The following is a 144,179-nucleotide window of genomic DNA, read 5'->3' on the forward strand; positions in this document are numbered from 1 at the left end:
CTCTGGAGACACCTTCCTTCTCCAGGGAAGGTTCTGCTGAAATAAGCTCAGAGGAAAAGATCCTAGGGATTCATCAAAGTCAGTCAGTAGGGGGAAAGGGAGTACACCAAGATGGCAGCAGAGTAAGGATCTCCTAGAGTTGGCTCCTGCTACAGGGCAGTTAGCAAACACCCAGAGCTCTCTGAAGCTGGCTGAAGGACCTGTTTGGGGGTCCCAGGAGGCCAGAAGAGGATCCTTCAAGGTCCTTGAAAGAATGGAAGGAAACTGCCCATCTGCAGAGTGGATTCATGAGTAGACTCTCCATGCTCCAGAGGTCGGTGCCTATGGCACAAGCTGGCTTGGGAGTGATTCTGTGGCAGGAGTTGGAAACTCTATTTCCCAGAAACAGGGGAGGAAGGCAGTGTGGCACTGACTTCAGCTACTGATTAGTAACCCCAGCTGGCTAAAGTATAATCCTAGGAACAGCTAAAGTTTGAACCTGTCCAAGTCAGAAAGAGGCCAGTGGCTGCCATTTTGACTTCATCCCTGGCATGAGGGAAGGTGGGGCAGACTGAAAATTCCAGTGATGGTAGAGACCTAGGGACCAACTTCTTTCCATCTGGGTTCGATTGCAGCTATAGCCTAAACCCGAGTCCCACCTCCATCAGGGAGGAAGCTGGGGGGACCTATGCCATCTCTCTGGGAAACTGCAATCCAAGCCACAGATGCCAGTGTCCATCCTACTCTATGGCTGTAAGCCACCTCAGAGCTATTCTATGGTTGGAGTTAAAAGCTTTATTTCCCATAAATGGGGGAGGAAGAGATGATTGTCCACCTACTTCACCTTCTGATTGGTGGTCTTGGCCGGTTAACATATTATCCTAGGAATGGCTAGGGTTTGAGCCTGTCCAAGTTGGAAAGAGGCTAGTGACTGCCATTTTGACTCCACCCCTGGCATGAGGGAAAGTGGGGCTGGCTGAAAAGCCCGGTGCTGGTAAGGACTGGCTTCTTTCCACCAAGATCAGACTATAGCCCTAGCCTAGCTTCAGCCTCACTTCCAGCAGGGAGGAAGCTGTTGGGACCTGCACCAGCCTCTCCAGGCAACTGTTTCAGCTGGAACAGATGGACTAGTCGGACACATGGGGCTGCATCCCTACACCCCAGTAGGATAGGAGGGGGCTGGTGTTCCCTCAGCCTCTCAAGGCAACTGCAGGCAGTTTTGACCTGCACAGACCTGAACTTTGGGCACCTGTTGCTCCATCTCCACCCCCAATAGGACAAGAGAGGGACTGTGTTTGCCCAGCCTTGCTGGGTAAGTGCAGGTGCTTTTGGCCCACACAGCCTGGACTGCTGGGTACTTGTGGATCCACCCCAAACCCCCAAGGGGAAAAGAGGGAACTGGTATTTCCTCAGCCTCTCTGGGCAATAGCAGGTACTTTCAACCTGCACAGACTAGACTGTTGGATGCCTATGGATCCACTATCACCCCCAATAGGATAGGAGAGGGCTGATGTTTCCTCAGCTTCTGCAGGCATGGTGAATGCTTCTGGCCTACATGGACTGAACTGTTGGACATTGGTGGTTCCATTCCTACCCCTTGAAGGACAGAGAGACAGTACTCCTTCAGCCTATCAGGACAACTGCAGGCATATTTACCCAACACAGATTAGATTGTCGGGCACTCCAGAGGGTCCATCGCTACCCCAAAAGGGAGGGGAGCCAGTGCTACCTCAGTTCACCTGGGCAACTGTGATCATTTTGGGCCCACATGACATAAATTTCTGCCCAGGTAAGGGAGGAAGGGGTGTGAAGCTTCATCAGTCTCTCCAGGCAACTAAAGACAGTCTCGTCCTGCCCAACTTGGATTATTATGCACAGCCACAGCTCTGTCCCTACCCCTGAGAGAGGAGAAAGGTGGGAGAAGCCTCATCAGTTCCTGGGGCACCGTGGGCAGCACCAACTACATCCTTGTGTCCTACTACACAACCAGCAAGGGAGAAAAGACAAGAAATCCCTAAACTAAAGGGAGAAACTGCACCCAGAATAAATACATATAGCAAGCCAGGTGCTAAGACACCAACAAAAAATTACAATCCATACCAAGGAACAGGAAGATATGGCCCAGTTAAAGGAACATAATAAGCCTTCAGATGACATAAAGGAGTTGAGATAACTAATCATAGATGTTCAAATAAATCTCCTTAATAAATTCAATGAGATGGCTAAAAAGATTAAGGATATTAAGACAATGGGAGCACAAAGAAGAATTTGAAAGCATACATAGAAAAATAGCAGATCTTATGGGAATGAAAAGTACAATAAATGAAATAAAAAATACACTGGAGGTATGTAATAGCATATTTGAAGAGGCAGAAGAAAGGATTGGTGAGCTTGAAGACATGGCCTCTGAAAGTGAACATACAAAAGAACAGATGAAGAAAAGAAAGGAAAAAAACTGAACAGGGTTTCAGGGAATTAAACAACAGCAAGAGAAGTGCAAGCATACATGTCATGGGTGTCCAGAAGGAGAGGAGAAAGGAAAAGGAGCAGAAGGAACATTTGAAGAAATAATGGTAGAAAATTTCACAACCCTATTGGAGGACATAGGTATCCATGTCCAAGAAGCACATTGTACTCCCATTTGAATAAATCCAAATAGACCAACTGTGAGGAACATACTAATCAGAATGTCAAATGTCAAAGACAAGGAGAGAATTCTGAGAGCTGCAAGAGAAAATCAATGCATTACATATAAGACTAAGTGCTGTTTTCTCACCAGAAATCATGAAGGCAAGAAGGCAGTGGTATGATATATTTAAGACACTGCAAGAGAAAAACTTCCAGCCAAGAATTTTATATCCAGTAAGATTATCTTTCAAAGATGAGGTGAATTTAGAATAGTCATAGATAAACAGAAAGTGAGAGAGTTTATAACAAAAAGATCGGTTTTGCAGGAAATACTAAAGGAAGTGTTATGACCTGAAAAGAAAAGACAAGAGAGAGGGGCATGGGAGAGAATCTAGAAATGATGATTGTATCAGTAACAGTAACTAAAAGTGTCAAAAGAGTGCTGAAAATAAAATGACAGATTAACCCAAAGATCAAAATGGATGAAATAAGAACACCTGTATAGTAATCACATTGAATGTTAATGGATTAAACCCCCAATCAAAAGATACAGACTGGCAGAATGCATAAGAAAATATGAGCCATCTATATGTTGTTTGCAAGGGACTCATCTTAGCCCCAACAATACCATCATATTGAAAGTGAAAGGATGGAAAAAGATACTCCATGCATGTAGTAACAAAAAAAAAAAAAAAAAAAAAACCACCTGGAACAGCTATACTTATATAAAATGAAATTGACTTTAAAAGCAAAACTGTTATTTAGAGACAAGGAAGGACATTACATATCCATAAAAGGGATAATTCACCAGGAAGAAATAATAATCATAAATCTATATACACATAACCAGGATGCCCCAAGATACATGAGGCAAACACTGACAAAACTGAAGGGAGAAATAGACATCTCTACAATAATAGTTGGAAACTTCAATACACCACTCTCAGCATTCGATAGAACATCTGCACAGAGGATCAATAAAGACACACAGAACTTGAATAATATGATAAGTGGGCTAAACCTAATAGACAAATACAGAACATTGTACCCCTAAAGAGCAGGATATACATTCAGGCAAGAAAAAGAAATAAAAGGCATCTAAACGTGAAAGGAAGAAGTAATAGATTCATTATTCATAGATAATATGATCCTATATCTAGAAAGTCCCAAAAAGTCTACAATAGAGCTGCCAGAGCTAATAAAAGATTTAAGAAGAGTGTCAGGATTCAAGATCAATACAAAAAAATCAGTGGTATTTCTATACAATTGTAATGTACAATCTGAGGAGGAAGTCAGAAAAAAAATTCCATTTACAATAGCAACTAAAAGAATCAAATACTTAGGAATAAACTTATCCAAGGATGTAAAGCACTTGTATTCAGAAAACTACAATGCATTGCTAAAAGAAATTTAGAAAGACCTAAATAATTGGAAGAACATTCTGTGCTCATGGATTGGAAGACTAAATATCATTAAGATGTCCCCAGATTGATACACTGTTTCAATGCAATCCCAATAAAAATTCCACTAGCAGTTTTTAAACAAATGGAAAACACAATTATCAAATTTGTTTGGAAGGGCAAGAGGCCCCCAATAACCAGAAACATACTAAAAAGAAAGGTGAAGTTGGAGGACCCTCACTTCCAGACTTTAAATCCTATTACCTAGCTACAGTGGTCAAAACATCATGGCATTGGCATAAAGATAGACATGTAGACCAATGGAACTGAATTGATGATTCAGAAACAGACCCTCACATCTATGGTCAAGTGATTTTTGTGAAGCCTGTAAAACCCACCTAGCTGGGGCAGAACAATTTATTCAACAAATGGTATTGGGAGAACTGGATATTCATATCCAAAAGAAAGAAAGAAGACCTCTATCTTACACCTTATACAAAAATTAACTCAAAATGCATCAAAGACCTAAATATAAAAGGAAGCACAATAAAGCTCCTAGAAGAAAATGTAGGGAAACATCTTTAAGATCTGGTGGTAGGTGGTGGATTCTTAAAACTTATACCAAAAGCATGAGCCACAAAAGAAAACATGAATAAATGGGACCTCCTCAAACTTAAACACTTCTGTGATTCAAAGGACTTCATCATGAAGGTGAAGAGGCAGCCCACTCAATGGGAGAAAATATTTGGAAGCCACATATCTGATAAGGGTTTTATTTCCATTATATATAAAGAGATCATACAACTCAACAATAAAAGAGCAAACAATCCAATTTAAAAATGGACAAAAGATTTATATAGCCCATTTCTTCAAAAAAGAAATCCAAATGGCCAGAAAAGCACATGGCAAAATATTCCATATCACTAGCTATTGGGGAAATGCAAATCAAAAGAACAGTGAGCTATCATCTCACACCACATAGAATGGCCATTATTTTAAAAAAAAGGGCAACAATAAGTGCTGGAGGGAACGTGAAGAAATAGGAACATTCCTTCATTGTTGGTGGGATTGTAAAATGGTGCAGCCTCTGTGGAAGACAGTTTGGTGGTTCCTCAGGAAGCTAAGCATAGAACTGAATTATGATCCAGTAATTCCCCTACTAGGAATATATGCAGAAGAACTAAAAACTATGACATGAACAGACATCTGCACACTGATATTCATAATGGCATTATTCACAATTGCCAAAAGATGGAAACAACCCAAGTGTCCATCAACCAATGAATGGATAAACAAAATTGTGGTATATACATATGATGGAATCCTATGCTGCATTAGAAGAAATTAAAATGGGATACATATGATAACATGGATGAATCTTGAAGACATTATGCTAAGTGTAGTGAACTAGACAGAAAAGGACAAATATTGCATGGTCTCATGAATATGAACTAAATACAAAGAAAAACTGCATGGAGTTAAAACCTAGAGTATAGGTTATTAGGAGATAAAAGCAGGATTGAAAAGAACTACGGATGCTTAATATATGTAGAAGTTTTAATTAACTTGACTGTTAAAGTGTAGAAATGGTTAGAGTTAATGGTAACATATAGTGAGTAACAGCTGGTTTACAAATGGGACTGTGACTGAAAAGTGTAGTCTGGGGAAGTAAATGTCAATAGAAAGAAAGCTAGAGAATAATCTAGAGACTGAATAACCAGTGAACTCAGAGGTGGATGAGAATTGTGGCAAGAGTGTTCTTCTGTGCACTAGAGCAGATGTACATCACTAATGCAGGGTGTTGGAGATGTGGAGAAGCATTGGAAAAATACAACTGATGTGACCTATGGACAGTGGTTAACAGCAATACTGTAATAATCTTACATCAATGCCAAAGATGTACTATGCCTTTATTGAGGGGTATGGAATTATGGACCATGGTTGGCGGTAAGGATCTGATAACATTATCTCATAATCTGTAAAAAATGTTTCACCAAGATGTGATGTGTTCATGAAGGGATATTGTATGGGAATTCTACACATGTGCATGATTGTTTTATAAGGTCACAATCTGTGTAATAAAAATATAATTTAAAAATATAGGGTGGGTTTGGAGAAAAATACACCAAATATTAGATAGGGACTATAGTTACTAGTAATATATATTTTTATGCTTTTTAAAATTAAGGTTAATAGACCACAAAGACTGTTACATTAAAAAAACATAAAAAAACATAAAAATCATAAGAGGTTCCCACACCCCACTCCCCAACCTCCACCCCCTCATGTCTGTAAATTGTATTTTTTGAAGATATATACATCACAAAAAATGTTACATTAAAAAATATGAGGTTCCTGTGTACTTCCCACTCCCCACTCCACTACTCCACACCAACAACCTCCTCCAACACTGTGGCACACTCATCACACTTGGTGAACACCTTTTAGGGCACTGCTGCACCACAGAGATAATAATTTAACATATAGTTCACACTCTCCCCCAGCACATTCAGTAGGTTATGGCAGGATATATAAAGTCCAGCATCTGACCCTGCAATATCATTTAGGAAAACTCAAAGTCCCAAAAATGCCCCCACATCACATCTCTTCTTCCCTCTCCCTGCCCTCAGCAACTACTGTGGCCACTTTCTCCACCTCAGTCCCACAATTTCTTCTATTACCAGTCACAACAGATTTATAGTAGAATATCAGTAAGTCCACTCTAATCCATTTTTATTGCTCCATTCCATGGACCCTGAGATGGTGATGTTCACTCCACCTTAGATCAAAAGGCAACTTAGATTCCACATGGATGATGGATGCAATTCCTCTGCTTGTGTTTGTTGGCACTCTTGATTCCCTGATGTGGTGGTTGACCATCTTCACCTTCCTGTGAGCTGACCTGGGTAAGTCCAATGAACCAGAGAGTAGGAGTTGCAACTGTGCTGAGGCTCAGGGCCCAGCTGGCACATGGGCAGTCCAGAGATTCAAGTCCCCTGAGTATGCACCATCCCTAGCACCAACCACAGGTTCAATAAAAGTGACAGAAGAGATATGTGTAGGAAGGTCACATCTGAGTCCAGCTCCATCATACTCAGGAGCACAAATTCCAACGTAGGACACTCTGACATGGCACAGAACTCCAAAACCATCTTCCATGACCATATACCCTGCAATCTCCATAGCCTTCAGGAGAACCAGCACCTAAGGTTGTATCTACTTTGGCTCTCTCTGGAGTCCTTCTGAGGTGTAAGGGTGACCCCTCTGCTGACCTCCCAACTCTTTTTTGAAGACTCTTAGCCATATAAATTCATTTGCTTTGCTATTTCCCCTTTTGTTCAAGGTCAAAAATCAGTTTTTAACACTTGATCCAACATGTAGGCTGAGATATTTTGCTGGACTGACCTGACCCTTTTATTCAAGGTCTCTTTTTAGTTGCATCACCAGTTAGTGATTGGTAGTAATCCCTTGGTGCCAGGGAAGTTCATCCCCAGGGGTCATGTCCCACACCTGGGGGAAGGTAATGCATTTACATGCTGAGTTTGGATTAGAGAGTGGCCACATTTGAGCAATATGGAGGCACTCTGGAGGTAACTCTTAGGCACCCTGCAGCTCTAGGCCTAGTTCGTATTTCAGGCACACAGGCTCATAAGCATAGTCATCAGTATCAAGGCTCATTATTGGACCAGTCTTCCTTGTTGGTCTTTGCCATTGCACTTGGGGGAGTATTGTTGTTCAATTGGGGAATGTGACAGAGCTCCCCTGGGTAGGAATTCAGCACTCCCTCAGTTGATGTTTGTAACTGTAACTACTATGAAAATACCCAACATATATCAGAACATTTTTAGGTCCCATATATACATGCCCTGGAGAACTCTCCCCCACTCATAAGCACCCCCACCAATAACACCCACACCAGTGTTCCTCCCATGCCATAGCCAAACCTCTCTGTGGTCCAAAACTTCTTCAACAATGAAGCCTAATATATTGCCAAATTCAATTAATAGGAAATTGAAATATAGTGATGGGTTTAAAGTTTAGAAATAGAATACATAATAATTAGAAATACTAAAATAAAATAAAAATGAATTGGTGTATTAATAAAATGAAAAATATTATAAAGCTTAGTTTCAAACATTTTGCCTTTCATCTCTGTAATAGGTGTTGCTCTGTATGTACAGTGGCAAGGCACTTTCTTCATTTCTTCCTCAGCATTTACATCCTTTCTTTTTTTTCCTAATTTTTAATTTTGTCTTCAAAAAAGTTTTAGATCACAGTAATTCACATACACAATATAGGGGACTCCCATATATCCAACATCAAACCCTATTTTCCCTTCTCCAGCAATGATCTTTTTACATGTTTACGTTTTATTTGCTCTAGCTGATGTATAGATTTTGAAACATAGCTATCAAACATGGTTCCATTTTGATTTATATTATGGTTTATATATTAGACTGTACAAATTTCTAAAGTTTTAGCTTCCTTATGTTTTACATTATGGTTTACATTTTAGCTTATAGACTTTTATACACGTATGGTGTAAGTTAACATGTTCTATATCCATCATTGCATGATCTTGTAGAGCACTTCCATTGCCTCCCAGTTGCCCTGCTTCCATCTATTCTATACCTCTCTCCCCCTTCCCTCAGGGCCCACAGTGACAATTAATCTTCACTACTTGAGGGACCAGATTTACAGATACTCTAACAATGTTGTGGGCTAGATGTACTAGACTACCCTAACTAATTGAGAGCCACCAATTCTCTTGAGAGACACAATTCCCTCTATTTGGGAACATTAGGTCTCCCCAGGATGTGGGTACACCTTCACACTTATTGTATGGGTCTCCACCCAATGATATAACACACTATGACAAAATGATTACTCACATGCTCCTTACAAGCTTGCCCCTGAACCAGATGCCCCCCCTATTAAGAACCTTAAACACATAATCCTTCTTATTATATTTTCTAAAGAGTTTATCAACATTGTAGCTTCAAACATATACCTGACATTCTCCCATATTCAACTGTTCCTCCCAACCCTCTCCCCAATTCCTTGGGCCATCTGACCAATCCTCCCAACCCTAGCCCCCCTCATGCCCACAAAGCCCCACCCAAAGGTATCACCATGCCCCCATCTTACCCCTTTACTGGACAAATACTTACCTCCAGCTTATGGACTTCACCCATGTAGGCATCAGCTCACAAACTTCCTCTCTCCCCACCCCACCCAAATACCTTTAAGCCTATCTTCCAGTCCCTAGCTCTCTGAGACAGCTTGGTTTGCTTGTTTCATATCAGAGAGGTCATGTAGTATTTGTCCTTCAGTGCCTGGCTTGCTTCACCCAACATAAGGTCCCCAAGATTCATCCATGTTATCACATGTGCTTGTACTATATTCCTTCTTACAGCTGAGTACTATTCCATTGAATGTATATTCCATATTTTATTTATCCATTCATCTGTTGTTGGGCAATTGGGTTGATTCCAACTTTTGGCAATAGTGAATAATGCTGCTATGAATATTGGTGTGCATATATCCGTTTGTGTCCTTGTTTTCAGTTCTTCTAGGTATATACCCAGCAGTGGAATTACTGGGTCATATGGCAAATCTATAGCTAACTTTTTGAGAAACTGTCAAACTCTCCTCCAGAATAGCTGGATCCTTCTGCATTCTCACCAGCAGTGGACGAGTATTCCCATTCTTACACATCCTCTCCAACACTTGTAGTCTTCTGTTTTTTTGATAGCTGCCAGTCTTATGGGAGTAAGATGGTATCTCATTGTAGTTTCAATTTCCATTTCCCTAATAGCTAGTGATTTTGAGCATTTTTTCATGTGCTTTTTAACCATTTGTATTTCTTCTTTGGAGAAGCATCTGTTCAAATCTTTTTCCCATTTTTAAAATGAGTTGTTTGTTTTTTTATTTTTGAGATATAGGAGTTCTTTATATATGCAGGATATAAGTCTCCTATCAGATATATGTTTACCAAATATTTTCTACCATTATGTAGGCTCTCTTTTCGCTGTCTTGACAAATTTCTTTGAGGTGTAAAAGGCTTTAATTTTGAGGAAGTCCAATTTATCTATTTGTTCTTTTGCTGCCTGTGCTTTGGGTGTAAAGTTTATGAAGCCATTTCCTATTACAAAGTCCTGTAGATGCTTCCCTACATTGTTTTCCAAGGTCTTTTTGGTCTTGGTTCTTATATTTAGGTCTTTCAGCCATCTTGACTTGATTTTTGGATAAGGTGTGAGAGGGTAATCCTCTTTCCTTCTTTTACATATGGATATCCAATTCTCTAGGCATCATTTGTTAAAGAGGCCATTCTCTCCCAGGTGAGTGGGCTTGGTGGCCTTGTTGAATATCAGAGGAATGTATATATGAGGGTCTATATCAGAACTCTCAATTTGGTTCCATTGGTCAGTGTGTCTACCCTTGTGCCAATACCATGCTGTTTTCACTACTGTAGTTTTGTAGTATGTTTTGAAGTCAGGTTGTGTGATTCTTCAAATTTCATTTTTCTTTTTCAATACATCTTTAGCTATTCTGGGCCTCTTTCCTTTCCAAATAAATTTCATAGTTTTTCTAGTTCATTAAAAAAATACTGTGTTGATTTTTATTGGGATTGCATTGACTCTATGGATTGGTTTTGGTAGGATAGACAACTTAATGATATTCATTCTTCCTATTCATGAACAGGGAATATTCTTCTATTTATTTCTTTGATTTCTTTGAACAGTGTTGTGTAGTTTCCTGTGTATAAGTCTTTTACATCTTTAGTTAAATTTGTTCCTAGATATTTGATTTTTTAATTTACTATTGTAAATGATATTTATTTCTTAATTTCCTCCTCAGATTGTTCATCATCATAAATGCTACTGATTTTTGTGCATTGATCTAATACCCTGCATCTGTACTGAAATCATTTTTAAGTTCTAGAAGCTTTGTTGTAGACTTCTTAGGGTTCTCTATGTACAGGATCATGTCATCTGCAAATAGTGACATTTTGACTTCTTCCTTTCCAATTTGGATACCTTTTATGTCTGGTTCTTGCTTCAGTGCTCGAGCAAGGACTTCTAACACAATGTTAAATGGAAAGGGTGATAGTGGGCATCCTTGTCTTGTTCCTGATCTTAGAGGGAAAGATTTTAGGGTTTCACCATTGTAAATAATGTTAGCTATGGGTTTTACATATGTACCTGTTATCATATTCAGAACATTTCCTTCTATTCTTATCTTCTGTAGTGTTTTTGTCAAGAAAGGGTATTGTATTTTGTCAGATGCTTTTTCTACATCTACAGATATGATCATGTGATTTTTTTCCCCTTCAACCTGTTTATGTGGTGTATTACATTAATTCATTTTCTTATGTTGAACCATTCTTGCATACCAGGAATGAAACCCACTTGGTCGTGGTGTATAATTCATTTAATGTGTTGTTGAATACAATTAGCAAGTATTTTGTTGAGGATTTTTGCATCTAGTTTCATTAAAGAGATTGGTCTGTAATTTTCCTTGCTTGTGGAGCCTTTGTTTGGCTTTGGTATTAGGGTAATGTTGATATCATAAAATGAGTCAGGCAGTGTTCCTTCTCTTTTGATTTTTTGGAAGTATTTAAGCAAGTTTGGTGTTAGTTCTTTCTGGAATGTTTGGTAGAATTCACCTGAGAAACCATCTGGCCCAGGGCTCTTCTTAGTTGGGAGGTTTGTAAAGACTGATTCTATCTCTTTACTTATGATTGGTTTGTTGAGATCATTGATTTCTTCTTTTGTCAATGTAGGATGCTTATGTGTTTCTAGGAATTTGTCCATTTCCTCTAAATTGTCCTTTTTTTAAAATTCATGATTATAATTTATTCAATTATTAATTATATACAGATTCAGTTATTGTTATAAGAATTTTTTCCAAATTCTACTCAATTTATTCATTTTTTAAAAAGACATTACATTAAAAAAAATGAGGTCCCCATTCTCCCCCTCTGCCCCCACCCCACCACTCCCCCCACAATAACACTCTCCCCCATCATCATGTCACATCCACTGCATCTGGTGAGTATATCTCTGGGCATCACTGCATCCCATGTCCCGTGTTCCACACCATAGCCCACACTTTCCCATGCTCCATCCAGTGGACCATGGGAGGACTTAATGATAGTCTATTCATGAACTATTGTAGTTAATAATCAAGAAGATGTGGCATTGATGTGGAAAAAGTGGCCATGGTGGCTGCTGGGTGTGGGGAATGGGAGGAAGAGAAGAGATGTGGAGGCATTCTCGGGACTTGGAGTTGTCCTGGGTGGTGCCCCAGGGACAATTGCCGGATGTTGTAAATTGTCCTTCTTGTTGGAATATAGTTTTTTAAAGTATCCTTTTATGATAGTTTTTATTTCAGTGGGGTCAGTGGTGATATCCCCTTTCTCATTTCTTATTTTGTATATTTTCATCTTCTCTCTTTTTTTCTTTGTTAGTCTAGCTAAGGGTTTGTCAATTTTATTGATCTTCTAAAAGAACCAGCTCTCTGTTTTGTTTATTTTTTCTTGTGCTTCCTTATTTTCTATTTCATTTAGTTCTGCTCTGGTCTTTGTTATTTCTTTCTTTCTTCTTTCTTTGGGGTTAGTTTGTTGGCTTTTTACTAATTCCTCCAATTGTGCCGTTATTTCTTCAATTTTAGTTCTTTCTGCTTTTTTGATGTATGAATTTATGGCTATGAATTTCCCTCTCAGTACAGCTTTTGCTGCATCCCATGAGTTTTGATATGTTGTGTTATCATTTTCATTAGTTTCAAGGTAGTTATTGGTTTCTGTTGAGATTTCCTCCTTGACCCACTGTTTTTCTAAGAGTGTGTGGTTTAGCTTCCATATCTTGTTGCCAAATCTGGTCTCTGGCCCTTATGGATTTCCAGCTTCATTCCACTGTGGCCAGAGAAATTATTTCATATGATTTCAATCTTTCTGAATTCATTGAGACTTTCTTTGTGGCCTAGCATGTGGTCTATCTTGGAGAATGATCCATGTGCACTTGAGAAGAATGTATATCCTGCTGTATTTGGGTGTAATGTTCTGTATATGTCTATTAGGTTGAGATCCTCTAATATATGGTTCAAAGTCTTTGTTTCTTTGTTGATTCTCTTTTGAGATGTTCTGTCCAATGGGGATAGTGGTGTGTTACAGTCCCCCACTCTATTTGTATAGGCTTCCATTTCTTCACTTAGTTTCTCCAGTGTTTGCCTCACATATTTGGAGGCACCCTGGTTAGGGGCATAAATGTTTATGATTGTTCTTTCTTCTAGAAAGATTATCCCTTTCACTAATATGTAGTGTCCTTTTTTGTCTCTCACAATAGTTTTGCATTTAAATTCTTTTTTTTTTATATATAAATATAGCTACTCCTGCCCTTTTTTAGTTATTGTTTGCCTGTTAGATTCTTTTCTTACTATTCACTTTCAATCTCCTTGCATCCCTGGATCTAAGATAAGTTTCTTGTAGACAGCATATAGATGGGTCATATTTCCTTATCCAATCTTTTAATTTGTGTCTCTTAACAGATGAGTGTAATCCATTGACATTCAGTGTTATTACTTACAAGGAATTCCTTATATCAGCCATATTTTCTTTGGATTTGTGTTTGTCATATATTGTTTGATTTTTCTATCTCTTTTTGTCATTTTAATTGTTCTTACACTCTTTTCCAACTCTGTCTCTCCTGGTTTTTTTTTTTTTCTTTTCTCCTGCATAACTTCCTTTAGTATTTCTTGAAAGGCAGGATTCTTGTTGACATACTCCCTCAGTTTCTGTTTATCTGTGAATATTTTGAACTCTCCATCACTTTTTTTAAAATATTTATTTATTTCTCTCCCCTCCCCCCCACAGTTCTCTGCTCTCTGTGTCTATTTGCTGAATCTTCTTTTTTGTCAGCTTCTGTTGTTGTCAGTGGCAAAGGAATCTGTGTTTCTTTTTTGTTGGGTCATCTTGTTGTGTCAGCTCTCCTTGTGTGCAGCACCATTCCTGGGCAGGCTGCACTTTCTTTCATGCTGGGTGGCTCTCCTTATAGGGCACACTCCTTGTGCGTGGGGCTCCCCTACATGGGGGACACACCTGCATGGCAGGGCACTCCTTGTGCGCATCAGCACTGAGCATGGGACAGCTCCACGCAGGTCAAGGAGGCCCAGGGTTTGAACCGTGGACCTCCCATGTGGTAGATGGATGCCCTATCCACTGGGCCAAGTCCACTTCCCTCCATCACTTTTGAAATCTAGCTTTGCTCAATACAGTATTCTTGGTTGGAAATTCTTTTCTTTTAGTACCTTTCCTAAGTCATACCACTGCCTTCTTTCCTCCATGGTGTCAGATGAGAAATTAGCACTTAATCTTATGGAGCCTCCTTTGTAAGTGATGGTTCTCTTTTTCTCTTGCTGCTTTAGTATTTTCTCTTTGTCTTAATTGGATAATTTGACAAGTATATGTCTTGGGTAGGCCTGTTGGGATTTATGCTGTTTGGGGTGTGTTGTGCTTCCTGGACATGTACATGCATGTCCCTCAATAGGTTTGGGAAGTTTTCAGCCATTGTTTCCTCCAACACCCCTTCTGTCTCCTTTCCCTTTTCTTCTTCTGGGATACCTATAATGCATATGTTTGTACATTTTGCATTGTCCCTAAGTCCCTGCTGGATTTTTTCTATCTTTTTATTGATCAATTCTAATATCTATTTGATTTCAGATGTATTGTCTTCCAAAGCACTAATTCTTTCCTCTGCCTCTTAAAACTCTGCTGCTTTTTGCTGAGAGTGTATTTTTGATTTCTTGAAATGTATTGTTGATCCCCATTATACCCGTTATTTTTTTTGTGCATGATTACAATTGCTTCTGTATGCTTGCCTACTATTTTCTTAATATGCTTAGTCTCTTTCTTCACTTCATTGAATTGGTCCATGATACATGTTTTGAGAGCTTTAATTATTTGTTCAGTGCTCCCTTCTCTTCCTTGTTTTTAGTTTTTTCATTGGATTGGGCTATGATTTCCTGATTATTGGCATGGTCTGTAACATTTTGTTGCTGTCTGATCATCATTTTATATTGTTGGGTTTATTCAGTCGATTAGCTTCTTTGTCTCAGGGTTTAATTAGTTATTGTTTTTGTGTGCCTGTTAAATCTTCCCTTTGTCACTTTGTTCTTATTCTAGTTCTGTGTTGTTGGCTAAGTTCCCTTGAAGGAAAATATTAGGGTCAGAGAAAGCATAAGGGATAAGAAAAGAAAAAGATCATAGTAGTATTGATAGTGGATGTTAGCAGAAGAGCCATGTGAGATCTAGGAGAATGGATATTGAACTCACATAAGCTGTGTATAGTTATAACTGTAAAAATGTGGAGTACCTATAATGAGATAGTAAACTGAATATAGGGAGGAATATAGTATGAATTAAAAGGCCCGTGTGGTCAGGAGAGAGGGAAAGAGAAAAGAAAGGACAATAAAGAGTGAATAAAAGATAGAAAACAGATTAGAGGTATTAGAGATAAAAAGTCAGAAATATTGGGGGCTGAACAAAGAGAGGTGGAATGTAAGAGAAACAATAAGTGAGGGAGGAGAGAATGGTATAAAGGAAAAGGGATAGAGTTGGTAACCCCAATCAGTACACACAGAAAAGAGGAAATTGAGGACAAGGAGGAACAGCAAATAAAAACTGTTGCCTGCAGTGCCTCAAGGAAGCACTAATTTTGTCACAGTATCTCCCGATCAATGTCCAGACACCTCCTGCTTTGTAGTTTCCTTAAACTGCTCCGGCAGGATCGCGGCACCACTCAGTCAGTCCTGGGGTCCATGTGGGTCTTTCTTGGAGAGCTGTGTGATGCTTTGTAGTCAGCTGGCAGTACCTTGGTGGCCCTGCGCCCAGCTCGCACAGGCTGTCTGGGGACTGCAGGGGGACTGCAGGCTGGGGGCCCTGCTCCTAGCGACCTGGCTCACTGTAAATGGTAAAGTCCCCTTGCTGGCCCTGGGGACAGGCACTAACCGCCTGCCAGTGGCTCCCGCTCTTGCGCTCCCTCCCGTTTCTTTTTCTTTATTATATTTTCTCAGTTACTCTTTCATTCGATGCTAAATGTGCTTTATTCTGTTTTTTTTATAACTTAATTTATATATAATTGATGCTCAATAATCTGCTCATACTTGAAGTATACAATTTTATAAGTTTTGACGTATGTACACACCTGTGAAACTATCCCTACAATCAAGATAATATGTATTTCCATCACCCCCACATTTTCCTCATGCCCCTTTGTTATCCATTTCTCCCCCAACTCCAGGCAAATGCCAGTCTGCTTCCAGTCATCTCCGTAGCTTATTTGCATTTTCTAGAATTTTTTATTAATGGAATAATCATACCATGCATACTGTATTTTTGCCCATCTTCTTTGACTTGGCACAATGAGTTTGGGATTCATCTAGCATATGAGGGTAGCATTAGATCATTTGTGTTATTGGTGAGTAGTAGTCCATCGTACAGATAAACCATACTTCTTCTCCGTGCACCTGTGGATGGATTTTCAGCTTGCTTCTAGTGTATGGCTATTACAAATAAAGCTGCTGGGAATACTTGGCTATAAGACTTTGTGTAGGCATATGTTTTTATTTTTGCTTGAGTAATACCTGGGAGAGAAATGGCTAGGCATGCTTAGCATAATGTGGAGCCATCTGATTTTCACAGGTTATACATTTTAAATTCCCACCAGCAGCTCATAAGAATTCCAGTTTCATCTTTTAGATGCCAACAAATGCTATGACCTGTCTTCTTAAGCACTGATATCTCATGCTTCTAATTTGCATTTCCGTGATGACTAATGGTGTTGGACATCTTTTTATATGTTTATTGGCCATTTGTGTATCTTCTTCAGTGAAAAATTTTTTTCTTCAAATCTTTTGCCCCTTTGTGGGGTCAGGTGTTTGCCTATCATTGAAGTCACAGGAGTTAATTTTATGTTCTGGATAGTTGTTCTTTGTCTGATGTATGTGCTGAGAATATTTTCTTTCAGTCTGTGACTTATCTGTTTGTGCACTTTTAAGTCTCTAAAAAAAAGGAAAGCTTTTAATTTTGATGCATTCCAATTGATCAATTTTTTTCTTCTAAGATTAATGTTTTTGGTGTCATAGCTAAGAAATCTTTGCCTGTCACAAGGCATTTGATGTTTTCTTCTAGAATTTCTACAGTTTTCAGTTGTACAGTTAGGTGTCTGACCCACTTTGAGCTATTTTTATGTATATGGTGTGAGGTATGGTTCAAAACTTATTCTTTTCCATGTTGATATTCAGCTGATCCAGCAGTGGTTGTTGAAAAGTCTTCCCTTGGCATGTTGAGAATTGCCTTGGCCTATTAGTCAAAAACCTATTGAGCAAATATGTGTGGGTCTATTTCTGGAAACTCTGTTCAGCTACGTTGATCTATTTATCTTGCCATCAATATCACACTGTCTTGATTACTATGATTTGGAGTATGTCCAACTTTATTATTTATCAAAATTCTTTTGATGGTCCATATAAATCTTAGAATCAGATAGTTGATTTCTACACACACACACAACTCTTGCTGCCATTTTGATTGGGAATAAGTTGAAGTTGCAGGTCAGTTTTGTGGAAGAACAGATGCTTTAACAATACTGAGTCTTCCAACCCATGACCATGCCATATTTCTCCATTTATTTAAGTCCTCCTTGATTTCTTTTACTGGTATTCAGTGGTTTCAGCACACAGATTGTCGGTCAGAAGGAGAGACTCTAAAGAGATGTCAGCCCACTGCAGTCCAGGTATCAGGGCCACTAGCAAAACCATGGCTTACGCAGTCTCTGATGGAAACACATTTGCTCACCCAGAGAAGGGATGGGCAAGGGGGGCTTCTCTGGTGAGCGGCAGGGAGCTGCTGTATGCACAGCGCCCCTCTTGCCTGTCCCTGTACTGTCACAGCAGAGGGACCCTGCTCACACCCCACCAGACTCCCCACAGGGCTGGGAGCTGGAGGTCATTCACCATGCCACCGAGTCAGGCTGTGCCCATGAACATTTTCATATACTCCGACAATAAGGAAGGAAGGCACCACACTGGCCTCTCCTTATCTACCAGCGGATGTGTTTTATCCAGTCAGGTCAACACACCTGGTCCCAAGCCCAGGATACATTCGTGGGTCAGGGAAAGGCAGCCGCTATGCTAGGACTGCCCCACCTGTGCAGATTATGCCAATATTTTATTAGATTTATACCTAAGAATTTCTTGGGTTTTTTTTTTTTGCCCTTATAGTAAATGCTACATTTTTTCCTTTGTATTTCAATCTTCAGTTATTCATTGTATAGTGATCTTGTATCTTGCAACCTTGCTGAAAACACTTATTTATTCTAGTATGTGTTTTATTGATTCCTTGAGATTTTCTGAGGTGATATTCATGTTGCCTGTTAGTGGAGAGAAGGTAGTTCTTTTCAAACTTTAGATTTAATTTTATGATTTGTTGCACTGGTAAGACCTCTGGTGCTTTGCTCCTGACCTTAAGGGAGAGTACTCAGCCTGCCACCAGGAAGGATGATGCTAGCTGTGGGGTTCTGCAGATATTCTCTTTTGGGTTGAGGCAAGTTTCTTCTTTTTTCTTTTTTTTAAGATTTATTTATTTATTTCTCTCCCCTCCCCCCGCCCCAGTTGTCTGTTCTCTGTGTCTATTTGCTGTGTGTTTTTCTTTGTCTGCTTCTGTTGTTGTCAGTGGCATGGGTATCTGTGTCTCTTCTTGTTGCGTCATCTTCTTGTGTCAGCTCTCCATGTGTGTGGCACATTCCTGGGCAGGCTGCACTTTCTTTTGCGCTGGGCAGCTCTCCTTATGGGGTGCACTCCTTGCACATGGGGCTCCCCTACGCGGGGACACCCCTGCGTGGTACAGCACTCCTTGCGTGCATCAACACTGTGCATGGGCCAGCTCCACACGGGTCAAGGAGGCCCGGGGTTTGAACCACAGACCTCCCATGTGGTAGACGGACGCCCTAACCACTGGGCCAAGTCTGCTTCCCAAGGGAAGTCTCTTCTATTCCCAGTGTTTTGAAAGTTCTTGCCATGAATGGATGGTGCGTATTGCCAAGTGCATCTGTCGAGATGACCTGATGGTTTCTTTGTTAGTTTGTTAATGATGGTGAGTTGCATTGATTTGGTTTTGACTTCTGAACCAGACTTGCATTTGTGGGTGCACGCCACTAGTTCAGGATGTCTGATCCTTTTTGCGTGTTGCTGGACTCAGTTAACTGCTATTTTCCTGAGGGATACTGGTCTGTAGTTTTCTTTTCCGGTGGTGTCTTTGGGTTTGTGTATTTAGGTCGTGCCAGCCTCCATAAAATGAGCTGGAAAGGCTTTTTCCTTTTCCTGTTCCTTCCTCTATTTTCTGAAAGAATTTTCATGGAGTTTCTACTGCTTCAATGACTTCAGAAGCTGAGAAATACGGTTCCAGGCAAGGAAGGTGTGTGATTCTTGGTGCACTCAGGAAGCCCACTTCTCGGCTGCATGTTTCCAGTTTTGCACCATAGGAGGAGAACAACTGAAGCTCCAGAGCCGAGATCATCCCAGCAGCTAGTCGCTCACGTAAGGAGTTGCTCAGAGCCCCCAAGGGGACATTTGCCTGATGTGGGAGTAGAAGGGACTGGCAGTGACAGCGGGTGCAGCACCGGCTGCGGCCTCCAGGGGGTGCTGTGGGCCAGGCAATGAGCCTGGGTTGGCGCTGGGCCTTGGAACGGAATCCCCGTCCTGAGCGGGTCAGAGGTGCGGGGGCCTAGGCCCTCAGAGAGGTGGGCCTGTGGGGGGGCAGTGGGCCCGTGGGGGGGGGGGGCAGTGGGCCCGTGAGGGGGGGGCAGCGGGCCCGTGGGGGGCCTCTCTGAAGCCCTGGCTGTCTCTAGTCAGGGTGAAATTCAGGTTCACAGTGGGGCCCGGCCAGAGCACCCTAGAGATTGTGCACAGGAGTGTGGGCCCTGGAGAAGGTTCTGGAATGCACGATTTCCACAAATAAATGAGAAAGGACATTTGACTCTGGAGAGAAGTCAGGGCCAACTCGGCATGTTCGCTAGGAAGGCGGAGAAGCCGGAGCGCAGGGCCTGAGCTGGGCCTCCGTGAACCCACGGGCCCACCCCCCACGGCAAGCTGATTTTCCTAGACCTGGGAGGAAGGGTTTCCTGCTCTCTGGGTGTGGATCAGGAGGCTGGGGCTCCGAGGGCTTAGGGACTCTCTGGGGCCGCACACCTGCAGGTGCTGTCAGGTGTGGGGCGGGGAAGTCACGCCACGGGTCGCTGCAGGGGCGTTTCGTGTGTCCGGCAGGCTGGGCCTTCCCCTCGGGCCGGGTGGCGCCTTCGGAGGCAGGGCCTGGCCTGCTCCTGCCCCAGAGTCACCTTCCAGCGCCGACTTGCTGGGGCCGCGGTGACTGGGATCGTGGAGGCAGGTGCCTGGAGGGGCGGGGAGCCAGGCCAGCGCCCGCGGACGCTGGAGGAAAGCCTGCCCCTGCAGCAGCACCGCGCCCCCGGAATGCAGGAGTGCTGACAATGGCGGGAGCCAGGGGCCTGGGAGGTTCCCGAGCCTGGTCCTGGGAGTCTGAGGGCAGGGCAAATGGGGCGAGGGGCAGCGGGGGCACCCGGGGCCCTGGGAGGAGGGAAGCGCTCTAGGGTTCCTTTGGGCCCAGGCAGCAGGGCTGCTGTGAGTGCTGGCCCTGGGCCAGGCGGAAGGGCGGGCCAGGGGGCCGCGGTGGGGAGGAGCAGTTCACAGCTGGGAGGAGCAGGGACAGACCAGAGTGCTGGGAGCAGGGGACCCAGGTTCACTCAAGCCAGCCACCGACCAGGGGCAGGGTGGGGCAGCAGCCTGAGCCGGCCCCCCCAGAATTGGATGGAGCATCCCAGCCGCCCTCTGGCCAGCTGCTCTGGGCCCCAGGCATGGCCCCTCTGAAAGCCTCTGGGGCACTCCCCACATTTCCCTTGGGGGGAGCCCCTGTTTCTCCTGGTACCTCGGCCCCGGCTGCACTCCTCCCTGAAGCCATCCGCCTCCTCCTAATCGCCTTTCACTTTTATTTTCAATTTAAGTCTGCAGCAAACAATTATGTTCATTGTAGAGAGAAAGAGAATGGTCAGGAGCAGAAGATGAAAAGTTATGAATTTAAACGTAGCCCACATTCTGCCCCAAATGCCCACCTGGCATCCGCAGCTGCCGACTATTTTATGCAAATCGGATGAGCAGATTTTGTGAACTGTGTCATCCGAAGGCAGCGTGCTTGGTAGGCCTTCCTGGCTGCTTTGAGCTACCATTATCATGGTCAAGCATTTGCTGGGGGGTCTGGCAGGAGGGGGGCACCTAGCCTGGGGGCCCTCTTTCCTGGGGCTGGGGTAGCTTGCTCCATTCCTGGGTTGGTGTGTGGTCCTCCTGGATGCTTGTTTGGGATTGGGCTGAAAAATTGGGCTACACACTTGTTTCAATTTATTCTCGGCCTCTGCCACTTTCAGCTGCTTCCACGGCCCGTTTCCACATGGAACGATCCTCAGCGATGAGAGTCAGTGATTTCCAAGGGAGAAGGTCTGCATTAAAGAAGCCACTGAAGTCCTGCCCTATTTTGCTGACGCCTTGCAAGTGGAAGAGCTGCACAAGCGGATGATTCTGCAGTCACATGTCTGTGCTCCATGGGTTCCCTGCACAGGGTGGGATTGGGGTGGGGAGCAGCCCATGGTCCCGGAGGCCACAGGGTGCTCATGGGTAAATGGCACTGCCTGCACCCCCCAAGCTGCTGCACCCATGGGCTCCAGCAAATGCCCCCACTGGTGGATCTGCCCATCCAGGGCTGGGCTACTTGGGTCCCAAATTTATCCTCCAATTTCGATGGTTGGGTCTCATCTTCTCCTGCTGAGAACGTTGCTGGAACATCTGCAGACACCTACGACCACTCGGCTTTGGCTCCGAGCATGTTCACTGCGGGCTCACGGGCCGCTGTGTAGAAAGATGGTGGCGTGGCCGCTGGCTCTGTCCTCGGGAAGGGCAATGGGGAATGCCCCCGAATTGTGCTGTCCTGACCAAAGGGTTTCTTTCTGGGCTTCCACTGACGTTTTATCAGCCACACTGTTTGGGGTCTTGCTCAGTTTGGAGTGGTCTGGTTGTGTCTAACATGCACTGCTTTGGGGTCCACATTGGTTCTTGTAGACCAGTGAGTTCTTCTGCCTCCTGATTAGCTTGGATAGCCCCAGGGAGTTGGGGCCGGCTCAGCTCTGCCACCCCTCCTCCCCAGGGTTTACAGGCAGCCGCGAGGCTCTGCTCAACCACCTCGGACCCCCTGCCCTTGGGACTCCCTGCTTTCAAGAGGGCTGCCTCCTGTTTCCTCACCCTTGGCTCTCTCTCCAACCATGGAGAAAAGGTCTCCTTTCCAGTGCCAGCGGTTTTCTGCAAGATGGGCTGAACAGTCACTCTCGGCTGTAATTCCCCAGTTCTACCTCTCAGGTGCACCTTTCTGCAGGGTGTACTCCATGGCCCTGTCCTTCCCAGGGGGTCTTGGTTCTGAAATGGCCTTGGACTGTGCGGGATGACTGATGCCTGCAGACCCCATCCTCACCTAGGGTGCCTCCCCCAGGACTTAGCTGTTCTTGTGTTGCTTTCTCCTGATTCTTGCCAGTCTGTCAGTCCTGGCTGTGTCTGTCTGAATCCCAGGAATCACCCAGGGTCAGGATGAGGATCCTGGGCTCCAGGCAAATCAAGAAGTGGCCCGAGTCCCCTTTAAATGTCCCCAAGAGTTTTATAAAATTTCAGGAGGCTTTTCCTTCCTGGTACAGGAGGCACCTGGTGTGTGAGTGGGTGTGAGCATGAGTGTGTGTGCGTGGAAAGGGTGCATGCTGGTGTGCTGGAAGGTGGAAGATACTGGAGGAACACGGCAGGACCCTGGGACCTGAGGGTCAGGACTGGGGAGCCCAGGACGCTACTGTCCCCAGAAGCTGGGAGAGATGAGGGCCGGAGGCACAGGGAGAGCCTAGCCCAGAGCCTGGTCACACACGGCCGCAGCTTGGGAGACACTTCGCGGCCTCAAAACTGTAAGCTTTTAACCTAATACTTTCCCAGTGCAACAGCCAACCCATTTCCGGTACATTGCTCCTGGCTGCTTTCGGCAATCTAGAACACCTTCCTTCCCCACCTTCGTGCAAGAATGGACAGGTGAGAGCTGGCGGGGGGAGATGGCCAGCCCATGTCCGTCATGGGGAATGAGGGGGGCGGGCCTTTATGAGGCCATACTGAGCTCAGGGCTGGGGACCCAGAGACAACTGAGCCCCCGAGAGGAAGGGCGAGCACATCGAGAGAGGCTGGCCTGCAGGATCCCAGAAGCCACAGCCGAGCACTGCAGGCTGGCAGGTGTCTCCTACCATGGAAGAGGACAGCTGGGGATGGTGCCTTCCCGGGAGCCAGGCCTTGGACAAGGCCTGTGTGGCAGCTGCTCCCGCCTGGAGCTCCTGGTGCCCACTCCTGCCCCCTCCCTCCCTGGGTCCCTCTAGCTCAGAGGCTGGGCAAGTGGAAGTCTCCCATTTGTGCTTCTGTTGCAGGGAGGGTTAGCCAGCAGACCCAGGTTTGCTCAATAAGATATAAGCAGAAGACTGCTCAGCATCTCTGGAGGAGCACACACAGTTGGTTCTTAGCCTTTCCCCTTCTGCCTGCTTGGAAGATGGAAGTGAGGCCTGGTGCCAGGGCAGCTGTCTTGTGACCATGAAGACTGAAGCAGGTGGGAAAGACCAGAGACTTGCTAACATGCCGGGCTTCGCACTGTCTGGCTCTAGACTAATGCCAGCAGCTGTCCACCTTCAGGACTAAGCTGTGTGAGAAAAACAAGCTTCCTACTCAGCTAGCAACCAAGTCCCATTTGTTAAAGCTTGCAGCTAAAAGCATTTGTAACTCATGTTTATGATGAAAATGAAGGCCTTTCCAAGACCCAGTCTTTAGAATTTGGGGAAACCCCCCGCTTTCACTGAGAAAGATAGAGGCCCTAGGATTTAGAGACCCTCAAAGAAGGGAAACTGAGTCCCACCCAGACTGGGCCACACCTGAGGACACTAACTTCTTGGTCTATTCAGGGGCCCGTGAGATGAAGTTCCTCCCAAAAAGAGAAGGTGATGGCTGCAGGCACAGTTTTTCTTGTTTTGTTGTGTGGCTTTTCTTTTTTAATTTTAAAAAATAAGAAAAATATAAAAGAATAAAATAGAAAACCCTCAACCTCCCCTCCATTTTAACCTCTCCTAACCAACCACTCTCAACACCAGTTTATTCTCTTCAATTCTTGTTCCTGTACATGTATTTTTCTTTTAATTCACAAAAGTAAGGAAAAAAGACCCTTCTAGATAAAACAAAACACCATTTCAACAGTCTTCTCCATCCACCCTCCAGATGCACCGCCTCCTTCTGGTCCTGGTATAAGTGCACACCAGGAAGACATGCCGATCCTCAGAGGGATTTTGTTTTGTTTTGTTTTGAACCATCAAAATCATGGTATTATACAGTCCATTATTCTCTATCTTCCTTTCAAATGAAGTATTATAACCATAGACAAGCAGTCACAATCACATTTTATCAATGTGATCAGCAGTGTTTATTATACTCACTATAATGCATTACCATCAACTCTATTCATTTCCACACATTTACAATAAATTAAAAACTATACATACACTGAGCAACAGCTACCATGGTGTCACGCTGTAAACTTCGTTCTGTGGCTGTTTGTGTTTTGAAATCAAGCAGTGTGGGTACACATAGGCTCGTGTGCTCTTTCTAATCACACTCCATCATTCTATCTATGCACGCCTCACACCGCAGTTAGTCATTCCCTTTCCAGGTAATTCTTTAGGCCTGTCACAGGCCAGCTTCTCTGGGGGACAGGCAGGGATGGAGAAGAGTGGGCTCCTGGGCTCCCTCCTGTAGGGGAGGAAGGACGTTGGACGAGCAGAGGGAAGAGCTGAATGTGATGCAGCCGCAGTGGGGCCTCAGCCATTTCCAAGGGTAGCTCTGGGCTGGACGTACTTTTGGAGTCGCCCCGCGTTGTGGTGTGGGGCCAGCCTTCAAACCCCAAGTCAGCCAGGGCCTGGATGAGGGCCACTCTGGGGAGGGGCCCGGCCTGGGCCAGCTACTCCACGGGGGCAGCCTTGGCCAACTCCAGAGGTGGCAGACCGTGTGCCCAGCAGCTGGTCGAGTGGGGGTCTGTGCAGCCACCCCGGCAGCCACTCCCAGCACGTGTCCATTTTCTCACCGTGACGCTGCAAATGCTTTGTCTTTGAAGACGCCTCCATCAGCGCATGTGCAAGCCGGTCTCTGGGTGGGGCTTGGGAACTGTTTCTGGGGCTTTCATCTCTAACCAATGCTTCCAGCTTGTCCTCCAGGGTAGTCAAGATCATCTGTGGTCCAACACTCCCCACCCTCACCCATGTTCTACATTGCCTACTTGTTTCATTTTTTTAAAAAGATTTATTTTATTTATTTATCCCCCCCTTTCCCGCTCTCTGTGTCCATTCACTGCACGTTCTTCTGTGTCTGCTTGTCTTCCTTTGTTGTGTCATCTTGCTGCACCAGCTCTCCATGGGCATGGGCCAGCTGCCTTCACAAGGAGGCCCTGGGAAGCGAACCCAGAGTCTTCCTTATGGTAGACAGGAGCCCAGTCGATTGGGCCACAGCCGCTTCCCCGCAGTTTCATTTTTGAAGACCTCATGAGTGGGGAACAGAATCTCATTATCATTTCCCATTTTCACAATGGCCAAAGGGGCTTGCACAGAAAACTTTCTTGGTAGTTACTTATCTCTTCAGTCCTGTTTTGGAAGAAGAGGAGCCAAGCCCTGCCTCACGCCTCTTTTCCTCTTCCTTCCTCTCTCACTCACCTACCAAGGGAGTGTCTCCTTTGAGCTGTTTTGTAGCTTCAGAAGTTCCGATGGCCTACACACAAGCCCAGAGAGCCTCGGTGGTTTTGCTTTCCTTCAGGCCAAAAGTGTGGATATGTGTGCAAGTGTGTGTGTGATTATGTGTGAATGCAGATGTGTGGTATATGCGTGTGGCATGATGTGTGTGTGTGAGTACATGTGCATATGCACGGTATGATGTGGTTTTGTGTGTGCAGACACATGTGCACCTGTGCATGTGTATTTGTGTACGTGTGAAGCATGTACATGTGAGTGGCTGTGTAAAGGGAATGTGTGTGCATGTGTGAGTGCAGATGCAAGTGTGTGTGTGTGGTGCTGGTTTGTAGTTTATGCTGCATGTGCATGGGTGTGTAGGTGTGTTTGAAGGGCACAGATGCGGGCTTCTGTGTGCACATACACAGGAGGGTGTGCATGTGGGTGTTTGCTTGTTGGTGAGTGGATGTGTGTGTACCTGTGAGTGTGTGTGTGTGTAGCCTGTGTGTGCATGTGCATATGTTTATGTGTGAATCTGTGCACATGCTTGTGCGGTGTATGATGAGTATCAATGTGCATGTGTTTGTTCACACATGTGTGTGCACTGCACGGGGTGCTGTGAGGACATGGGTGTGAGGTGTCCAGCCTGGGCTGGCCCTGCTTGATTCAGGCCTGTTTACTTGACTGACAGGCACACAAGGACACGTGACACTCTGGGCCTTTCTGGCCCACTCCGGACAGGCAGCTGTGTCTTGCTGCCTCTCAGTGGGAGCTTGAGGGCCTGCTGGAGAAAAGTCAACCTCTCTCCTCTCCCCAGCAGCCAGACAGGCCAGGCAGAGCCTGGAAAGCGATGCCGGTGCTTCAGAAACTTCCTGGCTTGCTCATTTGAGAGTTTCCAGGTTTTCATTGTGAAAAGCCATGTCCAGTGAACACCAAGACTTCCCACCATTGAATATTTTGAAGCTAGACACTCGGAGTCAGCAGGGGTCTACCAAGACCCCAGCCTTGAGGCACCTGGGGCAGACACTTCCATCTGGCCGCCCACCCCTGAGCCGAAGGGGAAGGCGCAGTGCCTGTGCTTGGCCAGCTTGAGTCTCTGCCCTCTGGGCTCCTGGGCGGGATTTCCGGCTCGCCATGGGAGAAGCCAGGGACCCCAGGAAGCCTGGGGGGCCAGGTCACCTCCTGGTTCCACTGCAGGCTGTGTCTCCGTGGGTGGCCCAGCACCCTTCCTGCTCTGGCCCACACCTCCTTTCCTGCTCTGTTCCCTGGCCTCTTCTCCGTGGCTCCCCCAGGCCATCTCCTCCCCTCCTCGCTTCCGGGGCTCTGCTTTCTTCCGGGCCCAGCTGCATGTCCTTCCGGTGGAGATCAGCCAGCCTTCCTCAGTCCCTTCCAATTTTGTTTTTTCAGCTTTCCTCATTGCCAGACCAGCCCAACAAGGCAGGCAGGCCTCAATGTCTCTTCCTCCCTAAACTATGGGCAAGGGAGGAAGGTGGCAAATCAGTGCATGGTTTTTTTTGGTTCATTTTGACTATAACAGGTCAGAGCCCCGTCCTTGGAGCTCCCAGTTTGGGAACCCCAGGTGGATCCATTTCCCAGCCCCCTTCCAGAGGTCGTGCCTCAGCCCTCCATTGTGGGCCTGTGTTTCTGCCCGAGTGGGCCCATATGCTCATCCTTTCACTGAGATGGTCCTTGTTTTGGCATCTTGGTGGCATGGGGGGCTTGCCCTGGAGCTTCAGGAGGCAGCAGGACCCGTGTTTCCGCAGTGGGGCGGGTCCCATGGGGTGGGCAGATGGCATAGCCATGCGAGGAGACAGGGGATACATCCCAAGTGTACTTGAGAGTGGGCACAAAGGTCAAAGTCAGAGAGGAATGGGAACAGGCAGCGTGGGTGGGCCTGCAGTGGGCAAGTGTGGGGAGCTGCTGTGCAAAGCAGGGAGGAGAGGGGTCAGGGCAGGAAGGCCATGCGGGGCAGGGGTGGTCTGGCCAGACCCTGGAGGCAGGGGCTGCACCAGGACCCAGAGGCTGACCAGGCCAGGTGGGGTGAGGCCTCATGGATCTGGAAGTGACAGATGTGCGGGACCCCGGGCTCCCACCAACAGCTCCCAGAGCAGAGCGGGATGGGGGTGGGGGGGCGGGTCCAGGAGGGGCTGAGCTTGGGATTTCATAAACTCATAAACCCATCAGAGACCCAAAAAGTTCTGAGGGTCAACTCAGAGTTGTCAGCATTTTATTTTGCCAAACATGGCAATTATTCAAAATACCTGTTATCTTTGATCTCCATCCTTAAAAAAAAAAGAAAAGGGTGAGGGAGAGATCTGAAAAAGAGAATTTGGCTTTGATGAACATACTTTCCTGCCCCCCCCTTTCTGAATTTTTAAAATTTAACTGCCTTTTTTAAAAAAGATACACAGATCAGAAAAGAATGTTACATTAAAAAATATAAGAGGTTCCTATATACCCCACCCTCCACCCCAATCCCTCCTCTCACATCAACAACCTCTTTCATCATTGTGGCACATTCATTCCATTTGGTGAGTACATTTTGGAGCACTGCTACACCGTGTGGATTATAGTTTACATTGTAGTTTACACTCTCCCCCAGTATATTCAGTAGGTTATGGTAGGATATATAATGTCCAGCATCTGTCCCTGTAATATCAATTAGGACAGATGGGAGACAGCCCCTGGGAGCCTGAGCTCTCTTGATCTGGCCTCCATGAGGATGTGGGCAGGGCTACCCTGTTCTCTTGAACCTGGGATGAGCTCTCTGCAGCCAGCTCTGACTTCCAGGCTCACCAATCAGTGCTGAGACCAGCTCAGCAATAGGTTTGCATGAAGGGAAGGTGATGCAGAACTGAAGAAATAAAAGGACAGAAAGAAAGACACAAGAGAGGAAATAAAGATGGGACCAGGGGACTCACGGCTTCTGAAACTGAGAGCACCAACCCTAGTTTCCACATTATATTTATTTAGGAGCTAACAAGTAGCTGTTTGTTATTCATTATAAGGGACAGGTGCAACATTTATGATAATAAGGTACAGGTCATACAAAGTTCAAATGCCTCCTCATGCAAACATTTTTTCATGCTGTCCAGATCATGTTCCATCTAATCAAGGCCCAGTGTACCTAAGCCCACAATTTTGTCTGCATTGTGGAAATGTTTCAACTTCACACCATGTTCCTTACTCTTTTCCCACAACAATTCCCCCTTTTTGTTTTTGCAAAGCAGTGATGTCACATTTGGTGATTTCTTGCTGCTTCATACCCTGGAGAGTTTGTTGAGTGCATCTGAGGAGACTGCTGGTACTATGGCGAGCATAGCTACCAGCAAATTAGGAGCAGTAACTGGCAATTTCTCCTTTCCCAACTGTTGTTCAGCTTCTTGACTCAGATGTTTAATTTTCCCCCATGTTGGTGGTGAAGCTGCTCTGGTCTTCGAGTGGGACCCAGCCATATAGTTCTAGCATCAGTATCTCCATCTGCATGACTGGAGGTTCTGGGTTCCACAGGAACTTTTGTTGTCTTTTGGCATTCATGGTTTTATTCAATGAGTGATACCCACACAGGGTGCTCTCCATCTCCTGGGGAAACACAAGCATACCCTCATCCCCAAGTTAACAGCTTCCCTGTTGACCATTCATTAGTCAGTGGATCATTCCACCAAATAAAGGTTTTTTCAAACAGAGTTTGGGTTTGAGCTTTCAAATTATTTTGGAAATGCCTTTCAGCTGCTGTCCCTTCCAGTGTAGTTCCACAGTTAAGAAAATTAAGAGTGAATAGTGCTTTATGTAACTGCACCTGCAGTGTTTCCTTGAGTTTAAGGGTTTGATTTGTTTGCTCCACAATAGCTTGCATTGGGGGTTATATGGAAGTCCTGTAATATGTCAACTACTGCAAGTATCTAGAAATCTTTTAAAGGAAACACTGGTATAAGCAGGAGCATTATCTGTGTTAGAGACTGGGGAAATCCCATTACAGCAAAGTAAGCTAACAAATGCTATCTTACATGTTGAGCAGTTTCTCCCATCTGAGCTGTAGCCCAAATGAATCCTGAACAAGTATCTACAGAGACACGAACATAACATAATTTTCCAAAGGAGGAGATATGAGTTACATCCATTTGCCACAGTGAGTTAGTAGTTGAACCACAGGGATTTACTCCAGGTTCCAGTTGTTTTGGGTTATTAAGAATTTGACAGGATGGACAGTCTGAACAATGTCCCTAGTTGTGTCCATGCTAAAGGAAAATGAGTTTTGAGGCCAGCTGCATTTATATGGGTTAGATTATGAAAATGAATAGCTTCTTGTAAAACAGGAGTGACTAATTTATCAGTGGCATTATTGCCTTGAACTAATGGTCCAGGTAAATTTGAATGAGATTGAATGTGAGTGATAAAAAATGGACTTTTTCTATTTCTAATTATCTGTTGAAGTTTGTGAAAAAGCTTATAAAGAAACTGATTTATGTCAGGTTTGATAAGAATTGTTTCAATCAATTGAGTAACCTGGACAACATATGCTAAGTCTGAAATGATGTTTATGGACTCTAGTATGTCTTTCAAAACAGTAAGTCCTGCTATTAATTCAGCTTTCTGAGCTGAAAATCCAGGAGTAGGAATTTTCATAGTTTTATACCCAGTATACCCAGCCGTGCCATTTCCAGACCCATCAGTAAAGATTGTAGGGGATGTCAAATATTGGTCAAAACTTAGTTATGCTAGGTAAAATCCATTGAGTGCTTTTAATGAATTGTAGTAGATGATTGTTAGGGTAATAATTATCTGTCCAATATAATCAGCAAATACTATTTGCTACTGAAAGTGATTTTGGGGGCAAGCCTCAACTTCCTTGCACAAAAGTGGAAGAATGACATGAGAAGGGTCCTGTCCATGAAGGGCACAAGTGCATTCACAGCCTTTAAGTATAATTTGGGACATAAAATCCACATAAGGAGATAAAGTTTTAACAATACTGTTAGGTAAAAATATTCATTCTACAGTATGATCTTGTTGCATAAGGATTCCCCTAGGGGAGTGTAAGGAAGGCATGACAATCAATTGCAGTTGCTGTTCTGGATTAATGCACTCAACTTGGGCATTTTGAAAATTTTTTTCTATTAGTTTTAGTTTCTGTTCTGCTTCTCTCTTTAGAACCTGGGGGCTGTTTAACTGAGGATCTCCTTGTAATAGGGAAAAAATATTAGACAGTTCATATGTGGAAATGCCCACTTTGTTCCTCAGCCAATTTATATCTCCTAATAATTTATGCAGATTATTCAAAGTTTTAATAGAGTCCCTGTGAATCTGAAGCTTCTGAGGCTTAATTGTAATTTTATCAACAGTAGTCCCAAAATAAGAAACAGGAGTAATCTTTTGAATTTTCCCAGGGGCAAGTTTTAAGCCTGCTGCAGTTAAACTCTTTTCTAAGGCCTGATATGCTACAACTAGAGTCTGGGAAGAGGGGGCAGTACACAATGTATCATCCATATAATGTATAATATATCAAGAAGGAAAAGCCAGTCTGACTGGATTTAAGGCTTTAGCTACAAAATTTTGACATATGATGTGGCTATTAAGCATCCTTGAGGAAGACATTTCCACTGAAACCCTTTCATAGGTTTTTTGTTATTGAAAGAAGGCACTGAGAATGCAAATTTCTCATAGCCTTGGGGACCCAAAGGCATTGTAAAGAAACAATCCTTTAAATCAATAACAACAGTGGCCAGCTACGAGGGATCATAGCTGGTGTGGGCAAACCTGACTGCAGTGCACCCATAGGTTGAATGACTGTGTTAACTGCTCAGAGGTCTTTTAAAAGCCTCCACTTGCCTGCTTTTTCTTAATAGGAAACACCAGAGAGTTCCAAGGACTAAAGATTTTCAATATGCCTCTTATCTAAGTGTTCCTTAACTAATTTTTGGAGCGCCTCCAATTTTTCTTGGGTTAATGGCCACTGTTCAATTCAAACTGGAGAGGTTGTAGTCCATTTAAGAGGAATGGGTTTGGGCAGTTCAAGGAGGTAGACTGAGCAGTGGCCATTATGGAAAAGGTGAATATCCTAATCCTTTATGATTACCATGAGCTGTGGAATCTATTGGTTTAACAATTCCCTGGTGGTGCTTACTTAATCCTACCCCTGGAAAATCCCTTGTTTCCTCATTAATTGTTGACTTTGTTTACTATACTGGCTAACCTGGGGAGTGTAAATTTCAGCTTGCCATCGTTCTAATAGATCATGTCCCCAGAAGTTAATAGGTAAGTCTGCAACATACGGCTGCAGGATGGCATGTTGTCCATCAGGTCCCAGACAATGAAACATTTGCACATTCTGTTTTAAACCTGTGGGAGTGCCAAGTCCCACAATAGAAATAGATACATCTTGTAATGGCCAAGCAGAGGGCCAATGGTTAGAACTAATGATAGAAATGTCAGCTCCAGTATCAATAAGTCCTTTACTTTGGAGTTTGTGTTCCTGAGTGTGATGGAGTTGGACTCAGATATGACCTTTCTACACATGCCTCTTCTGTCACTTTTACTGGACATGTGGTTAGCACTGGGGTTGGTGCATACTCAAAACATCTGAATCTCTGGACTGTCCATGTGACAGCCAGGCCCTGAGCCTCAGCAGACTTGTAACTCTTACCCTCTGGTTTATTGGACTTACCCTGACCAGCTAACAGGGAAGTGAATAAGGTCAACCACCACACCAGGGAGCCAAGAGTGCCTACAACTGCAAGCAGGAGAATTTCACCCACCATTCATGTGGAATCTAAGCGCCCTCTCCATATAGAGGTGGAGTAGACATAACCATCCCAGGGTCCACAGGATGGAGGAATAGAATATGGACTAGAGTGGGCTTACCCATATTGGACTATGGAACTATTGTGATTAGTAATGGAAGAAATTGTAGCACTGATGTGGAGAAAGTGGCCATGGTAGCTGCTGAGAGTAGGGAGAAGAGCTATGATGTGGGGGCATTTTCAGGACTTGGAATTGTCCTGGATGGTACTGCAGGGACAGACAGTGGACCTTGTATGTCCTGCTATGGCTCACTGGGTGGACTGGGGGAGAATCTAAACTACAATGTAAACCATTATTCATGTGGTGCATCTGTGCTCCAAAATGTATTCACCAAATGCAATGAATGTCCCATGATGATGAAAGAGGTTGTTGATGTGGGAGGAGTGGGGTGAGGGGGGTGGGGGGTATATGGGGACCTCTTATATATTTTGAATGTAACATTTTAAAAAAATAGAGAAAAAATAAAAATAAATGTGGGAAAGGTAAAGGAGCCTAAACAGAAAACATAAATAAATAAGTCCTTTAAACCATTTGTGCTGATGGTTACTTCATAAGTGGGATGAGATTCTAAAATTTTTTTTCACTTAAGAATACTCGTTTTATTCCTGTACTTCCAAAATCATTTTTCCCTCGTACTTTCTTACTAGCTCCTACAGGAACATAAGGGAGCAACAACAATTGTGCTATGCGATCTCCAACATCAGCTTTCCAGGGAACTGTGGTGGACATGATAACTTGAATATGTCCTTCATAGTCACAGTCAATTACTTCTGTATTCACTCTAACTCCCTGGGAGGTGTGACTGCCCCTCCCAAGGAGAAGTCTGACCATGCCAATTGGTAAAGGTCCCCTTATTCCCATTTTCACACAGACGAGGGTATCCTCTGGAAGCAACATAACAGGTTCTGCTGCAGGGATATCTGCGCTTCCTGCCATGGTGGGGGATAAGTCAAGTGCACTGAGGAGTATCTGGGAATGCCAGGATTGCACTGCTGAACTGGGAAAGCTCCCTTTCAGAATGGGGCTAGGAGCAGGCCCCACTGGAAGTTTCCTGGAAAGGGAGTACCATTCTTATGGTAATTAGATTGGCATTGGTTAACCCAATGATTTCCTTTACCGCAGTGGGGGCATGGCTCAAATGGTTTCCTAGCAGAAATATTCTGTCTGGGTGACAGCTTTTCCCTCAGACTTTTTCTGACAATCTTTTCTCATGTGACCAATTTTCCCACAACTGAAACATTTTCCAGAGAACTTATTGATTTTTATTCCTGCCATAGCTTGAGCCATCATGGTGGCATGGTGGCCCTCTGTCCCTACATCCTGGCACAATTTAATATATCCAGTCAAATCCACTTTACCTTTCATAATCCCAATAGCTTCCTGACAATCCTGATTAGCATTTTTATAAGCCATTAGCTTCAAAACAGTATCAGTAGCTTCTAAATTATTGACCTGTTCTTTGATAGCCTCTCGAAACCGAGCGATAAAATCAGGGTAAGATTCTTTAGGTCCTTGTAACATTTTTTGAAATGACACCAGAGGCTGGCCTCTAGCCTCAATTTTTTCCCAGGCCCTTAAGCAACAGCAACGGACCTGTGTGATGGCTTGATCATCCATTGTTAATTGCTGATCTATTCTTGCCCCTACTAACTGATCCCCACTAACTGATCCAAGGAAATGGGAATATTATGGACTCTATTATGAGCAGCTTGAATCTCTGCATGATCTGTCCACCAGATTTTGAATTGTAAAATCTCTCCAGACCCTAGGGTGATATGTGCTAATGCAGACCAGTCAGCTGGGATCAGCCTAGCACCTTCAGCAAGCCCCTGCACTGTACCATAGGTAAAAGGAGAATTTGGACCATATTGTTGCACTGCTACTTTTAACTCTTTCAAAATTTTAAATGGGAAGGACTCATGAGTGAACTTGTAAACTCCATACCAATTTTGAGGACCCACTCCAGGAGCTACTCTTTCTTGTATGGTGACCTGAAAGGCCATTTGAAGTGACTCCAAGTCACCCTCCCTCCTAGCCTGTAAAACACTCTCTTGAAAAGCTGACAATTTTGGCTGAGCATCTCCGGGCATAGGAGGGGGAGGAGGTGTCATGGGGGGGGGGATAGGCAGTGACTTTCTAAAGTCAGTTAATGGAGGAGCTGAAGGCAAAATAACTTTAGATTTAGCATCATCAAAAAATTCAGTGGGAGGAACTTCCTCACTTTCTCTATTTTCATTTTTCGCTTCCTCATCTTCTGTTTTCAAGGGTTCCAAAATAGATTTAATAATAGTCCAAGTGGACCAAATAGTAACTGGAAGCAGAACACTTTGTACATGTAATTTTTTTTTAAAACTCTTTTCCTACTCTTTCCCAGTCTTCTCATTCTAAACTTCCTACTGCTGGGAACCATGAGCATTATTTTTCTATAATCTGTAAAAGTTCTAAAATATGAGACCTACTGGCCTCGGCTCCTCCTGCCTTGAGGAGTTGTTTGAGGAGACAGACACACAGGTGAGATTTTGTTGAACTGCTCCATTTCCCAGTGTAACCCTGCTAGAATCCCCGAGAGTGTCCTTACTCACTGAGGACTTGGAAGGCCTGCTAAACCACTCAGGGCTCTGCACCAGGACAACACCTTTAATTTCACTTGAAGTGATTATTTTTCCTTCAAGACCAATGTTGGGCACCACTTGCTGAGACCAGCTCAGCAATAGGTTTGCACGAAGAGAAGGTGATGCAGAACCAAAGAAATAAAAGGACAGAAAGACACAAGAGTGGAAATAAAGATGGGACTGGGAAGTGGATGTGGCTCAACTGACAGAGCACCCATCTACCAGGGCCTCCTGACCCATGTGGTGAGCTGGCCCACACGCAGTGCTGCCACACACAAGGAGTGCTGCACCACACAGTGGCTTCCCACATACAGAAGCCCCATGTGCAATGGGTGTGCCCTGCAAGGAGAGTGCCCTGTGTGAAAAAAGCACAGCCCACCCATGAGTGGTGCCACACACATGGAGAACTGACACAGCAAGATGATGCAACAAAAAAGAGATGCAGTTTCCCAGTGCTGCTGGATAATGCAAGCAGATGCAGAAGAACACACAGTGAATAGACACAGAGAGCAGACAATGGGGGAGGGAAGGGGAGAGAAATACATTAAAAAAATAAATATTTAAAAAAAAAATAGATGGGACCAGCGGACTCACTTGTTAACCCTAGTTTCCAGATTGTATTTATTTAGGAACTAACAGGCAGCTGTTTATTATTTACTATAATAAGGGCAGGTGCAACATTTATGATAATAAGGTACAGGTCATAAAAGTTCAAATGCCTTCTCACACAAACATTTTTTCATGCTGACCAGATGGTGTTTCATCTAGTCAAGGCCCGGTGTTCCTAAGCCTGCACTTTTTGTCTGCATTATGGAAATGTTTCAACTTCAAACCATGTTCCTTGCTGTTTTCCCACAACAAATCAGTCCTGAGGCTTGGGTGCATCCCAAGTGTCTCTGGGGTGTGGGAAGTCAGTGCAAAATGAAAATGCGGGGTCCTTGTGACCAGATGAAGAATTTTCGAGATGGGCAAGGCCAGCGTGGCACTGGGTGGGGTCCCTGTGGGTAAGAGGCCAGCATGGCACTGGGTGGGGTCCCTGTAGGTAAGAGGCCAGCAAGCCTCAGGTGCTTAGGGCCACCAGAGCTGAAGACAGAGGTGGGCATCCTTGGCACTCTGGCTTCAAACTGGACTCTGAGCCTCCTCCCAGTTGAGCCTCTGCTCTTCCTCTGAAGATGGGCACCACCTCTCCCAGGATTCACGAGCCAGGGGGAAGGGAGCATCCCAAGTCTAAGAGGGGCTCCTCTCTGGGTTCCAGGACCAGGGAACCTGGGTGCATGCTGAGCAGAAGGCTGAGGAAGGCAGCAGTGTGCCGGGAGTGGGGCCAGGTTTCATAGGAGCAGGCCTCGGTGTCCTGGAGGAAGGGCGTTTCCAGTGGAGGAAGGCAGCTTGCCTCCCCCACCTGGGCCTGCCAGGCTGCTGCCATGTGCACCCAGAGATCCTTGGCCCAGGCTCCCTGATTCTGAATGAATTCTGGAGGAGAACCCAGCCACAAGGATAGGGAACCCCTTAACAGACCCTATTCCAAAAGGACAAAGGCAAGTAGAGCCCTGCCAGTGCCTGGCTGCAGCAGGGGGAGAAGGAGGGTTGGGGTGTGGGGCCTGGAAAGGGTGCCTGGGGAGAGGGCTCCTGAGATCAGGGCCCATGGGAGCTGGGCCAGGGAGAGGGAGGGCCCAGGGGAAGGTGGGATGCCTGGGGTTAGGGAGCAGGGGAGGAGGGCTTAGGGGAGGGTGGGGCCCAGGATAGAGCAGTGTGGGGGGTCTTGGGGTACCAGGAGCAGGAGGGGGAGCACATGGCAGGTGCATAGGCAGTCCACTGCCTTCTGTGCCTGCAGGGAACACCCATGTATCCCTAGTTGGGGGTGAGGCGCTCTGGGGATCCCTGGCTGTAAGTGTCCAGCCCCTCACCCAGACCTTGGCATGTGAGGGCTGGTGGTCCTGAATCTGGGGCATTGTGTGAAGGGGATAGTGCTGTGTATCTGCTTCTCCAGAGGAAAGGAGAGTGGGGGGCTTATGTGACTACAGCCTGGGTCATTCCTTGGTGGGTGGGGGCACTCTCCTGGGTGCGTGGGGGTAAAGAGGGCATCAAAGGGCAAAAGCGCAGCTCTGGAGCTTCCAAACAGTTTGCCCTGAGAGCAGGAGGGAGAATGCAGGCTTGGGAGCCCCACAGTGGGATGGGGGTGCTGGGCCCCTCAGTCCCCAGCTGGTGATGCTGAGCAAAGTACAAGGCCTCTCAGAGCCTCTGCCTCATCTTTGTAAATGTTGGAATAAAAACGTCTGTGTTCATTCCTCCCTGGCGCCCTCCCTGCTCTGTCTCTCCATCTCCCCACCTCATTGTCTCTCCCTGTGCTCTGTCTCTTTCTGTCTCTGCCTCTGCCTGTCTCTGGGTCTGCATGTCACTCTCTGCTCTGGCTCCAAGTCCCCCTTTGCTCCTGGCACACCCAGCCCTGCTGTCCCCATCCTGTGACTGGAAACAGGTCCTCAGCTTTGCCAGGCTTCAGCTTCTTCCTAAATGGGAGAGCAATAACCTCCCTATCCCATTGTAATTAGGATGAAAATACTTTGAAAAGTCACAAATGCAGCACTGAAAGTGGAGGTCATTGGGCAGGAGGTTAATTGACCACACACGTCAAAGATTCCAGAGCATGACCATGTTGCATTCCTGCTCTCGGGCTGTGGATGAACACGCTTCGGTGAAGCTGACAGACAGAACAACCCAGGGAAACATAAGCCAGATACAGCTGCCCTGGTCTCTCCTTGCATGCCTGTCCCAGCACATGTGTCCAAATCCATTTGTCCTGAGCCACAGGCTATTCTGGCCCTGGGGAGTGACTGGGGCAGCATAAGACAAGGTCCAGCTAGCTCCTAGTGGCAGGCAGACGACTATGCCACAGAAATGCTTCAGAGTACCATGAAGGCAGGGAGATCAAAACCCAGAGAGACCAGGAGGGGGGCCAGAGAGAGGTGGCATTAGGACTGGGCTCTCACAAAAGGTCAGACTGGGATCTTGGAGCTGGGTGGGGATGACCACGGTGGTCACCCCAGGACTGAGAATGGGGTGTGGGCTTGAGAGCCATGTTTTGGGTTGAACTTGACATTGAGCAGAGATGGAGTAGAAGGATATATGGAAACTATGTGCTGGCAGATTGCAGGGAGCCATTTGTGAAGACCCTGGAGACCAAGGAGCAATGACCCAAGGCCAATCTGTGTTTCTTAGAGAGAGCCTGGGCATTGGTATTGGCCTGAGCTGGCTATTAAATGGGGAGAGGAAAATTGCGGCGGCTTGCTCGGTCGGTAGAGGTGGGGTCTGGCTGCGGACGAGGGGTCAGTCCAGCTCTGGACGAGGGGTCGGTCCCGCTTGGGACGAGGGGTCGGTCCCACTTGGGACGAGGGGTCGGTCCGGCAGCAGACGAAGGATCGGTCTCACAAGGGGTTGCGCGGTTTGGCTGACGGGGTCGCCCGGCGAAGCCGGCGACGAAGGGGTCGCCCGGAGAAGCAGGCGACGAAGGGGTCGCCTGGAGAAGCAGGCGACGAAGGGGTCGCCCAGAGAAGCAGGCGACGAACTGGGGACAAGGGAGGCCAGGCCCTTGTCGGGGGCTCTCAGGACTGGAGGGCGCACGGCAGAAGAACTACCGCGGAGACAAGGTAAACACGCAAGTCCACTTTACTGAGGGAGAGGCAACAGTTTTATAGGGGCTGGGGAAGGCTGATTGGTCGAAGCCACGCCCTGTTCTGATTGGTTGCCGGCGAAAGGTCAGTGGGTGGTACTGGACGGGGGAGGGGTGGTGGTTAGGGATTGGCTGTTGCTGTTGCTGGGGGAAGGGGCAGGGTTTAGGGATTGGTGGCTGCTGTTGCTGGGGTGGAGGGCAGACTTGAGTTTCCCGCCCACACCTGGCTGTTGCTGCTGTCGGGGGAAGGGAAAAGGGCGGGCTGGATTTTTCCGCCCTCACCTGGCTGTTGCTGCTGTCGGGGGAGGGGAAAGGGCAGACTGGAATTTTCTGCCCTGCTCCTGCACAGGGAGAAGGAAGAAGAAGGGTGCCGCCCCACAAGGCATCGGGTGGCGCCATCTGGGAGGAGGGGCGGCCGCGGAAGCATGGCTGCCGAGAAGGGGAGACCCGAGGGCACTCTGCGCCCATGCCGAGCTTCCTTCAGGGGTGGCGGTGGGCCCGACCAACCACCCTATTATGGGGGCAGCGGAATTAGGCCTACCGCGGCCGCTCCCCTGCCAGGCCAGCAAACCACGCTTCAGCCCGAGGGGTGACCGCAGAAAATGTCCCCACCTTGACTTGTGGGCTGGTGAAGGAGGGCACGGGCAGCTCACAGGGGCCACCACTTGCCAACGTCTACCCCTGCAGGTGCCCAAGGCCCTGTCCATGCACACTCATGCACACCTGTGTCTCCATATCCCTTCCCTAGGGAAAGGGAGGTCACATCTCCAGGGGCCCTGTGGGGAAGGGTGGACACAGGGGAGAGCCAGAGGGCCATCAGGCCTGGGTCTCACCTTGAGGCAAGGGCCTGATGCTGGTTTTTTACTTTCTTACCAAATCACACCTTCTGTGCAGTCACAGAAATGCCCTGCCAGGGCTGGAGGAAGACGCCTGTCACCCAAGTTCAAGCCTGAACACCATTGTTGTCCCACACTGCCTAGAACACCCCATGAATTAATATTTTCTATGGCCCCAGTAATTCAATCATAACATTTTATTGTATTTTCGTGTTAATGCTGCTCATCAGTTCAGTGTAATCATTGAACACAAACCAATTTTTTTTTTTTTAATATACTTGGGAGTTCACCCAGGGAAGTTTCTCAGCTTTTGTTAAGCCTCCTAGACCTCTGCCCAGACCAGCAGAATCTCCTCCACTTCTAGATCCTTCCTCACCCCACTGTGTTCAATTGGGGTGTTGGGGGCTGAGTCTGGTCCTGTGGTCCAAGCCCAGGACAGGGGCTGAGAAGGACATTTGGCCTGACTTTGTCAAGAAATCCCACAAGTGCAGGAGGTGCTGTGACTGATAAGAATGAGGCCCTCACCCAGGAGGGCTGGGCATCCTACCACTTGAGGACATGCCACCTAGCAGTAAAAATAGGGATGTCCTAGGTGCCAAAGCAAGAGTAGATGCCTTCCAGCAGATTCCAGTCCAGCCGTCTCCCCATGCAATCCTTGCTGTGGTTATGCTAAAAGGAACTGCCCCTTCCATCAGGGTAAGTGGGATAAACCATGCCCTGCCCCTCCCCAGCCACACCCATGCAGGTGGTTGGAGTCTGGGGCAAGTGTCCCCTGGGTCACAGGGCAGCCTGCATGGATGGCTGGCCATAGAAGCTGTGTGCTGGTGGGTCAGACAGTTCAGACCCCAGTGCCTGCTACAGCCTGGGACCTGCTGGCCTGTCCTCTCTCTATGTTGGTTTTGGGGATTGGTTTTCATTGATAGTGAAACAAACAAGCAAGAAACATTCAGCCATTGAATCAGCTCAGCATGAAGCAGTCAGATTATACCCTAGACGTAATGAGCGAACCAGCCAGGGTGGCATGCTCCACCCGGGGGGCAGCTTGCCTTGCCTGGCATGCTCGGCTGGCACGTGTCCCCTCATTCTTTCACTATAGGGTGACTTGCTGGTGACAGCGGTGCCCTGGAGATGGCCTGGGTGGGATTTGTGCCACAGACAGAGGCTTTGTCACCTGTCTTAAGACTCGGTTTCTGCATCTATAGGTTGGTGTTGGTGAGGCCGGGCTCATTGGGCTGTGGAGAATAGGTGAGATTCTGCAGGTGGAGCACATGGCCCCTGCCTCTCTCCTTCATTCCCTGAGGTTATAAGAAGATGCCCCTTCCTCATCAAAGCCTGTAATTTCCACATACATCCCCTCTCATGTTTCACCTCCGCTGGCTCATTGCAGTTCAATTTTCAGCCCACTCGGTATTATTTTTCTCCTGCCCCCTTTCCATCATCCCCCCTTGCACCCCAGAGGCCCTTCCAGGCCTTCCCCTTCTTGCCATGTCCCTCCATGTCCTCTCACCCTCTTCTTCCCCTGTGACTGAACTCGGCAGTGTGTACTTCTGGGCGTGGGGGGTGGGAGGGAGGCCAGGCCTTGGCCTGGAAGATGAGGCGGCCCCTCTCGTTTTCCAGGGAGTCCTTGCCTCTCAGTGCCCAGGCAGCATGGGGGCTCCCCTGCCCATTTCCCTCCCCAGTCTACTGGCAGAAGTTTGGTGGCACAGACGGGTACTACCTGCACCCACACTCGGGCACGCTCATGCCTTCGTAGTGGTACTTCAGGTTAGGGACCCCCACATCATCCTTGTAGAGGACAGAGATGGGGCTGAGCTTGGTGGGCACGCAGCAGGCCTTGCCCACCTTCATGGGGTACTTGAGGTGCGCCAGCGTCTGCACAATGGCGTGCTTGGTCAGGGTAATGTCATCGGCGAGCGGGAAGCAGCAGCCGCCCTTGCACTCGTAGGTGTCGTACTCCTTGGGCGCAATGATCCAGCTGTACCCAGCCGATGTCCTCAAAGTTCATGCACAGCGAGGATCTCTGGCTGTGGCTGCCTGCCCCGGTGCTCCTCTTGTGCCTGGCCGAGGACGACGGTGCGGCCGCATGGCCCCCAGTCTCGCCCTCGCCGCCCGGGCTGCCCTTGGACAAGCGCTTGAGCACGTCCTCCTGCTCATGGCCGATCATCTCCCTGAGCTCCAGCCTGGTCTCCTTGGACCTGTTGCTGCGGTCGTTGGAGAAGATGACAAAGAAGGGCAGGTTTTTAGAGCCCAGGGGCACGGCGATGTCCAGCTGGTCACAGCCCTTCCAGGGGCTCTCCACCCTCACTTCCAGTTTGTTTTTGCTCTTTGAGGTGTCTGCCCTGAGCCACCGCTTCACCACGCTGGAGACCTCGAAGCTCTCCCAGCCCTCACCCCAGATGTCCTGGGACACCAGCAAGGTCTTGGTTTCCGCCGAGCCATCCCTGGAGTCAGCCCCGTCCAGGATGTCATAAATCGCAACGTTTCCTTTCAGCTCACAAGAGGCGTCTGCGGGGCCGTGGCAGGACACGTGGAGCCAGAGCTCGGCCCAGGTGATCTGCTCGTGCCTGGGCATGGAGATGTTGAAGAGCAAGACGTGGTTCTGGAAGGGCTTGTCTTCCCTGGCAGTAGTGGAGATGGCACCTGAAATGCAAATACACTGTGATGGGCCTCCTGCTGGGCCGTGACTCAGAGCGCCAGTGAGTGGGGCTCTTGGTGACATTTTTGTCCCTATTAAATCCTGATTTGGTGTCACGTAAGCCTCTAAGAGTATTTTTTCATTTATTTTAAAGATTTTTTGTTTTATTTCTCCCCTGCCCCCCAGTTGTCTGTTCTCTGTGTCCATTCACTGTGTGTTCTTCTGTGACCGCTTCTATCCTTATCAGCGGCACCGGGGATCTGTGTTTCTTTTTAAAGGAACACACGGGGCCTTCCCAAGAAGGAGGCAGAAGATGCCTCAAATCGGGTGGAGAGTTCCTACTGTTTACGAGCATCCATTAGGCAGCACTGAATGAGGAGTTTTGCCAAATATATGTCTGTTTCATTTTCACTCTGACCCCAAGGGGATCTAATTATTCCAGTTTTACAGATGTGGAAATGCTGGTTCAGAACATTTAACTGCCTAAGTGTGCACATCTCACTTTAAATCACCTTAAAGCCTAGGGATTTAAATGTCCTTACCTGTATCACATAAACTTATGTCCTTATTTTTTTTAAAAATTATAAAATAAGCAAATAAGCAAAAAAAAGAAAACCAAAACAAAACACTGTCAGCTTTAGAGTGAAGACCTGAGTGTGATTTTAAAGCAGGGACTCTGGGATGAGGACGCAGGAATCCCAGCCTTAGGACCTTGGGAATCTGAACACCTAAAATGGTTCTAGAGATCACTTGGAATGCCATCTTCCAAGCCAAGTGAAAGGCATGATTTTCGTAGTGTTTTAAGGGGGCATAAAAACTTGGCTTCAACTCTGTTGCTATTTCAGGCAAAAATGGGGCTTTCCCTTTAGCAGCAAAACTGTCTCAATTTCCCGCATCTCCCGGGGTGACGCGCGGCCACAGGCACATTCTGTTGCACCCTGGCTCGAGCATAAAGAGGGAAGAGCACTTTCATTTTCTGAGCACCAGCTCGGTGACCACAAGTGTGGGGACCCTGCGCTGCTGTGAAAACCTGGGAGGCCTGGCATCTGGCAGACTGAAATCTTGAAACTGTGATTCTGCCCCTTACTGGGCCTATGACCTTGGAGACGTCCTGAATGTTTTTGTGCCTCAGTTTCCTCCTGTGTGGAATGAGGCTCATTTTCCCTCCCTCCCGGATTAGTGAGGGGCCACATGAAGCTTACTCCCACTCCACCTGGCTGCCCCCTCGGTCAGCGTGTCCATCCCTCCCCCTCCCCCCCAGCCTCCTACCCATGCGCTCGGGGTCCTCTCTCCCAGCCAGAAGCCTCACGTGGGCTCCCGTGGGCTGTGCCCGGCAGCTGCCTGTTTGCGTAGTGCGAGCTGAACTGTGCGGGTGCTTCGACAGTCCTCAGAAGCGGCTTTGGGGTGGTGGGTAGACAGGGAAACAGTTCCCCACCCTCCCCAAGCCCTGCACCCACCTGGGGAGAAGCTAAATCCCCACCCACGCTGTGCTGGCCACTTCTGGGCTGGGATCCGGCCACAGGTGACTCAGTGGCTGGTGCTCTGCTCTGGTGGGTCACTCAGGTGGCCCCAGGCTGCCAGATGCAGCTTCAGGGGACTTGGTGGAAGGAAGAGAGAGAAGCCTTGCCTCGCCACAGTGTGGGGCTCACAACTGAGCCCTGGGGTCTGGCGCGATGCTGGCAGCGTCTGGGGGATCTGCTGACCACATTTGTTTAAAACCAGGAGAGTTCACCTAAGTCCAGAGATTTCTTCCTTTGGACAACTGGGCTATCGGGCTCCACTGGGCAGGCGTATAACCACGCTGCCAGATGGGCACAAGTCCGGCAGGCTGAGGCGGATCTTGTCAGCCTGTGGCACCTTGCCAAGCCCTTGCCTGCTTGCAGAACCTTGGCTCAAGCCCAGGGGCAGGGGCGGTCAGTGCCTGGGGGTTCTGGGAGACCATGGCAGTGGAGGGAAAGCTGCCCTGTGTGGACAGTGGGCCTGAGTGGGCATGCAGCCCCTGACCTGACCTCGGGCAAGGCCCCTCAGCACATGCGAGCCTTGGCCCCTCCTCCAGCAAACCATTTCACCCCACTGGGCGGCCAGTGCAGTGAGTTAACTGCATTGACCAGAGGCAAACATCCGCTATCTTCTAGTCTTCCTAGGAACTTATTTTGAACCTACATTAGTTTTTTGCCAAGGTTTCTCATTTAAAGGATTTTACCTAAACTTCAAAAACATTTTCCTGAAGGAGAAATAGACACTTTCAAAGTTTGGAAATAGGCGGGCTAGTTGGGGACTCAATAAGCTGTGTTTCTCCATAGGAATGGTGGGGAAAGAGGAGAGGAGAAGGAGAGGGAGGGAGGAGAAGAGGGGGGAAAGGAGGGGAGGGGAGGGATGAGCAACTGAAATTGGGCCCTAAGAACCTGCACGTCTCTGATCACTAGGGAGGCAGGGCTATATTCTCCCCAAATTTGGCGACTGCACCTCCATCTGGACTTGAGCCTCCGGGGAGCACAGCAGTGGCTGACTCCCCTGCCAATCCAGGGAGTGGCCACCATGCTCAAGCATGGTGTTTGTCCTTGTGGGAGCATCTGGGGAGAGGGCTGAGGGCTCCGCCCGGGCCTGGTACTGCGAGGGTGCTACAGCGACCCCGTGGAGCTCGGCATGCAGCGAGGGCGTGCCAGGCAGTGATTGCTCTCTCCACGACCTGGACAGCCACCAGGCTCTGTCCCACCCCTCCCCTTCTGCGGAGCCTCTGCCATGGCTGTGCTCTCGGTCAGGGAGGCCCTGCCTTCCTGCTTACCTGTCCCCTGCCTGCGTCAGTCCTGACTGCCCATCATGCCCGCTCAGGACATTCTGCCACTGCTGACCTGTGTCCTGAGCCGCAGCACTCGGCTGGCTTCCCTTGACAGCTGCACGGTGACCCGGGCCGCTCACCAGCTGTTGGCTTGAGCTGTTGCATCCTTAGGCTAGTGGAGGTGCTGGGTGAGGCTGCCCTGAAGGCACGGAGGGCTGGGGCCCCTCCAGGGCCAGCTTCCCATGCTCAGCTCTCTGTTTGTCCTTGGACACCTCAGGGTGCTCCCTGCGGGAGGGCCATGCTGGGCATGCCGGGTCCTGCCAGGCAATCACCAAGGCCCCCTGCCTGCTCTTGATGCTCTGGCCTGGGTTTTGGGGTGAATGTTAACAAAGCCTCCATCGCCTCATCCTCCAGGACCCCTGACACAGCAGGCCATGGCCTAGAAGCACCAGGGCAGAAGGACAATTCACTTAACAAGAGGGCCAGCTCTGACTCCCCACATTTGTCAGGGACTGTTGAAGCTTCCTCCCTCCTGAAGCTGTGGCCCTGGCCTCAGCCTTCCATTGTGGAGTGGGGGATGGATGGGCCTAAGTTTCTGTGATACGGCCACCCCAGGGGGTCGGGAACCCCTCTCAGCCCCAGGAGGCATCTCTAGAAGGACACCTGTCCCTGTGTGAGCTTCCGGTGCTCAGTGGAACGGAACCCAGAGGCACCTTGAGGCTGTGTCTAGAGCCTGGGCCAGGCAGAGCTGGGGTGAAGCCCTTTCCAGCTGGCAGCCCATGCTCCGGGGCTCTTGGCTGGTGGTAGAGTAAACCGGGCACCCCAACAAGACATGGTCTTCAACTGAATCCACGTTCCTATGGGTGCAAAGCCATTTATAAATAGGAACCTTCAAAGATGCACTGTCCATGAAGCCAGGACTCATTTGTGAATTTGATCTTCTAAGATGCTATTTCAGTGTGGGCCTCCTGATTGATGGAGCTGTGTCCCTGGAGGCCTTTAGAACCAGAAAAAGTTTTGGCAAGTCAGAGAAAGCCACAGGGGGAGGTCAAAGGTATCAACATGTGACAAGGCAGAGATACAAGTCAGGGAACCCCAAGGCCTGCTGCAAGCCAGCACCAGAACCTATAGACTTTGGGAAGACAGTATGGCCTTGCTGCCACTTGACTTTGGCCTTCTAGCCTCTGAAACCATGAGCCAATAAATGCTTGTGGTTTAAGCCAGCTGTTGTGTGGCATTTGTTGTAGTGGCATGGCAAACTAAGATGGTTCATGTTCACACGTGGTAAGTACTGAGCTCGCTCGCTGTGTCATGGTTGCGCCCAGTGCGTCCCTTAGAGACGTGGCACTCAAAGTGGCCCCTGGACCCAGGGCTGCAGCAGCACCTGGGGACTGGTTAGAAATGCCATCAGATCCTCGATGGCAGGGGCCCAACAATCTGTTTTCACAAGCCCTCCTGGTGATTCCCGATGCACACTCAAATCTGCGCATTGTTTCTGACAAAAGAGGAAACGAGGGTGAGGCTTTCGTGAAATGAAGTGTGTGTGTTAGCCTAGCACGGTTTTTAGTGAGTGCTAAGTAATTGAATGCATAAATATTTCCATTCACCTGCTCCCCCCACCCCTCATAAAAGGAAACTGCTGGGAGGGTTTGGAGGAGGAGGCACGAGTGAGAATGCTGGAGAGAGGCAGGTAGATGGAAGCTTCCTTGAGCATCACAGCCCCAGAGCAGGAAGCGGAAGGCGGTGGGGACCGGTGCATGGTCTACATTCCCCACTTTCGGTGAAAGGAAGTAAATTCTCTAAATTCATGCTGGGTGCATAGCTCAGCCAGAGGCACAAGCTCGTCTTCCCACCAAAACCACTGCTGGAGCTCCTTGGCACCTGATATGTCAGCACCCTTCCCCAGAGAGCCATCGCATGAGTGGGTAGCTGCACTGTCCTTGTGCCACTGGCCAAGCCTGACTCCTCCTTTGGGATGTAGCCCCATCCCATCCCTCTGTGGAGCCATCGAGCTTCTCTTCTCAGCCATCCCCAGCCCTCCGTGGGCTCCTCCACCACGCTTTTCAGCCTGCCCACAGGAACAGCATCGGTCTTAGGACATTTTATGAGTGCCTTAGGCAGGACATCCCAGGCTACCAGGACTCAGTTTCCACCTTCCTGAAGTGCAAGGGTGGCATCAGAAGCTCTTGAAAAGTGTCTCCCATGCCTGAGGCTTTTGGCTCTCCAATTGTAACGTTTCTGTTTAGCACATGGATTCCCCTCTAAGAGGCCTGGCCCTTTAAGGGATGGAGAAACTTAGGAATTGGGGGCAATTGCATGCCCCCACACTGTCCCCTCCAGCTGCCTGATGTACTTGAGTGACCTCAGGAAACTTTTGCTCTCCTGACAAAGGCATGTTGATATTTTGGAATTAAGGAAAAATGATTTCCTACCTTGTCAGTAAACACTTACCTTTCTTTCTGAAGCTTACTTGACTGTGAGCTCCCTCACTGCCACTGGGACAAAATGAATGGGCTGGTGGGGGGGCACCACCCAGGAAGCTGGGGGGTGGGGTGATGGCCACACAGCCACTGAATCAAGCAGCCTTGGACGTGGCCATGGCCTTGGTGAGACAGTGGGCATGTTACTCTGTCCTCCCGAGCCTGTTTATCCATGAGCGAGCCTTAGGAAGCTGTATGATTTGGCTAACACTACCCACGATGCCATGTCTCAATCGGGTGGTGCTTGACAGATGAGACAGATGAGGGCAGCCACCACTGGAGGGGCATGGGTCTCCCACGGGACCCGTCCCGCATCCCTAAGTCTTCAGGACACACCCTGGCAAGGTGGACCCACCGGGCACCTTCCATCTGGCCCCAAGCCTGCCCGTGCTGGGCCTAGCAGAGAGCCCACAGCCTGCTTCCCTGCTACCTGCCATCCAGAAACCAAGGCCTAGAGGAGCTGGGGCATCCGTTTTCTCCCAGAAATGGCAAATGCAGAAAGAATAATGGAGAACGACTTTAGGAGACCCCAGCTTTATTGGGAATGGAGAGGGAGCTGTTTGGTGAGAAAGAAATGGAGGGAGGGGAGGAAAAATGAATTTAATTTGGGGAGGAAAGGGATTGGGAGTCTTTACAAGTTGCAATATTTTCACTTACCTAACTATAACGTGTACCATCAGGTTCCAAAAAGAATTGGCTGTGGCAAACCAGACACCAAGTTGCGGAACAGTTGGAGGCACCTGGCAATCCCCAGCACCCAGAAATGAACCTTCGAGCCCTACAGAAGCCTCCCACGGGGATAAGGCGGTGCATGCGTGTGCTGCGTGTGCATGCATGTGTGTGCATGTTAAAGGCCTCTCCCCTGGCCCCATCCCTCTGTCCTGCTTTCCCTCTTCCCTCCTGTTCCTGCCGAGTGCATTCCCCTTATGTGGGAACCCTGACTTCACAGCCTGAGGCCAGCACCTCCTGCTCCTCTCCCAGCTTCTCTGTCTCCTCCAGGGCTTGAGATCACATGACACCCTCAGGCCCCAGCTGATGGGGCTCTGATCCTGGGTCACTGGTGGGGCAGTGGGTGCTGATGTGGAAGCAGGATGAGCCATCCTGTGAGCAAGGCAGCCGCCGGTGACCGCGGGACCCTCCAGGCCCGCAGGAGCCCTCTCGACCTCAGAAGACAGCCGGCTGCTCAGGTGCAGTCTTCTCCCACTTGAGTGGCCCAGGTGAGACACCTCTGCCTAGGACCCTGTAGGTGCTCTTTTAAATGGCTCAGGCCCTCCCAGCTGATGTCCTCCTGGCTCGTGGTGAGGTAGACCTATCCCTCCCTGGTGCTGCTTCCTCCTTGAGGCCCACCTGGGCTAAGACTGGAGGCGCAGGGGGAGCGGGCAGTGAAGCAGAGGCAGCTGTGTTTCCGGAGCTTGGGGCAGAGACAAGAGAGGGCGCAGGTGGTCCTAAGCCTTGGCAGCCACCCTGGGGTCAGACTATAGAGGAGGCTCCATCCATGTTTGGACTCTTTCAAGATACCGCACCATACCTTTAATTTATTAGCTTTCCATAAAAGTACATAACATACATAATCTACAGTATAGAAAGTATAATTTACAAAAATATAAAATCTGGGTTACTTTTTAGTATTCCCACACATTACTGTCTGTGTTATTTCAACCTGCACGTCTAAGCAACTGCCATTTAGTAACCAGCAGGATTACTTTGGTGGGAAATGGTGTCAATTCCCACCTTTATGTAGTAAAATAAAATATATATTAGGAAAAGGAAACCAACATTGGTAGTATGTGCATACTGTACATATGAAAGCTTACACAGTGGAAGGTGAAACAGAATACAGGTGTAGACCATTATTGAGGCTTGTTTTTCCACATCAGAATCAAGCAGGTGAGCAGAGGCTCTCACTGTGGAAGGGAGTGATGCCCCAGGATTTGCATAGTCATCTTCTCAGGTGAGGAGCTGAGGATCACAAAACCACCCTGTGACAGATCCAGGATTTCTGGCCTTCGGAGCAGTGGGTTCAGGTCAGGGGCCACCTTCAGGCCAAGGGTTAACACCCAGATTCCTTCAGGGGGACTCGGACTGGCGCTTGGGGCCCCGTCACCAGGAATGAAAACACCCCAGAAGGGTTCGCCATAGACAGAACCTTCCAGCGCCCAGCAGGTGGCCTCGAAGTCCCTGTCCTGTGTGTGCAGCCTCGCCCCTCGTCAAGTCCTCTCTGCAGAAGGTACCAAGGAGGGTGGTCCACCAGGCATGGGCTGGCACAAAGGTGTCTGCCCTTCCAGCCTGGAGCAGCTGGTCTTACTGGCAGGCACAGGTCTCCATGGACATGTTGGGGTACACCTTCAGAACCACATTCCAGTTCTCATCCAGGAAAAGGACCCCAAGGGAGTTCATCTTGTTAGGAACACAGCAGGGCTCTGGGATGCCTGGGACGATGCCCATGGCTCTCATGATGCTCTGGATGGTGTCATGGTTGGACAGGCAGATGACCTGCAAGGCAGGGACAGGCAGGCTTACTCCCCACACTGCACCCACCACTTCCCCGCAGCTGCAGGGCAGTGGCTGAGGCCACTAAAGGCGGCAACCCAGAAGACAAGGCGAACTCCCAGGGCTGGATGTGCATTCCCCGTGAATGCGGCCACAGCTGGAGCCCCCGGACTCTCCACTGCTGGAACCTCCACGCATGGCAATGGCCACTTGGGGGCACTTGTGTGTCACACATTCCTGTCCTGGGCCCTGGCAGGAGCTGTCCAGAGGGCGAAGGCAGCTGGGCTGCCCAGGAGGTATATGGGTCTAAGAAGTAGAGGCATGATGCCAGGGTGATTGTTTCTTGTTACCAAAAAGGAAGGCTTGGGTGTATGTCAGTAGGAGGTGGGGTGGTTGAGCAGGGGGAGGAAACGAACATTGGGAGAGTCAGGTGCTGCTTCACTGTGTCACCCCATTTTGCCATCTGATCAACCTTGTGGGATGCATATTACCTTAACTTTACTGGGGAAGAACCCAGGGCTGGAAATGATGCAGTGATTTGACCCTCGGTTCAAAAGTGTCTGGGATGCGACCCTCTCGCTGATGCCACCCTGGCTCCCCCTCCCAATGCTGGTGGCCTCTCATATCCAGAACAGTCTTCAGTCTCAGCAGCCCAAATGGAGAATGCCTCTCCTCAGGCTCTCCAACAAGGTGGTTCACTTTGACCCACTGCTGGCCAAAGAGAGATTTTATAGAGAGTGCAGCTGGCGAGAAAGGCTTTTGGCTGGGGAGGTGGGAGGAGAGCAGGGCAGGGTCCCTGGATTTGTGGGGTGCAGGCAGGGAGCGGGCACAAGCCAGGCTGATCAGGTAGCAGCATGGCCTGACATCTGCCCCAGGCCAAGGCTTGGCTCTCTGCGGGGCACCCTTTCCCTCCGCTCTCCGGAGGAACCACTCAACTCTCAAAGAGGGGAACACCTCCCCGTGTCTGGGCCTGGGGTTTCCCAGCTGGCTCATTTATTTATGTTCAGAATGGATTTGTGCACAGACTTCCTCTTGTGGAGGGGGAGGCATGACCTGGAACGCAGCAGAGCAAATGAGCAGGGGGAGGGAAAGCACATGCAGCCCACCGGCATCAGCAGGTAGGCAGCCCTCTGTAGCACCGGCTGTGGGAAGATGGGTGGACAGAGTTCCCACCGGCCCACAGGAAGGTGAGATTCTGCCAGCGCCAAAGGATCCAGCGGTGGTGACTTGCCAGGCATGGTGAGACATACTTGCTCTGTGGGAACCTGCCATGGGCTGTGAGGAGCAAGCCCACCCTGGGGGTCCATCCGAGCTAGCGCTGTGCTGGTTGCCGGTGCCAAAACTATGAGGTCCAGGCTAGGAAGAGAGCCTTGGCGAGGCAGGGGCCCTGTCGACAGGGGCAACGCCTTCTCAATCTCTGTGGATGACTGCTATGTGGGAGTTTACACCAAAGGAGGATTCTTACCGCTTTCCAAAAGAATGTTTGGATGTTAAAACTCAAGTTCAGCAAGTCAACATTTTGAAAGCCCTCTGTGGGTCAAACCAACCCCATCTATGGTCTAGAGACCCCTGCTGGCAGGAAATGGAAATATTCTTATCCCTATTTAACGGATGAGAAAATAGAAGTTCAAGGGGGTGGAGGGCCTCAGCAAGAGGGGTAGAGTTGGGAGGGACAAGGGACCAAGGCACTGGGGACTTGCCGGAGAGAGCTGGCAGTACAGCCCCAGCACACCCACCTTGGGCATCGGAAACTCACAGGCCCCGGCGCAGTAATAGGTGTTGAAGGATTTGGGTGAGATGATCCACTCGTTCCAGCCGATGTCTGCGGAGTCCTCCTTCAGGTACCTGTGGGCGCAGATCCGCGGCTCTTCCCACTGCTTCCTGCTCGCTTTCTGCATGGTCTTCTCATCGAAGTTGAGCACCTGCGAGGTGGTGGCCAGCAGGTCTGGGACCTTTCTCCGGTGGTCCTGGCACCCTGGCCGTGGCTTCAGTGCCCAGAACGGGCCGGGCCAGAGCTCGTGCTGGTGGGGGGGGCCGGGCGTGCGGGGTGCATGCCAGCCACTCGTCCAGCCCGGGCAGCTCATTGTCCTGCAGGGGGACGGTGGCGTGGGTGGTGCGGTACACACGGGGGTCCGCCGAGCTGTTGGGCGCAGCGCTGAGCTCGGGGTCGCCAGTCGGGAAGGGGTCCTACCTCTGCAGGGTCACAGCCACGCTGTTGGGCTCCAAGATGGCCAGGTCGTTGGCGTAGATAAGGATGTAGGGTGCCTGGTGCAGGGCTGTTGTCCCTGGCTCCTCCTCCCCTGAGTCCAGCTGGGTGGAGAGCAGCAGCTCGCCATCCTGGTGGTCCACCTTGATGGCGGCCGAGATGTCCCTGGCCAGCCAAAGGCCCCACAGGGCGGGGATGAGGGCCAGGACCCACCCCGAGCAGCCCCTGGGTGGCAGTGTTCTGCAAGAGGCTGTGGAGGAGCAGGTGCTGGTGCGGGAGCGGGCCTGGGGGCAGCAGGCAGCAGGGAGCGCTCTTGGGCCACTGGCACAGCACCTCGTGGGCCCGGGGCCAGCGTGGTGGCTCCGAGTAGAAGTGGAAGGTGGCTGCGAGGATCATCTCCAAATCCTGCATGGAGGTCAAGTTGAAGAAGTACACAGCCTTCTGGTCGACCACTTCTGCCAAGAAAGGACACACCACACGTCCGTTAGGTTCTCTCCTGGAGAGGTCCTGGGGTCTCCTGCCAAGGGGCTGAGGTGGACACGGATGGCCCGTTTACCATTGACCCTGTCCTGAAGGCAGGGCCCATGTGTCCCTGATCTCCTGTAATCCCAACACAAAACTAATGAGAGTGCCATGGGCTGTCTTCAAGGAAGAGAGGGGCACAGAGGTCCGTGGGGTGCAAAAGAGCGGCCAGCGCCAGCCCCTAAAGCTCCCATTTCCTCCACCTTCACGCCACTGCCTCTCATGAACAAATGCCACCGTGGCCAAACACACTGGCCCCTTCCCTGACATACGGTGGGATAAGGGGTCCAGGAGGGCTTGCGTCAAGCCTGGCTGCTGACCTGCCACCTTCCTGTGTTTGCCTAAACCCTATCATTTTCATGCCCATGCAATTAGTCATTTTTCCAAAAGAGGCGAAGTAAGTGGAGACGCTCAGGCCTCTGCTGTGTTCTGGGTGTCTTCCAGGGGAAGGGGGGGGTGAAGACAGCTGCCCTTGGGGCATCTGGAGTGCCTTCTGCCCACCAGCCTTTGAGATTGTTTTACAAAGACCAAGCATTCTCCAGCTTGCACGAGGCCACTTGACAAAGCCTCTGAAGGCCAGGATGGCAGCAGAATGGCGCCCCTCGGCCATCACACCTGCAGCTTGGAATGCTCCAGCCCCGCTTCCCAGTCCCTCCTGCTCACCTGGTTCTACCAGGTGTATCCCGGGGACCCAGGTCACCCTTGTCTGTCATGTCAGAAACCTGGCCAGGCCCTTGGAAGCTAGCATTCTCTGAAATAGCCAAGCTGACTCCAGACTTGGAGGAGAGGGAGGGGAGCTTTCCGGAACCCACCTGGGGGTGCAGGAGATCAGAACAGGAGTGCTGGGCTCAGCCTGCTTCCTCCACTGCTTTTTCACCTCCCCAGAAGTTAGCATACAACGGAGCCTCCCATCAGCTGGATAAAGGTGCAGAGCGGGGGTTCTTAACTTTTTTTGTTTCATGGACCCCTTTAAAAACCGCGGACCCCTTGCTAAGCCCACACTATACTGTGTATTATTTAATAACTAAATCACACACACATGAACATGTCCCCACAAGAATAATGTTGCTTTGAATTTCAATTCAAGGACCCTGCCTTAGAGGAACAGAGCTCCCAGCCCTGGAGTGTGTGTGTGACACCCGTCTCCCTAAAGGGCATGGGTTGGGGTCAAAGCCTCGATGACACCTGTACCCACAGGATCAGATATCTTTTTAAACCAAAATCGTCAGCTTAAGGTTTTTTGTTTCTACTGGGAAGGAGTCCTAATCCCCTGGGGAATTTTCAGGTCCTCTTAAGGGACTAGGAGATGGACAAAGGAAGGACGGGGAAGGCACATCTATGGCGGGTCTGACACGTGGCGGCGGACGCTGGTGGCCCCTTTGAGGCCTCCGTGGGTCGGGAGCGGCACGGGCCTTGATGTGCATTCAGACTTGGCCTCCTCCAACCCACGGCCTGGCATGGCACACTCCTCCAGCCCAGCCTTTCCCAAACACGGTGCCCCAAGGCCCTTCCCCCAGGGATGCTGACTCGGATGGACGGGGCTGTGGGGTCCTTACTTTGACCAGCCTGCTGGGGGACTCCAAGAGGCAGGGAACTCTGGGAAGCCCTGGCAGGTGAGAGCACACACACACACGGCCAGGACTGTGAGTTCATGGCATCGGGGGCTGACCTGTGGGGGCGGTGAAGGCTCACCAGCCTGGTGGCACCCCACTTCTACCTCCAGCTGGCCCATGCCCTGGGACCCTGGCTCCTGGGCCGCCGTGGGCCTCACCACGCGAGCCTGGCTCTCCCCACCAGCCTAAGAGTGGAAACAGAACCTCAGGCTCATTTGACTGTTTTGAGATTGAATCAAGAGCCTATAACGCGCTGGCACGAAGGCAGTGCCCCAGAGCTTGAGCCCTTGCCACTTTATTCTAGAAGGCCAGGGCTGGCAGGCCCAGCTCCTGCATATCGGGTGCTTCTGCTCAACCAATGCGCAAGCTGCACCCAGCGCACAAGGCCTTTCAACCAGAAGAGCCTACCCTCTGAAACTGCTCTATCAGATTCTGTGCTGGAGAACACGACAGGCTCCAGGACGGACACTGCTGCCCCTTTCTAAAGAGCTGGCCCATCACACCGGGGATTCAAGCAGCCTCTCTTCAAACCCACAGGCCTCGGGGAGGGGCAAGACATCCCCCAGGTGGGGGACAGAGAGGGATCCCTGGAGGAGAGCCCCACGGTCCTCCTTCCAGGGGGGAGGCAAAGGACAAAAGCAGACACAGAGAAGACCACTGTGACCATGAGCGTGGGGACCACAGCTTTGGCTGGGGTGGACATGGAAGGTGCTAGAAGTCCTGCCACATCTGGGGCTGCAGATGAGAGCAGACAGACTATGCAGGGCTCTTTGGAGGGCACCGGCAGTTGAGAACTCAAGCGGCCATGACCGTGAATTTGCCACATCAGGGCGCTGACCCGTGAGGTGGCTGTTCCTGCATAGGATGTGGGGAGTGGGCAGTAAATGCTGGCTGACCAGGGCTCCTGGACTGAGCAGGGGAAGAGGCAGCCCCATCTTCACTCAAGGCCCCCCAGGCGCTGGCCGCTGCTCCTGAGACCTGCGCCCAGGCCCTCCTGGGCTCCAGGCTGTGGCTGAGGGGAGGCACCTTCCTGGGGTCTCCCTGCCTCCTGGGAACTGTGCTGGAGGTTGTCTGTCCTTCCTTTCCTGCCTCCCGCTTCTGTTCATTCCCCCACTGTGCTCCTTCCCATCCTCCCTTCCTTCGGTCCCTCCTCTTTGCTCCATTCCTTCCCTCTTGCTCCCTCCCTTTCTTTCCTCTCTCCTCCCCCACCTCCCAACACTCACCTGTGACACTCCTGCTCTGAGCCAAGCACTGAGGATGCAGGTGGCCTGGAGGAGCTCAGTCTGGGGGCCCAGGGCCCAGCAGAGCCTTACAGAGAAGTGCCTCAGTGCAGGCCCCTGCCAAGAGCCTGCCAAGCCCTGTCCGAGGCCCTCCCTGATCTGTCCTGCCTGCCTCTCCACCTTCCCCTGCTACCCCTCACCCTCATCTCTCAGCCTTAGCTTCACTGGCCTTCTCGTCCTCCTTCCAGCAGGCACGTTCAGGCTGTGCCTTAGCTGCTGCTCCCCCTCCAGGGGTCACCAACCCCCTCTGGGGGTCACTCCCTCCTCCTTGGGGTTCACCCCCTCTTCCCCTGGGATCTCCTCCCCCCACCTCTGCGGTCACCCCTCGGGCTGAAGTGTGGTTTGCTGGCCTCGCGGGGGCGGTGGCCGCGGTAGGCCTATTCCAAACCGCTGCCCCTGTAATGGGGTGGTTGGTTGGGCCCACCGCCACCCCTGAAGGAAGCTCGGCATGGGCGCAGAGTGCCCTCGGGTCTCCCCTTCTCGGCAGCCATGCTTCCGTGGCTGCCCCTCCTCCCAGATAGCGCCGCATGATGCCTTCTTTCTCCCTGCACAGGCGCAGGGCGGAAAATTCCAGTCTGTCCTTTTCCCCTCCCCCGACAGCAGCAACAGCCAGGTGTGGGCGGAGAAATCCAGTCTGCCCTTTTCCCCTCCCCCGACAGCAGCAACAGCCAGGCGTGGGCGGAAAAATCCAGTCTGCCCTTTTCCCTTCCCCCGACAGCAGCAACAGCCAGGTGTGGGCGGGAAACTCAAGTCTGCCCTCCACCCCAGCAACAGCAGCCACCAATCCCTAAACCCTGCCCCTTCCCCCAGCAACAGCGACAGCCAATCCCTAACCACCACCCCTCCCCCGTCCAGTACCGCCCACTGACCTTTCGCCGGCAACCAATCAGAACAGGGCGTGGCTTCGACCAATCAGCCTTCCCCAGCCCCTATAAAACTGTTGCCTCTCCCTCAATAAAGTGGACTTGCCGGTTTACCTTGTCTCCGCGGTAGTTTTTCTGCCATGCGCCCTCCAGTCCTGAGAGCCCCCGACAAGGGCCTGGCCTCCCTTGTACCCAGTTCGTCGCCTGCCTCTCCGGGTGACCCCCTCGTCGCCGGCTTCGCCGGGCGACCCCGTCAGCCGAACCGCACAACCCCTGTGAGACCGATCCCTCGTCTGCTGCCGGACCGAACCCTCGTCCCAAGTGGGACCGACCCCTTGTCCCAAGCAGGACCGACCCCTCATCCAGAGCTGGACCGACCCCTCGTCCGCAGCCAGACCCCATCTCTACCGACTGAGCAAGCCATCGCACACCTCTGCCTGAGCTGCCTCCCCACTGCAGGGTGCCCCTGGTGCCCGTGGCTGGAGGGGCAGCCCCACCACTCTGTCCCCTGAGCCGTTTGTCTTCATTACATGCAACGGCTTGCTCAGTCAGTAGAGGTGGGGTCTGGCTGCGGATGAGGGGTCGGTCCAGCTCTGGATGAGGGGTCAGTCCCGCTTGGGACGAGGGGTCAGTCCCACTTGGGACGAGGGGTTGGTCCGGCAGCAGATGAGGGATCGGTCTCTTAAGGGGTTGCGTGGTTTGGCTGACGGGGTCGCCTGGCGAAGCCGGCGACGAGGGGGTCGCCCGGAGAGGCAGGCGACGAACTGGGGACAAGGGAGGCCAGGCCCTTGTCGGGGGCTCTCAGGACTGGAGGGCGCATGGCAGAAGAACTACCGCGGAGACAAGGTAAACACACAAGTCCACTTTATTGAGGGAGAGGCAACAGTTTTATAGGGGCTGGGGAAGGCTGATTGGTTGAAGCCACGCCCTGTTCTGATTGGTTGCCGGTGAAAGGTCAGTGGGCGGTACTGGACGGGGGAGGGTTGGTGGTTAGGGATTGGCTGTCACTGTTGCTGGGGGAAGGGGCAGGGTTTAGGGATTGGTGGCTGCTGTTGCTGGGGTAGAGGGCAGACTTGAGTTTCCCGCCCATGCCTGGCTGTTGCTGCTGTCTGGGGGAGGGAAAAGGGCAGACTGGATTTTTCCGCCCACGCCTGGCTGTTGCTGCTGTCGGGGGAGGGGAAAAGGGCAGACTGGAATTTTCCGCCCTGCGCCTGTGCAGGGAGAAAGAAGAAGAAGGGTGCCACCCCACAGGCATCGTGTGGCGCCATCCGGGAGGAGGGGCGTCCGCGGAAGCATGGCTGCCGAGAAGGGGAGACCCAAGGGCACTCTGCGCCCATGCCGAGCTTCCTTCAGGGGTGGCGGTGAGTCCGACCAGCCACCCTATTATGGGGGCAGCAGCTTGGCCTGCTGCGGCTGCTCCCCCACCAGGCCAGCAAACCACACTTCAGCCCGAGGGGTGACCGCAATTACAGCCAGATACTTGTTTGTTTACTGCGGGTGTTCCCCTGAGAACATACACTCCAGGTGGGCTAGGGCTTTGCCATGTTTGTTCACCACCATGTCCCACGAGCCGAGCTGGAGGCCGGGCTGAGAGCTGGTGCTCAGGAATAACTGGGGACGGGTATAAATCCTGCCCAAGCAGTCCCTGCAATGCAGGTCAGCAGGGAAGGATGGGGGGTGAGGGGGAGTTTGCCAGGTCTGTCGACTTGATTAACAGAGGGGGGCTCCTGGCCTGCTGCTCAGTAAGTGCATCCTTAAAGAGGGCCAGACAGCCTTTTTCCTGGGAAAGTCACAGCTGATGACGCAAATTCAACTGGAACCATGACAATCGGATCTTTGACTAATTACTCTCCCTGGAGCCTCAGTTTCCCTAGTTTTAAAACAGGATGATATTTTTTTTATCAGTGCCAACACTGTGCTGGTCCCAGTGCTGAGTGCTCTGCATATAGGACTCCTAATTTTTGCAATGAGGGGAGCAGAGATGGGCCCTTCACTTGATGGATGAAGAGCTGGAGACTCAGAGCACATGCCACCTGCCCGAGGTCACACAGCAGGTAAGGGGCAGAGGCCGGATGCTCCCTCAGGTCTGTCTGACCCCAGGCCTATGCCTCCTGCCACTCTGCATGCTCTGGACAGAATCGTGATGTGCCCCACAGCACAGGTAAAGAGTGCGCCTGTCCAGCAATGTGTTTTGCAAACTCGAGTCATTACTTGAATTTTTTTTCAGCTGACTCTACAAGAAAGCAAGGGCTGACCTTATTTGGACACGGTGCTCTCTCTAGAGATCTGGGGAACTCACCACACACTTAGCAGGTGTAACTTGCTGGACACTCAGCCTCCTCTTGAGGGTGGTGGGAAGGGACAGGAAGGGAGGGATGTGGGAAGGGGCCTTCTAGCCCCGAAGTCCCTGCAGGCTGCCGGTGGCCAACCCACTGGCGAAGGGCCACCCTTGGAGAGCTCTGTCCCCATACAAACAGAATCCAAGCCACCAGAATTGGCCTCTTCAACCACTGCCCTTGAAACAGCCCCCAGTGTCTGCTATGGGTGAACCGAGGGTGGGACACGGGGCTGACGATGGAGGCACCAGCGGAAGATGGAGGAAGGGTGCTGCGAGCCAGGCTGATGAGAAGAGGGGCGGTTAGGATGGACTGACTGCCCATTCCCATGCAGGCTCCAGCACCAGGCTCCTGGGGTGAAGGCCTGCTGGCATTGCTTCTGAGCGCTGGGGCCTTGAGCACGTCATGGGAGTGCCCCGTCCCTCAGTTTCCCCACCTGTAAGCTGGGCAGAGTACTTGCATGCACCTCCCAAAGCACCATCAGCATTGAGTGTGGGCATCTCTGCAGAGCCCACGGGATCTAGGAGCTGCTGTGATGCTCAGGGCAGGGCTCCAGCAGGCGCTGCCTGTTCCCGGGGCCCCTTTACTGGAGGCGACCCCACCAACACCACCCTTCCGATCCTCCAGCTGGAGCCTGAGCTCTGGTGGGGGCGCATCCCTCTCCCTCTGCCCCACCCCCACCTGCACCTACCCAAGCCCCAGTCCCAGCCAGTGCTGGGCACCGTTTCTACACAGCCATCCTGCACACCGCATCCTGCCCTCCTGCCCTCCCCAGGCCCTCGTCTCAGCTACGGCTGCTCTATGAGCCCTCTGACCTCGAGAGAAAGGGTACCGGCGCCATCGATTACAAAAGACGCTGATGTCGCTGCTCTACAAAGCACCTCTGCAGATCAGTAAGAGAAAGGCAAGAACCATAGGGAAAAAATGCAGACTGCCACCATGCATGAAGAAAGGCTCAGGAGAGGCAGTAATGAAAAACTGTCATTTCTAAAAAAAAAAAAAAAGGAAATAAGTTTTACCTGCACGTTGAAAATTATATTCCATTTGGTAAAAATAATGGAGATGAGCTATATAATACAGATGTAAGGATAGCTATAGATAAATACAAAGATAGACACAGCTATATTGGTATAAATACAGGTATATGGCTATATAACATATAGCCAATGCAACTATGTATCAGTCCAAAATGAAAAGATTGGAAGGATTCAACTGAAATATTAGTTGTGGTTATGTCTCGGGATGCAGTTAGGGATGACGTTTTCTTTGCTGTGATTTTCTATGATTTCCAGATTTCCCCCCAACAAGCAAGCATTTCTTTAATAATCTCAATCTCAATCTCTCTCTCATACACACACGCCTGCAAACTGCTTCCTGTTGCACCGCCTACAAACTTCCTAGCACACGCTCAAGGCTCCTTGTGAGCTGACTGGGGCCAGCTTGCCCAGCTTCATCTCCTGCCCTTCTCTCCTGACATTTTTTTCCTGTCTATCCAAACCCCTTGCAGCTCCCGGCACACAGCAGGCTGCTTTACTCCTAGACCCAGCTAAGCTCCACTTGTCCATCCAAGGCAGCCCCTGCTGGGTGGGTGCTGTCCCTGGGCTCCCGTAGGACTCCCCCCAACCTTAATGGCTCACTGCGACCCCTGGCATGCTGCCCCATCCCCATACATTACTTCACGCTTCCCCGCCCGTCTGTGAGCCCTGCTGGGCAATGCCAACCCCACAGCCCACAGTCCCTGCAACCCACAAGGTGCTCAGGAAATACTTGATGGGCTGAAATGAACTTGGCTTTTGGCATTTTTGACAGGTGGGCATGTAGTCTTACCCTCTTTTTAGAGATGAAGAAAATGAAGATCAGTGAGGTTAAGGAACGTTTGCATAACACAGTGGTTGCTGGCAAAGCTTGGATTTGCACACAGGTCATTCTTGGGGGGTGGTAAAGGGAGAAGGTCCGACCTTAAACCCTTAGGATCAGACTCAAAATCATACTCTGCTCATGAATATTTAATAAGGAACAAAATGCACATCAGGGGCAACGGAGGGGAAGGGTAGCTGGTATAATAATATTAACAGCTAACCAATTATCAACACCCCTATGTGCCAGGCAGTGTTTTAAGTGCTTGGCACATCTCAGGTTATTCAAATGACCCTCTAAAGTAGGCACACCACTCACTCCATAGCGGAAGTGAGAGAAGGGAGTCAAGGTCAAGTTTAAGCCCTGGTCTACCCTCCACAGCAGGCGGCAGGACCGGGGGGGACCCAGGCAAGCAGCGTCTCAGCCTGCATCAGGAACAGAGCCCTGCTCTGTGACTGTGCCAAGGGCTGCAGGGAGGGAAGTATTTGTTGTTTAGGAAGAGAATCCCACCGAGGAGCAGGCTGGAGTGTACATTCCAGAGCCAAAGCTGAACCTCCCACATTCCCAGCCTCATCCATAAATTGTGGGCCTGGCGGGGGAGGCGGCACTATCCCTGTCCAGGTGTGCATGTCCTGGAGGAGCCAAGAAGGCCCTCAGGCCACTGGGCCCAGAGCCCGCACACCTGGGGGCTGGCCAGGGGCTGGGGAGGAAATAACTTAAGGGAGACCTCAGGGTGCCTGGGCTCCTACCCGATGCCAGGCACAAAGCCCGCCTTATCCCACTGAATCCTCATGACCCCACTGTCCCGACAAAGAAACTGAAGCTCAGAGAGGCAACGTGGCTTGGTGATGGTGCACAGCCAGGAGCTGGTGGAGCTGGGATTCACACCCGTGTCTGCCCAGCAATTCCAAAGAAGAGTGAGCTGTATGGAAAGAAAGAAAGAAAGCTGTATGGAAAGAAAGAAAGAAAGAAGCCCCACGCTGTATGGAAATGTCTCATCTCTCAGCATTGTCTGTTCCACCCTCCCCTAACAGATCCCAGTCTTGGTTTAGTTGGGGCCACGTGGGGTCGGGGTGGGCAGTGGAGATAGGATCAGCCTCATAGCTGGGATGTGCCAGCTGCCACCATGAACAGGCTGACTCCACTCCCGGCCCCACTGGGCCTCGGTTTCCTGGTCTGTAAAGTGGGCGGGCTGGATTTGAAGTCTTGTGCCCAGGTCCTTTCGGGGTTCCACGTGCTTTGATGCACCCGGCTTTGTGAGACAGAAAGGCAGAGGTGTGCACCTCCGGGCCCTGAGCTGCAGCAAGTGGGCGGGCTCCAGGGCCAGGCGCACCCTTGCCGAGGCAGAGAGCTGGCCGGCCCTGGAGCATGCAGGGAACAGACCGCGCTCCTTCTGAAGCCAGGTCGATTTCAGAGCCCCGTGAACGCAGGGTGGTCAGCGCAGAGCTTTGTGCTCCCAGGATGAGAGTCCACCTCGAGCTGGCACTGGCCTGGGGCCGACTCGACGGGTTCCTCTCCTCCTCCCTGCACCCCTGCCCGTTTTAGAGAGGAGGGCACTCACGTCCATCGAGGCTAGGGTCCAACCCAGGACATGTTCCTGCCTGATGGTTCTCAGGCGGCTGAATTTAATGATGATGCCCCATAATGGGGCCTCGAGGCCTGAAGGTAGCAGGGAGGGTGGACGGAGACCCCTGAGTCTGGGCCCCTGGGGCCAAGGGCAGGAGGGGCCTTCTGAGTGGGCGACAGTGCTCCCGAGTAGCCACTCGGCGAGGCCAAGCTTGCCACATCTAGCTCTGAGGCCCTGGAAGGTACCCGAGTCCCGTGGCCAGTGAGCAGCAGGTGACAGTGGACCCCAGACTGTCTGGCTCCAGGGCTGGGCTTGCTCCCCTCTGCCCAGGAGAGGACCCGCAGATGCAGGGTCTTTCTTCTGAGAACCCTGTTCCTCCCTGTCAGGGGCTGCAGGTGCCCCCCACCCACCTGATCCCGAAGTGAGCCGTCACCATGGCAACCAGGGTCTTCCCCTCTCGCCCTGGGTGGCTTGGCACCTCCCCCTCTGTCCGCCTGGCCCCAGGGAGTAAGGCTGCAGGGGGGCAGGGAGAGGGCAGGGCCTGGTCCACCCAAGGCACAGGGAAAGGGGAGAGGGGCTGCCAGCGCCAGGTGAGGGAAGGGCAGGGAGGGGGCGCTTCTGGGCCCCTCATGCAACACCTTGCGCTGCCGCCCTCACACCACCCGGCAGACCTCAGCCCGCTGGCACACACCCGAGGCTCTGCCTCCCGGACGCGGGAACCTGGGCTGCTCGTCCCAGCCGGAGGGGGGCCGGGTGCACGCTAGGCACTCCTCTATGGGCGGCTTCCACCCAGCCCACCGGACTATGCACTCCTCAAGAGCCACCAGCAGACCCCCCTGATGCTAGTCTTCTACCGTCCCCAAGCCATCTCCTTCCTGCAAGTGTGACGCCCTCGATGGCTTGGGAGCACCCCGGGGGCGGGGACTCTCCGGGGGCCTCTTTGCGTCCCCACGGAGGCTCAGTGAATAAATAACGAAAGAATGAATGAACGTGACACTGAACCAAAGGAAGAGGAAAAGCGGGAGTTGGGGGACGGAAGGGGGAGGCCAATGATGAAAGAGCCAAATGCGGACAAGGGGGTCCCTCGGGGCACCCTCTACTTACCGAGCCGAGCCCGGAAGCTGCGCACCGTGTTGCCCGCACCCGGCCGGGCGCCCCTCCGGCTGTACTTCTCATAGAGCCGGAGCATGTGGACAGCGACCATGTCCCGGGCGCCCGAGCCCAGCGCGGCGGCCGCGTCCCCGGGGGCCCGCTGCGCGTCCTGGTGTCCCGCCCGGCCATCGGCGGCCGCGGGGCTGCCTCCCGCGTCCCGGAGCAGCAGCGGCAGCAGCGGCAGCAGCTGGGGCCCCGGGCCCGGGCCGGTCCGAGCGCGGGGCCACAGGCCATGGCGGGGCGCTGGCGAGGGGCCTGAGCTCGCCAGAGGAGGGCGCGCGGTCGGGGCGCGGGGCAGGGCGAACCGGGGGACCGGCGTGCGGTCGGGGCGGGAGGCTGGTGGCGCGGGAGAGCCGGGCGTGCGGTCGGGGCGCGCCTCCCGAGCCGTCCGGAGCGCGCGCAGCGCAGCAGAGCCCGACCCGGCGCGCTGCCTCTGCCGTCGCGCCCCGCGGAACTTGGCGGCCGGGGCGAGCCGGGCTGGCGGCTTCGGGGGCGTGCCGGGGCGGCGCCCTCGGGGAGTCCGCGGCGGGGCCGCCACCACCAGGCCGGCGGGGCCGGCTGCCGCGTGCGTGCGCCCGGGACGGCGGCGTGCGCGCGCCGAGGTGTGCGCCCGGGGGTGCGCCCGAGTGTGGGGGGCGCGGGCCTTGGTTCGCACCCTGCCCGCGCCCCTACCGAGAGGCCCTTCGCCAGGGCTGCGCGGCCCTGGAGGGGGGGCCCAACTGCGGGTGGCCCCAGCAATGGCATGGAGGGCTGTGTGGTGGCAACAGGACAGCTCCCCCGCGAGGAGCCGAGAGGGGGTGCGTGCGCGACCAGTGGCCTCAGAGCCCAGGCGTCCAAAATGCAAGCGTGCTGGGAAGGCGAGCCCTCCCTGGGCAGGTTCTGAAAAGAAAAACACATCCCAGGGCCCAGCGGACCCCAGGCAGCTGAAACAAGGTCCTGTTTAAACGCCAGCATTAACTAATTAATAGACCCTTTATTTGGTGACAATGATCTCAGTTGTTGAAGAAACACATCAAAGGTCCTTATTCATCTTCGGACTGGAAGCCATCAGTATCGCATGAAAAGGGTCATGCTTTCACGTTGCTTTTACATGTTTTCAAAGCATCAGAGTGAAAGCAAAGAAAGCAATGGCTTTCCCAGGAAAGGTTCCCATTCAAGTGAGAAGGTGCTGAAGCCCTGGCCCACCCCTTCTGCTCGGTCCTGGGGGCAGAAGGTCCTGACCTTCATCTTGCCTCTGGCAAGGGTTCTTGTCCATGGATAGAACCCGGGAGGTCCCTGAACTTGGATGTGGGAAAAATGACATCTTCATTTTCACTAGCCTTTGGCTGAAATCTAGTATTTCCTAGTATTATAAATATTGGCACTAACCACGGTGGAATTAGCTGTACTTTGTCACCAATGGAAACCACAGGCCTTTTCGTATCACAACAGTTGTTGCAGATCTCTTAAAATACATTTTCGTTCATCCTTGCTTTGCAATTATGGTCGTTAGGTCCACTGCTAGTTAAGTAGTGAGTTAATAAAGAGGGATATTTATTTCCATGTTGCAAGGTTGTTTTAAAAAATATTTTGGGATAACTATATTTTTGCGTAATTCGCTTCTTTCATGTCCCTGCATATTTTATGGCAGGGTCGGGCGGGGGGGGGGGGGGGAGGCGAGAAGAAATGGGTGTTAATGGGTCCAGAGTTTTTGTTTGGGGTGACGGAAAAGTTTTGGTAATGGATGGTGGTGATGGTGGCACAACATTGCGAATGTAGTTAATGCCACTGAACTGTGCGCTTGTAAGTGGTGAAAAAGGGGAATTTTATGTTGTATATATGTTACCACAATAATGAGAAGAAAAAAAAAACCACCACCACAACAAGCAAACAAACAAAATGCACTGTTTAGCAAAGGGTCCTCAGCCTTCATCAGAGTGTGCACGGGGTCCAGGGCACACTCAGAGTTTACCAACCCTACCAGAGGGAAAGGAAGGACTCCTCCAACCATGATCTTCCAGAGCAGAGTCCATGCTGCATTTCCAAGGACTGTTTGCAAACTTGTGAACACACTGCTCTCTTTACTTGGCAACTTTAGGGGACCCGAGCCAAAATAGTTACTTTTCTTGGAGGACTCACAATGCAATAATTGAAAATTGCTGGGGAAAGCTTCTGTTGGTATGTAAAACACAACCCATTTTAATTTTTCCACCTTTTTCATCTTGCGGTGTCAATGTAGAGGCCATCTTGTTGAGAGCCTTGGAGCCTTAGGTCGGTTGTTTTTAGAAAACTAGAGGAGCATTTTGCTTATTTTGGAAAATGAGCTCAGGTCGTGTCCAGCTTCCCATTCATATACCAGCTGTTGGTTCCGCCAAGCAGTTTTCAGAGACTGCGTGAGGGCGAGGTGATAAGGTCGCCGCCTTGGACTTGGTCAGTCTCTCCCTATAAATGGTGCTCCCTTCCCCTCGCCCCTCCCCCAGCCCCACTTTCCCTCCCGCTCCATGTGCCCTCACTTTCCCCCAGCCCCCTCTCCCGCTCTCCCCCAGAATGCCCCTGACCTGTGCCAGCGGGGGGTAACCTCTGCTCATGGGTAGTTTTGTCTCTGCCGGGCCCTACACAATCGAGGCCTGTGAAAAGAAGGGGGAGTCTGCAAGAGGCCGGACAAGCAGAGCTCTTTGGGGTCGGTGGCCATTAAAGGCTTCTTGCGCCCCTTACCTCATTCCCACTCCATTCAGGGCGGCGCTGAGGGTCGGGCCTTAGCAGGCACTAAAACCTGGAGGGCACAGCTTCTCTGACATTGTTGGGAAAAGAATGCAGGCTTCAGCCGGGGATGGCTAATATGTCTTGCCTCGTTTTATTGCTGAACGGCGAGACTGTAAAGTCTTTTTTTTTACTTTTTTTTTAAAGATTTATTTTTATTTATTTAATTCCCCTCCCCTCCCCCGTTGTCTGTTTTTTTCTCTTTCTCTTTGCTGAGTCTTGTTTCTTTGTCCGCTTCTGTTGTCGTCAGCGGCATGGGAAGTGTGGGTGGCACCATTCCTCGGCAGGCTGCTCCCTCCTTCGTGCTGGGCGGCTCTCCTTACGGGCGCACTCCTTGCGTGTGGGGCTCCCCTGCGTGGCAGAGCACTCCTTGCGCGCCTCAGCACTGCGCATGGGCCAGCTCCATACGGGTCAAGGAGGCCTGGGGCTTGAACCGTGGACCTCCCATGTGGTAGACGGATGCCCTAACCACTGGGCCAAAGTCCGTTTCCCTGTAAAGTCTTGAATGCCAGGGAACTGTGGAGCCCTTTCATGTAGCTGAGATGATGGGATAAAAATGTGTTGGGTGAAGCAATTCGGATTACCACCGGGTCACCTCCTTGCCGGCTCCCAGCACCGCCCGCCAGTGGCTTGGCTAAGGCCGACAAGGAGCAATCGCTGCGGGATTTCACTCATGCACAACAGGGCTCCTAGGGTGGAAATGAGGCTGACTGTGGTGCTCGCCAGCTAGAATGTTTTGTTTTTAACAGCTCCAGCCTCAGCTCAGAGTAGGGCTTGAGATGGCATGGTGTGGAACGAGGACCACAGAGCTGTGATTTCAGACAGCTTCCTGCTAAAACATTCCCTGTTCTGGGAATTCCGTTCACTGTCCCTGCCAGGCGCGCTGAGGGCTTGCGCTCGCCGAGTGGGATGGGGAATGCCCCCTCCAGGGAGGTGAGAGGCTGTCTGGGCCCTCACTCTCCCAGGCCGCTTTGCCACACACTTTGGGGTGGCAGGGTATCCTTAGGTCCGGAACACTCTGGGGAGAGGAGGTTTGAGGCTCAATAGTCACACAGTTCTGTGCCCAAGAAAAGGAGAAAGCAGACTTGGGGCAGTTCTGAGATGCAAGCTCCTTTGATTTACTCCAGAACCTCTCCCCAAATAAACAGTAAATCCAACCTTTCAAAGCAATCGTTGGACAATATCGTCCAGGGAATTTGTGGCAGAGCCAGGTTGCGGCTGTAACCAGCACTGTTATCCTGGACCAGCCCCCTCACCTCTCTTGAACCCCAAGTCATCTCTGGTTTAACTGGGAAGGCTGACTCTCTGGGAGTGTTTCAGTTCTCACCCTGCATGTCTGGGTTTGTGGCCACATGTAAAACCTTCCTTAGAAGTGAGTGGGCCCATCTAACTCTTTGGAGTCAGTCTAGACTAGGTTTGTGTCCCTGTTTTCACCAATACTTGGCTGTGCAGCCTTAAACAAGTTACTTGACTTCTCTGAGCCTCAGTTTCAACTCTAAAATGGGGCCAGGAAGAGTGGCAAAGTTTTAACTTAAGACGGTACTCATTGCCTCGACCCTCCTCAGTTCTGTTCTGATTTATTGGGTGAGTGTTCAGAAGAGGTTGCTGCCCATTTAAAGTGAGCTCTGAATCTGGGAGAGTGGGTGGGAGGGTCACACCTCGCTGTTCCTTGCTCTGCAGAGGAAGTGCATATCTTAGTGCACAGTGCCAAGAGCAGAAGAGAACCGGAAGGAGGAAGTTGCTTTGGTTAAGGAGCGACGTATCTTACCATCCTGGGTCTATGCCAAAGAAGGTTAAGAGCACTTCATCGGGATTTGCAAAGCTCTTTCTTTGCCCCAAAGGAAGCAGATAGAGCAAGTCCCTGTTCCCAACTGGGCGAGAGCTTGAAAGAAGTGGCTGGAGAACTAGTGGGAATGGTAGAGACAAGAATCCCAGGGCCTCCCCAGGCCGCTGGGCCAGAGAGTAATAAATCTGTGCAATAACAAGCACAAAGGACTTTATAATCAATGGCAGATTTTATTTCTACTCAGGCAAAATCCATCCGCAGAGTTAACATTTTATAGGGAAATAACGACCTGCGCTGTGACTTCTCAGCCCGTCTCCTCTTCCTGAAAGTTGGGAAAGCTCAGGGAATAAAAGCCTGTTCCTGTGAGAGCTGCGTGAGAGAGAGCGTGACTGCCCCGGGCCAGAACCAGCGCTCCCGTGCCTTCCAGGGGTGGTGGGAGTCCTTCATTTCTGTCCTGCTGAGACACCCGTGACCTGTGAATAAATCAGGATTGCAGGACATTGTCTCGGCCAGGAATCTGAGCTGGCCCGGGTTCTGGTTTGATGAAACACGGTGCTCTGGGAGCGCACGGGGGAATTGGTCTTACTGCTCATTCCAGCCAAACAGTGGGACTATTTAGAAGCCCGGCATGAATGCGGCCCTGTGGGGAGTGAGGTAGGAGGAGGGGCCGTGGCACTGGGAGCTGGCCGGGGCCAGCCAGCGGCAGCTGTGGGAGTGCACCGTTTCCTTCCACCCCTGAAGAATCTTCTTTAAAATTTAGACAGTTGTCACAAAGCCTTCCATCTGCGTCGTGGCACGTGAGCAGTTTGGGGCCCATCTGCCTCGGTCTTCTCTGGCCGGCCTCTCTTCCTGCCAGTCTTGAGCAACCCCACGTTCAGGACACAACCTCATCCCCCTGCTTCCAGGCCGGTGTAGTGAATTTGGGACGCTCTGTGCAGACCCCCAGTCCTGGACGCAGGCACCCATTCCCGCAGCTGCTGGGTCTGCTAGCAGGTGGCCCCTACTGACTTCAGCTGGCCAAAGCGGCTGCCTCTCCCCGAAAGCTCTCCCCCATCCCTGGGGACAGCGCCAGTCCATGATAGTCTGTGCAGGGCACAGAGGTCTGGCCCCCTTACCCCAGGGCAGGGCAGCTCTGAAGGGCTGTGCCAGCCCCAGGGCTGTCCCTGGGCTCGGCAGCTTATTCCGTTCAACTTCTAGCTCTGGCCCATCCTGCTCCCTTACCTGCTTGCAGGTGTGGTGCCTGCCATCTTGCACACAAAAGCTAAGATAATCGGTGCTGGGAGGGACCTGAGGAGGTCAGCTCCAAGATGGCATTGGGGGCTGAGGACTCTGGCTGGTCTGAGTGGAGGATGGGTAGCTCTTGGCTTGTTGCTGGTAGTGAGCCAGAGAGACCCCTCCCTCTCTCAGATATTAGAGACCATTGAGAGGACAATGGAGTGAGTTGACTCATGCTGAGTGCCTCCTAGTTGGAAAAAAATGGCCAGGGTGATGGATCATTCATTTAAGGTGAAGTGTGAAAACTGAAGGGACAGCATGGAAAGAAACCCTAGTCTCTTGGAGCTGGTACAGCTGATGATCAGGTCCAGGAAAGGTCTCCGGTCGCAGGGTTCCAGAGAGGGTTGTTCTCTCGGCCCTGGCTTGTCTGTTAGGCCAAAGTCAGGGCCTGTGTGGGAAGGAGGGGCCGAGGCTTGCCATGGAGGGCCTGGGTGATGATGTGCTCGAGAACTTTAAACCCCATATCCACTTGAACAGATGGGGTCTGGGGAAGTGCCACAGGGAAGCTGTGTGACCCTCTTATGCCCACATCTCCCCTCCTGGATGCCAGATGGTAACTGGGGTCCTGTCGCCACAAAGCCCAGCCAGGAAAGCACGGGGCCCACCCAGGAAGGAGAGGGACAGCGACTGAAGTTCTTTAGTGCAAAGTCAACATGTACCAGCAGGAGAGAGAAGAATAGGATTAGGATGGGCTCCAGGGGCAGGGGCATAAAGTTGGGTTAGGGAGTGCTTATCTGGGTTGCATGCTTACCCATGATGCCAGCTTCAACACCATGGCAAGGACCCCGGGAGTTGGATGCTTCTGGGTAGGCTCTTGGGGGCTTGGACAAAGCAATGGCCTGCCCTAAGTGAAGGAGAAATGACAAATGATCAATGATAGAAGAATGGATTAGAGGCTCAGAGAGGTGGGTATGCTTGCATGGGCATAGTTCAGACGACCAGAAAACCGCCAGTTGCTAAGTTCCATGGAAGGGTCTGGAGGATCCACCAACTACCCATGTGATAAGGAATTCACTGATGAGAGCAGCTTTGCATCATGCAAAGTTCAGCGATGAGTTCCACCCTGAAAAACCTAAAAGGTGCAGGTGTGGTGATCCCTGTGATATCTCCATTGAATTCACCAGTGTGGCCTCTTCAGAAACCAGAGGCTGGAGAATGGTGGTGGATGATTGCAGGTGCAACCAAGCTACTGGGAAAAGCCCTTGTCCATGCCTTTCAAGAAGACCTTAGAGGGAGGTTTCATTCACATGGTGCAGGCACCAGCATACATGTAGTCTTGCCCTCAGGCCATGTTAACCCTTCCATTTCTTCTGTTATAGTTTGAATGGAACTGGACCATGTGGACTTTCCACTGAGCATCCCATCGGTCCACTATGTTGATGACATCATGCTAATCAGATGAATCAGCAAGAAGCGGCATGTGCTTTGGAGACCTTGGTAAGATGTACCGCAGAGGATGAGGATAAATCTTGTCTCTCCAATCCTAACTTCCTCTGAGACGTCTGACTGGATGCTCATTTAACCCTCTTTATCAAAGGGTCACTCCATTAAACCCTCAGATGGAGCCCTGTTCTTCAGCGGCTCACTTCCCAGAAGCTCACAGAAGTCCCTCATGGAGCTGCTTTGGGCTTAGTCTCAGAGCACACTAACTTGTTTGGCTGAGAATTTTCAAAGTCCTCCATTTCTAGTTGCTTTGTACTTAAGAGTTTAATTATCAGCCATCCCTTTCCTCTGAAACTGTAAACTGCAAGGAGAAACCAGCTTCATCTTCTACTCTTTTACAAATCTCCTCCATTCTATGTCAGAACACAATTTCACCAAGGTCTCTGCCACTTTATAATAAAGATCACCTTTCTGCCAGCCTCCAATATCTTCATCATTTCCTTCTAAAGCCTCTTTGGAGGTAACTATGATGACATATTTCTGCAGATTGTCTTATCAAAGCATTGAAGGCTTTTTCTACCAAGCGCCCCACAAGTCTTCCAGCCTCTATACATCACCCAGTTCCAAAGTTCCTTCTATATTTTTAAGTATTTGCAATAGCAGCACCCTACTTTCTGGTACCATAAACAGTCTTGGTCTCCCATGCTGCTAAGACAAATGCTACACAATGAGTTGGCATAAATGATGGTAATTTATTGACTTGTGGTTTTGAGGCTAGGAGAAGTCCAAAATCAAGGTATCAGCAAGGTGATTCTTTCTCCCAGAAGACTTATGTTCTGGTACTGGCTGCCGGTGATCCTTGGGTTCCTTGGCCTTCTGTTATGTGTGATATCCTATCCTTTCTCTTGCAGGTTCAGCTGACTCCCAACTTCTGTTCCTCCACATGGCTTCCTCTTCATAAAGCCTTTAGTAATAGAATTGAGACCCACCCTCATTCAGTTAGGCCACACCTTACCTAAATCTGTATCTAAATATCTAAAGATCCTATTTATAATGGACTCACACCCACAAGACTGAGGTTAGGAGCTGAGCATGCCTTTTGTGGAGGTGTGATTCAATCTCCAACAAACCTCATGGAAGATTCAGGGGCCTGCCACATGTGTGAGACTATTAGATGACCAATGACCTGTGGCCATGCCTGCAAAGTAGAGGACACATTATTGCATCTTGCACTTTCCATCTCTAAGAAGCAACACAACTCCTAGTAGGCTTCTTTGGGTTCTGAAGACTACAAATTCTATACCTGAGAACACTGTTCTGACCCAGAGGGGCATTAAAGGCTGCCATCTCTGAGTGGGGCCTACAGAAAAAAAGGGCTCTATAGCCTATCCAGGAGACAGAACAAGCAGCCCTGCTACTTGGACCATGTGACCTGTCAACCCTATGGTATTAGAAGCATCTATGGAGGAAGAAGACCTTGTGAAATTTATGGCAAGCCCCAAGTGGGGTAAGTTTTTGGAGCAAGGCCAAACCATGTGCAGCAGAGAATTACACACCATTTGAAAAGCAGCTCTTGCCTTGCTCCTGGGCTCTGTTAGAGGCACCCCAGTCATGGAACATCAGGCGATCTTGCAATCAGAGCTGCCTGTCACAATCTATGTTCTCTTAGATCTGGCTAATTATATGTTTAGGTGGGTCCAGAAGTAGTTCATCAAGGATGGAAGTGGTACATCTGGGATTGTCATGAAGAGTGCCAGGATGTGCAACAAAGCTGCATGAAAGGTGGCTTAGACATTTATGTCAATCACCACTGTTGTACCTGTGGCTCTTTTCATTCACATCTATGCCCACATTGGGGTCCCTTATGTTCAAATTATACATGAGCTTGGTTCATGGATGGGCAAGCCTGGTGTTTGGGTGCATACTGAAAATGAACTTCTGCAGTGTTGCAGCCTGTCTCAGGGATGTCCCTGGAAGACAACGAAGAGGGTAAATTCTCCTTATGGGCAATGCTTGGGGTGGTTCACCTGTATTCCACTTCTGTGGAAAGAAAAGTTGGAAAGAAAAATGATGTAGGGTAAGAATACAAATAGATCCATGAGCCGTGGAAGATGGTGTGTTTGTTTAGGTGAGGGCTAGAAGCAAAATGACTGAAATATATGAGGGATAAAGAGGCCTGGGGAAGAGCCATGTGGAAGAATGCAGAGGAGTAAGCAGGAAGTGGTAATACCTTTGTATTTCACATCAACATCCACCAGAGAGCACCCTCCTTGGAAGAGGCACTAAATAGCCAAGTAGGGAGAATGTCCTGGTCATTTGGCTTCAGCCATCCTATGTTTGGCATGTTGGGTGCATGAATTGGAGCTAAGCATGGGCACAACAGCATGAGCTCCCATGAATCAAGGCTGATCTTGCTACTGCCACATCTCAATGTCCAGCCAGCTGCAAGTGAGACCAATCCTGACTCCCTGATATAGGGGCAGTGATTCTTCTTGACTGGAAACTATACATATTCTGAGTATGGTTTCCACTTCTTGCCTTCTAGAACCTCAGCTGCCACCATCAGACTCCCAGTGTGCTTGGTACACTGACACAGGATCCTACATAACATAGCATTGGCCCGAGGAACTAATTTTACATCAAAGGAGGAATAGCAGTGGACCCAAGCCACTGGTCCCACACACGTCATGCCACCCATAAGCTGCCAGCTGATAGACCATCAGAAAGTGCAGCAGAAGCACCATCTTGGAGATGATCCTCCAGAAGACGGTGTATCCTCTAAATCAATGATTACCAATATATGATGACAGGCCCATAGTTGCTAGAATACATGGTCCTGGAACCAAGGCACAACTCACCAGCACTCTGAGTGGTCCCTTAGGGGACTCTCTGCTCCCTGAACCTGTGATTCTAGCCACCGAGGGTCTTAAGGTGCTGGTAGCCAGAGGAGGAATGCTTCCACCATGGGGCATAGCAGGATTCCCATTATAATATAAGCCGGGTACTACCCAGTCACTCCCAGCAACCAAGGAAAGGAGTCACCACCCTGTATGGGTAATTGAACCTCATCTTCAGGAGGAGGTAGCACTGTTGTCACATACTGAGGTGGGGAGGACATAGATAGCACCTGGGTAAGCCACTGGGGCATATTGTGGTACCTCCCTCCTCAATCCTGATGGCAAATAGACCAAAGCAAGAGCTGCAGCTTGAGAAGGGCAAGATGACCCCCTGGGACGAGAGTCTGAATTACCCCCACATCTTAGTTTGCCACAGGGCTGCTGATGCAAAGTACCAGAAGTGGGCTGGCTTCTCTCATGGGCAATTTATTAGGGCAAGAGCTTCCATTTCTGAGGCCAGGAAATGTCCACATCAAGGCACCATCACAGCTGCTTTCTCACCAAGTCCGGCTAGTGGCGAGCCAGTGTCCTGCCATGTGGCCATCAGGCATATGGTGGGTCTGCCGGTCTCTCTCCTGGAACTCAGCTGTGGCCTATCAGTTGTCTCTCCCTGGGCCTCAGCTCCTTGGGCCTCTCGGGGCTCTACTGAGCCCTTTCTCTCTCATGGGAGGTGATATTCTCACATCCCACATAGCAGCTGCCTTTCTCCGTATGTCTCCATTTATATCAGACCCAGCAAGAGGGGCAGAGACTCAAAAGGGCCTCACACCCAGAAGAATGGATTAGTTAAAAAACACAATCTTTTTCTTTTGGGGATTCACAAAAGACCTCAAACTGTCACATGCCACCAGGTGAGGACATAAGGCCAGCAGAGGTGATAGCGGGATGGAGAAGCATCTAGAATGTAGAGGAGGGAGATGCATATCCGGTTCCTCCCTCTACCCGCCCTTTTGCAAAAGTTTCCAGGAAAAGAACCCAAGCTGTTCCCAGACTGGGTAGAATCATTGATGAAGCCAAAGGACCCAAGCTTAGATGATACTGTAGGGGGCTGGGGTGCTCTGCCAGATCCTTCCTTCTGCACTGAGGGCTCTGCGAGAACCAGGGATGTTCCCGGCTGCTGCCTCACAGCTGAGGCCCTCCCTAAGAAGTGCCCTTGGCTGCCTGCCCAAAGGAGCTGCCCTGCCCACAGCATTGCCTCATCTTCTCCAGGGCCACCTGCATCCTAGGACCAGTCCATGAGAACAAGGACTAAGGCCCCTTGCTTCAATGTGGGGCACCTCTAAGGGGCCACCCCAGCTCCAGAGCTCCGTGCGAGGGCAGCTGAAGTGGTAACTGCATCATGACTCACCAGCGCTGTCTCTGGGTCCTGCCTGCCCCACCCCTCACAGGTGTGCTTTCTGCCCATAAACCTGCTGCACGGAGACTGCATGTCAGAGCCTGTTTCCTCACTGGTGGGACCTTAGTCAGGGATCCCTGGCCTCCCTGGCCAGCACCTCGTGTCCCCAAGCAACCATTGCTCACGTTTTCACTTCTTGCTCAGCCATTCTGAATAAAACATCATTTTTCTTCTGGTATTTCTCTAACCCTTCTCTTGGATTTACTAATCCCCCCTTTTCACAAAGAAGACCTGGCTGCGGGTTCGGGTATGGAGTCTCATAAGCCTGCTTTTCTTTTATTTAAGTTTGCGGTTCTCTTCCATGTACACCGAGGAATGCTGGTTTCCCACCTGGCCCTGAGCGATCATGTGCCTGTTAGAATGAGTGCATTTAAGAAAGAGCGATTGGTTGAAGGTGAAAAGACTACATAAACGATAGCTGTGAAGGCGGTCAGCGCAGAAGGATAATTTGGGGTGCACCTGCCCACGCTGCTTCCCCTGCATGCAATGCCCTGCCCCCAGTTTTGGGGGGTTCTCATGTGCCCTGTAAGAACTGGCCCCAGGACTTCTTTCTTTGTGGAGGTTGCTGGTCCTGCCTCGAGCAGAGTCACCCCTTCCCATGAGGCATGTGTCAGTGCAGGAACGACCTGTTCCGTATCTGATGCTGCAGCTGGCCAACAGTGTCCTGAGGGTGTCTGCTTAACTCACCATTGTCACCCCTGCACCCGGCCTGGGGCAAGGCGTGGAGGGCAGAATTTTAAGAGACTCCCCGGGGCTCCCACTCCCCGAAATGCAGGCCCTGCACAATCCCCTTTTCCACACGGGCAGGACCCTTGAATATGACAGGCTGCGTCCCCGTGATTGGCCCATGCTCTGGGGTGAAGGTGAAGGGAGTTTGCCCATGAACTTGCCTGCTCCAGTCCCTCTTAGCCACGGGCCTGACCAGTCGCCTGACCTGTGATGCCCGTTTCCTAACTAATTCCCCTCCCTGCAGCGGCCCAGGTGTGTGCCTATCTGCCCCTTTGTCAACTTGATACTTAGCCCCAACGCCGTCCTCCAGTTTCTTCTCCTCATAGACAACAGAGTGACCTTCCCAGTGACGGAGCCCGCCCTGGCGCATGCCTGCATGGAAGGCACCCCTATTGCCCTCGCCCATGATGTGACATCTGTGCAAGACCTCACGGATTAGCCCTGCTGCCCCTGCCCACCTCGCTTCCACTGCCTGTCTCCGGGGCACCCTGGTCTTGCTTCTCATTTCCAGCCTGCATCCTCCGTCCTCCTGCCCACAGGCTTCCTCAGCCATTCACTGGGCCTGAGAGGGCCTCCCACCCCGGACCCCCCTCCACCCCCTCCCCTTCATGTCACAGGGGCATGGCCCTCCTCCCTCCCAGAGTCTCCCACACCTCCAAAGCCCTTTCTTTCCACCGTGGGCATGGCATGTCCTGGGCACCCCTGCGTGGTAGGCCGAGAGCCCCTGGGGACACAGGGGCGATGAGAGGCTGTCCCTTGGATGGGGCTCTGAGCAGTGACTGGCGACCAGCCCCGGGACGGGGGAAGGCAGGAGAGGGCCCTGATGCCCGAAGGTGATGTGCCTCCGCTGGTGCGCAGCTCCCCTGCCCCTTTCCTTCATCTGCCCCTCCCTGAGCCCTTCATCCTGAGGCAGGGAAAAACCAGCTCAGAGCACAGTCATAATTTCCTTTGGTTCTAGAAGGACTTGCTAAAAGTCCATGATTTTACAGGCGTCTCTGGGTGATAGAAACCCAAGTTATGCCGTGCAGTTGAGAAAGAGGGATTCGCTTGGCTCAGATAATCACAGTTCTGCCCTTGGGGACTCAACCTAAGGATCTGAATGTCATCAGAATCTTCCCTCCCTCCCCCTCCTTCTTTTCAAAATGGAAACAGCCTTAATGCTGATTTCATGATAGTTACTGGGTTATTGTAAAATGTTTGAATAACGTCTAACATGACCCTGTTAACATTTTTGTACCACATGGGACTGGGGTGGGGGGCGGTGTAAAGTTTCTCTGTAGGGTCCAGACAGTTAAAATTTTAGGCTTTGTGGGCCATAGAGTCTCAATCCTGCCCTTGAAAGCAACCAGAGACAACATGCCAACTAGTGGACGTGGCTGTGCCTGAGAAAACTTTGTTCACAAATCCAGTGGCGGGCCAGATATGGCCCATGGGCTGCAGCTTGCCGGCTCTTGGTAGAGAGGTTTTATTTCAGCCTCCAGGATCAGCTTCATTCTCTCCTGTGGAGGGGCCAGGGGTCCACAGTTATGACCAGAGAGCAGAGGCACAGTGTGAAACCCCCTGGGGGCCGACGGGCCTGGCTTGAGCCAACGCCCACTCCTGGCTAGGTGGCTGCGCCCTGAGGGTGCTATCCGCCTGCTCCTGGTGGCCGAGGGCAGTGCTGTTTCTCAGGCAGAGGTGGAGCTGTCTGTGGTGCACAGAACCGCCCATCTAGTGCTGTCTTCATCTGTCTGCGCAGCTGACACAAGCAGGGCTGGGAGTTCTTGGCAGGCGGTTTTGAGGCTAGAAGTCCCAAATCCTGGTATTGGCAAGGCCTGCTTTCTCCTGTCATCTGCAGCCTTGTGGGGGAAGCTGCAGCCCCATCACAGGGCCCTGTCCTCTCCTCTCTTGGGCTCTTCTGGTTTCTTTTGACTTCTGGGTCCTCTCTGTGATCCTCTGAGTTTCTTCTCTTTATCAAGCCTCCAGTGGGATGCATCTCCACTCACCGTCATTCATTTGGGCCACGCCTTCCAGAGGTCCTATTTCCAGTGGGTCCACACCCGCAGGATGTGGCTTAGGTGCAGAGCATGTCCATGCTGGGGGTTATAATTTAATCTGTACACTCCATATCTCTTGATCTGTGGGCCAGCTTTTGTGAAATCAGTCTCGATTTTGACTTGGCATGATTACAAACAAAAGCGGAATTTGCCACTGAATGGGTCCGAGCTACTGGCTCCTCCCGTGGGCCTGGGCCTGGGCCCTATGCAGTGTCTTGCTGATGTTTCCCCTCCCCTGCAGGTCTCCCCCAGATTCCCCTTCTCTCCTCTAATGGAAATGGCCACATCCCAGGCAGGACTCAGAGTGGTATTCGTAGGCTCATGTCTGCTCCGGTTCTGTTGCAGCCAAAGTTGCAGCGTGACCCTGCAGGCTCTGAGTCTGATGGGGGAGCCCACTTGAGCCCCACCTGGGGCTCCTGCTTGGCCCAGACTAGGGGGTCTCTCCTGGTTCAGGTAAGGAGCTGTCTTAGTTTGCTAGAGCTGCTATGACAAATACCCCAGTGTGGGGTAGCTTAACGACAGGAAATTATTGGCTTGCGGTTTGGAAGGCTAGAGTTCCAGAACTGAGGTTTTGGTGGGGCTTGCTACATGCCTGAAATCTGTACTGTTCTCTTCCAGCAGGCTACAGTCCATGGGCTCCCTTGGCCTCTGCCACAGGGCGCTTTCACTCTCTTTGGTTTGGGTCTTCAGTTTCCACTGACTTCTGGCTTCTTCCTGGGTGTTCTTCTCCAACCTCTGGCTTCCGGTTTTTCTCTTTACAAGGCCTTGGGTGGTAGGGCTTAACATCCACCCTCCTTCAGGTGGGCCGCACCTTAACTAAAACCAGCATCTTCAAGGGGTCCTGCTGGCACCTGGCAGATTAAAAGGAAGAACATATCTACATTGGGGGACGTGGTTAATCGATCCCAGGAGTGCCGTGGATTCAGGGTGGGGGTTGAGCACCCCGCCCTGGGTCCTGCCCGCTGCCTCCCTCCCTGGCTGCTGGTTGCCCAGGCCTGCTCACCTCTGTTGTAGGCCAGTCTGCTAGCAGTTTCCTTTCTGCTCTGCCTGCCTGTGATGGAGTCCCAAGGGGCTGCTTGCCTGTTCTGTGCCTCTGTTCATGTCCTGCTTCTGCTCAGAGCTCAGCAAGTGTTACTTAGCTCCCTGGCCCTGGGAAGCACTGTGGGAAGAGCTCAGCATTGGAGTCAGCCGGACCGGGGGTTGGTCCTGGCTTTGTCACGGAGCAGCTCTGAGACCTTGGTGAGCTCCATCATGTGTCCTGTAAAATACAGATTATAGTGAGCTGATCTCTCAGGAGTCATAAAGAATAAACACCATCGAGGCACCAGGTACTGCTCCTGTAGTTACAGGTCTAGGGGGCCAGCCACCTTGATTTGCCCAGAATTTTCCAGGTGTTAGCACTGAAAGTCCTGTTCCAGGATGCCCCTCAGTCCAGGGCCAACCAGGACGCTATGGTGCCATGACCACTGGTCCCTCCTCTCCTGCCGTGGCCCTTTCACAGGGACTAATGTTCCCTGCACACCTCCACCTCCAGCTGTGAGACTCCCCAGGGCCATCACGGTGAATGGCTCCTTGGCTTGTTGGGCTCAGGCCCCCAAGGCCAGTCCCCTTGCTCTGTGAATCCTGGGTGTGCCCGACCCAGCCCTGGCTTTCCCCTTCATGGCCAGGGACCATGCTCGGTGCGTGGTGGTCCAGCCTGCAGACCAAGCCCCAGCCACCCTCCCACCTCTCCCTGGAGAGCCGGGTGCTGCCCTTGGAGCCACCCTGTGTTTGTGATATCACCCATCTTAGACTCCTAGGGCTGCCATAAAAATTGGTCACAAATAGGGAGCCTCAAAACAGCAGAACTGTATTCTCTCACTGTCCAGGAGGCTGGTAGTCCCCCAAAATGAAGGTGCCAGCAGGGCCGCTCTCCCTCTGAAGGCTCCAGCTTCTCTGTCTTCACGTGGTCTCCTCTCTGTGGCTCCATCCCCTTCTTGCAAGGACACCAGTCACAGCAAATTCAGAGCCCACCCTTCTCCAACACAACTTCATCCTAACCTGTTGGTTGTAAATGACCCTATTTCCAAATCAGGTCCTGGGGGTCAGGAGTTCAGCATAGCTTTTGGGGGTGACAGTAAAATCCATCACACATCCACCTGGCCTCTTCCCCACCATGGGGCTCTTTTCAGGGGGCCAGCTGGCCGGGACCTGGGGAGCACTGGGTGGAACAGGGCAGGAGGGGTGGACTGAGGAGGAAACAAGCCTGCCAGGCTGTGGGGCTGGTGTCATCTAGGGACAGGGAGCCGGGGCCAGGAGGGAGGGAAGATAGGAGGGGCTTGGAAGATGCAGGTTGGTGGATTGCCTGGGGAGCCCAAGAGGGGCTGTCCAGATGGGAGGAAGGCAAGGCCTGCTGCCCCCTCCTGCTCCCTCTCCATCTTGGAGCTTCCGTTCTCCTCCATCCCTGCACCTGCTTCAGGCACCACTGCACCCATGACACTGACTACGCATGAGCCCTGCAGCCCAGGCCTCTGCCAACTTCTGCATCACCAGGCACAGTTGACTGGCAGAGCTAAAGCCGCTCCCCCCAGAGCAGATCAGCCTCACCATCTACTCTTCTAGTTCAGTTTGCCCCAGCACCCGTGGCCTCCAAATTCAAAGGAATCAAATTCAAGTTTTGCATGGGATGGTCATGTCTCCACCCCCTAGGGGGCAGTTTGCATTCTGCTGGGGGGTCTCTCTCCCTTTCTTCTTTTTGAGCATTTGTTTTTACCCAGTCTGGAATTCTAGCATTTCTAGATTTGTCTACCCTGGGGAAAGTTCACCAGACGCCAGGCTTCTCGTTCCTCTGTGCCCTGGGATGATTCCTTTCACCTACTTTTGCATGTGGTGCAGGTGATGCCAATTTTAGCTCCCATCCCTGCTTTTGGGGTACCATCTGTGGGCAGGACCCTGAGCGACCAGAAGCCTGGATGTGGTATCAGCTCCTGTGTGCCCGAGTCCACACGGTGGCAGAGCCAGGGCCCCTGAAATACTGGTGGCATCATGGGGCTTCCCTTAAAACATATGCTTGATTATTGGTTATGAATGTGCTTAAAGCACATTGAAGACCACATGGAAAATGTCAAAAGCAGAGGGAAAAAAAGTGGGTTCCCCAGTTTTGTACCACCCAAACAGTCTTTGGGTAGCTTAATACCTTAACAAGTTATTCAACTCCCTCCCAGTTTTTCCCTGTGAATGTCTTTTAATTGTTTTTTCACAGTAGAAACTGTTCCGTATTCACATATTTGGATTTTCCTTTTGTCACTAAACATTAGAACATAAGCAATTCCTCATGTCACAAAAATTTTTCAAAATATATTGTAATTGGCTGTATAAAATTTGTTGGTAAGCTTTGCTGTGATTCAGTTAATCCATCTTCGCTTATTGGTCGATTTTTCAAGTTTCCTCGCTGCTCAAACAGATGCCATAGCATGGGCTGGCTTCACACCAGGAGTTTATTGGCTCAGGGGTTCAGAGGCTGGAGGCTGGCTTCCTCTCAGGGTTGGTATATTCTGGCTGACCAGCAGTCTTTGGGGTTCCTTGGCTTTTCTGTCACATGGCAATGCACACGGTGTCATCTTCTCCTTTCTCTTATGCGTTCCATTGATTTCCAGCTTCTGGCTGCCCAGTGCCTTATCTGTTCCATGTTCAATTTCCTTTGCTTCCAAGGACTTCAGCCGTATTGGTTTGAGGTCCACCGTCCTTCAGTTAGGGCACCTTACCTGATACCGTCCTCAGAGGTGTGAGGTACACTTGGGTTCACACCCACAAAAACCAGGATTGGGAGCTGAGCAGACCTTTGGTGAGGGATGTGACTCAATCCCCAAAAATCATTTAAGTTTTTTCCTATTATAGAACATACCAAGAGGAACGTCTTTGTGCAAGAAACATTTTTCTTTCCATATTTAGAGTCATTTAGGCTTTGGCAAGTACTTTACTAAAGAATACCTGATGATACATTTTTCAGAAGTGCAATTATTTGGTCAGTGAGTGTGACTATTTGCAGAACTTTTGATACATTTTCAAACTGCTATCCAGAAAAAGAGTGATATTCCTAATCTTATTTTTGTTGTTGTGTCAAGTTTAATATTTTTTATGAAATTTCATTTGTGCCTTTTCCTCCGGTTTCACTGATACTTCCATCATCTCTAGAGGTTAAATGTTTAGTTATGGTTTCCTCCTGCATTCATTTGCTTTGGTTTTGTTTTCCTAAGTAGATGTAGCTACCCCTGCCTGCCGGGTCTGGTTGGGATCCTGGCAGAGCTCTGTGGCAGGGAGGGATCTGGCCCCCGAGGACCTGGTGGAGGGTGCCTGAGGGCTGGTGCAGGTAGGGGAGCTGGTGTGACAGTGGACAGCCCCACTGGACAGTGAGGGGCAGAGGACGAGCCCCGGCCGTGGTCTCCAGCATGTGGCCTTGACCTTCACCTCCACAAGTGCAGCACCTGCACCCATGGCACAGGCTACGACTTGGATGTGGCTGCTTCACCTGAGGGTCAAAGGTCATTCCTAAATCGCTCTCGGTGGTGCCAGGCCCTCCTCTCTCAGTGGCAGAGGGCACCCCAGTGCACGGCTCCTTCTGCCCGGTTCTGTGAACAGGGACATAGGGAGACCCAGTTGGCCCTGCCTCTGGCAGGCCCGCTGTGCACCCAGGGAGCCTGACCTACAGGGACCTGTGCCTTGCAGGAATTGCACTGCCTTGGGGGGCTCTCTGCCTCTCCAGAGCCTGCAGAGGCACCTGCTAGCTGGCAGGTGGCTTTCCTGTGCCTGGGTAGCATTTTATGGTGCAGGCTGTCTGATCTGTTTCTGACAAGCCTGGGGGCAGCTGCAGGGTTTCTGTGCTGCCTGTGATCAGAAGTGGGACTCGGCCTGGGGTGGGAGCACCTCTTGGGCCCAGCTAAGCATTTCCTTGAGGGAGATTCTGTTTCCATTTGTCCATTGAGGGAGATTATTTTTCCATTTGTCTGTTGAACCAGGCTGAGGGCTGGCAGAAGTGGAGTGGGCAGACCCTGGCTGCTGTGCTTCCATCCTCTCTTTGGGCACCCAGAGTGCAGCCCCCTGGGTCCCTACATCTCCTCGGTCCATTCAGCCAGCCTCCTGGCCTCGCTCTGGCCAGCCACCATCCTAGGCCCTGGGAGCTGGACAAGCAGTGGGTCCTGCCCCATGGAGCTTGGAGGCCGTGGGCAAGGCAGACCATAAATCACAGGCTAGCAAAGACCAGCCTGGTAGGAGTGACCCAGGGTGAGGTAGCCAGGGGCAGGCACCACAGCGGGTTCTTTGCAGAGGGAAGCTGGGTGCATCCTGCAGAAGCGTAGACACTAGCTGTGTTCAGAGCAAGGGGGCAGTGGGTGAAGAGGGGGGCATGGGGGCTGAGGAAGTGCTGGGTGGGCTGCAGGCCAGATGGGACAGGGAGGCAAATGGTCAGATCCCAAGATTGTCCTTGGAGCCTTGGAGGACTCATCCTGCAGTTGCTTTGGCAGTGGGGGTCCTGGAGGCCGTGCCACTCATGCCCCATGGGCAGCAGCCAGTGCTGAACAGGAGGGGGCCAAAAGGAGCGAGAAGCACCGTGGTGGAGGCACGCACAGGGGAGCACAGGGGCGGCGCGAACTGGGGGTGTCCAGCCTGTCGTTGCCGGGGCCTGCTGACCCCTGGGTGGACCACCAGTGATATGGTCTCCTTAGGTACAGACCCCTCAAGAAAGGAGGCTGCGTTCTGGCTCCTGGAGGCACTGGATGCTCGCCCAGCAGGCAGCAACAAGAGCATTCCGAAGCTTGGGGATATGCAATTCCTGTCCTGCTCTGGGGCTTGTGAGGTGCTCTGTCGGGGTGGGGTGCAGGCTGGAAGTCAGGAGAAGCAGGAGCTGGAGGTGCAGCAGGCCCCCAGGGGCCACTCGGGAGTTCGGATCCAAACTCATAGCCCCCAGCATTGACTCACCAGAGGATATGAGGTGTGGGGGTGTCACGGTCAGGCTCCCATTTAGAGAGCTGGCTGGAGTTCACATGCAGTGGCCAGAGAAGAAAAGGAGGGAAGAAGAGGGGAGGAGGGGCTCACTGTGGTGTCCCAGGCAAGAGATGGTCCAAATACAGCAGGATCCCGGGCATCTGGAGGATGAACAAAGGGATAAGGAGGAAGGCTCTGGGAGGAGGTGCAGGTGAGGTAGGGGTGCCTGGGAGGTGGCCCAGGGTGGAAACCACAGGCTCTGGGGAAAGCCAGGTGAGGCCAGCAGAGCATATCCCATGGAGAAGGAGAGGGTGGTGCAAGTACTGGATGCTCTGCTCATGTCTGCCATCTCCTGTGTTTCCCAGTTTTCCACAAGTGGAGCTGAGCTGATGGGGATAAAAGCAGAGGGAAGCAATGTCATTTCCAGTCCAAAGTGCTAATGGCTGGGGAGGTTGCCCCCATTTCCCACCTCCAGAGACTCCAAGGGGCCTGAAGAATGAGACAGAAGCAGCTCCATCCTGAGTCCCCATGTGAGGAGAGTGGCCAGGGAGAGCTGCCTGACCTACATGGGCCTGTAATGAGAGTGAGGAATGGACCTTGGTGAGTGAAGCCCTGACTCATGGGCAGTTTACTTGTTACTGAGGCAGCATCTTTCCCATCCTGACTAACATAAGAGCTGCTGCGGGTCCTGCAGGCTGCTTGCTCTCACAGAGGACAGCGGGGTGGAAGAGGATTGGTCTTGAGTGCAGGCTAATTCACAGAGAGGGAGGAGGCTGAGCAGGTATCCTCAGTAGATGGCATAGTCTTCATCCTGGGGAAGGCGTGTGAGGAGACCAAGGGCCAAAGCTGCTCTTTCCAGCACTTCTGGAAGGGAGGGAGTTGGGGATCGAATCACATCCCCCACAAAAGGCATGTTCCAGTCCTAAGCCCCAGCGAGTGTGAATAGGACTGTTTGTACATAGGACTTTTGAAGATGTAATTAGTTAAGGTGAGGCCAAACCGAATGAGGGCAGGCCTTAATCCAGCATGGCAGAGGTCCTTACACACAAAAGGAAATTGAACACAGAAGAAACCAGAAGACAGAGACAAGGACCAAAAGAGAGGGAGAGAGATTGCTATGTGATAGAGGATTTCCAGAATGCTGCCTACTCCAGGAGAAAACAAGCCTTGCCATGGCCTTGATGTTGGACTTCTAGCCTCTAAAACCAAGAGATGATACATTCCTGCTGTTTAAGCAAACCCACTTTTTCGTGTTCATCATAACAAGTCCAACAAGCTAAGACAGCAGGAGGTCTTGTTTGTTCATCTGATCTCTTAATCCATCTGGCTTAGCCAAGAGGTCAGTGGACCATCTGGGGCAAGAGGCCTGGGAGAGGAACCACTGATCATGGGGGGTCCAGCTCCAGTGACCACCACTGTCCCTTGATGCATCCTTCTGGGATCACAATGGGCAGTTTAGGTTTTGTCCCAAAAGATGCCAGAATGGGTCAGAATGGAAGTTAACTCCAGCTTAACACCAAAGCTCAACTAAACCCTAGACTTTTCATCACAGCACCAGCCCCCCACCCATTCCATTTTAAAAATTTAGAAAACAGAAGCAAATCCTCAGCAGTGAGAGCAGTTCTGCTGGGGAAAACAGTATTCCTGGGCCTCTGTGTATCATGAAACTCCCATTTCTGTCAAAGTTTTCAAATCAAAAGCAGGAACTCAGTCATATTGGAGGGATTGAGTGTAGACCGAGAATGTGTTGTTTACAGCTTGACCTGATCGGTAGTTGTTTTGTGCCAGTTGTCTGAGGTATATCAGCTACAAACTTGAACTCTAACCTGCTGTTAGAGATTAACTTTAGGGCTGCATTTCCCTGGGGGAAACACTCACCTCTGTTCAGTGCCCATAACTCAAGCAGGCATTTGAAGCACTCCTACCATCTCCAGGGCTTCATAACTGTGGAGACGCCCCAGTCACCAGTGTTTCCTTTAAATATCCCTATTTTCATTTCTTCTCTGGGTCCAATGTTTTGGGCCTCCAGGGCTGAATTTAAGGCAAATTTCTTTTGGGGTCATCCTGGTGACAGCAGCATACCCCTATTTTTTAGAAGGCTCATTACCAGGATCCATTTGAAGCTTGCATTTGCCTCAGCCCCACTTTCCACTCTCATCTCTGATTTTCTACAGCTGAGCAATGTCCAAAGGGAGCTGGGTTCACCAAATGCCTCTTGATCTGGAATTGTCAACTCCTCTGGGGCATTTCACCCCAGATCCCACATTAGTTTTCACTGGAGTATCTCTTTCAGCAGATTTCTGAAGTCACTATTTATATTTTTCAAGACTGGTTTGGGGCAATTTCTCTTCATGTGCTCTTTTCTAGAACTTGTGTTTTTCCTTTGCTTTTGAATGTTCTGTGCCTTGGGAAACCTCTGCAGCTTTAGAGAGAATGAAATATTTTTTTCTCCAACCACAGGTTTTCTGCATCAGTGAGTTGTATCTCTAAGGTTGTAATTTCATCTGTGGCTCCCCTACATTTTACAGGCAGGCTCAGGTGAATCTTGAAACTGATGACTTTGCTTATGAGCCTGTGCACCTAAAATATGAACTAGGCCTAGACCTGCAGTGTGCCTAAGAGTTACCTCCTAAGAGCCTCCATGTTGCTCAAATGTGGCCACTCTCTAAGTAAAACTCAGCATGTAAATGCATTACCTTCCCCTCAGTGTGGGACATGACTCCTGGGGAAGAGTCTCCCTAGTGCCAAGGGATTACTACCAAGCATCAGCTGATGTTGTAACTAGAAAAAGACCTTCAATAAAAATGTCAACTCAGACCAGCAGAATATCTCAGCCTTCATGTAATTCTGGTGTTAAAAACTGTTTTTTGACCTTGAATAAAAGGGGGAAATGGAAAGGACAAAAAAGAGTTTATATGGCTATGAGTCACCAAAAAAGAGTCGGGAGGTCATAAGAGGGGTCATGCTTATGCATGCCTCAGTGGGGTCCCAGAGACAGCCAAAGTAGATACAACTTCGGGTACTGGTTCTCCTGAGGGCTACAGAAACCCACAGGTTCTATGGTCATGGCAGATGGCTCTGGAGTTCAGTGCCATGTCAGTTGGCCATCTTTGGAGTTTGTGTTCCTGAGTGAGATGGAGTTGGACTCAGATGTGACCTTTCTACACATGCCTCTTCTGTCACTTTTACTGGACCTGTGATTGGCGCTGAGGTTGGTGTGTACTCAGGAGACCTTAATCTCTGGACTGCCCATGTGACAACCAGGCCCTGAGCCTCAGCAGACTTGCAACTCCTACCCTCTTGTTTTATTGGACTTACCCTGGCCAGTGAACAGGGAGGTGAAGAAGGTCAACTACCACACCAGGGAGCCAAGAGTGCCTACAACTGCAAGTAGGGAAATTGCATCAATCATCAATATGGAATCTAAGCCTCCTCTCGATATAGAGGTGGAATGGACATCACCTTCCCAGGGTCCACAGGATGGAGGAATAGAGTATGGGTTAGAGTGGACTTACTGATGTTCTACTATGGAACTCTTGTGATTAGTAATGGAAGGAACTGTAACATTGATGTGGAGAGAGTGGCCATGGTAGCTGCTGAGGGTAGGGAGAGGGAAGAAGAGATATGATGTGGGGGCATTTTCAAGGACTTGGAGTTGTCCTGGGTGGTACTGCAGGGACAGATGCTGGACATCATATGTCCTGCCATGGCCCACTGGGTGGACTGGGGGAGAGTATAAACTACAATGTAAACCATTATCCATGTGGTGCAGCAGTGTTCCAAAATGTATTCACCAAAAGCAATGAATATCCAATGATGATGAAAAAGGTTGTTGATTTGGGAAGAGTAGGGTTAGGGGGGTGGGGGTATGTGGGGACCTCTTATGTGTTTTGAATATAACATTCAAAAAAAATAGAGAGAGAGAAAAAAAGAATATAACTTGCTTCTTAACTTTATTTTTCTCCCCCCATGTTGGCTGTCAACAGTTTATCGGGACTAGGAAATGTCTTTCCTATTCTTTTTTCTTTTTTGCTAATGTGATGCTGTTGATTTTTGTCCACAGAAATTCTATTTAAAGACAGATGTGAATTCAGTAAACTCTGTTCTTCTGGGATGCAAATGTGTGGTGTGTCTCATCCAGCCCTGTTCTCCTAGTGGAATTATTCCACCTAAATGTTACCCTCCCATCATCTTCCATCACAGCAAAATCTACCCAGCCTGGGCTCAGCCCTGTTCTCCTAGTGGAATTATTCCACCTAAATGTTACCCTCCCATCATCTTCCATCACAGCAAAATCTACCCAGCCTGGGCTCAAACCACTGTTGTCCTGCCAGGCTACACTTTGTGTCTTGTCTCTTCTCTGCCTTCCCTCAGAGTTCTGATTCCAAAAATTTCACACTCTGAAACTTGCCTAGTTTCCAGAATGCCTGCTGAGAAGTTCAATGCCATTTGGATTTCCCTTCCTTTCTACGTAACCTGGCTTTGTAGTTTCATTTGCTCGCTCTGGCAATTGTAGGATCTTCTTTTGAGTCCTTGTGTTCTGAATCTTCAGACTTTTGTGCTCTGGTGTGAGCCTTTTCTCTATTCATTGAGAAGGACATTGCATGGGCCGTATCTTTCAGATCCAGGGAACATTCCTGTTCTCTACGTTCAAAAGTTCCTACTCTCTATTTTCTCTTTTCAATCTTTATGGAACATCTGCAAGTTGAATTTTAAACCTTCTGGATTTTTCCCTCATGGTTTTGTATTTTTTTAAATAAATTTCTCTCCTATTTTCCTTTTTTTTTTTTTTTTTTTGGTTTGTTTGTCCTACTTTCAAAGAAATTTCTTCATCTTTAACTTCCAACATCTTGTGCAATTGTTTTTTAAATTTTAGTTGTTATATATTTTGTTTTTAATAGTTTTTTTGTTGTTGTTCTCTGTTTCATTCTTATACCACCCTGTTGTATTTTATTATTTTATTTTTTTGTACATGTTGTTTTCTCCAACCTCTCTGAGAATCTTAATGATTGATTGCCTTTTGGAAGTTTTCTTTTTTTTTTTTTTTAAATTATTTATTTATTTTTTTAAATTACATTATGAAAAATATGAGGTCCCATTCAACCCCACCGCCCCCGCCCCCCACTCCCCCCACAGCAACACTCTCTCCCATCATCATGACACATCCATTGCACCTGGTAAGTTCATCTCTGAGCATCACTGCACCCCATAGTCAATGGTCCACATCATAGCCCAGACTCTCTCACGTTCCATCCAGTGGGCCCTGGGGGGATCTATAATGTCCCGTAATTGTCCGTGAAGCACTATCCAGGACAACTCCACGTCCTGAAAACGCCTCCACATCTCATCTCTTCCTCCCGTTCCCCACACCCAGCAGCCACCATGGCTACCGTTCCCACACCCATTCCACATTTTCTCTGTGGACATTGGATTGGTTGTGTCCATTGCACATCTATGTCAAGTGAGGGCTTAGATTCCATATGGGTACTGGATGCACTCCTCCCGCTTCCAGTTGTAGACACTCTAGGCTCCATGTTGTGGTGGTTGACCTTCTTCAACTCCATGTTAGCTGAGTGGAGTAAGTCCAATAAATCAAAGTGTAGGAGCTGAAGTCTGTTGAGGCTCTGGGCCTGGGTGTCATATTATCAGTCCAGAGATTCAAATCCCCTACATATATCTTAAACCCAGCACCGACTACAATTCCAATAAAGTAGCATGCAAGTCTTGTGAAAAGAGATCCCCTCTGAGTCCAATTCCATCACGCAGAAACACCAGGTCCAAAGAAGGGCTATCTGTCATGGCAGTGAACCCCTTCTGCCATGACCATAGAACCCGTGGGTCTCTTTATCCCTCAAAAGAACCAATACCTGGGGTTGTATCTACCTTATCTGTCTCTTAGACTCTGTTCAGTTGTACATAGGGGTATTCCTTCTGACAACCTCCAGACTCTTTTTTAGAGACTCACAGCCTTATAATCTCATTTCTCCTTTCCATTTCCCCCTTACATTAGGTCAAACAGCTTCCCCCTACATTACCTCTATTTGGTGTCTGCCTTTTATGCAGGAGGATTTCCTCAAATGCCTGCTGATCCTTGGCCATTCATTCAAATTGAAGAACTGGTCACTGAAAACCCCAAAACAAAACAAAAACTATTAAAATTCATGAGGCTTCTGTAAATGTGGTTGGATAAGCAATCATGTCACAAAAACCAGTAGTCTCTACTGAACCAGTATCTAACTAGAAAATGTAGTAGCAAATAAGATACCATTCATAATGAGGGACCCAGGAGTTATCCTAACAAAGAACGGAAAAGCCTTTGGTGAAATTATGAATACCTCAATGGAAAGGTCATAGAAGGAGAACAAATTCCAAAATTAGAAAGAATTAACATTGCACTAATGTCAGTCCTCCTACAGTTAATCTATACAACCAGTGCAATTCTGGTTAAAATTCTGGAAGGACCTTTTGATGAACTCAATAAAATAGTTATTAAATTCACAAGGAAGAGAGTAAAAGTGTAGGAAAAACTCAGACACTTCTGAAAAAGAGTATCTGTAAAAAAAGATGCTAGAGCTCATAAGTGAGTTTTGCAAGGTTGCAGAATGCTTGATCAATATAGAAAAACTAATTGTCTTGGGTATGCAGTCAGTTCTTGTTATTTACAATTGTTTTGTTCTACGATGTCAGTGTAAACACTGAATTAAATACTGAGTCATTCAAGGTCATTTTCTAGTTGCATCATCAGCTGGTATTTGGTAGTGATCCCTCCGTGTCAGGGAGGCTCATCCCCGGGTGTCATGTCCCATGTTGGGGGGAAGGCATTGCATTTACATGCTGACTTTGGCTTCAAAACTGGCCACGTTTGAGTAACATGAAGGCTGTCAGGAGGAAACTCCCAGGCACAGTGCTGCTCTAGGCCTTGTTCTTATTTCAGGCATATAGGCTCACAAGCATAGTCATTAGTATCAGGGGCTCACTGTTGGACCCTCATTCCTTCCTGGTCCTTACCATTGCACCTGGGGGACTGCCACTACTCCCCTAGGGACCATGACAGAACACTCCTGGCCAGGAACCCAGTAACCCCCAGCTGTTGTTTTTAATTGTTTCCACTATGAGTATATCCAAACATTACCATGCACCCTGGACATATGCCCTGTATAACTCCCTGTCAACCATATATCACCTGTCAATAACATCCCATACCAGTATTCCTCTGCTGCCATTGTTGAACCACTCTGTGATCCAAAACTTCTTGAAAAGTGAAGCCCAATATAATGTCAGGTTCCCTTACTAGTAAAATGGAATATAGCGATAAGTTTAAAGGTTAGATCTAGGATACGTATTGATTTGGAAAAATTCTACATCCTATCTTTTTCTTTTCTTTTTTCCTAATTATTGAGCTTCTCTTCACAAGAGCCTTAGATCACAGTAATTCATATATACAATATACAGTACTCCCACACATCCACCATAAAACCTTTTCCCTTCCACAGTGATATTCTTATAACTTATTCATATCATATTTACTTAAACTGATGTATAGACTGAGACAATAGCTTTCAAACAAGGTGACATCTGTGCTTACATTGTGGTCCATACTTTAGGATATACAGTTTTCTAAATTTTTAGTTATCCTATGTTTTACATTATGGTTTACATTATTAGTCTGTTGTACCCTATATGTTTTTGGTGTAATATTACATGTTTTATATCCATCCTTGTGTACTCTCGTGAAACTCCTCTCTTACCCCCACATTTACCTTGGTTCCATCCATTCAACATCCATTTTTCCATCCCCTTGGGGCCCACAGTAACAGCCAATCTCCATTTCCCGAGGAGCCATGTCCAGAGATACTTGCAACAGTGTTCAGGTTGTCTACATATAATAGCAGGAGTTTAAAATGCTGTTTGACCTAATGTAAGGGGGAAATGGAAAGGAGAAATGAGTTTATATGGCTATGTGCGGCGGCTTGCTCGGTCGGTAGAGGTGGGGTTTGGCTGCGGACGAGGGGTCAGTCCAGCTCTGGACGAGGGGTCGGTCCTGCTTGGGACGAGGGGTCGGTCCCACTTGGGACGAGGGATCGGTCCCGCTTGGGACGAGGGGTCGGTCCGGCAGCAGACGAGGGGTCGGTCTCACAGGGGTTGCGTGGTTCAGCTGACGGAGTCGCCCGGCGAAGCAGGCGATGAACTGGGGACAAGGGAGGCCAGGCCCTTGTCGGGGGCTCTCAGGACTGGAGGGCGCACGGCAGAAGAACTACCGCAGAGACAAGGTAAACACGCAAGTCCGCTTTATTGAGGGAGAGGTAACAGTTTTATAGGGGCTGGGGAAGGCTGATTGGTCAAAGCCACGCCCTGTTCTGATTGGTTGCCGGAGAAAAGTCAGTGGGCGGTACTGGATGGGGGAGGGGTGGTGGTTAGGGATTGGCTGTCGCTATGGCTGGGGGAAGGGGCAGGGTTTAGGGATTGGTGGCGGCTGTTGCTGGGGTGGAGGGCAGACTGGAGTTTCCCACCCACACCTGGCTGTTGCTGCTGTCGGGGGGAGGGAAAAGGGCAGACTGGATTTCTCCACCAATGCCTGGCTGTTGCTGCTGTCGGGGGAGGGGAAAAGGGCAGACTCGAATTTTCCACCCTGCGCCTGCACAGGGAGAAGGAAGAAGAAGGGTGCCGCCCCACAAGGCATCGGGTGGCGCCATCTGGGAGGAGGGGCGGCCGCGGAAGCATGGCTGCAGAGAAGGGGAGACCCAAGGGCACTCTGCACCCATGCCGAGCTTCCTTCAGGGGTGGCGGTGGGCCCGACCAACCACCCTATTATGGGGGCAGCAGAATTAGGCCTACTGTGGCCGCTCCCCTCGCCAGGCCAGCAAACCACACTTCAGCCCGAGGGGTGACCGCAGCTATGAGTCTTTAAAAAAGAGTCAGGAGGATGTCAGAAGGATTGCCCTTATGCACACCTGAGCAGAGTCTCAGAGACAGATAAAGTAGATACAACCCCAGGTATTGGTTCTTTTGAGGGCTAAAGAGACCCATGGGTTCTATGGTCATGGCAGATGGGGTTCACTGCCATGTCAGTTGGCCCTTCTTTGGGGCTGATGTTTCTGCATGATGGAGCTGGACACAGATGGGATCTCTTTTCACAAGACTTTCATGCTACTTTACTGGAATTGTAGTTGGTGCTGGGGTTTAAGATATATCTAGGGGATTTGAATCTCTGGACTGACAATATAACAGCCAGGCCCTGAGCCTCAGCAGACTTCAACTTCTACACTCTGATTTATTGGACTTGCCCCACTCAGCTAACACAGAGTTGAAGAATGTCAACCACCACACCATGGAGCCAAGAGTGCCTACAACTGAAAGCAGGAGGATTGCACCCAGTATCCATGTGGAATCTAAGCCTCCTCTTGACATAGATATGCAATGGACACAACCAATCCAAGGTACACAGAGAAAATGTGGCATTGGTGTGGGAAAAGTGGCCATGGTGGCTGCTGGGTGTGGGGAATGGGAGGAAGGGATGAGATGTGGAGGCATTTTCGGGACTTGGAGTTGTCCTGGGTGGTGCTTCAGGGACAATTACTGGACATTGTAGATCCTCCCATGGCCCACTGGAAGGAGTGTGGGAGAGTATGGGCTATGATGTGGACCATTGACCATGAGGTGGAGCGATGCCCAGAGATGTACTTACCAAATGCAATAGATGTGTCATGATGATGGGAGAGAGTGTTGCTGTGGGGGGAGTGGTGGGGTGGGGGTGGTGGGGTTGAATGGGACCTCATATTTTTTAATGTAATATTTTAAAAAAATGAATAATAATAATAATAAAATACTGAGTCATTGCTCCAGGGCTAGGCCCTGGGTGGCTCCAGTCACAATGGTTTTGGCAACCCATCAACCCATGACCTTATTTTATGTGTGTTCCTTTTTAAAGACATATTATTTAACATACATTGCTGATTCATTAATATCCCGCTCCTGACCAGCAGCGCTATGACTCGTGTGTGAGCACGTCTGCTCAGAGCGTGAGCAGACCTCATCTAACACACGTTTTCTCTGTGAGGCACCAGCTCTCTTGCACCTGGAATACTAGACAGTGCTTCAGCACCATGCTCAGGGGCCATTTCAAAAGACAAAATCACCAACAAAAAGCATAAAAATGCAAAAAATGTGGCACTAAATAAACTTCAAAAAGGATACTTATTTACAGCATGACAACTGAAAGAAGAAGGTAGAGGATGGTCTTGTTTACACTCAACTAGAGATGTGGACATTGGTACCTCACATTTTTTGCCTGTCTTCGCATGTCCACAAATGACCCCCAAAATGCAGTGAGTATTGATTTTGGGGTCATAAATAAATTTTAGCAAATAGGTAAATTGGCAAATACAGCATTCATGCATAATGAAGATCAAATGTACTAACAAGAAACAGACAGGAATTCAAATAGAAAACCAATTCTTGTTAGCATAAGATTGAAAAAATATGAAACACTTGACGATAAATCTGACAAAAGAAATGAAAGACCAGCACATTAAAACTGCAAGTCATTGCTGAGAGAAATTAAAGAAGATTTAAAGAAATGGAGAGATACACTGTGTTTGTGGGTCGGAAAGCACAATGTTGTTAAGATCTTGAGTCTCTCAAGATTGACACACAGATTCGATGTGATGCCAATCAACATCCCAACTGGATTTTTTTTTTTTTTTAATTCATGGACTGATTTTAACATTTTTCTGGACATGCAAAAGAACTAGAATAGCCAAAATAGCCTCAAAAATGAAGGACAATGTTGGAGGACTGACACTACCTGAATTTATGACTTAGAAAAAGCAGTATGTTGTTGGTGTCAAAATAGACAAATGGATGACTAGAATAGAGTCCAGGAATAAGTGCACATATATGTGGACAAAAGAGTTCCAACAAAGGTGCAAAGGTAAACCAAAAAGAGAAAGGATAGTCTTGTGAATGAACGCTGATGGATCATTTGTATATTCATATGCTAAAAAATGAACTTGGATCCATACTTTTGCTATGTACAAACATTAATTAATGACCTAAATGTAACATCTAAAAGTATAAAATTTCTAGTAATTTTTTTCTAGAAGAAAAATAAGAGCAAGCATTTGTGTCTTTGGGTTAAGCGAAGATTTCTTAGATATGGCACCAAAAGCATGGTTCCCAAGAGAACAAGGTGATAAATTGGACTTTATCAGAATTTGAAACATCTGTTCTTTGGAAGACATGCTTAAGAGAATTAAAAGACAAGTTGCAGAGTAGGAAAATATATTTGCAAATAAGATATCTGATAGATAATTTGTACTGAGAAGTTACAAAGAACTCTTAAATGCCACAATAAGAAAATAATCCAATTAAAAATGGGTGAAAGATCAGAACAGACACTTCACCAAAGCAGATACATATATGGTGAATAAGCATATGGAAATATGATCCACATCATTAGTCATTAAGAAAATACAAACTAAGACCACAATAAGATAGCACTATAAGATTTAATTTTAGAAAATTGACAATATTAAATGTTGACAAGGATGTGGATCAACAGGAACTCTCATTCATTGCTGGTGGGAATGCAAAATGGCACAACCCCTTTGTTAAAGAATTCAGTTGTTTCTTATAAATGTAAATATCTACTTATCATATGACCCAGAAGTTCCACTCCTAGGTATTTACCCAAGTGAACTGAAAACTTATGTTCACAGAAAAACCTGTATGTGAATGTTCATAGGAGCTTTATTTATAATTCATAAAACAATCAAGATATTAGTCAACAGGTAAAAGGATAAACAAACTGGCCCATCCATAGAACTCAGATATTTAAAAACAACAACAAAACTATTGATTCATGTAATAACATCGTGAATTTTTAAAAATTGCTAATCCAAAGAAGCTACATCAAAATGATTCCATTTATGTGGCCTTCTATAAAAGGCAAAATGATAGGAACAGAAAACATCATCAGTTGTCAGGGGTTGGGGAAGAGGGAGAGAATTTGGCTGCAAAAGGGCTGCACAAGGGAATTTTTAGGGTGATGGAATGTCCTGGATGGGACACTGGTCGTGGGTATGTGACTCTAAGCCTTTGTCAAAACCCACGTAACTGTACACCACAAAGAGTTAGGTTGGAATTGAGGAAAGAGAGTAAGAAATAGAATGAAATCTGAACCTCAAATCTATATATATAAAATTAGACATTCATACATATATAGCACAATCATATATTTTCTTTACGGAATTATATTAAATACACTAGAATGGAGGGATGGGATGGTGGTTTGAGGATAAGGGTTAAAAAAACTAAAATGCGGCGGCTTGCTCGGTCGGTAGAGGTGGGGTCTGGCTGCAGACGAGGGGTCGGTCCAGCTCTGGACGAGGGGTCGGTCCCGCTTGGGACGAGGGGTCGGTCCCGCTTGGGACGAGGGGTTGGTCCCACTTGGGACGAGGGGTCGGTCCGGCAGCAGATGAGGGATCGGTCTCACAGGGGTTGCGCGGTTCGGCTGACGGGGTCGCCTGTCGAAGCCGGCAACGAAGGGGTCGCCCGGAGAAGCCGGCGACGAAGGGGTCGCCCGGAGAAGCAGGCGACGAACTGGGGACAAGGGAGGCCAGGCCCTTGTCGGGGGCTCTCAGGACTGGAGGGCGCACGGCAGAAGAACTACCGCGGAGACAAGGTAAACACGCAAGTCCACTTTACTGAGGGAGAGGCAACAGTTTTATAGGGGCTGGGGAAGGCTGATTGGTTGAAGCCACGCCCTGTTCTGATTGGTTGCCGGCAAAAGGTCAGTGGGCGGTACTGGGCGGGGGAGGGGTGGTGGTTAGGGATTGGCTGTCGCTGTTGCTGGGGGAAGGGGCAGGGTTTCGGGATTGGTGGCTGCTGTTGCTGGGGTGGAGGGCAGACTTGAATTTCCCGCCCACGCCTGGCTGTTGCTGCTGTCGGGGGAAGGGAAAAGGGCGGGCTGGATTTTTCCGCCCACGCCTGGCTGTTGCTGCTGTCGGGGGAGGGGAAAAGGGCAGACTGGAATTTTCTGCCCTGCGCCTGCGCAGGGAGAAAGAAGGCATCGTGTGGCGCCATCCGGGAGGAGGGGTGGCCACGGAAGCATGGCTGCCGAGAAGGGGAGACCCGAGGGCACTCTGCGCCCATGCCGAGCTCCCTTCAGGGGTGGCGGTGAGTCCGACCAGCCACCCTATTATGGGGGCAGCGGCTTGGCCTACCGCGGCCGCTCCCCCGCCAGGGAAAGCAAACCACGCTTCAGCCCGAGGGGTGACCGCACTAAAACAAAAGAAGGGCTTGCGGGCACCAGTGGTGGGAGTGAGCTCTGAATTGAGGAGTTTGATTAATTCCAGTTTGTCTTTCTGAAGTCTTGACAAAGCAAAACTTAAAATCAAAACCTGGACTCAGGAACCAAAAGCTGGTTGGAAAATGAGGATGAGGTGTGTTGGGAGTGAGGGCAGGGGCTGGTCAGCTGATGGAGGGCCAGGCCACTGGGCACTCAATGTTCATTTCCCCAGGGCAGGTCGTCAACTCCTGGGAGCGGAGGAGGGATGGGTGTGGCTGCCAGCACTGAGGGAACCGGTGAGGAAGGGTGCGGGCTGCGAAGGTCCCATCTGTAGAAGTTCACTTTACCCCTTTTCCAGGAAGGCACCTCAGCCAAGTCTTCAGCAGTAACCATGTCCCTGACTTCAGAGCTGCCCCACGTCAGTTTCTTCAATAAGGACACGTTGTGCTCTGCTGGCTCAGGGAGGGAAGTCGCCTGGCTATGCTGGGAGGGGAGACTGGGCGAAGAGAAATCTTTATTTGGAATTTTTATAAGACTTCCTGTTTTTAGCCCCATTCTTTGTGCCTGACTTTGCAGTTTCTTGAACCTCCAATTTCAGAGCCTTTCCAAGGTTGTTTTGGGACAAATCTACATGCTTCTTCTTGTCTCCCTAACTGTAAGCTTAACTTTCAGCTTTCTAACCTTGCAAAAATTTGGTTGACATCTCTAATCTGCTGCCATTGCTCTTTTTTCCCATTTTCCCTTTATAGATTTGATTTATGGTTTTTAATCCCTCTCAGCCCCTTTCCTGGGATTTGGGGGACTAAGTGGACATAAATACCACTTAAGTTGATACACTATTTCTCCGGGTCTCCGTTTTCCCCTTCCTAAACTGGGGATAATGGCACCTACCTCAAAAGGTAGCACTGTGGTCAAATTGTGGTGGAGGCAGGATGGGATGTGAAGGAAACGCTCCAGGTTTGGCTCCTGGCTCCAGCACACGCGCATGCTCACTAGTGAGTTTAAATGAGCCACTCACCTGCTCTGAGCTTCAGGTTCTCAGTAGTACAATGGCGGTTCTGCTATCACCCTCTTCCCAGCTCTCCAGGCATGTGGGAGGAGCTCATCCTCTGCTATTTTCCAGCTCCTAGGGAAGTGTAACCTGGGACTCATAGCACAAATGCAGGGGATTTTTGTTATTTGTGTCCCTGATAGAGCTATGACTTCACTGTATGCCCAGAGCAGGGCAGAGTCTGATGAGGTTTTCCCCTCGGTGAGTCTCTAAGGCTTTGCCCCAGGTGGAGGCCCATTCCAGATCCACCATCTGAACTCTGGGCCATCAGGAGATTCAGGCAGAAGGGGGGCATTTTCCCAGGCAGGAATCCATAGCCCTGAGCATCTTGGAGAGCAGGAGGGGGGGACAAGGAGCTCTTCCTCCATGTCATGGACTGGGAGAGATAGTTGGGGCAGGTGGACCCCTGGCTGACAAGTGATCGCAGAGCCTGCAGGTCAGGAAAAAGGAGTGATTTATTTATTTATTTGTATTTTTAAAGAAGCTCTAGATTACATAAATGTTACAAAGAAAACATAGGGGATTCCCATCTACCCCACTCCTCCTCCCCCCACACTTTTCCCCATGAACAATATTGCTCGTTAGTGTGGTGCACTTGTTGCAATCGATGAGCACATATTGAAGCCCTGCTACTAACCATGGTCCATAGTGTACATTACAGTTTACACTTTGCATTGCACACTTTTATAGCTTTTGACAAAATGGACAGAGGTCTGTAGCCATCATCACAATGTCATGCAGGACAAATCCAATGTCCCCAAAATGCTCCATGTTACACCTGCAATAGGAGTTCTTTAAGGTCTGAAGAGCCCAGGGATTCTGGAAAGATCAGCCACCCAGAAAGCCATCCACAAAGTTCCAAACATCCAGGTCCCCAGTTTGTTTTCCTGCCTGACTGTGTCATGGGAGGGGTGGTCTTTGGTCATCTGTATTCTAATAGCCTGGTGTGTCTTAGCCCCTGCCCTGATCCTGCACTTCCCCTCCCTCCAAGCCTCAGTTTTGCCAGCTGGAAGGGGACCAAGCACACAGCATGCTCTGAGCATGCCTCTTTAGCTCTATCCATCTCGGGTCCCAGGACTCTCCCCACCCCCCACCCCATGATCTTTTTTTTGGATACATTAGAGCTGGTGTATCAGCCCTCATGTTGACCCAGTGGGAGGTTTTGTAACTGACCACTTTGCTAATCCCATCAGACATAGATGTTCTTCCTGGGACATTATTTTTGCTAAATTCTGCAGGGTTCAGAAGCACACCCAAAGGAAAGACAGAAACATCCTCCTCGGGTGGGGATAATGGGAAAATCACAGGGTTGGTGAAGAAACACGGAGACGTGTGACAAACAACTGCCACCCACGAGTCATCTCACCAGTCCTCTGGCACAACAAAGCTCAGCCTCTCTGCTGCCAGTGACGGGACTTGTGGCACCTTGATCCCTTTGTGCTGGGTCCAGACCTATGGGCAGAGTGAGAAAACCATTCATTCTGTGACCGTCGACCTCAGAAGAACGGAGTTGAGAGAGGAGGAGGAGGAAGCAAAGGGGAGAAGCAGATGGTGTCTGGCCACCCTCTAGCCACTGCTGCTTCTGCCCGTGGATGCTTCCTCCACACTGACCACATAGGAGTGAGAACACATGGTCAGCCGGTCCTGGGTTGGGCTTGGGGTCTGGGCATCCGTGGGCTTTTTCAAGGGTCCCAGGGCCACCCGGGAGGACAAACATCCTCCCCTGCAGCCTCGTGGAGACTGAGCTTCCTGGTGGTGGACAGCCAGGTTCCTTGGGTGCCTTCCGGGCCCTCGTGTGGGGGAGGGCAGGGGTGGGGCTGGCCCATGGCTGCACATGGAACCAGGGCCAGGGGCTCAAGCAACTGTCTCTGGAGGACACATCTTCAAAGGACATCTTACTCCCATGGTCACAGAAGTACCCCAAGCAGAGATGCTCTGTCACCACCCCTGGGCTGCTTATGGGTGCTCTGGAGGGCTACTGATTCTTTTGAAACCTGAAGTTACTTTGCAAAACTTAACATACGCAACACATCCTCTGCTTCTGGATAGTTTGGAAAATACCGAAAAGAAAATATGATCTTCATTTCTATCACACGAAGTTAACGACCCACTGGATACCTTTCCTTCCTTTATTTTGCTGAGGATGTGTTGGTCTTTTACACAACTGTGGTTTATAGAGTTGTACGAAAGCACATTAGGATTTTTTTGTTACTGAATAACAGATACATATTCCCATATAATTTCACTTTTTCCCTACATGTTCCGCTTAGTGGCATGAGGTAGGTTAATTCGGCGATTCCCCGTTGTTGCCTAATCAGTTTGGTTTAACATTCAGCTCTTACAAATACAGTATGTAGTGACCTTCTTTGGGTAATATTGTTTTTAGACATAGGATCCATTTTTTAGGGTCAGTTCCCAGAAGTGGAACTATTCCATCCAAGGATAGGGGCATGTCTAGGTTCTTGATTTCCCATGGGAAAGACTGACCTTAGCAGTTGCCCTGCCATGTTCTCAGCAGGGTCGTCTGCTCCAGCCCCCTTGCCCACACCCGGCAGGCTGGCCCGAGTGTGACCGGAGGTATCCCGGAACCCCACCTCCTCTCTCCCCTTGCCGATCCCTCCTCACCTGTCGGGTGGTGGGACAGCCACCATCTTCAGGGGTCTTGAGAGCACCCCGGGCTGGCACGTGTTTTGCTAGCCTTGGACAATTCCACCAGAAGCTGCTGCTCCTGAGGGCATGGACCCCCGCCCCAGAAAAGCCTGTCATCCAAACATGTGTGCAGGCTTTGCTCGCTGAAACCGCCTAGCCCAAACAGGGTGACAAACCAGAGACACCTTCCTTCCTTCTCAGTGTCAGGCCGGGGGGTCCCAGGCTCAAAGGACCATGTCTGACTCACTCTTCCCATTCCCCAAAGGCAGCTGCCTCTGAAAGCACCGACGGTGCCTCCTAGCCTGCCCCAGCAGAAGCCCATTCCCAGGGGCCTGACAGTCCACGGCGCAGGGAAGGCTGGAAAAAACACCACTCAGACCAGGGGCTGGCTCCCCCTGTGTGGGCAGGAGGCGTCCTCCCTGCCCACCACTTCCCAGGAACCTCCGACACTCTTCTCCTAGCCTCCTTACCCCTCTTCCGTCCACTCCGGGCATTGCTTCATCTGCTCTTGGCATTGAGTTCCTCTGCATTTTCTCCTGTGGCACTGGGGAGGGGGCTGGTCTGGGAGCCCATTTCAGCCTCACAGTGGGACCAGGACTTGAACTCACTGGAGCCTGGAGAAGGGATGGGGAAGGAAACCTGAATAAAAAGGGGATGCATTTTTCAGGGACAAAGAAGGTTCCAAAACCAACTTTCCAACCTCCCACACAGGCCCCTTTGGCTGCAGGAGGGTGCTGCATTCCGATACAGGCCCGGGCAGGGTACCTGGGGAGCAGGTAGAAAGAGAGCCTCTGAGCCTCCCGGGAAGGCCCAGCCAAGCATTCTTCGCTAAGGGCATTTCCTGAGGCCCCTCCCGGCCACCTGCTTCGTGGGTGCTGCATCTGCCTCTCCAGGCTCAGGGTGGGAGGTCATTGTTTAATGACGTTGTCCTCTCTGGAGCACACATGACAACTCAGATGCCTCTGGGGCCACAAAGGCTGCAGCCTGATAAAGCAGCTTGTGGTCCTTGGTGGCCACCCTGCAGCTTTAATTTACTTTAAATCTTTGTAGGAATGTGGAAGGGCATGGTCAATTAAACACCCTCCTCCTTACAGGGGAAAGATCACCTCTCTCCCAGAAAGTCCACCCACGGGTGACTTTTTCCCCATGGAGCTAGAAGCAGAACGAAGTCAGAATTTTCTTCCCACACTGTGGATCCAACGTTCAAAGACTTCCCCAGGTTTCTCTTTTCAGATCAAGCCCTCCCAACCCTCCAATCACTCTCCCACGAACTGGCTTCTCTCTGCTTACCCTCCTTAAGACAAGGCATGGCTGTGAAGCCCCCCACTCTTAGAACATGCCGTGCAGAAGGAAGCAGGTCTTCAGACTCACCTCCACCCCTGGGAGCTGACAGCTCCACGTTCTGGACACTCCGTACCCCCAGACCTCATCTCTGGCCTTGAGAGATTTGGGGAGCCACAGCCCACCTTGGTCTTAGACCCAGTTGGTAGTCACAAACTGCCCCCTGCCCCCCAAGCCAGGCCTTTAATGTCCAGACCACTAAGCCAAGACACTGCCCTTCCCTCCAAAACAGGATATCCTGTTTCTCTCTAACGTATGTCATCTCAACTACATCTATGAGACCGGCTCGATGGAGACAGGTCATCTCCAGTGCATCTGTGATTGTGCTGGTGCCTGGGGCTGCTGCAGGTGGAGTGATGCCTGCAGCCTGGGCAGTGAGAAGGACCCTGCTTCACCTCAGGGCTCCCAGGAGGTGCATGCATTGGAGAGGGCAGGCCAAGCACAGGCTCTGCACAGCTGTGGTTTGTTCAAAACACATGGTGTCAATACTGACCTGTCTCAGTGCTCTACTTGAAGGCCATAATCCACCTTTTAGAGCAAGCTCTAAAGCTGCGTGAGCAGATGAACTCAAATAATGACTGGACCCTCCCAAACCTTTAACTATTCAAACACAGTGTCGCACTGGGAGCTTTCTCCAGCTTATTTTATGTCCCCTCTTGCTGTATTTGTTTAAAACTCCATCTTCACAAAGCCACTGGCCCTGCAGCTGGTGTGGATTAGACAGAGTTATCTGCATGGTTTGTTCTTCCTATAACCAGGACTTTGGGAATAATAGTTTATTGAGTTCTGCTTTGAACAATCCCCTGCGAGGCACACCACTTACACACATCTACACAATCCTCCTCCCAACATTGGGAAATGTATTGGTAGCCCCATTTCCTATCGGAAAAACTGGGGGTCCCAGCGGTTAAATAATTTGCCCAATTTGCCAAACTTGGTCATGGTGTGTTGGATTAGATTGTCTGAAAAACCCATCGCTCGCCTTACTGCTTGGAGCTCCAGATTGTCACTTTCCAATGGAAATAAACATGAGCCACAAATGTGAGCCCACTGTGTCATTCTATATTTTCTCATGGCCACATGAGAAAAAGAAAAACAGGGCAAATTTATTTCAGTAATATAATTTACTTAATTTAATGAATAGAAAATATGAGTGTTTCAACAGTAATCAATATAAAACTCATTAATTTTAACATTTTTTCCTACTATGTATTTGAAATCTTTGGTGTATTTTACACACACAGCATTTCTCAGTTCAGATGAGTCACAATTCAAGCACCCAGTAACCATGCATGACTGGCGGCTACCAAATTGGACAGCTCAGCTATAGAGTATAAAAAGAGTAGTTCGTGTTCCATTCTATTATTCTTTAAAGAGAATAAAAGAATGTTTTCAAATATTTTTATAGACATTTGGATGTTACATAAATTAGTTGATGGATTCCCAAGAAGGTAAAACTGAACTAGTTTTCTCACCATCTAAAATGCAGGATGAGAACATTTCTTCTACTGTGGGTGATGCAAAGTGCCCTCTGGTTGACCTCCAAGGACAATCTCCAAGTTTCCTTGGGGCATATTGTGAAGCCCGTGTAAGCCATGCTCTGGAGGCCCTGCAGTCTGGGCTGGGTGTCCACGGTTGCCAAGGGCACGCTGACAGCCCCTGGCTTTGAGCTGAGCCTGGCTCCTGCTCTGTGGTTGTGACTGAGGGCTCCAACAGCCTTTGATTCATCTGTGCCTGCTGGCCGGGCGACGGGGCTCTGAGCTGGTTCCTGAGTGACAATCCCTGGGTGGGGGCTGGGGGGTGCATTTGATGGGGTCACCTTGGCTCTGAAGCTGCTTTTCCTTCAAGCCCTCCCTAGATTGCTCCCAGTGAGGTCCTGGCTCGGAAGGTAGAGCTCCGGCTGGCTGCGTTGGCTCTCAGCAGTCACCCCGGGGAACTCACGGTGAGGAAAGAGGGGGTGTCGAGTTCTCAGCAGGAAAAGGGATGGTGAGACCCTGGGACTGGGGGAGGACAAGGGGGAGGACACCAGGCTCTGCTCTGAAGGATGGAGGGATGCGGGCTCTCCCAACCTGGGGAAGCCGCCCGAGGCAAGGGAGGGCTCTCCCTGCTTTGGTGCCTCCTTCAGCCCAGAAGCTGCTGAGAAGGGTCTTGGTGGGAAATAAGAAATGCTCTTTATTGATAATGCCAGATGCTTGAAGTAGATGACTTTAATATGCCCAGCAGCCCTATGGGGCAGATGCTATCAGGCCCATTTTATAGGAAAGGAAAACCAGGTTCAGAGAAGAGATTTTCCTGAAGTTACTCGAAAGTATGATTTGGACCCAAAATCATCTTGTATCAAGACCTGTTTTCTCACACTGTTTCCAGGGAGCTTTCCCATCAGCCTTTTGTAGGCATTTCAATAAAGAAAGTGGCCAACATGGGGTAAGGGGCAGACTGTTCACTCTTAAGAGCATGTACCTTTACCAGGTACATGCTACTCCAGGTTCCTAATGGCAAGCCGACCCAGCTCCCCAGCCTAGCCAGCTCTGTCCTGGCTCCCAAACCTTGCCTGGCATGCTCCCCGGCAGGGGACACATTGTTTAGCTTGACCAGGACCCACCCTCAAAGAAATACCCACCGACCCAAGAACGCCCCATGCTTGGTCCCTGCGTTTGACTCCGTCCCATCACAAGCATGAGCGTCTTTTCAACCTTGCTATAAAATGAAATGGAAAGCGATGCTGAATCTCTGAAAAATTTTTATTAGTCTGGCTTGTCACTTACTTTGGCTTCATAAATTCAAGAGACATCACGCTGCAAAATACAGCCGGCCACCCACAAATACTCAATCAGGAAGTGCGGTGGGAAGAGTGTGTGATACTGGGTCACAAAATCATCTTTCGCCAGTTTTTTCATCTGTCCATGATACTGTTTATTGTGGGGAAGAGGGATGCTTTCCTTCCAATTACTTTCATTCCTCTGATGGGCAATTAAGGCATCTGGGCAATTCTCAGACAAGGTGACTTTTCCTCTTTTCAGCAGGTTTCCCCATTAGCTTGGCTTAGCCTCTGTAGCAGTTTGATATTATTGATGAATTCCAAAAAGAAATATTGGATTATGTTTGTAATCTGGTCTGTACCTGGGCATGACTGAGTTATGATTAGGGCTTTGATTGGGCCATGTCATTAGGATGTTAAGTCCCTGCCCCTTGGTGGGTGGGGACTCACAGATAAAAGGGATGGGGAAGGACAGAGTTGAGAGCTTTTAATGTTGGAGTTTTGATGTTTGAGTTTGATGCTGAAGCTGGAGCCCCAGGGAGAGAGACAGAGCTATTTTCCTGATAGCTACAGCTGACCTTGTAGAGGCAAAGCCTAGAGAGCCTCAGAGTCTACAGCTGACCTTGTGGAAGAAACAGAGGTGCTGAGCCCAGAAGAACTCAGGAAGACTGAACCCTTGGAGACATCAGCAGCCATCTTGCACCAACAAGTGAAATAATACTTTGGTGAGGGAAGTGACTTATGCTTTATGGCCTGGTATCTGTAAGTTCTTACCCCAAATAAACACCCTTTATAAGAACCAACCAATTCCTAGTATTTTGCACCAGCACCCCTTTGGCTGATTAATACAGAATTTGGTACCAGGAGTGGGAAAGTGCTTTTGCAATTACCGAAATGCTGGAATGGTTTTATAAATGAGTAAGGGGTATTTTTTGGAGGAATTGTGAGATGCTTGGAAAAAAAGATCTACAGTGCTTTGAAGAGATTGTTGATAACAATATGGATGTTAAAGAGACTTTTTATGATGCCTTAGAAGTAAATGATGAAACTATTATTGGAAACTGAAAGAAAGGTGTTTTAAAGTTGCAGAGAACTTAGCAAGATTAACTCCTGGTGTTTTATGGAAGGCAGAATTTGAAAATGGTGAGCCTGGGCATTTAGCTGAAGAACTTTCTGAAGTAAACCCAGAGAATGTGGCTTGGCTTCAACTTGCAGCTTATAACAAAATGCTAGATGAAAGAGATATGCTGAGGACCAAACTGTTGAGTTCAAAGAAAACAGAAACTGATTCTGGAAATTCCAGGCCTTTGGAAATCAAGCTCCCAGATGAAAGTGCCCTCTTGGAGGACTTAACTAAACTTGGAACTTGTAAATCAGGATTGAAGATGCAGTTATCTTGGGAAGACTTGTGAAAAGTCTTACTGTCTGATGACTTGGACCTCTGCTTCCTGCATGCTAAACCAACAGACTTTTCGAGAGAGCCACATGAACAAAACCACTGTCAGCCTGGAATAAAAGGGACATGGAAAGGAGAAATTTAAGGGGAAATGACTTCAAGAGGAAAACCGTGGAAGCTGAGATCTGGGATTATGACATCACCTTGGGCCAAGAGAGGAACCCCACCCATGTGTACAGAAAGGGTAAGTTTACCCCAGCAGTTGAAGAGGGTGTATATTCCACCCAATGTTCTGGGAGAGTTTTGCTGTCCTGGGGTATGGAGAGGGTGGAGCACATTCCCCAAGGATTAGGATGGTTAAGGTCAGCACCCCACATGTCTAAGAGGGGTGAACCTGTCCCCCAAAGATTAGGGAAGGCCAAGTGGTCAACTCATTGCTCTGAGAGGGTTGAGCCTGTATGCCAAAGTTTAGGTGGAATGTTATCTTCACATCACTGTACTAGGGGGTTAAGACTCTAACTCAAAAATTGGGTAAGATGTGGCAATGACCCAACACTCTTGGAGGGAGAAGTCTGGAGCTTGGTTGACACCCATTTGCTTGTTGAGGGTGGAACCAAGAAAATGGCCATTGGGCAAGCCAGTGGAAAGGGTAGATCCCCACATGGCCCCAAGGAGAAGAAACCATCATTTTAAGAATGACTCTCAGACTAAAATTGAATAATCGAATGGAGGATGCCCTGGAGGTTTACTGAAATGTAGAGGACCTATGACTCATTCCCTCCCAATTTCACCTTATTATAATAAAAATGTTTGTCCTTTGTCTGTCCCTTTGTGTATTGGAAGTAGATGAATTGTTTTGTAAGTTTCAGAGGTCTATAGCAGACAGGACTTTGTCCCAGCACAAACTGAGTTTCTTTAAATTGATTGTGATATGATTTAGTACTTGCATGGTAACTGATTTAAGGTTTTTTTGATTATTGCAATGTCTTTTTGGAATTCAGAGAATGGAGTGTAGCAGTTTGATATTATTGAATTCCAAAAAGAAATATTGGCTTATGTTTGTAATCTGGTCTCTACCTGGACATAATTGAGTTATGATTAGGGCTTTGAGTGAATCATGTCAATAGGGCTTTTAATGTTGGAGTTTTGAATTTCGAGTTTGATGCTGAAGACTTAAACTGGAGACCTGGGAAGTCTGCGCACTGAGGAAAGAGAAGCCAGCCCCAGGAAGGAAAGAACCTTGAAGCCAGAGTAAAGCAAGCCCCAGGAATGTAGGAAGCCAGGAAGCCTGAACCCTCACAGACATCGGAAACCATCTTGCTCCAAATAGACTTTGGCAAGGGAAGTAAGTTATGCTTCATGGCCTGGCATCTGTAAGACTCCTACCCCAAATAAATACCCTTTATAAAAACCATCCAATTTCTGGCATTTGCATCAGCACCCCTTTGGCTGACTAATACAGTCTCCAAGGGACATTTTTAGTTTAAAAACAGGGACCCCTTCAGCCTTCCTCCCACCCACCTCCACTCCAGCCCCTCAGGAAGGTCTGGGTGGAGGCCAGTACTCCAGCTTGATCCAGCCTCGTTGCCCCCCCCTGCGTGCTGCATGGTGATACTTGACAACAACTCAACACTCCACAGAGATTTAGTCCTACAGCGATGTTCTGGCCACTCCAGGTCCTTTTGACTTTTACTTTGGCTGAGACATTGCAGAAATAATACATGCTAGTTGTGTGATATGATGTTTCCCAGAGGCTCTAGAAGTATTTGCACATAGCCACCTCTAACTATAATATTTCTTTTAATTTTTAAAGATACATTGAATCATGCCATATATAGTGTTCTACAATTGCTCCCCACCCTCCCACAACCCAGTTAACCAAGATGTCTTCCAGGTCAGTAAATAAGATTTATTTCATTCTTTTTAATCCTACTTGAGTTTTCCATATTTTGTGTAACCATTCCCCTGTTGATGGATATTTGTGTTGTCAAAAGTTTCTGTGCTGCTATAAATAGCCCAACTAGTAATATCTTTGTACCCTTGTGTAAGTATTTCTACTAAATAAATTAGAAGAGATAACATATTTGAAGCAGAAGAAATTTCCACTTAAAATGTTGGGGGGTATCATTCAATTTCCTATCAAAAACTATACCTTTATATATTCCCCACTGCTTTGTAAAAGAGCCTTTTTTCCCACTCAGGTCACATGTTGGGTATCATATATCATTTTCATTTTTACTCCTGTGAAGAGCAAAATATGGTATTTCATTGTGTTAGTCTGTATTTACTTGATTACTAGTTAAGGTGAAGCATCTTTTTGTTGTTTATCAGCCTGCCCTACTTCTTGTATGAAGTATCTCTAATAACTTGACTCTTCCCCTTTTTCTGTTAGATTGTTTTAAAGTTTAAGGTTCAAATAGTGAGTCTTTTTTTAGAGTAATATTTCTTGTTTCATGCCTTGACTATTAAAGCCTGCCTTGATTTGTGTTTAGAAAACTCCCTGTACAATTCAGTGTGCTTGTTAGTTTATTGAAGTTAGCCAGACGGATATTGGTGCCTCAGTGAAGGGATGTGATGTTTGAAAACCACTCTCAAAGCAAGGCCTGGGTAGAGGGAGGTCAGAGAGTCAAGAACACAGCCAGGCTGACCCAGTGGGAGTGGTCTGGAGGATTGCCCCTGGCCTCTTGCTGCTGAGAGGCTCTTCTGGTTCTGCTGCCATTGTCTCTACTAGACCCTGTATACTGGATGATGCCATCCCACCCACCATCAACTTTATCCCCACTCCCCTTATCCTCCTTATCACCATTATCACCACCATCTTCTCCACTATTGTCAGCACCTCTTACAACCACCAACTCCATTACTTCCCACCATCACCCACACCATCACCACCACCATCGCCACTCACCAACATCTCCACCATTATCTCTACTGCTTCCCACCAACATCCATCACCACTTCCCAACATCACCCTGAATCACCATCACTACCACCATCTCCACCCAAAACCATCTCCACGACCATCATCACCACTTCCTAACATCGCTTGCCCCCATCACTACCACCATCACCACCCATCACTGTCTCCACCACCATCTCTACCACTTCCCACCATCACCTGCCACCATCATTGCCCACCACTATCACTGCCACCATCATCACCACTTCCCACCATCATTCACCACCATTACTACCATCTTCAGAACCCGCCACCATCACTACCACTTTCATCACCCATCAGCATTGCAACAACCATCTCCACCACTTCCCACCATCACTACCACCATCATCTGCACAGCCACCATCTCCACCACTACCATCTCATCACCACCATCACTCAACCACCATCACCATCACCACCATAACTAGGGTGAATTATAAACTTTCCCCTGATTCTTTGCAATCCTGGACTAGATTCAGAGTCCACTGTGGGAATCTAATTGGTCATATGCTCAATCCTCCACTGTCAGGAGTCAGGCAGAGTAATCTGATATTTGTGTTAATTTGGGCAGGATTGACATCCTTATTCTCTCAACTAGGGACACAGAATGTGTTAAAACCTTTTTCATTTTGATTTTGATTTCGTCAACTTCTCATATTTACAGTAAGTTTGTTAATGAGATGCCAGTCTGTTTCTCATTCATTTACTGTTGATTATATGTTTTTCTCAGCATATGACATCTTCAAACATCACCAGGATATGGTATAGTGTTTTATCATTCATCCTAATTGATACAATATGGCCGTTTTAATCTGAAATTCCTTCTCCTTGCTTTTTTGTCCTATGTCAGTTTCCTTTAACTTTATCTTTATTCTGGTTTATTTGGGACCAGGAAATGGTGGCTCACATAATGTCAAAGAATTCTTTCTTTTCTTCTGGGAATATTCTTTTATGGATATACAATTTTATTGGATTTCTGAGAATACCAAATAGAATTGTTTGGTTTTTATTTTTCATTTTATTTTATTTTTGGTTCTCTTTGTCCCCTGAATTATCTCTACATCCTTGAATATCTGTCTTACCCTTGCTTTCTCCATCTTTCCATTGCACATGGCTCTCTGAGCACATTCCTACTTGATAGTCAGATTGGTCCTTCCAGGTGTTTGGTGCATGGAGCCTGCTGTGGATAAGCCCTGCATCCCTGCAGCAGTGGTTTTGGTTCTGTGTCCTTTCTCCAGGGGCTTCTCCCCTGAGTGAGCTGTATCTTGGGGATTCTGGGCACCTGGGCTTACCAGCTGGCCACCATTTCCTTGGGGTGCACAATGGCAATCTGTCTGGAGTGCCCCAACATTGACCACTGGGCCTGAAATGCCAATGCCCACACTATCAGCCCCAGTTCTCCCCAGGAAGCGAGTTAAATAATTTTCTAGAAAGAGTTTTCTGGATTCTTGGTTGGCGGCAGGTGTAAGAGGTATTGACGACAGGTGCTATTCTTCCACGGACAGATTTCAATTCAGCTCTCTGCTGTCTGCCTCTTGTCTTCAGCCCCCATTCCCAGAGTTTCTGCTGAGGTCAAACTTCCCCCTCCATCTACCCCCACCCCCCACTCAACTGCTATTATTTCTTATATTCAGTATCATCCCGTTGCTTGATTTGTCCTCTTGGATGTCCTCTTGTGAGTCTTTTAGGAAGCTGATCTTCAGTCATATGCATTCTGAACTCTTAATCATCTAGAAGTGTTCCTAGTTTGTCCTCTTCATGGGATGGATGCAGCTGGGCGGGGTCCCTGATGGGAATACACAGAGTGGGGTCCAGTTAAGGAATGTCACATGGCCTGGAAGTCATCTCCTGGTCAAGGCCCCTCCTCTGCCACAGCCCCAGCCCCATCTGCTTCTCTCCTGGGTCCCTTCTGCTGGGAGCAGCTCAGAAGCAGCAACCTTCCCTCTGACTCACCTGTCTCTCCTCCCACCCCCCGCCAACCCCTGGGGCCCCTTTTTTCCTGTGGCCATTTATTCAGAGGAGCTGACACATGGATTCCTCTGAGCTCCCCCTTTTTGTTGGTGATTTTCCATTCCATACTCCAGAACGTGCCAGGAATAGCATTTCACACTTGCCAGACACCTTTTCTCCCCTGAGCTCCCAGCTCTTTACAAGCAAGCAGTTACTATTCTTGCCCCCAAATTCTGATGGAAAAGCTGAGAGTTGTGAGGTGGGAGCTGCCCCTGCTGGCGTGAGCCCACTTCTCCCAGCCGCCCTGGCCTCAGCCTGGCCAGCTTCCGTGGGGCCGAGACAGACGCTCAGCCGCACAGGTTCCCCAAAGTGGCTCCTCGGAGTCCTTTTCTCACAGCGTAAAGCTGCTGTGTTTGTTCTTTGCCAGTGATCCCAGAAGGGAACGGGGCTCTGGGAATCCTTCCCTGCAGGGATAGGTGAGTCAATGTTCTGGGGTTTCTTCTTGGCTTGAGAAGGCTCACAGAACCTGCGGGGCATCTTCAGCTTGTCTGCAGGAGCTGGGCTCTGTTGAGTGGTGCCAGGCAATGGAACCGGGGTCGGTTGCTGGAAACCCCAGGGGCAGATTGTGGCTCCTCTGAGTCCTGTTGTCACTGAGCGCTGCCCAGGACAGAGCCCATCAGGGGTGGCATCCAGTGGCAGTGGCTCCAGCCTTCCATGGGGCTTGGGCAGAAGGACAAGTAGGGCCCCTTAGAAGATGGGCATTTGCATTTTCATGTCGGCTCCTCCTGGACGGCTGGGCAAGTCCCACCTGCCTGTGCCTGCACAGCTACTTGGCTCCCTGGCCTCCTCCTCCTCCATTCAGCCCACCCTGATTTGGGGTCTACATTTTCCTGCTTTGGTGTGAGGCTTTGCCCAATGGCAGCGAATGGCCGGTTATGGGAAGTAATATCTGTGACCATGATGTGCTCACCAAACCAGGCCCATGGAGCTCACTGTTGGCACTATTGGCAGAAGTGTCGGGAGTGGTGGTGAATCGGCTGCCCCCAGAGGACTGGACCACAGGAAAGGCTCATGGATCAGGGGGGAAGGGACATCACCCAGTGAGGAAGACCTTCTGAGCACGGCACCCCTGCCCCGTGGGTCCCAGAAGAAGGCGGATGGCATGTGTGGGCACTTGTGTGTCCGTGTATGTGCACACGTGTGCAGGGGCAGGTACATGTGTACAGTTTGTGCATGCATGTGTGGTGTGTGTGTCTGTGTGTGCATGTGTGCATGGGAACACATGTGCCCTGTGAGCTCTGTGTGTGGGGCTACATTTACTGACCAGATACAATGCTGGGCACATCTGTATGTGTTGCAGCTGTTAATCGTCTGAAATCCCCAGAGGCAGGTATCAGGCTTCTCATTTTTGGAGTGAAGAAACTGGGGATTAGAGTCTTGTCAACTGTCCCATGTCCTTAGCAGGGTCTAGAAGCAGAGCTGGGATTTGAACCCAGTCCTCTGTGGCTGTGCAGCTCATGTGCCGTGTAACACTGCCTGCCTGGGAGTTAAGGGCCACTGCCGCCATCTCCCAGGCCTTCTCTGCTGGGCCAGGGCCTTTTCCACTTGCCAAGTGCCCCCAGGCCCCACGTGCTCTTTCCCAAGGCAGGGCTGGCTGCCCCGTGGGCCCTGGGAGGCTTCTCTTTGGTCCATTCCATGTCTTCACAGACATTATTGAGCGCCTGGGCCAGGGCCCAAGCCCAGCAGGGCAGCGCCCAGCCAGCCCTGCAGTTTGGGATCTGCCCATTCAGAACAGGCTCTGAGGAGGACTTATCATTCTTCCATGACCACCCAGCAAGGCCCACATGCCAGGAAGGGAAGCCCGGGGCTGCCCAAGCCAGAGGCTGCCTGGCCCTTCCCAGCCCCCATGGCCCCTGACCTCCCCCTGCCACCCTGCGGCCACCGGCCTGGCCTGCCCAGCCGAGCAGATGCTCGAGCCCAGAAATAGCAGGGTCCGAGCAGCCACTGCAAGCCACAATGGGGGATTCACACACCAAAGGGGCACAGGAGAACAAAGCTGGCATGGCGACCCATCCCGGAGCCCGATCTCCAGTGCGCTGGGCCCATCCTGCCGGCTGTGAGTCACTGCCCAGCAGAGCAGCCACTGCTAGACCCCTGCCATGTGGAAAACATGGCGGTGGCCAGCTGGCAGCTATCGGCCCGGACCTGGGGGCGGCAGGACATGCATGCAGGGGGATCTGCAGCTTCCACACCATGGTGTGGAGAGGAAAGAGATGGCCACAGGGAAGGGCAATGCCCAGCCTCTCTGCGGGGCCCTGGTCCCGAGCCCCCTCCATCCCCCAAGCCTGCTCTGGGCCTCTGGGGCGGTGACTGTTCTCAGCCCAGCCTGGCAGTGTGACTCCGTTTGAACCTCATGCAGCCCTGTGGTGCTGGCACAGGGGTCCCCAGGTGATGGGGGAGGTAGGGATGCTGGAACAACCTGAGCAGCTGGCAGACCCGGGGCTTGCGCTGCCGTGTTCCGATCTCAGAGTCCAGGGTCTTCCTGCTCAGCCTGGCTCATGGCTTATAGCGCACTGTTGCACGCTCGCCCCCAGAGCTCCATCCGTTACGTGGAGGGCTGTGTGGGAAGCACTCACCTCTGCCAGAATTCCACCAGCTTCGGAATTTTCCTGATCTTCTCTATCATCATGTCCACTGTGAAACCTTGCTCCTTTCTTCCAGCGCCCTTCATGGCTCCTGGTTTGAAGCAACTGCATGTGAGCCGACGTGTGGGAAAGGACCCAGACACCAGAAGCCATCGCTCTGCTCTAGCTCTTGTTGCTAACGCATGTCTCCCTCTGGGCCTTTCTCTCCTGGGCATGAAAGTGAGGAGTTAGACTTGATGATCTCAGAGTTTTCCGTTCTAAGCAACTCGGGCTCTACAAGGCAATATTCAGTGAATTCAGCAGCAATCGACAGGAGAACCTCCCTCCCCTGGGGGAGGAGGCCACGGAGGCTCAGTTTAAGGGCGGATGGCGAATGCTTCCTTGCCCTCTCCTCAGAGTTCTGTGCAGTCTCTTCTGTGTCCCGGCCCCTCCCTCCCCCGCCCTGGGGCGCAGCGCTGCGGGGTGGATTTGGGCCCTGGTAACCGCTCAATGGTGGAGGGTGTCAGGGCAATTGTTTGAGGTTTCACTCACCACTAGTACCAGTCAGGACCCTCCAGAGAAGCAACCGACGGGAGACATAGAGGTATGTAGACCTCTGCCTCCACCTACTGCCTCTACCTTAAGCATCTACTCACACCTGCACCTACTCCTACTCCTACTCCTACACCTATTCCTACACCTACACCTATACCTACTCCTACTCCAACACCTACTCCTACACCTACACCTATTCCTACACCTACACCTATATGTACATATACACTTAATCCTATACCTACTCCTATACTACACCTATTCCTACACCTACACCTACACCTATACCTACTCCTACTCCTACACCTACTCCTACCCCTACACCTATTCCTACACCTACACCTATACCTACATCTACACTTACTCCTATACCTACTCCTATACTACACCTATTCCTACACCTATACCTACTCCTACACCTACTCCTATTCCTACACCTACTCCTACACCTATACCTATTCCTACACCTACTCACACCTAGACCTACTCCTACACCTACACCTACTCCTACTCCTACACCTACATCTACTCCTACACCTACACCTATACCTACTCCTATTCCCATAACTACACCTACACCTACACCTTCACCTACTCCTATTCTACACCTACACCTATACCTACACCTACACTTACTCCTACACCTACTCCTATACCTACTCCTACACATATACCTATACTTACTCCTATTTCTACACCTACACCTACACCTATTCCTACACCTACACATACTCCTATACCTACACCTATTCCTACACCTACACCTACACATATATCTACACCAATACCTACACCTATATCTATTCCTATACATATACCTTATACTTATACCCTATACCTATGCCTTATAACCTACAACCTATACCTGGTACTTACACCTGTGCCTATACCTATAACCTATACCTATAACTATAATCTATACCGATGCCTACACATATACCTATTACTATACCCTATTCTTATATTCTATAACTCTATCCTATAACCTATAACCTATACATATACCCTGTATGTATGCCTATTCCTATTCGTACACCTACATCTTTACCTACACCTATTCATATACCTATACCTATTACCTACACCTATACCTTATAGGCTATACCTACACCTACACATATACCTATTCCTATCACCTAACCTATTATCTACACCTATACCTTATAGGCTATACATACACCTACACATATACCTATTCCTATCACCTATACCTATTACCTACACCTATACCTTATAAGCTATACCTACACCTACACATATACCTATTCCTATCACCTATACCTATTACCTACACCTATAACTTATAGGCTATACCTACACCTACACATATACCTATTCCTATCACCTATACCTATTACGTACACCTATAACTTATAGGCTATACCTACACCTACACATATACCTATTCCTATCACCTATACCTATTACCTACACCTACACATATACTTATTCCTGTCACCTATACCTATACCTCCACTTACAGCTACAGGACTTACAGATGTCCACCTCCTCCTCCACCTCCACCTATCCCTGCCCATACACCTATAAAGGACTTGGTTACAAAGAATTGGCTCATGCAATCGTGGGGGCTGATAAGTCAGAATTCCACAGGGCAGGCCAAAAGCTGGACATTCTGGCAGTGATGATGAAGTTGGAGACTCGGAGGTGTGGTGGTGTGGACTTGAGGCAAAGCTCCTGATTCCTGGGGCTTGCCGCTGAGACCCTGTGGCAGAGGACGTTGCCTTTTCTTAGAGTCAGCTGCAGTAGATGCTAAGCCTGCCTGTGGGATTGTCACAGCGAACAGCAGGCCCATGTTTGACATCTGGACACCGTCCCCCAGCCAAGTTGACCCAATAAATTTGCCCTGGAGAAGTGAGCCTGCAGGTGCATGTTTCCAGAGCTGCCCCCGCCACCACCCAATCTTGCCTGGTGCTGGAGCCACAATGAGCTCCTATGTGCCAAAGTCTCGTGGCGTCTTGCGCCACCCTTGTGACACTGGGATGGGGCATCCTTATTACCATTTTGCAGGTTTGCAAACTGGCCCAGAGAAGTCAAGTGGCTCATGTAAAGGCAGGGAGTTGAGAGTCACTGTCTTCACCTTGTCATCCTGCCCTGCCGGAGAGGAGGGGGAAGACACTGTGCCCCCACCCGGCACCATGGGGAGTGTCACGATCCACTCATAATTGTGATGTTTGCTGCCTGAGGGTGAAGGTTTCTACAAAGGCCACCGAGAGCTCTGAAGTGCATAGAAGGGGCTGGCAAATCTTTGCTCCCTTCCCCAGGGATCAACAAAATTGAGCAGGGAACTTTACCTTTTGTTCCTGCTCCCCTTCTCTTGCGGGTCTCCCCTTCCACCCCATCCCATTCATTTTTTTGCAGCTACTTTAGTCCACAGGCATTCAAGGGATCTGAGGTTTTCCATCTGGCCTAGACCGGGTGCATTTGTTCGTTGACACCCCAAATGGGGGGCCTGGGTGTTGGCGATAGCTGCTCCCATAATTGACTTTAGCCCCCCTCCCACTTTCCCTTAAAAGCATCACCCCAAAATTCTGAGTCACTGATGAGTTATTGGTGGGTACCCTTCTAGGCCAAAGCTGCAGGTGCGGCTGATGCTAGCTGGTGGGTGGTGGCCCCTTCCCGGGACTTCCAGTGTTTCATGCATGTGTCAGGCCTGACCAGGTGGGTTTTGATGAGAAAGAGGGCTTATGAACCCACTTCTCTGCCAGAGCCCTGGTGTGCTTTGCTGTTTGAGCCAATGAAGCTGTTCTTGTAGAGACATGGGCCAACCAGTCCACAGATTTCAAGTCAGGGCTTTCAGGGAAGAAAAATGAGATAATGCACCTGACACTCAGGTAGCACAGATGTGAGTGAAACCTGATGGTGGCACTTAGGGCCAGTTCAGTGGAGATACATTATCAAGACCTTTAGCAGGAAAAAGTGCCCCCCTGAGCTGAGGGGCTCACAGTCAGTGTCCCATAACTGCCCTTGGGGTAATCAGTCCCCCATCCTGGATCAGTTCCTTGTCTGTCACTGCTCCTCTGTCATCACCCAGAACCAGGCATGCTTGCTTCGCCCATCTCCTTCCTTGGGACTGGCTCAACCAGCCATTCCAGAAGCACAGTTTTGATTCTTCTTCACTTCCTCCCAACCCCACATTCCCCCACCCCTGCACCTCAACTCTCTCCTGCCTCACGCTGTTGCTTCCCAGGTGAGAGGGAGTGGCCACCACTGCAGCTTCCATCTTGCAGTGTCTTCAAGTCTCTTGCTTTATTCTCCCTGGTGTTGAGTTCCCCCCGGCAACTCCCAGCCATGGATGGTTCCCTGTCTCTCTCTCAGCATGTCAGGGGCTGCTCTGTGACCATCATGCACCCTCCAGCACCTGCAGGACTCTACTCTCCACAGTGGCTGCTCGGCACTTCCCTCTCATCCAGCTGCCCTTGCTCCCAGTGGGTGGCCTCAACTGCTACCTCGCGGAACTAAGGGAAACCACTGCCGGCTCTCCTGGACTGCCTTCCTGCAGCTTCCTTTCCCTCTTCTTGAAGCTTGCCTTCTGATGGCCTTGGTTTTGGCTCCTGGGACCGTTTTAGCATGATCTCTTCTTATGGCTGGGTTGTGCTTTGCTCTGCCTTCTTTCAAAGGAAAGAGATTTTCTTGGAAGATTTTGGAAAATTTTAAATAAAAAATAAATAAATAAAGGATTCTGAGTTACCCTACACTGGCTCTTCTCTTCCCTTTTCTGACCAAATCCCTTGTCCCTTCTGCCGGCCCTCTGCTCTCTGGCCCAAGCCTTGCTGTGTCCGGCCTGGGCTGCCTGCCCCTGAGGCTGTGCTTCTTCGTTGAGCCATCAGGATGCCCCCCCCCCACCCACTTGGGTCACCTTGGCCTCCGATGGTCTGGTGAGGGAGCCCCCAGCCGAGTCCTCTTCCGCACCTCTGCGTGGCAGCAGGGCTGGGAGCATCTGGGGGAACCTACTGGAGTACCCCAAAGGCATTGGAGATCAGAATTCTGGCACATCCCAGGAGTCCCTGCTGCTCAGAGCCTGTGGAGTCACAGGGTCAGCCCTCCTGGGGCATGGTGGGGGAGCAGACTCTCAGCCCCCTGACCCCCCTGCGAATCTTCCCCAGCCCCCAGGAGAGTCCTTGGCATGGGGAGGGGAGAAGTCGCTCAGCCTGCAGTGCTCATGTGGAGGCAGATGCCAGCAGAGAGCCAGGAACTGGGTCTCCTATGAGGCTCAGGCCTCAGTGTAGAGCTTGGCTTCCAAGGGAACTTTGCCAGCAGGAGCGCTGTATGTTTTGTGATGGAGCAGAAGCCTCTGCTCTGCAAACAAAAGAGATTCTTGTTTGAAAATCACTCTTTCTCATCTCTTCGAAGGGAATCAAATTAAAGAGAAAAAAGCAGCAGCAGCAGAGCTGCCCCACTGGGTGATGTGAGTCCATCTGGGTTTAACGCTTCCCACCCCACATGCAGGGGGAACGGGGTGAGGAGGCTTTGCTTTGAGGAGCCTGTGCACCCCGTGGACTTGCTCCCTCCTAAATCATCCAAGGACGTGGCTTTCTGGGTGCTGCTTCAGCCCAGCCAGCTTGCCCTGCGGCTCCAGGCAGCAGCTCACACCCTTTGCTCACCTGAACTCGGCCTGTGGAACTCAAGCACGTGGGCCTTTGATGGCTAAATGTGACCAGAATCAGTGCTGGCTTTCCAGCCAGCTCCAGAGGCCAAAAACAATAGCTCCTCTACAGCGCCTTAGCAGTGTGGTTTGGGGCTGAGGTGGTAATGTGCCCTTGTTGCCAGCCCTGCCCCTGTAATGAGCAGCCACGGGCTGGGCAGACAAGGCTGGAGTTGTTGGTAAGAAACAGGAGCCCTGCTGTGGGGCCAGCGGCTTCTGGTCCCATGATCAAGGCGACACTTTCCAAACAAAGATGATGGGGATGGGGAGGAAGAGAATTTGGGGATGAAGTTTTGAATGAGGCAGCTGCTAGGAGCCTCCTGGAAAGGGTCAGGGTCCAGCCCCAGAACTTTCGCAGTCACAGTCCAAGGGATTAGCGGCACCTGGCTATTATTTTTTGACTTTGCACCTGCTCATCCCTGCCCAGTGGTGCCCTCAGGAAGCCCCCTGAGCCTCCAGGGCAGACACTCCCCATTGTCTTCCCAGCACCCTGGCTGCCCCCTCATGGGCATGAGACTCTTCCTAATCTCATCTTGTCTTCGTTTAAAGACCCATATGGTGGCTTGGAGATGCCCTGCGCAGACTCACCTGCAAAAAGTACCTGGCAGCTGCCCATCCTGGAGGAGTGTGGTTGATAGCCGTGGGCTGCCAGATCTTCCAGCACCCACCTCTGCTTTCCAAAGCCTTCAGGCTCATCTGTGGCAGCCTCTAGCTATGATGGAGCCAGGAGGCCTTAGCCAAAGTCACCCCCTTCTTGGGGCTGCCCCTGGTCAATGACCGAGCCAGCTGGTGGGGCCAGGCCACAGTTCTGTCCCATCTCATGGCCATCTCTGTTGGCTTGGCATGGTCTGTATCACATTAGACTCTCCCTGTCCAATCCCACTTCTTCCCCCTTCTCTACAGAAGTGTACTCCTCAGTGAATCTTTTGTACCTCAAACTCTGCCTCCAAATCTGCTTCCAAGAGAGCAGGGCTGGGGCCCATGTGCCCCAGCACTCAGTACTCCCAGAGTAAACAGGAGAAAGGACACAGGGATGGCCAGGTAAGTGACTGCAGCACTCTGTCCCAGCATCCCACAGACCTGCAGAACTTTCTGGAACTCAGTCCCTGCCTTAAGGAAGACCTGATGGCCTGGGGGACCACTGTGGGTCACCTGTTTCACAGGTGCAGCCACTGAGCCTGCTGGGGAGGTTATGGGCAGAGGTAGGAGGCCAGGAGAGGGGATGGTATGGGCAGTGCAGGGTGAGGTCAAAGTGTGGACCAGGAGTCCAGGCCAGCATCCAAGTTCTGGCCAGGTCAGAGCAGACAGAACCACAGCCCACATGGAGAACCACAGACTGGGCTGGCCTGGAGCTTCTTTCCTTGCCTAGGTTTCCTTAGGCCCGATTTCAGGATCCCTCAAGATGCAGTCTCTGCAGGCACTTGTTAGAGGCGCATCCACTGCTGAGGTGGGTCCACTGCTGTGGTGCATTCATTGCTGAGGTGCATTCTTTGCTGAGGTGCATTCATTGTTGAGTGGGCTGCATCCATTGTTGAGCTGCATCCATTGTTGCATCCACTGTTGAGGTGCATCTACTGTTGAGGTGCATCCATAGTTCGGGTGCATCTGTTGTTGGGGTGCATCCATTGTTGAGCTGCACCCATTGCTGCATCCATTGTTGAGGTGCATTCACTGTTGCAGTGCATTCACTGTTGAGGTACAGCCAATGTTGAGGTGCATCCGTTGTTCAGGTGCATCTGTTGTTGAGGTACATCCACTGTTGAGGTGCATCCACTGTTGAGGTGCATGTGTTGTTGAGGTGCATGTGTTGTTGAGGTGCATCCATTTTTGAGGTGTGTCCATTGTTGAGGTGCATCCACTGTTGAGGTGCATCCTTTGCTAAGGTATAGCCATTGTTCAGGTGCATGGGATTGAGGAAAGCCTGGGGTAGTGAGGGTGGGGGTGGGAGCCTGGGCATGCTAACACATACCATTGAGTCCTGGGTCATGGGTGGAGAAGGGAGGCAGTATGGACAGGCTGTGGTCTCAGCCCTGCTCTCCCACCTCTAATACAGGCAGGATATGAGTTTGGTGGGAACTTGGCTGACCTGCTAAGCCATTCCATCTGGATCTCTTGCAAGCTCTTAGAGCAGAGTGGCTGGAGCCACTCTGTTTGACTTGCTTCTTAGAGCTTCTGGGATGGACTTGGGCAGGGGCTCTCCAGCGTCTGCTTTCACTTTTTGGCTAGGCAGGGAGGGGCATACTGAAGGCCCCCCAGATGTCCTTCCCTGCATGGAGAATTGGCTCAGTCTGCTGCCTCAGTGGGTCAGAGGTGCTAAGGAGGAAACAGGAAGGCAGGACCCCCTTGGCCTGCTGTGGAGCCAGGTGACCACAGAATGTAGCCCAAAGATTCCTAAGAATAGTGAGAATCGATGGTCTTTGTTGAGCTCCCATTTATTATGTGCCAGGTATAGTGGGTAGAAATAGGGCTCTGAAATCAAGATCTTGGGCTTTGAAGCTAGTCTGGAACTGGATTCAAATTCTAGCTGTGTAACTGGTCCTCTAGCCTCAGTTTCTCCCTCAAATGGAGTGTTGGTAAGGCTTATGAGTACCAACAGGGATGAGCCCTTTAACACCATGTCTGATCCTTGCAGGTACTCAGGAAGCCATGGTGATAGTAGCTAGGGCTGTGCCAGGTGGTGTTCAACCTTGTGATGGTGGAACCTTAGCTTTCCCCATTTCACAGATGGGGAAAGCTAAGGTAGAGGAAGCAATAGACAGGATTTGCCCAAGATTTCCCTGTTAGTAAGAGGCAGAGCTAGGTTTGGAACTCAGTTATTTAACCACAAATCATCGACTGTTATTTAAGACCTTTTGTACTATCTCCAGTGGTTGTGGTTTTATGCAGCTGCTATTCAGGGAGGAGATAAACTTGGATTTCTCCAATGCAGGGCTTATAGTGACAAGCTTTTTTTGGACACAATCAACATGCAACCATTATTGAGCATTTCAGAAAGAAAAGGAAGTATTGCCTTATTCTAAGCTTTTCCCATCCTTCAAAAATTGAGGTGATTTCTAACAAAGATACATATAAAAAATGTTAATACCATAGAAGTAGCAAACCAGGTCTAGAAACAAAGAAAGTAAAGATAGAGTAGCAGGACCAGATGAAAACACACATGTCGACTCTGTGGACCAACATAGATGCTATAATTGAGCTTGGGAATTTCACTCTGAGCTCCTGATTACAAAAGGAAGCCCCTCTTGGTCATCTCATTCCATGATCACAGATATGGCCTACCAGTTCTTCAGGAGAACCTTAGATTTCCATGGCAGAGCTATGTAATGCCCCTCTCATGCAGTGTGTTTATGTAAGGGGCCCTTTTGGCCACAGACATGGTAATGGCTTCCCTTGACCAGACCCAAACAACCAGGGTCTCCAGCTCCAGAAAACTTCAGCATTCTGCATGGCGACAGGTCTGTTTCCCTCCAATAGGACATGCCTGGATAATGGTCATGCCTGTCCACAGCCAGTTGCTTGACTGGAGAATTGGTGTTATGGAGAAACAACTATTGGAATGGCTGTTTGGCTTCTAGACAATGCCTGCTTGGATCCCAGAGGTTTGCATTTCCCCTGGACAGTCTGGCTTCATGGACACCCATGAAAGTGCCCAGGCCAAGGGCAGAGAGGGGATGCTGTTGTTGAACTTGGTTGCCATTACTTGAACAGGGAGAGAGGTGGGTTTTGGGGCACATGGGGTCATTGCTTGGGGTGGTGATGTGGCCGATCATTAACCAAATCATAGGCTTCTTTGCTTCACCCTGGCACCCTCAAAGGGAAGTCCAAACATTTTCTCAGCAATATGTACTTTGCCGCCTGCCAGGGGATGATGAATTTGACCTTTTTGGTGTGATACCACACCAAGAATATTGCCCTGAAATGCAAATCTTTGTTCATTCTGGACTTCAGAGGGGGTTCCAATTTCAAACGTTCTACTCCCCTCTCCTCCCTGGTGGGGCTGCTGGTATGAACCCGAGGGAGGATGGGGGGCTGTCTGGGCCCCTGGCTTGATGAATTATCCAACTTTCACTCTCAGGAAAGAAAAGTGAGTAAAGGGGGAGGACCAACCCTGAGCACCAAGTGGGCCAATGCTTCAGAGAATGTGACCCACTGTTCGGGGGTTAAATTGTGTCCCTTAAAAAATATCTTCAAGAACTAACCCTGAGACCAGTAAGTGTGAATTTATTTGGACATAGCATCTCAGAAGATATAATTAATTAAGCTGATGTGAAACTGGAGTAGTGTGGGTGTAATCCAGTAGGGATGGTGTCCTTATAAGAAGAGAAAAATTGGACGTAGACACTGGCAGACACAGGGGACAAGGCCATGTGCAGATGGAGTCAAGAGAGAACGTCTGGTGGAAATAGAGGCAGAGATTGCAGCGATGTGTCTACAAGCCAAGAGATGTCAAGGATTGCTGGCAACCATCAGATGCTAGAAGAGGAAAGAAAGTCCTTCCCCTTCTAAGTCTCAAGGGAAGCACAGCTCTGCCAACACCATGATTTTGGTCTTCTAACTTCCAGAACTGTGATAAAGAAAGTTTCTGTTGTTTTAAGCCACACTGTTTGTGTTTCTTGGTTATGGTGACCCTAGGAAATGAAGACACCAACTGTTCCAGTTTGCCCAAGACAGAAGGTTTTCCTGGGTTGCTAAAGCTGGGACAGCTGATCACCCAGGTTCAATTATACACTCAGTATTCCTGTTTGAGTTAGGAACTGTGTCTGCACAGTACAGGGGAGAAAATGAGATTCAGAGAGGTCATTTGCCTCACCTGTAATCCCCAAAGTTACACTCTTTCCACTAAAGCATCTTGTACCTCCTGAGAAGATGAATGTGAGATCCCTGGAAACTTCCAGCTTCCCTCCAGCTGTGCCTTTGTTTGTTGGTGGGAAGGTCTCTTCTTTCTTGATTCCACACTTCTGTGGATTCTGAACCTGAGGGTTCAGAGTGGAAATAGCCATGTTCTGTTCAGACTTCCTCTCCCAGGATCTTTCCACCCTACAGAGAACGTGCATTCTGGGAACTCCCTGCTATGTGGATTGGGGGGTGGGGGGAAGATACATCTAAATGGCAGGTGCATTTAGATGCACATCAAAAGTCACATTCTCCAATCAGCTTTGTCTGTAATAAAGATGACGCTCTGACACCCATCTGCATGAGTCCCAATGGCCACGTAAGAGAGGCATCATATTTTGGACTCCCTAAAATCCCAACTTAGGTTATCTTATCTGTTCTGAAACCTCCACCAAGATTTGTATGTGCAAAATTTTTACAATTTGTCCTGGGGGACCCAAGGAAAGCTAGGGAGACCACAACCTGCTTCCTGGAAATCAGGAGTCCTGTATATCTCCTGGGGAAGTTAAAGAAAACAGACTCTGAGCCAGGGTATTGGGGCCAAGCCTTCCTGCAGATGCCAGACATAAGAAAAATTGAGAGTCCATGGGAATGCAAGAGGCCAGACATTTCCATCCCTGATATCTACCATGGGCCAAAGGAGATCTCTGTTTCTCTACTGTTCTAAGACATGCTGTCTTTCTGCCCCTTGGCTGGAGTCAGAAAGAATTCTGCTCCCCTTCCTCTTCCTTCCTCATCTCCCTGGAGGATCCAGAAATCAAAGGGGACCCCATGCATGCCTTGCATTTATTTTGATTGGTATCCCAGATTGGCTGTCTTTGTATTTTCAGGGCAAGGGCTTAGGTTAATCTGAAAGCTGTGCTTGAGACCACCCACCTCCCTTAAGCAAACAGCTCACCTTTCAGCCCAGAGCTGACCTCACTGTCTGTGATGTTTGATAGGCACAGTTTTACTGAATACTTGCTAATAAGCCCTAAGGGCTATGGCACCTTTCACAGATGTCAAGACCAAAAATAAGCCCTAGCCATCACAAGACATCCTGAAGGAGGAGAGTTTTGTCAGTGCATGTCATCTCCTCAGAGATGCTGCTACCTCAGCTATTCCCTCTTGAGCAGTGAAGGTCTATGTAGAGAAGGCAGCACAGAGGCACTAAGAGCCAGAGACTCTTGGCTGGAGGAGGGACTGGGAGAGCCAGGTAGAGAGAGTCCCAACTTCCAATAACATTGCTTCCTGCACTGCACAAAGATGCTTCAGGTCAGGGATTTGGGGGTGAAGCTCAGAAGGAGCTTAGTTTGGCTTGCAAGTCTTCAGGAACTTCCCCTGGTTTTCATCTGAAGTGGAAGTCACCACCTTCTTGAGATATCTGTGGAGGGTGCTCCTGGGTCTACCTGATCCGTACTCATCACTGCTCCCTCACTGTTGTCACTGAAGAGAACCTGTTATAAGAGGCCTAAACTGAGAGGACCCCTGGGCTCGTCTGTGGGGTCAGCAGAAATGGGAATGACCCCAAGGGACAGATTGAGAGGAGGCCACACTAGGAAGAAGGTAAAGCAGTTCAGACTCTAGGGTATCAGGCAGGGAGAACCAGGGGACCCAGAGTGCTGGGCCTGATGAAGAGCTGTTTCAGTTAAACATTCCACCCAAAACTTAACTAGCTAAAGCAACAGCTTATTATTGTTAGTTCTCCTTGTTCTATTCTGGGTTGTCTGGGCTGGACATGCACGATGGATCTCTGGCAGGGCTGGAGTTGGTGCTGGCCATTGGCTGGATGCTCCATTGAGATTGGCAACACCTACCCATGGCTTCTCCATGTGGCTTGGGCTTCTCATAGAATGGTAACTAGTATCCAAGAGAGCATCCCAAGAGTGAGTGTTCCACGATGCTACAAGGCTTATGTCCTAGTCTCAAAAGTTGCTTTCACCAGATTGTATTGGTCAGGCAAGTTACTGAGACCAACCAATTTTCAACCTCAGGACACAAGGAATAACATGTGCATACAGGAAGGTGAGGGCAAATGGCAGGAATATACTTCATACAGGTATGCTTCATAGATGTATCTTAAAAAACATTTTTTACATCCACTTGATTGACACGTGTGAGCAAGAGGTTGGCAAGAGGTATTTTTGCATCTACCTCTGTGAAAGAGAAGAAGACAGACTCCAAGCAGTTAAATGACTCTCCCCACATTCTGTGGGTCTTCTGCCATTTGCCCACCCATGCTGGCAGTAGATCCCCTTAATGTAGCAAATATCCTCTTGCTCAGCTCTCCACAGTGTTCTCAACCTCCTCTTGCCTTCTGGGTGACAAGGTCACTCTTAGTTCTGGGCTGACTCCCTTGCTCTTTGCTGAACATACAATCTAATGGCTTTACTTTGCTGTGATTCAGTTTTTCCACCCTTAGTGTGAAATTGGAGTCAGGACTAAGGAGCAAGCAAAGGAGTTGGAGAAAGCAAAACCTCACTGGGTGTTGCAATGTGGGCTCGGGGATCTTCCCAAGGGTAAACCACGAGGCCGTTTCCAGCTGGCCCCATTGGCACCTCCCTGCCTGTCACTGAGCTGCTCTGTGCCAGGCCAGTGGTCCAAGGGAGCACAGGTCAAGGGAAAGCTGCAGACCAGATCCCCAGCCCAGGGCAGGATTATCCCGATCAGCCCGGAGGATCCAAGTATGTGAAGAACCTGCAAGCTGCCCTAACTGTAGCCAACTGAAACATGAAAAATAATCCTATTTTTCCTATATGTATTCAAATCATTCAAGGGTGTGTGTATCTATTAAGTTGGCTGATATTTTTAACAGGCTGCATTAGTAGACTGTTTGCATTGGCCATCCCTGTCCAGGCCCCTACCCTACCTCCTCCAGGCCTTGACCATTCCAAGGGTGGTCTTAACTGGCTTTGGGGTCAGCACAGGTAAGGACCATTGGTAACACTCTGGGGGACCCCTGAATATGATGGCCAGTCTGAAAATCCTGGACCCAATGACACGGGGGTGAATGGCTGGACCCCGTCCATGTCATGCACTCTACTGTTCTGTCATCCTGTCCCTGAAATTCAGGGGACATGTACTTATCACACCAACAAGGAACCTCACAGAGTTGGGGGGGGAGAGTGCTTCATCTATGGTGTGAGCTAATGTGTCTTCCTGAAGGGCTGGACATGGGGTTAAGATTGCAACCTTCACCCCAAGATACAGGTTCTGATTTGACCCTGACCCAGGAGAGGAGAAAACTGACAACATTGAGAGAGATTCAGCCTCTGAAATCTGATTTTCCTGCTGAAATACAGTTCAGGAAATGCTGCCCCCTGTTGCCAGCATAAACATGTATTTGCTGCCTAGGCACAGGGCCACCAATAATAAAATATAAAATACACAGATCTCCAACTCGACAGGCAGGGAGTGCTGGAATGTGTGTTGGATTTCTCTGGCTGGGATAGTGCTTGCTGGGCACTGTGTCTCCAACCTCTTCCTTGTCCAGATCTCTCCCAGGATCCCTCAGTGAGACCTGGGACAGTGGCAGCCTGGTGTGTCAGAGCTCTGGAGGAGAGGAAGGGAGACACATAAAAGAGACCTTGCTCAAATACCTGAGGACTTCCAGGGATATTAGCAGCCAGGAGTAGGCAAGCTCAGTGAGCTCTGCTTAGAAGACCTGGTTTGAATCTCTGACAATCCTAGGACAAGAGAGAAATGCAGAGAAGGCAGGTGTCAATGGGTGCTCCACTTCTGGGGAAGTCATATAGTCCCTGGAGGGCCACAATGGACAGTTCCCTCTTAACCTGCTCTGGGTCTGCCAAGAGTGTGGCCCTTGTGGTCCCCCCAATTTATTGTTAACTGTCCAGTTATCCATTTCTGTCTACTTATGTATAGCAAACATAATTTGTTTGCCTTAAACATTGCAAGGTGGTCTCAACTGCCCTTGGAGTCAATACAGGTGAGGACCATTGGTGACACTCCTGGAGATGCCTGATTGTGATGGACAGTCTGGAAATCCCAGGCCCAAATGTCAACAGTGTCAATGGTTGACCCCTTACCATCACACACTCTACTGTACTATGATCCAAGCCCTGGCCTCATAACTTAGTGAGTTAGAACTCTTTATCATCACTCCTTGTGGTTCTGTGACTGCATGGGGCTCAGCTGGGTGGTCCTCTTTCTTATAGTTGCAATCAGATGATGTCTGGGGCAGTGGTCACCAGAAGCCTTGACTTGGCTGGTACAGTTGGGGGTTGTCTGGGCGTCTCTCTGTCTATACATGGCTAGTCCATGTGGTTATCTTGGGCTTCCTGACAACATGGTGGCCTCAGGCTAGGTGACCTTCTGACATGACAGGGATTCTGAGACATCAGGATGGAATCCACGTGGCTTCTTACCACCTAGCATTGGAAGTCATGCAGTGTCACTTCCATTACATTTTGTTGGTTACCCAGGGCCAGCCAAGATTGAAGACGGAAGTGATTAGATGAGGACACAAATATTGAGAGGTATAGTTTTTTGGGGGACCATCTTTGGTGACTAGCTGCCATACTAGCTGCCACACAAACTCTGACTAGCAGGCAGAGGATTCTGAGGATGCTGGGGCCATATCTGGGCAGACTCCCCTCAGCTTGTACTGGCCAGCCATCACTGTGTTCCAACAGGCTCCCTGCACAACTCCAGGCCTTGTTTCCAGGTGCCCTGCTGTTCTGTTGCCATTGCAGTTTCCCAATATCTGTCTTCGCTTATTTCTTTTATGTAGCAGTTTTCTTTTCGATTGCTTTCACTACCTATAGCCTCTCATTGATCCAAACCATGGAGAATATGGCTACCAGAATAATCACCCTCAAATTCTTGGCCTCTAATTCTCCTAGAGGAACCCACAAAAGACAAGAAGTACAACACCAAAATGGGAGACTCTGAAAAGAAGAAAATGCGTCAGCTACATATGAAGTAAAAAAATAAAAAAAACACAAATTCTCTCTATTTGATTCTTGAGATTATAATCTCCTTTATTGCATTTTTGACATCTTATATATATATATATTAACTTATATGTATTAATACCTGACATAATCATACCATTCACCTTCTAAATATATGATTCAGTGCTGTCACTGTATTCAAAAAGTTGTAAAACCATCACCACTCTAATTCCAGAAACTCTTCATCATCCCTAAAAGAAACCCCAATCCCATTTGCAGTCACTCCATATCCCTCTCTTCCCCCAGTCCGTGACATTCACTAAACTACTTTTGGTCTCTGCATTTACCCATTCTAGACATTTTATATAAATGAAATCAGACAATATTGCCTTTCGTGTCTGGCTTCCTTCACGTAGCTTGTTTTCAAGCTTCACCCATGCTGTTGCAGGGATAAGAAGTTCATTCCTTTTTAAGGCTGGGTAATATTTCATTTTGTTTATCTTGCATCAATTGATGGACATTTGAGCTGCCTCCACTTTTTTGGCTGTTATGAATAATGCTCCTATGAACATATGTGTACAAGTTTCTGCATGGCCATGTATCTTTTGGGCATGTAAGTAGGAGTGGAATTGCTTGGTCATATGGTCTCTCTATGTTTCAATTTCTGAGAAACTACCAGACAATTTTCCAGAGCAGCTGCACCATTTTACATTCCCACCAGCAAGACATGAGGGCTTGTTATTGTCCATCATTTTTATTATAGCTGCCCTAGTGGGTGTGAAATTGTCTCACATTGCGGGGTTTTTTGCATTTTAAAAATACAAGTCCCAGTTGGTCCAAGTATGAACAACTTTGAGGTTATGATGGCAGAGTTGGACGCTAGATGTTCAATGGAGAGGACTCCCTGGCCCTTCTGTATCATCAGGTCTGAAGAGTTCTTGGTGGAAGAGAGCCATATGTGAGGGCTCAGAATCAGGTCTCACAGACTCTTTCCCAATCCTTTTACATCAACTTCACTCAAGAAAGTCTGAGCCCCTGTCCCTTTTAGCAGAGTTGACTGACCTCTGCTTTAATGAAAAGGACATGGCCCACAAAGAACTTGACCTTATGCAGGGTGGGAGCTGTATGCAGACATTTGAGCCAAAGAGATCAGGGTAAGACACTATGTGGACAGGTATATAGGTGAGCAAAGCAAGGCAAAGGCCTTGAGGCAAGCACTTGGGGCTCACCTGGCCTCCTCCCAGCTGACCCATAGCAAAGGTGGGACTGCTGCCCTTTAGTGGTCTTCCAACTCTGCTACTTTTGAAGGAAGAAGCTCTATGTTCCCTACCCATGGCCCACGTCCTCTTACCACATTGTACCCTGTCTCTAGGTCCATTGCAAACATATCTCTTCCTACTCTCTGCACCACCCATGAAACCCCCCAAATTTCCTATACCTCCTCCTATCCCCACCAAGGTGCAGTCTATCTCCCCTGAAAACCCTGAAAGCACAAGCTCTGGGTTTAACCACTGCATCATAATGGACACTGTCATACCTCTCTTCAACTGTAGCTCACATATGTGGATAGGATCTTGCTCCCTCCAAATTCAGGAAGCCCAGAGCCCTTGCAGCACTGATGGAGATTGCAGAGTTTCCTAGAGAAAGCTGTGCACCTGGTCCCGTGGTCTGCACAGAGGTGTGGTTCTAAAAGAACACAAATGCCCACCACCACCAGCAGCAGCCTTACCTGAGAACTTGTGAGTAAGTAGTTCTCAAACTTCATCTCAGACTTTCTGAATCAGAAAGTCAGAGGAAGTGTCCAGCATTCTGTGTATCAAGAAGTGCTCTCAGTGATTCTGATGCATGCTCAAGTTGAAACCCATTGGCATGTAGACAAGCTCTAGATCTCTTGGCAAGACTGCTAAATCAGGAAGTGGCAAATGAAAAGCACAAGGCAGAACCTGCAGCAATGAACACTAGCTCTGCTGTCTGGAGCAAAATAAGACCAAAATGTGCTACAGGCTGGCCTGGCAGGAGCCCCCAGTGAGGATGACAAGGTGGGGCTTTAAGGAGCTGGTGTTTAGTGGCCTGGCTCAGGTCGTGCTGCCCCAGTTAGATTCTGCTACTCATCATCTGTCTTTGGCAAAGGATCTGACTCATGTGGTGGGATGTCCCTGTTTTTCCTTTCTCAGAATCTCCAGTCCAGAGATCTAACATATAGAAATGATGGCAAAGGGTAGGAAAGCCCAGCCTTTCCCTAAAGATGCTAAATAGAAGCCTCATGAAATTTGGCTTTACTCAGAAGGCTTAGTACCTGTAAACAGCAAAATTATGTTTCCCTGTGGGGTTTATTCCAAGATCTATTGTCCTTTTCCATATTCATCAAAATCCCTCAGTTAAGGGAATGGCTCTGCCATCTCCAGCCTCACCTTATTTCACCTTATGCCTGCTCATTAGTCTTCAGTCCACACAGGCCTATGGACATCTGTGGTTCTAGGACTTGTTTCTTTTAAATGGAATGTCCTTCTCACTTTGTTACATCAAGCTATGCCCTGTCTTTAATCCCTTGATCTTGGGTAGATATGGAAGTACTTAGAAGGGGGAAGAAGAAAATTCCAGGCAATGCTGGCAAAGGAATGGTCTCTCCCTTACTCTATCTCCTAAAGTTATTTGGAAATATAAAGAAGAACAAAGTAAAAATATTCATGTTTCTAGATGAAACTAGAAAACAGCCATGTCTTTAAAGACTGTCAGTAAAGAAGCATGCTCAACTCTCCAAAGACAAGTTGCTCAACCTAAGGGGTCAATGAACTCCTCTAGAATGGCAAAGGCTGGACCTCTGGAGGGTTTGTGAGTGCTACCGTGGCTTAAAGGGAAAGCATGTGCACATGCATCTTCACAAAAGTATGGATGGCTGTGGAGGATGAACAGCAGAGTTCCGTCCAGTTACTTACTGATCTTGGTCAGCAGAAGAAAAGCCAACATGAAATACACTCTCTCTATGCACACACATACACACACTAATTCCAGACTTACACAGCTGTGATGTTAGCAACTTGAATGCAAGCCTGGACCAGCTCCTGACCCTGGAAAAGTGCTGGTGAGACTATGCTCAAGGACAATAAACTGGCCAAATCCAAGCCACTCACTTAGCTGCCACTCTTTAACAACTCATTAGAGCAGGAAGAAAGAAATCCCTACAAAGATAATGAATGATCAGGAAGAAAGTTGCCTAGTGACTATGCAAGATATTGAAAGGAAAAAGACAAAGAGCAAGTCATGAATACACAAGCATTGTACCATCCAAACAAATAAATTAGACCAAACATTTCTAGGAAATTGATAAAATTAAATATCACTGATCTGAAATAAGAGCTCAAAAGAGAGCTACTAAAAGGCTTAAAGAAGAGACGATAAGACAACTAAAGGAGATTAAAAAATATGAACCCATAAGGACTAGATTAAAAGTTTATAGAAAGAAAAGTTACAAGAGATTCATCCAAAAGACCACAATACTATTGAGAATCTGGGGAGGAATATGAAGGGTAGAATTGAGAAAATAAAGCAAAATGAAAAGAAAAAGAGTAAAGGACTGAAATGGTTGATAATAAATTGATTTGAAAGACAGATAAATGTCATCTAACACAAATAATTGATTTTTTCTTGAAAATAGCAGAAGAAATAGAATTGGAAAATAAAGATATAAAGAAGAAACTTTTCAAAAATAAAGGAAGATCCAAATTTACCTGAATGTTTATAGCCCATGAAAATGTTTTTAGGGCCACAAAATGTGAGAGAAATTCTGATAGAAACCCTGGAATAAAATATGAAGGTCTTAGAACAATAGACTCAGTTGTAAGAGGAGAAATTTCCTTTATTGTGGCCTGCAGATTTCACAGAAAAATTACTCCAGATTATAAGAGACCATAATAGTATATACAACATCTAAGCCAAATTTAAGAATTAAACCAACAAAAGCTGTCATTTAAGTTTCAGTGGTATTGATAATAGCTAATTTTACTGAATGCCAGATCCCATTGTGATTACATATATTATCTTACTTAATGATCTAAAAAACCCATGAAGTAGGTACCATTATTAGCCACATTTTTAAATGTTCTCAGACCTAAGGAAATTAACTTGCCAAAATTCACCAAGCTTGGAATGGCAAAGCCAGGATTTGAACCCAGGCATCTGATGTTAGATCTTGCTTTCTTAATTGTTATTATTTTCAAACTTGCAAGAACTCAAGGATTTAAACACTCCTATGAACCTTTGAAAATCTACCAGAAGAGAAGGGCCTATAATACAAGAACTGAATAAAACAAAAATGTAGTAAGGACCAGAGGTGAGTATGAATCCATTTTTGGAGCATGAAGAATTTAGTGAGGTAGGTAGAGGGAGTCTCTAAAGCAGCCCCATGATCCCTACCTCCTGGAATTTAATCCCTATCCTTTGGGTGTGGGCTGGACCTAGCAAATCATTTATAATGGATGGAAAATAACCAAAGTGATGGGATGTCACTTTGCAAAATGACAATGATTTCTGTTTTGCTTGCCTTTTTGTGCTTTCTCTCTTTGGAAGCCCTTGCTCTGGGAGAAGCAAGCTGCCCTATTGGGAGGCCCATCTAGCAAGGAACTGGCATCTAGCAAAGGCCAGTGAGGACCTCAATCCTGCCAACAAGCACATGAGGGAACTCAAAAGCAGACTCTTCCTTAATTGAGTCTTGAGATGCCCACAGCCCAACCAGCACCTTGATCTGAGCTTTGTGATAGACTTTGTATCAGAAGCACCCAGTTAAGTTAGGCCCAGATTCCCTTGCTATTTCAAGGCACTCTGTTTGGGAGTAATTTGTTACACAGAAAGAGGTAACTGATACAAAGTTCAAGCATCACAAGAGTTTGTTTCTAGTCTCAGCAGCATAAAAGGTACTTTCAAATTAACTATTCAGTGAAGACCAGCCCTAGTTCCAGAGCCCTGGTTCCAGAGAGTTCCAGTCAGTCTGTGTTTGTATATGTGTGTTCTAGGGGGAGAGGTAGAGATTGAAAAAGAGAGAGAGATAGGGATAGAGAGAGAGAGAGAGGGAGAAAGTACCATTTACTGCTGCTTTCTACACTATCACCTCACAGAGGAGCTCTACATGCATATCAGCACTCTGCTGATGGAAGGGGTGAGTGCATGTGTGCATGTGTGTGTGTGTAGGGTGGGCATATTACTTGACAGGGGACAAAAAACAATAGTTGATGTAGTGATTGATTTATAGTGACCACAATAATTGATTTATGGCTTCTATTTTGCAATTGAAATGGAATTGATTTTATTTTTTTAAAAATCTCTCCTCATTATAAATTACTATTCATTATATAGACAATTTAGAAAATAGAAAGAAAAATATTTGGTAGTGCCACAACTAGAACCATTTCTTTCTGTTATTTTTCAGATGCAGCCTGTTTCATTTTTACATAGTTGCTGCCAAAACGAACATAGTTTTCTATCTTGCTTAACATTTTCATGTGATTAGAATGTTTAATCTCTGCACAGACCCCATTTTCACAGTCCAATAATATTCCATTGTGGGCATGCCTTTTTGGGTACAGAAAGGTCATTTCTGTGTGCAAGTAGCAGGAGGGTTTGGCTGCTACCAACAGCTTGTGTAAATCACTCTGCAATATATGCCCTTGTGCATAAAGTCTTTGAGATGATGGATCGTTTCTTGGAATAACTTCCCATGAGTGAAAATAATAATCAAAATTTACACTGGCCAGACAACCAGCAAGATGGTGGTGGAGTAAGGAGTTTCTAAAATCAGCTCAGTTAGTAAATCAGGGCAGTTAGTAAATACCCAGAGCTATCTGGAGCTAGCTGAAGCACCTGTTTGAGGGCTTCAGGAGGCCAGAAGGGCATCCTGCAACATTCTTGAAGGAATGAAAGGAGGAGACTGCCCATTTGCTAAGAAGACTCATGAGTAGAGCCCTCCATGGCAGAGGCTAGTGCCCATCCTCCATTGGAGGCACAAGCTACCTCGGGAGCTTTTTCGTGGCTCCCTCCCCAAAAATGGGGAGGAAGAGACAGTTGGGCATCAACTTCAGCTACTGATGAGTAAATTCAGCAGGCTGAAGTATAATCCTGGAAACAGCTAAGGTTTGAGCCCACCCAAGTCAGAAAGAGGCCAGTAGCCGCCATCTTCACTCTGCACCTGGCACTAGGGGAAGCAGAGTGGATTGAAAATCCCAGTGCTGGTGGGGACCAGCTTCTTTCCATCCAGATCAGATTGCAGCTCTAGCCTAGGCCCCAGCACCACCTCTGGAAGGGACGAGGTTGTGGGTACCTGCGTGAACCTCTCTTGGAAATTGCTGGCCAAGATGCAGAGGCTGGTCATTGTCTTACTCTGGTGGTGCAAGCCACCCCACGATCTGTTCTGTGGCTGGAATTGGAAGCTCCATTTCCCAGAAACAGGGGAGGAGGAGATGGTTGGCTGCCATTTTCAGCTACTGATTGGTAGACTAGGCTGGCTATGGAATAATCCTAGAAACAGCTGGGGTGTGAATCTGTCCAAGTCGGAAAGAGTCTGGCGGCCACCATTTTGACTCTACCCCCAGCGTGAGGGGAAGCCAGTACTGAAAATGCAGTTTCTTTCATTCAAATCAGCCTGAAGCTGTAGTCTAGGCTTCAGCCCCACCTCTGGCAGGGAGGAGGCTGGTGTACCCTGCACCAACCTATCCAGGTAACTGTGTGTACCTTCGGCTGGCACAAACTGAATAATTGGAAGTCTACCGTGCAACAGTGGTCATCTTGGACCCACACTGCGTAGATTGGTGCCACACCTATAGCTCCATCCTCACTCCAAGCAGGAGAGAAAGGAGTGTAAAGCTTCATCAGTGTTTCTGGGCAGCTACAGTCTAAGCCTGCATGACATGGATTATTCTACACAGCTGTGACTCTACCCCTACCTTTGGCAAAGGAGAAAGTTGGAAAAAGCTTCATTGGTCCCTGGTGCAATGAGGGTGACTTGAGCCTCCACAGCTTACAGCACCAACTACATGCTTGGCTCCTACTGCATAAGCAGCAAGGGAGAAATGATAGGAAGCCCTAAACTAGAGAGAAAAACTGCACCCAGAAAAAAATACTCTAGTAAGCCAGATGTGAAGACACCAACAAAAAATTAAAATCCACACCAGGAAACAGGAAGCTATGACCAAGTTAAAGGAACAAGATAAGCCTCCAGATGACATAAAGGAGTTGAGACAACTAATCATAGATGTTCAAACAAATCTCCTTAATAAATTCAATGAGATGGCTAAAGAGATTAAGGATATTAAAAAGACACTGGGGGAAGTGGATGTGGCTCAACTAATAGAGAGTCCACCTACCATATAGAAGATCCAGGGTTTGAACCCAGGGCCTCCTGGCACATATGGTGAGCTGGTCCACGTGCAGTGCTGCCATGTGCAAGAAGTGCCATGCCACACAGGGGTGTACCCCATGTAGGGGAACCCCATATGCAAACAGTGCACCCTGCAAGGAGAAGCTGCCCAGCATGAAAAAAGTGCAGCCTGCCCAGGAGTGGCACCACATACAAAGAGCTGACACAGCAAGATGATGCAACAAAAAGAGACAGATTCCTGGTGCTGCCAAGAATGCAAGCAGACACAGAAGGATACAAGAGAGCAGACAATGGGGAGCAGGAGGGGAAATAAATAAATAAAATAAATCTTAAAAAAATAAGACACTGGATGAGCACAAAGAAGAATTTGGAAGCATACATAGAAAAATAGCAGGTCTTATCAGAATGAAAGGTGTAATAAATGAAATTTAAAAAACATTGGAATCATATAATTTGAGGAGGCAGAAGAAAAGACTGATGAGCTTGAAAATGTGTCCTCTGAAAGTGAACATACAAAAAAACAGATGAAGGAAAGAATGGAAAAAATTGAACAAGGTCTCAGGGAACTAAATGACAGCAAAAGGCATGCAAACATACATGTTATGGCTGTCCCAGAAGAAGAGAAGGGAAAAGGGGTGAAGGAATATTTGAAGAAATAATGGTAGAAAATTTCTCAACCCTATTTCAGGGCATAGATAGCCATGTCCAAGAAGCACAATGTACTCCCATATGAAAAAATCCTAATAGACCAACTTCACTACACATACTAATCAGAATGTGAAGTACCAAAGACAAAGAGAGAATTCTGAGAACAGCAAGAGAAGCAATGCATAACATGTAAGGGATACCCAGTAAGATTAAGTGCTGACTTCTTACCAGAAACCATGGAGGCAGGAAGACAGTGGTCTGATATATTTAAGATACAAGAGAAAAACTTCCAGCCAAGAATCTTATATCCAGCAAGACTTTCTTTCAAAAATGAGGGCAAGATTAGAATATTCACAAATAAACAGAAACTGAGAGAATTTCTAAGCAAGAGATGAGATTTTCAGGAAATACTAAAGGGTATGCTAAAGCCTGAAAAGAAATGACAGGAGAGAGAAGCCTGGAAGAGAGTCTAGAAATGAAGATTATACCAATAAAAGTAACTAAAAGTGTCAAAAGAGTGATGAAAATAAAATATGACAGATAAAACTCAAATAGTCAGGAATAAACATAACCAATGATGTAAAGCACTTGTATTCAGAAAACTGCAACACAATGTTAAAAGAAATAAAAAAGGCCCAAATAACTGGAAGAGCATTCCATGCTCATGGATTGGACTAAAATCATTAAGATGTCAATTCTGCTCAAATTAATATACAGATTCAATGCAACCCTGATAAAAATTCCACCAGCATTTAAAAAAAAAATTGAAAATGGAATTATCAAATATATTTGGAAGGGTAAGGGGTCTTGAATAGCCAGAAATATATCAAAGGAAAAGCAAACCCTCATCTCCAGACTTTAAATCATATTACCTAGCTATAGCGGTAAAAACAGCATGATACTGGCATAAAGACAGACACATAGACCAATGGAACCAAGTTGATGGTTCAGGAACAGACACTCACAGGTTTGGTCAAGTGATTTTTGACTAGCCTGTCCAACTCACACACCTTGGGCAGAACAGTCCATTAAACAAATGGTACTGAAAGAATTGGATATACATATCCAAAAGAAAGAAAGAGGACCCCTATCTCACATCTTATCTAAAAATTAACTCAGAATGGATAAAAAAACTAAAAATAAAAGCAAGAACCATAAAACTTCTAGAAGAAATTGTAGGACGATATCTTCTACCTGGTGGTAGGTGGTGGATTCTTAAAGGAGATATGAGGAGGAGTGAGTGGACTACTGATGCTTAATGTATGTAGAAGTTTAATTAGCTTTATTGTAAAAGTGTGGAAATGTATAGAATGGATGGTAACAATTAGTGAGTAATAGCTACTTTATAAAAGGGATGTGGCTGAAAATGGTAGTCTAGGTATGTAAATGCCAACTGACAGAATGCTAGAGAATAATTTAGGAACTGAATAGCATAGTAAACCAAGAGGTGGATGAGAATCATGGTTGATGGTACAGATGCAAGAGTGTCCTTTGTGAGCTAGAGCAAATGTACATCACTGTTGCAGGGTGTTGAGAACACATCAGAAAAATACAACTGGTGTGACCTACAGACTGTGGTTAGCAGAAATAATGTAATATTCTTGCATCTATGCCAAAAGATGTACTGTGTTGATAAGGGGGCAGTATGGAAAATGTGAGCCAAGTGTATACTATGGACATGGTAACAATCAGATGATATGATCTTATCTGTAACAAATGTTCCACCACAGTGTGGTGTGTTGATAGAGGGGTATTGTTTGGGAATTTTGCACATGTGCATGATTGTTTTATAAGTTTACAACTTCAGTCATAAAAAAAAATATTTAAAAAATAATAATGGGGTGACTTTGGGGAAAAACCACCAAATGTAAGATAAGGACTATGATTAGGATTAGTATTTTGACAATATTCTTTCATAATTTGTAACAAACATCTCAGGACAATGCGAGGTGTTGGTGGAGAGTTGATGTATGGGACTCCTGTATGATGTTATGCATTTTTGCTGTGTAAGTTCACAACTTTTACTATACACTTGTTTATGTATGTTCATATATAAATGATATAAAGATAATAACAGGGAGGTTTGGGGAAAAATACTTTGGTTAGTAGTAATATTTTGACAATGCTCTTCAATCATTAGTTAAAAAGGTTTAACAATAATGTAAGTTATTGGTGGTAGGACGAGTTGTAAGAGTACTGTATGATATATGTTTGTTTTGGAAGTTCACAACTATTACTATACACTTATTGTTTATGGATGTTTGTGTGTGGGTGATATATTTCAATAAATTAATTAAAAAACAACAGCAAACAACAATAACAACAACAAAATTTTGCACTGGCCAATCAGGGGATGTCAAATTACTTCTCAGAAGAGTGTGCCTATTTGTACCTCCCACAGTGGGGCAGGGAGAACCCATTCCATTACATTCCGCCCATCCTTTTGAGAATTTTCAAGATATTAGAAATTGTAGTTCAAGAGGCTTTTCATTTCTGTTTCCTTGATAGCTAATGTGGCTGAGTGTTTCCCTTAGTGTCCATTTACATGTTTTGCAATCGGGAGAGCTCTCTGTTCATGTTGTGATCTATAGATCCACTGCCCCACCCCTGCCCCACTCAGTTTTGCTCTGCTCAGCTTTCCAACTCTGAAGTCAAACATCTCCCACCTTGCCTCTCAGATCTTGGTCTGTTTTTCCAGCACACTATAGTCCATTGAAATTGTGTACCCTGGAAAAAATGTGATCTTTATCTTAATCCCCTTCCTGTGGGTGTGAACCTGTTTTTAGTTAAGATGTGGCCAATGGAATCAGGAAGGGCCTTAATCCTGCTACAGGAGAACTTAGAAAGAAAGCACTGGGAAGGGGCTGGAAGCTCAGTGAAACCCAGAAGAGCAGGGAGAGGCTGTCGATGTGTGATAGGAAAGCCAAGGGACCCAAGGATCACCACCAGCCAGAACTCTACCCTGGGAGGAAGAGTTCTGCCTCTGAAACCATGAGCCAATATATTCCTGCTGTAAAAGCCAATTTATTTTCATAACCTACCCAATGGAGTGGGAGAGAGGGTAAAGTACAGAGTGAACTATAATCCATGTTGTGTGGCAATACTCCAAAATGTGTTCATCAATAACAGTGAAGGTACCACACTAATGAAAGAAGTTATTAATGTGGGAAGAGTGGGCAGTGTTGGGACTGGGGTATATGGGAATTCTGTATATTTTTCATGTAATCTATGTATCTTTTAAAAATAAATTAAAAATATATTAAAAAGAACCAGGCACTTCATGTTAAAATATGAGAAGTTTAAGTATTTTGGAAAGGGCTAAATAAATGAAAATGAGAAAATTCCCCCTCCCCCCTGCCCCAAAGCCATCCTATTGTGCGGTATTTGCCATAGCAGACAGGACATCCTATTGTGCAGTATTTGCCATAGCAGACAGGACATGAAGACATATGCCCACCTCCCCTCTTTTGGGAGACTCTTCAGTTAAGATCTGTTTCCCGCTGACATGGCACCTCTGTGAGAGCAGGAAGTATGTGTTTCACTCTCCAGAGCATCTGCAGTGCCCACATGGCACCTGCCCCCTGGTAGGTGCCCAGGACAGACTGATTCTGTATCTTACTCCCAGGTGCTATTTGATGAGATTTACTGTGAACTGATATTTTCATTTTGAAAGTCATACCTCAATTTCTAGGGTTTAAAACTGAGCCTTCTGCCAGCCACAGAATTCACCCCAGCCTTCTTCTATTTCCTAGCAGAATCAGTCTTTGTGGGCCTCAGGTATCTCTAACTCCTTCTCTGGAGCTGTCCAGCACATCACTGCGCCTATTTAATCCACTTGGAAAGCCAGGAAGGCTCAGTAAACAGACAGGAGCACACTTATCAGTTACTTAAAGGTTTCATTTAGCCCTGCCCTGGACATGCACTGAGAGACGTTTTCTTGGGCAAACTTAATTATTGCATCAGAAGAAAAAAGATGTTCCCATGTTAGTCTTGGGGAGGGAGCAAGTGCCGGCAAGGCTTCCTGTAATTTTCATTACCAGTAATGACATTTTCCACCCTCCTGAATTCATTGGGTTATTTTTATTCTTTGTACATTCTTTGTCTAAATGGCAAAAGACTCTATGGAGGAGGGTAGGCTTGGTATCAGATTTTTACAAAATCGAGCAGTTGAATGGCAGTTTGAAAGGTCACTTGGTCCGTGCCTTGCCCCATAGGCAGCAGAATTGGAGCTAAATCTTCTGACTGCTAGAAATAGCATGGGTCAGTCAAGATTTCTGAACAAAGGGCTCCCACAAGCTCCTAGACTAAACCCTTCTCAGGCTTAGAAGAGCCCTCTAGCTCAACCAAGAAAGGCTTGCCATGCTAGCCGTGGCCTTGAGGAGAGCAGCTGCAGTGCAGGCCTCCTTTTGTCCAGCACCCCGGCTCTCAAACTGTGCCCCATCCTGGATCCCCTGGGAGAGCTTTAAAGGTTGTGAAGCCCAAACCACACTTCAGACCAGTTCAATGGGGCCTCCTGGCAGGGGGCCAGGTGAAGCTGAGGCTGAGACCCCAGGCTCTGGCCTGCTGATTTACACAGCACCACACCTGGAAGGGGCATCCCTGGTCACCTCGTCTTTATGGTCCCCACCTGTGCCTGGGCATTAGAATCATCTGGAAAGATTCAATACATCCACGTCAGGGCCCCACCCCAACCGTTCTGGCTTAGAGGTGGCTGAGTGGTTCAGAACCCAGGAGAAAGGCCTTGATTTGCTCATTTTATAAAACTGACAGCAAGTGCCCCAGAAGGGCTGAAACTCCACGAGGACCCCAAGGCCAACACTGGCAGCTGCACACCAAGGACCCAGGGCTCTGCCTCTGGCCAGCAGCTAATGCCTGCTGCCACTCCAAGTGGGTGTGCTTGGAAGATGGTTTCTCCTTGTCTCGTGTGGTAAACGGTTCCCTGAAAGAGCCACATCTTAATCCCTGGGACCTGTGGAGGTTACCTCCCGGGGGCCAACCAGGGGCCTTTCTGATGTCGATTGTTAGGGAGATCAGATGGGGAGATTATCCCAGATTGTTCAGGTGGGCCCAAAATCACCACAAGTGTCCTTAGAAGAAGGAGACACAGGGAGATTTGACCCCACAGCAGAGGAGAAGGTGACATGAAGACTGCAGAGGGAGTGAAGATGCTGGCCCTGAAGACTGGATGATGTGGCCCAGCTGTGGGATGCCAGCAGGTGCCTGATGAAGTGAGGTGCGGATGCCTCACTGCAGGCTTGGCAGGAGAGCACCCCGGCCGACACCTGGACTTTGGACCAGTGACACTGAGGACTTCTGGCCTGTAGAACTGTGAGGGAATCAACTTCTGTTGTTTTCAGCCACACCATTTGTGGTCATTTGTTACAGCAGCTGTAGGAAACTAAGATAGCCGAGTATCTAACCTTTAGAGTCATAACAGAATTTGGAAGTTTCCACCCACTTAGCAAGGTAGAGTTAAGGTCTGTGTATGTGGCTGGGAGTTTCCCAGAATGCTCTCTCCTCTGCCTTCTCCTGGCTGGACTTCAGGGAGATGCCAGCCATCTGACCTCCGATGGCCACTTCTCCAAGCCCCGTGACCCATCTCCCACCTCGTCCCTGCTCCAGCCTCCACTTGTCATCTCCTGATGGCCCTAACCTGTTTGTCATGACTTCTCTGCCCCAAATGAGGCTCCTGGGCAGGGGGTGGCCCTCCCCAACACAGAGGTCACAGAGTTTGGTTAAATCCTCCATCAGTGCTACTTGGGCCAGCTTTAGTTATGATGCAGTAGCAGCTGTATTTCTTCCATTGCACTTCCTCTCCCAGCTGTCCCCTCTTGTGACATGATACTTTGTCCTCAGGGCCGACCCTCATCTCCCTCCCAGCCTTTTGGCCAGTGCCCTCATCATCTTTAGAATTAGAGGTCTCTCCATCTGTGATTCACCTTGATCTCTTACTCTCCCAGATCTCAGTCCTGATGACCAGGCTCCCTCCCACATCTTGATATGTTCTCAGACAGGCCAGAATTTCATGGGAACCCCAAAGCTAAGCCCTCCCTAGACTCCTGCTGCTCACCTTTATCCTTCAAAGAATACCCCTTACACCTCGGAGCACCAGACTACCGACTTGTGGGTCTCCACACATGTGTGGTGTGTGCACCCCAAGCTCAAGGCCTGGCCCTTGGGTGATGCTAAAGAACTCTGAGTTGGCTCTTTTTTTATAGCTACAGCCAAGCCTGGGACAACTGATGCCATGGTCAGGGCTGGCTTGGAAGGTGGACTTCATATAGGACCCCTCCGCCTTCTGTGATTCCTCTCACCAGGATCCCTCTTACTCACTAAGCACAGATGTTGGATCTGCCCATTGATAGCGATTAGAATTTCATCCTTCTGAACTCAGCTCAAACATCCCTTTTTCCAAACTCTCCCCTGACCTCCCAGACTGGGTCACTAGGTCAGCCAGGGTCGAGTGGGAAGCAGATGTGTATTCAAGCTGAGTAACTTGATGGGTGTTCAACAAGAACGAAAGTGTGGGACAACGTTGGGGGTGGTGCGGTGCTGTGGAGCCAGGTGGGCTGAAATGGTGGGAAACCCCCACCCTCCCTGGGCCAGAGGCATGGTTATCAGCAGTGGGATGGGGCGCTGTGTGCATTGGTTTCATACAGGTGTGGTGCCAGTGTAAATGGGGTGCAACCAGGCCTGGGCCCACAGCAGAGGGGCTCAGGGGGACCAACACCCACTCTTCTCTCTCCCACCTCCCCACTCTGGTGGAGCTCCCCATCATGAACTCAGCTGGGAGCTCCATGTCAGCCTCCAAGAATAGACAGGACAGTGCCGAGGGCTGGCGAGGGCACAGGGACACTTTCTAGCCGCTAGTGTCCATTCTGTGCTCAGTGCTTGTGTTCATGGCACATTTCACGTCAGGGGATTGTGCATTCATGTGATTGTGTGACTATTGTGGGTCCTTCCCACTACAGTGTAAGGAAACTTGCGTATCTGACACACATGCCGATGCCTAGCACATAACCAGCACTTGTCAGACACCTGCTACGGGGGAAGAGATGAGCCGGGCTGCAGAGGCAGGAGGAAGTTGGGCCCTCCTTGGAGTATTACAGAGGGATCCAGAAAAGCGACTCATTGTTCTTCACCTCCTTGGACCATCTCTTCACGTAGCACATGAGGTCCCAGATGAGTGGTCTGAGGTCACCTGTGTCTCACCTCCAATTCCAGTTATAATGACCTGCCCACCCCAAGAAAATTGCCTGGTGAGGGGCCAGAAAATCAGTGTGATCTCCCCAGGCATGTGGCTGCTGTCTTGGGAGATTTGGTCTCCACCCTGCCCTTCTGGCTCCATCCCTCAACTTCCCCCATTGGCCCCTGACAG

General features: G+C 49.1%; 2 protein-coding genes across 2 annotated transcripts; both read right to left on the reverse strand.

Moving 5' to 3' along the window:
- Window positions 1-41,520: 41,520 nt before the first annotated feature.
- Window positions 41,521-45,386, reverse strand: LOC105745006 (growth/differentiation factor 2-like). Its single transcript, XM_058299536.1, is given in 3 exon segments — window positions 41,521-41,787; window positions 41,789-42,447; window positions 45,362-45,386. Coding segments are annotated over 3 exon segments (951 nt in total).
- Window positions 45,387-49,941: 4,555 nt separating this feature from the next.
- Window positions 49,942-113,223, reverse strand: LOC101416769 (growth/differentiation factor 10-like). Its single transcript, XM_058299537.1, is given in 7 exon segments — window positions 49,942-50,194; window positions 51,928-52,219; window positions 52,221-52,612; window positions 52,614-52,852; window positions 63,540-64,289; window positions 112,154-112,211; window positions 113,194-113,223. Coding segments are annotated over 7 exon segments (1,953 nt in total). The 3' UTR covers window positions 49,942-50,002.
- Between the last annotated feature and the right edge of the window lie 30,956 nt (window positions 113,224-144,179).

This window comes from Dasypus novemcinctus, chromosome 6 (genome assembly GCF_030445035.2).
Source record: "Dasypus novemcinctus isolate mDasNov1 chromosome 6, mDasNov1.1.hap2, whole genome shotgun sequence".
Taxonomy (NCBI): Eukaryota; Metazoa; Chordata; class Mammalia; order Cingulata; family Dasypodidae; genus Dasypus; species Dasypus novemcinctus.